The sequence below is a fragment of the Oncorhynchus clarkii genome, chromosome 25, assembly GCF_045791955.1.
Source record: "Oncorhynchus clarkii lewisi isolate Uvic-CL-2024 chromosome 25, UVic_Ocla_1.0, whole genome shotgun sequence".
Taxonomy (NCBI): Eukaryota; Metazoa; Chordata; class Actinopteri; order Salmoniformes; family Salmonidae; genus Oncorhynchus; species Oncorhynchus clarkii.
The window spans coordinates 11,266,443-11,410,621 of record NC_092171.1 but is presented as its reverse complement, the minus strand read 5'-3'; the positions used below and the strand labels follow the sequence as shown (position 1 = coordinate 11,410,621).

General features: G+C 48.1%; 1 protein-coding gene across 2 annotated transcripts; it reads left to right on the top strand.

The window, feature by feature from the left end:
• The first annotated feature begins 44,117 nt into the window (after window positions 1–44,117).
• LOC139383536 (protein GREB1-like) lies at window positions 44,118–143,406 on the top strand. Of its 2 annotated transcripts, none has more exons than XM_071128106.1 (33): window positions 44,118–44,314; window positions 66,338–66,498; window positions 66,609–66,710; window positions 66,826–67,002; window positions 68,076–68,258; window positions 68,955–69,071; window positions 70,413–70,559; window positions 71,584–71,706; window positions 71,911–72,033; window positions 72,376–72,561; window positions 72,882–73,259; window positions 73,637–73,765; window positions 75,809–76,003; window positions 76,414–76,611; window positions 77,160–77,340; window positions 77,452–77,641; window positions 77,750–77,886; window positions 78,030–78,384; window positions 81,236–81,351; window positions 81,431–81,639; window positions 81,828–82,230; window positions 132,671–132,830; window positions 132,975–133,077; window positions 133,424–133,579; window positions 133,915–134,051; window positions 134,211–134,372; window positions 134,818–135,022; window positions 135,302–135,464; window positions 135,655–135,891; window positions 136,304–136,439; window positions 136,825–137,025; window positions 137,109–137,247; window positions 141,018–143,406. In XM_071128106.1, the coding sequence occupies exons 1-33, from the start codon at window positions 44,253–44,255 to the stop codon at window positions 141,179–141,181; spliced, it is 5,835 nt and encodes a 1,944-aa protein (XP_070984207.1). In that variant the 5' UTR covers window positions 44,118–44,252; the 3' UTR covers window positions 141,182–143,406. The 2 variants fall into 2 exon arrangements, with proteins under 2 accessions (XP_070984207.1, XP_070984206.1); XM_071128105.1 differs by having other exon boundaries at window positions 44,145–44,314; window positions 66,606–66,710.
• The last annotated feature ends 773 nt before the right edge of the window (window positions 143,407–144,179 follow it).

Here is a 144,179-nt window from a genome sequence, read left to right as displayed (position 1 = left end):
CAGCTCTACTGTCTAACAGCTCTACTGTGCTCTACTGTCTTACAGCTCTAATGTCTTACAGCTCTACTGTGCTCTACTGTCTTACTGCTCTTCTGTCTTACAGCTCTACTGTCTTACAACCCTACTGTCTTACAGCTCTTCTGTGCTCTAATGTCTTACAGTTCTACTGTCTTATAGCTCTACTGTCTTACAGCTCCACTGTGCTCTACTGTCTTACTGCTCTACTGTATTACAGCTCGACTGTGTTACAGCTCTACTGTGCTCTAATGTCTTACAGCTCTACTGTTTTACAGCTCCACTGCGCTCTACTTTCTTACTGCTCTACTGTCTTACAAGCATACTGTCTTTCAGCTATTGTGTCTTACAGCTCTACTCTCTCATAGCTCTCCTGTCTTACAGCTCTACTGTCTTACAGCTCTACTGTCATCACTACTGTCTTACTGCTCTACTGTATTACTGCTGTTCTGTCTTACAGCTCTACTGTCTTACAGCTCTACTGTCTTCTGCTCTACTGTCTTCTGCTCTACTGTCTTCTGCTCTACTGTCTTCTGCTCTACTGTCTTACTGCTCTACTGTCTTACTGCTCTACTGTCTTAGAGTACTACTGTCTTACAGCCCTACTGTCTTACGGCTCTACTGTCTAACAGCTCTACTGTGTTCTACTGTCTTACAGCCCTACTGTCTTTTAGCCCTGCTGTCTTTCTGATCTACTGTCTTACAGCTCTACTGTTTTACAACTCTACTGTCTTGCTGCTCTACTGTTTTACATCTCTACTGTCTTATGGCTCTACTGTCTTACCGCTGTTCTGTGTTACAGCTCTAATGTCTTACACCTCTACTTTTTATCAGCTCTACTGACTTGCTGCTCTACTGTCTTACAGCCCTACTGTCTTACAGTTCAACTGTCTTACAGCCCTACTGTCTTACAGCTCTACTGTCTTACAGCGCTACTGTGCTCTATTGTCTTACTGCTCTTCTGTCTTACTGCTCTTCTGTCTTACAGCCCTACTGTCTTACTGCTCTACTGTCTTACAGCCCTACTGTCTTATAGCTCAACTGTCTTACAGCTCTACTGTCTTCTGCTGTTGTCTCTTTCAGCTCTAGTTTCTTACATCCCTACTGTCTTACTGCTCTACTGTCTTACTGCTCTACTGTCTCATAGCTTTACTGTCTTACAGCTCTACTGTCTTACAGCTATACTGTCTTACAGACCTATTGTCTTACAGCCCAACTGTCTTATAGCTCTACTGTTTTACAGCTCCACTGCGCTCTACTTTCTTACTGCTCTACTGTCTTACTGCTATACTGTCTTACAAGCATACTGTCTTTCAGCTCTTGTGTCTTACAGCTCTACTCTCTCATAGCTCTACTGTCTTACAGCTCTACTGTCTTACAACTCTACTGTTTGTTCTACTTAGCTCTACTGTCTTCTGCTCTACTGTCTTACTGCTCTACTGTCTTACTGCTCTACTGTCTTAGAGCACTACTGTCTTAGAGCACTACTGTCTTACAGCCCTACTGTCTTACGGCTCTACTGTCTTACAGCTCTACTGTCTTACAGCTCTACTGTGCTCTACTGTCTTTACATATCTGCTGTCATTCATCTGTACTGACTTACAGCTCTACTATCTTAAAGCTCTATTGTTTTACTGCTATACTGTCTGACAGCTCTACTGTCTTACAGCCCTGCTGTCTTACAGCTCTGCTGTCTTACAGCTGTACTGTCTAACAGCTCTACTGTGTTCTCCTGACTTACAGCTCTACTATCTTACAGCCCTACTGTCTTACAGCTTTATTGTCTTACAGCCCTACTGTCTTATAGCTTTACTGTCTTACAGCTCTAATGTCTTCTGCTCTACTGTCTTACTGCTCTACCGTCTTAGAGCACTACTGTCTTACAGCCCTTCTGTCTTACGGCTCTACTGTCTTACAGCTCTACTGTGTTCTACTGTCTTACAGCTCTATTGTCTTACAGACCTATTGTCTTACATCCCTACTGTCTTACAGCTCTACTGTATTATAGCTTTACTGTGCTCTACAGTCTTACAGCTCTACTGTTTTAGAGCCCGACTCTTTTACAGCTCTACTGTCTTACAGCTCTACTGTGCTCTACTGTCTAACAGCTCTACTGTCTTCCTGCTCTACTGTCTTATGGCCCTACTGTCTTACAGCCCTACTGTCTTACAGCTCTACTGTCTTACAGCTCTACTGTCTTACAGCCCTACTGTCTTACTGCTCTACTGTCTTACAGCCCTACTGTCTTACAGCTCTACTGTATTATAGCCCTACTGTCTTACTGCCCTACTGTCTTATAGCTCTACTGTCTTACACATCTACTGTCTTATAGCTCTACTGTCTTATAGCTCTACTCTCTTATAGCTCTACTGTCTTACAACCCTACTGTCTTACAGCCCTACTGTCTTACAACCCTACTGTCTTACTGCTCTGCTGTCTTATAGCTCTACTGTCTTACAGCTCTACTGTCTTACAGCTCTACTGTCTTACTGCTCTACTGTCTTACAGCTCTACTGTCTTACAACCCTACTGTCTTACAGCCCTACTGTCTTACAACCCTACTGTCTTACAGCTCTACTGTATTATAGCTCTACTGTCTTACTGCTCTACTATCTTATGGCCCTACTGTCTTATAGCTCTACTTTCTTACACCTCTACTGTCTTATAGCTCTACTGTCTTATAGCTCTACTCTCTTATAGCTCTACTGTCTTACAACCCTACTGTCTTACAACCCTACTGTCTTACTGCTCTACTGTCTTACAACCCTACTGTCTTACTACCGTACTCTCTTACTGCTCTTTTACAGTGGCAACCTTAAGGTCCAACTGGAGAATAAGAAAGGAGAGGTAGTGAACCAGGGACAACATATGTCTCTACAGTGTTGTTTAATCTCTCTTTTATTTTATCTTTCTTTCTTTCTTTCGATCTCCTTCCTCTCTCTCACTCTCTCTCTCTCTTCCTTCCTCCTCCCTCCCTCCCCCTCCCTCCAGCAGCTCTAGTGGTAGTGGAGGCCACCCCTCTGAAGGGCAGGTCAAAGTCGTAGTTAGTGTGGGAGTCTGGTGTCACAGTCTGGCGGTATACATTGTGGCAGATATGTGGAAAAGCCTGTGGGTCTGGCTGCAGAAAAAGGCAAAAATAGACAGAGATGTGAAGCCCTCTCTTCCTCCCTCTCTGCCTGCCTGACTGGGCTGTGCCAGTTCTTTCACATGTGCTCTGTTATTGTGTTCTGTTTGTTTTTGAAATGATTTCTGTGGAGAGGGTAAGAGAAAAGGGGGATGTCACCAAAAAACGAAAAAAAGAGGGGGAGAGAAACATTTGTACACACAGAACCAGGAGGAGGTGGGATTGAGTCCAATTTATGTCTGTTTTGTTTCGTGTAGAGACTGCAGTTGGCGTGGAAGTCAAAGCCGAGGGAAAAGAGTAGGCAGATTCACACCTGTCTCTGTTGTTACCCCAAACACAGACATCAGTCCACATTAATTATCCTTCATATCCATGGACACAATCACACATCCGGAGCAGTAACACCTTTTGAACTCTGTGAAACTATATTTAACGACCTGCTCTTGGCCAATCAGAAGCCACCTCACCTCTTTATCATCCCACACACGCACACATACACACAGGCACACACACGCAGGCACTCACATTCACATCAAACACCCCTTGCTCGATTTATAATAGTTTGGTGACCTGGTGACCCCGCTCAGGGAGGAACTAAGCGAGTTCAAATCGTGGCCTAATTACAGGGTGGTGTGGAGGGGAAGTGGAGCGCTGCGGACCAGGAAACATGCTACGCTACGCTGCTCCGCTTCTCACAGTGGCCTGTTTCAGAAATAACTCCCCCTGCTACTCAAACACACACACCTCACCAGGTCCCCTGCCTAACACACACACACACACACACGCACACACACACACATATACACCTCACCTGGCCAGGTCCCCTGCTCCCCTCAAATACACACACCTTGTCTGGTGAACCATCACTACAACCTGTACATTACAGACAACTCAGACCCAGACTGTGAAGAGTCACACACACAGGCACACACATATGCACACACACATGCTAACACACGCACTCCACACACGTGTACATTGTAATATTGTTATATTGAAGTATTGTATTGTAGATATATTGTGGTAGAGTAGTGTGTTATAATGTGTTGTATTGTAGATATATTGTGGTAGAGTAGTGTGTTATAATGTGTTGTATTGTAGATATATTGTGGTAGAGTAGTGTGTTATAATGTGTTGTATTGTAGATATGTTGTGGTATTGTGTTATAATGTGTTGTATTGTAGATAGTGTGTAGAGTATAATGTGTTGTATTGTAGATATGTTGTGGTAGAGTGTGTTATAATGTGTGTTATAATGTGTTGTATTGTAGATATGTTGTGTTGTATTGAGTAGTGTGTATTAATGTGTTTGTATTGTTGTGGTAGATATGTTTATAATGTGGTATTGTAGTATATTGTGGTAGAGTAGTGTGTTATAATGTGTTGTATTGTATATGTTGTGGTAGAGTAGTGTGTATTAATGTGTTTGTAGATGTTGTGGTAGTAGTGTGTAGATTGTAGATATGTTGTGGTAGAGTAGTGTGCAATAATGCAGTATATGTTGTGGTAGAGTAGTGTGTATTAATGTGTTGTATTGTATATATGTTGTGGTAGAGTAGTGTGTTATAATGTGTCAACAGTTTCAGACAGCCTCATGTCTTATGGAAAAATGAATTCTATAAATGTGGCATTCAGTAGGGTTATTATAGAGCTACTGTGTGTGTGTGTGTGTGTGTGTGTGTGTGTGTGTGTGTGTGCGTGTGTGCGTGTGTGCGTGTGTGTGTGTGCGTGTGTGCGTGTGCGTGCGTGTGTGCGCGTGTGTGTGGGCGCGTGTGTGCGCGTGTGTGTGTGTGTGTGTGCGTGTGTGTCTCAGTGTGTATATGTGTGTGTTGTATGTCATTTACTGAACACACAACTACTTTATATAGTCACACACAATACTACCATCCTTCCCTTTGAAAATCAAATGAAGGTTTTTGATTGGCCAATCCGAATCTGGGGGATCTGGACTTTTATTAGTTGCAGCAGAAATAAAAATGACATTATTCTATAAATAACATGTTTTAATCTCCAACTTGAAAAAGCTGTTGGCCCATTAAACCAGGGCAATTAAATGGTTCCAAACTCCCCCCTCATGCTATTAACTGCAATATCTAATTAAAACTCAAAAAGGGAGTCATCTTTGATTGATAGGATCTCTTTTCACTATTTTGCATTTTAATGTTCATTAATAAACTTTTATTGTTTTGTTAATTATAATACCCCCTTTAGATAATGACTGGCCGCAGTTTGGACTCAAAGCTACATGTGGAGACAGAGATGGAGAGACAGAAAGAAAGAAAGACAGAAAGAAAGAAAGAAAGAAAGAAAAGAAAGACAGAAAGAAAGACAGAAAGAAAGAAAGAAAGACAGAAAGAAAGAAAAAAGACAGAAAGAAAGAAATAAATAAAAAGAAAGACAGAAAGAAAGAAAAAAAGAGAGCGAGGGAGGATAGGAGATAGAGAAGCATGTTCCACTTTTCTTCCAGACAGCTTTTTTTCATACGTAAACAAACAAAGTGATATGGCTGTGTGTGTTTGTGCCTTGCTTTTAATGAATAGTTTCAGCTTTGCCTTTGAAACTCTGAGTGTGATTGAAATCTAGACTTTCTCTTATTCTAGTGTTTACTCCTCAAGAGGAGGCGAATGTGTTTGAGTGGCCTTGAAATGCACCAGCTCTTCAACATAAAGGAAACTGCGACAGCGGCTTAGCAGAACTCAACTTAGGTTCCCTGTCGCTAAAACAGTCGGGGCTCTGCCATATCATTTAGCAAAGTGCGTGTGTGCTTGTGTGTGTGTGTGTGTAGAAGGCCTCTGGTATCATTAGGCGGTAGTCAGTGATTATGGTTCTCAGGGCCCTGCTGTTTAAAGCATCTTAAATGAATATCACCCATAGATCTGCCATTGTACCCTGAGTAGTTCTCTCACTACTTCTGAAACGTAATTAGCAGAATGCAAATCATTTTGGGGGGTGATTTCCAGACACATCAATAATTGCACACAACAAAAATACATTTTGGAGTAGTGAGCCTGAATATGAAAAGTTGAAAACTTAAAAAAAAATCTCTCTCTCTCTCTCTGGTTACACACAAAGAAAATTAGACCCTGGTAAATTGCCAGATATTAATCATGGTTGGTAGCAGTTGTGCAGTTTGGGCACACAACACAATTCCACATGCCACAGGGGCAGCAGGTAACATAGTGGTTAGAGGCAGGTAGATTAGTGGTTAGAGGCAGGTAGCCTAGTGGTTAGAGGCAGGTAGACTAGTGGTTAGAGGCAGGTAGCCTAGTGGTTAGAGGCAGGTAGATTAGTGGTTAGAGGCAGGTAGCCTAGTGGTTAGAGGCAGGTAGCCTAGTGGTTAGAGGCAGGTAGCCTATTGGTTAGAGGCAGGTAGCCTAGTGGTTAGAGGCAGGTAGCCTAGTGGTTAGAGGCAGGTAGTCTAGTGGTTAGAGGCAGGTAGCCTAGTGGTTAGAGGAAGGTAGCCTAGTGGTTAGAGCGTTGGGCCAGTAACCAAAAATTGGTGGATCGAATCCCCGAGCTGACAAGGCTCCCTGTTAGTGAGCATTTGTCCTTTGCCAAGATAATCCATCCACCTGACAGGTGTGGCATATCAAGAAGCAGATTAAACATCATGATCATTACACAGGTGCACCTTGTCCTAGGGACAATAAATGGCTACTCTAAAATGTGCAGTTTTGTCACACAACACAATGCCACAGATGTCTCAAGTTTTGAGGGAGCGTGCAATTGGCATGCTGACAGCAGGAATGTCCACCAGAGCTGTTGCCAGAGAATTGAATGTTAATTTCTCTACCATAAACTGCCTCCAATGTCGTTTTTTTGAGAAGTTGGCAGTACATCCAACCCGGCCTCACAACCGCAGACCACATATATGACATTGTGTGGTTGAGCGGTTTGCTGATGTCAACGTTGTGAACAGAGTGTCCCGTGGTTGCGGTGGGGTTATGGTATGGGCATGCATAAGCTACAGTCATTGAAAACAATTGCATTTTGTCAATGGCAATTTGAATGCACAGAGATACCGTGACGGAATCCTGAGGTCGCCCATTGTTGTGCCATTCACCTCATGTTTCATCATGATAATGCACGGCCCCATGTCGCAAGGATATGTACACAATTCCTGAAAGCTGAAAATGTGCTTCCATGGCCTGCATACTCACCAGACATGCCAACCATTGAGCATGTTTGGGATGCTCTGGATCGACAGCACTCCTGCAGCCTGTCCTCTGTTCTCCTTCTCTCCTGCAACTCCTCTCTTAGTGTGGTCAGCTCTTTATAACTGCTCTGCCCATCTTTTTGGAGCTCTCTCACATCCTTTGTTAGATCAGCCAGCTCTCTCGAGTCGGCCTCCTTTGCTGAACCTCTTTCAGCTGTGTTGCAAGTTCCAGTTCCAATATCCAGTAACTTCGCACAGCCATTGAAGAGGAGTGGGACAACATTCCACAGGCCACAATCAACAGCCTGATCAACTTTATGCAAAGGAGATGTGTCGCGCTGCATGAGGAAAATGCTGGTTACACCAGATACTGACTGGTTTTCTGATCCACGCCCCTACTTTTTTAAAACGATATCTGTGACCTACAAATGCATATCTGTATTCCCAGTCATGTGAAAACCATAGATTAGGGCCTAAATAATTCATTTTAATTGATTTCCTTATATGAGCTGTTACTCAGTAAAATATTTTACATTTTAGCATGTTGCGTTCATATTTTTGTTCAGTATAGTTTTACATTTTCCTTCAATTCTATACATTTTGCATTGGAGCTGAGAGGAAGTTTAGCAGATTTTAAACTAATTTCCTGCAATTCCACACATTTTGACATGGCTAATGCTGTGTTCTTATGCTCAAACATGACAACAAAATCAGCGGGGGCCTGATTGTCTAGCTTTTATTTTGTGGATTGTACAGTTCTCAAAAATGATAGGCTATTACTAAAAATTATAGATAGGTCTAATATCTTTTCTACACACTTTCCATTTGGTTTCAGTCATTTTAAGTTTACATTGAAAGCGTTTTTCTATCCTGAAAATGTATTTCAAAAAACAAAATGCCATCACATGACCCACCTGGACCCCTGCTGCGAACCACAAGTGGGTCCTGACCCACAGTTTGGGAACCACTACAGTAGACTATGTTGCGTTGCTGCTCTCAGCATCTCGCCCTGCACTGTGTGTGTGTCTGTGTGTGTGTGTGTGTGTCTGTGTGTGTGTGTGTGTCTCCTGGCTGGTTGGGCCGGGCTGCGCTCGGCCAGGGACGCGCATGATCGATCGCGGCGGCTGGCTGATAGTCCTATTAGTCATTGACACACACACCTGACACCTGTCCCCAATGGGCACACCTGCCCCGCCCGGGTTGCAACTGTCGAGACCACCCCCAAACTATTCTGCACACCAGCAAATATAGGGAAAGTTAGCGAGAGAGGGAGCGAGATGGAAAGGGGTAGAGGTGGAAACTAATGGCCTAACTTATTTTTTGTAGGACATCCCCCTCTCTTATCTCTCTTTCTTTGTCTTACCCTCTCTTTCTTTATCTCTCTCTTTATCTCTCTCTCTCTCTCTCACTTATTCTATTTGGACGTTCGGGGGAAGAGAGGTTGTGTGTGTGTGGGGGGGGGGATACAGAAGGAGGGTAAGGATGGGGGTTAGACAAGAATGAAAAGGTTTCTGAGATAGCTAGATCACAGAAAAGAGGGCCGCGATTTTTTTTGCGTGTGTGCGTGCGTATTTCTGCTTCATATGGAGGAAACTCAAGTAAATGAGTCAGACAGTAAATGAGTCAGACAGAAAATGAAAACTGCTTACTTGACTTCAAACCCTCCTCACTCGGACATTAACATATGTCTCTCTCTCTTTCCCTCTCTCGCCATCCCTCTCTCTCCCCCTCTCACTCTCTCCCCCTCTCACTCTCTCCCCCTCTCTCTCTCTCTCTCTCTCTGTCTCTCCCTCTTTCTGACAGACCATTTGAAGTGTAGCTCCAAAAGCCTGGGCTTGTCTGCTCCGCTGCCACATACTACAATCCCTCTCTCACACCACTCTCTCCCGCTCCCCACTCCTCACTCCTCTCTCCCCTCTCCGGCATTAGCATGCTTGTTTTAATCTCCCTCCCAGGCTGTTTCCCCGCTCCCATTGTGGGAACGTCAAGCTTTCCCTTTTTTCTCTCTAAATGGAGAAGAGCAACGGCAATGTGTGTCTGTCACGAGCCTGTCCGGCCCGGTTTAGCCAGATGTAACGGCATTTTCCTGAATGAAATCCTCCTGGCTCCGACTACTGAGCTCCGGAATAATATCTGTCATTCCAGGGGAAAATGTATTCCAGCGTTATATCCCTATATTTCACGGCTGTCAACTGGAATGTACATTGTGATGACCTTAGGGACCAGGGGAAAGGCATTAATACACAGAGGATAAAATAAGGAAATGTAGTAATGTGAGATCTAGTAATGTGAGATTAATTTACTACCGGCGGCTAGACGAGGCTTGTCATCACTTAGCAGCTGGCTCAAAGACTCAAAGACTGAAAACACAAGTGACACACATAGGAAGTAAGTATCAAAATGACTGGTTCATAGGTACATATCTAAGCCTAGAGGCTAGGGAAGGAACAGTGCGGTTGGTTTCAAATCTGCTGTTTTCAATGTGGGTAATGAGGGAAGCTCTGTCTCCATAGCCTGTTTGCGAAACAGCTCAGTGTAAACACATGTTTGTGTCCTAGAGAGGAAGTGTGACTGGAGTTGTTTTGCAGCTTTGCGACCATACTCTTTCTCAGTTTACACACTGGTAGACAGATGTCTGTTGATTACCTCTCTCGAACCTAGCAATATTTGGGAGGAGAACAATTCAAATAGGAAATAACGTGACACAAATTGAAGTTTAGTGGCTAATCTTAATTAATGTGTAGAATACGGTGAGACAAACAGCCATATTTCACTTCGTCTTCATTAACCGAGCTATGAGGAGCTGGTTGGGTTTACTGTAATGACGTTAAATTGTGTGCGTGTGTGTGTGGCTGTGTATGCGGCATGTGTGTCTGTCTGTCTGTCTGTCTGTCTGTCTGTCTGTCTGTCTGTCTGTCTGTCTGTCTGTCTGTGTGTGTGTGTGTGTGTGTGTGTGTGTGTGTGTGTGTGAGCAATCACAAAAACAAACAGAATTTAAAAAACATGCTAACCCCTCCAAATGAATGATCACCTTGTTTTTCCACTTTCCTTTCTACACCCAAATGTGTATCAGGAAAGGAAATAGAAACAACCCATTGAAACAGCAGCACATCCACCTCCTCCTACAAGCCTTTCAGATGTCTTTTACCTGATGACAACCCAGGCCGCTATCAAACATCCATCAAGGCCCAAAGCACTTAAACAATTCACAAATGGTTGTGACCAGCCTGTTGGGACCTGGGCCTATCTGCAGCAGGCAGGCAGCGGTAATGGCTGATATTTAAAGAGAGGTGTGTGTGTGTGTTGCTGTTTGTGTGTGCGCGTGTATTTCTCTGTGTGTGTGTGTGTGTGTGTGTGTGTGTGTGTGTGTGTGTGTGTGTGTGTGTGTGTGTGTGTGTGTGTGTGTGTGTGTGTGTGTGTGTGTGTGTGTGTGTGTGTGTGTGTGTGTGTGTGTGCTGGTGTGTGTGTGTGTGTGTGTTGGTGTGTGTGTGTTGGTGTGTGTGTGTGTGTGTGTGTGCTGGTGTGTGTGTGTGTGTTTGTGTGCTGGTGTGTGTGTGTGTGTGTGTGTGTGTGTGTGTGTGTGTGTGTGTGTGTGTGTGTGTGTGTGTGTGTTGAGCAGCACCAGGCCTCCAGACAATAGGCTGAGTACAGGAGAGCACCTAAGGGACCGGAGCCATATGTTTAAGCTTTGTCTTGTCCTACAAAGTTAGTCTGCCCTTCACATGATTTGTCAAAGGGCTCCGTCAGTGACAAGCAGGAGAGGGGCCTGTGCTGGGGAGGTCCAGGTATCAAGAAAGGAAGGGAGGATGGAAGGAAAGGTGGGGGGGAAGGGGAAGAGAAGAACGTAGCTTCTGGCTTCTTTTTTCCCTCCCTCCCCTCTTCTCTCTCCTCATGGAGGGGCTCTGAACTGATTATGGCGTAATTATGGAGGTAAAGCCGGGAGATTATCCACCTGGCCGTGCATTGGAGTCGCTAGCCGAGTGGCTAGGCTAATAAGGCAGAGGAGTGTGTGGAGAGGGAGCGAGGGAGGGAGGGGTACAGCTCGCTCTAGCTCTCTCTCTGCGTATATGCAGGTCTGGGCCTCCATCTCACCTGATTACGTGTCTTTATTGGGATGTGTTAAAAGCATTAAGTGAAGGCAGGGCCGGTGATTCATCATGTTTAAGGGCTCCCAGAATTAAATCAGGGCCAGGCAAATAAGTGGTGCACGCTGCAAAATCATCTCCCTCTTTCCGCTTTTCTCTCTCTCTCTCTCTCTCTCTCTCTCTCTCTCTCTCTCTCTCTCTCTCTCTCTCTCTCTCTCTCTCTCTCTCTCTCTCTCTACTCTCTTTTTTCTCGTTCTCTTTGTCTCTCTTTATCTCTCTCTCTCTCTCTCTCTCCATCTCTCTCAGAGGTTACATGCATGCAAGATGAGGGCTTCTACTCCCCCTCTCTCCCCCTCTCCTTCTCTCCCTCTTGCCCCTCGTGGAGCCCTCTCCCCCCCCCCCTCTAAGTGGTATAATTGAGAATAATTGTGCAGATAGTAAACAGAATTGAGTGAAAGGACAGAGCGTAGGTACCTGGGAGAGGGAGTAAGTGAGAGTGGATTAGATTGGTAACAGTACTAAGTGAGGCAGAGCTAGGAGAGCTCCTTCTATAACTGATCTGATCTCATCTGATCCTCTGACTCATCTATTTATTGCTCCTTATAAAATGCAGTATACAACAAAGAACTGCTATTAAGACTCAGTGATCATGTAATCAGGGATAAGTAATGGAATGATGGTTAGACGGTAACATTGTCTCTTATGGTCTGCTCAGATCGGGGGTCTACAGCTTTCCCCTTTTTTAATACAGGAATGTTTTTCCATTTCAGTTTAGGATGCGTTAACAATGGTACACTATTGGAATCAATACGGAACTATTTATTGACAAAATTATTTTGACACAAAAATATTAAAATATATTAGATGAATGTATTGATGATGGATTAAAACATGAAATGAATCTATTTCATTTCCTAATAATTTAATTAGGTGGCATATATATATATTTTATGTATGCATAGAGTGGCTGTTGGCTGTTGGGCCAGCGTGTTGGGCCAGTAACCGTAAGGTCACTGGTGTGAATCCCCATGCTGACTAGGTGAAAAATCTGTCGATGTGCCCTTGAGCAAGGCCATTAACCCTAATTGCTGTATGTCGTTTGATGATAATAATTTGATAATACACATTTTCATATTGAAACTTTACAAACAAGAATGACTTATGGACATAATGAATTCTTGCTTTTAAAACTTATTTTTAAATGATACTCATGATTTTATCAAATACAAAGCTCATTTTGTTAGTATATTTCATTCCTGAATTTGCTTTGGTTTTTGTATGTCATTTGTGTCTTAAAGATGACTCTTGGAAGTCTAAAAATGATCCTAATGGCTACAAATAATTCAGAACGACCAATAAAGAGGCAGTAAATCAGAGAGGTTGTTCAGCATATATGGCTGTGAGTGGATGTATAATTAGCACACCATTCAGGGACTCTCCCGTCTCAAACTACTGTAGGACACACTCCAAATCAAAACCTGCTATTTTCCTCTTTTAATCACAAGTTCAATTCTATTATTCAGATTTATTTGGTTATGTGTTTGGTCTTATTGTAATAGTTGTATATGTTTTATATTGCCACTGGATGTGTGTGTGTGTGTGTGTGTGTGTGTGTGTGTGTGTGTGTGTGTGTGTGTGTGTGTTCGTTGTTAGGACACTTTTACAGTAAGCTTAATTTGCTAAGTATAAGCGCCCCATTACACAGCATAATGACACTTAAATCATCACTTGATGATTTCATTTTGAATTTAATGAATTATTAATTCACTGTTTATTCTCAAATATTTGTGCCTTTCACAACCAAATTGAAGACAAAAACAAGTATGCTTAATTATAACGCTATTGTATTGTATTTATTTTTTAAATTGTCGGTTAGAGTAACTGCTAATCTATTCTTCAAATTTTAGAGTGGGATTCTAAATCCCAACATTTGATCAGTAGTTGTTTACATTATTAAGCTGATATTGTCCATAGACATTGACACATTCACCATGAGCTTTGTGCTTTTTTCCAGTTTGTGCTTCAGTTCATCTAAACATGCAAAAACAGAAAGCCATCTATGTTTTCGCTATGCATGTTGATGTGTTTTTGGGAATTAATTGTAGATAGATAGCTTGAAGATAAATAGTGGGCCGTAGTTCTATCGGTTTCCATGAAACAATGCAGCTACTTAAAGTTTTATACAACAACAAAATAAATAATTTAAAAATAGAAAAAAATAAGGATTTAGCGCAGGTGCCTGTATAAATAGGATTAGTTTCAAGACGGGAGACATTTCTGCAAGGTGAACATTTGATTAAGTTGAAAGGAGCTTGAGAAGTGTAAAGAAATACTGTACAGTTTATACCTTCAAAAGTATGCCTTGGTCGGCACTGTTTCACATACTCACAAATACATGCAAACACACAGCCACACCAAGATCCAAAGAAGTACGTCTGCATTAACACACACACACACCCACTCTAACCCTCTCTCGCTAAGTGTCACCCCCAAACTACAGTCACAGTCTTCGACCGAGATCATTTATTTCTTTTTTTAAGACACTTTTACACTAAAGACGGAGATGATTATATGCGATATTTCTGCAGGTTTTGACTATATTCATAAGAACACATGTAACAACGGTCCCCAACGGACACGAAGCGTGTCTAACCTTCTTCCATGTCCTGTCTGAGTAATGTACAGTAGTGTATCTATTACATGGATTGTGTTAATGTTGACGTCTGGCCATATGCACGCACTGTGCTGATCTACGTATTGTTGCGCCGAAGGACTCCTCTTTCAAAGGCAAGGAAGGTGATGATCATTAGCCTCAATGACTTACTGTGCCAGAACTCATCTCCCTACAGAAAGAACACCTCTACATCCCTCTCTCTCGCCCTCCCCTCTCTCTCCCTTTCCCTCCCTCGTTCAGGGTGCTGGCTGAGCAGAGCCCGGTCCTTTCAGTTACTCAGGGTAAGCTATTAGGTCTCATTTCATGGTAAACATTGCCATCTGCTGGTCGGAGGAGAGGGACTAACACTATGTGAACGAGGGGATTGCCTGAAGGGTTTGTCTGGGGTCGTATTCACTAGGCACGGAGAGATAAGAAACGGGGAGATACTATTTGAATTTATCCGATAAGAAATGCCCATTTTCATTTTCCATTGCACAATGTTTATTTTTTTTAGATGTCTACGGTGCGACTTAATGAATATGACCCAAGTGTAGCCAACTCAGGTGTAGGTCCCGGAGCGCTGCAGTGTGTGCAGGTGTACGTCCACTTGTCCAAGCCTAGTACTATCACATTAAAGTTCTAACATTTAACTAAATCATGGTCTTAAATGTAGACCACGATTATTTGAATAAGGTGTGGTGGAGCTAGGTTGGAACAAAGGCAAGCACACAGTTTTGTAACAGTGAGAACAGAACCAGAGAGGTTAAAGAGGGTTTGTGCCAGGCAGGGAGAGGAGAAGGGGATGGGACATGGACTACATGGATCTCGCCAAGACAGAAGTAGACATATAGGTTGTGTGTGTGTGTGTGTGTGTGTGTGTGTGTGTGTGTGTGTGTGTGTGTGTGTGTGTGTGTGTGTGTGTGTGTGTGTGTGTGTGTGTGTGCGTGTGTAGGGCGGTGGGCTTGTATTATTATCCTCGTGGGTACCGGAAGACCCCACAAGAATAGTAAAACAAGGAAAAATCTCCCTCATGGGGACATTGCCCACATCCCCACGAGGACGAAGGCTATTTTAAGCTTAGGGGTTAGGTTTAGGGTTATGGTTACAAGTATACAAACATAACACAATATATTACATGGAGTACAGTAGGGAATATAATATTCAATGGTAATATATTGTAGGTGCCCACGAGGATAGAAAAACATATTGAGTGTGTGTGTGTGTCTGCTTGTGTGTGTGTGTGTGTGTGTGTGTGTGTGTGTGTGTGTGTGTGTGTGTGTGTGTGTGTGTGCGCACACATATGACTTTGCACTTCCAGTCTGTGTCTATTCCTGTGAATGCAGGCGTAAGCGTGTCCTCCATTTTGTGAGGGCCAACAATAGGCTGTTTGTTATATTTGCTGAGGTGATGAATGAGTTTGCCCGCTCCATTCTTCTCCCAGTGTGTGTGTGTGTGTGTGTGTGTGCCAGGCTGTGCTCTCACATTCTCAAAGTCATTGTTTCCCTGGAGAGGGGTGAGTGTGCTGGTCAGAGCTTTCTGCCACATTCACCTCCCTCACCCCCCCCTCCTCTCCTCTCCATCCCTCTCCTGGCCTGGACTAGGCTCCTCCGCACTGGACACACACATAATGCATATCCTCACTCACTTACCTCCACACCACAAACAACACAAAAATGTACAAATGTATATCACAACCATAAAATGCATTGATGATCATTTAGGCCAATGCACTGCCACTAAGAGTTTATTTAAATACTGTCAGGCATAATGTATTCCATTTTGAATTGTGAATGAAATAGTTATTTTTCCTTCATTTCTAAAAATGTTTTTATTTCATAAATTCACAACACAACAATGTAGTTGGAAAACGTTTTTGAAAATGATGATCCTACCTCTAGGTGAAAAACCTCTATGGTCTGGTTGTCTGTAGTCAGTTTCGGAATATGAATCTATTTTACCTCTGTGAGAGGAGTTCAGAGGACAAAGAGAGAGAGAGAGATGGAGAGAAAGAAAAAGAGAAGGAAGAGAGAGAGAGACAAGTGGCGGGCACACGAGGCAGTAGTCAACGGCGTGCTAGCAGCGCCTGCCCTCGGTTCGCCGCCACCCACGAGAATCGACCGCCACCCTCGCTGCACCGAGTGCCTCGCTCGACTCGCACCTTATTAAACATCCTCTGATAGGGTCACGCTCCCTCCCCCCCTACACCCCCCCTCTCCCCGCCCTAGAACAATTTCAATTTTAATAGCTTTTACTATGCATTTCAAGCTCAGGCAGAACCTCCCCATTGAAATAGAGACATCAAAAAAGGGGTCCTGAGCCGACAGACAGACAGACCGACCACAGACAGCCCGGAGCCGTGCGTAATTATCCCGGTGGACGGCGGGCCTGTAGCTGCCTCGCCCTCCTTCATTATCCAGCAGCACTGCACCAGCCCCGCCACCACGCCTGCTCATTTCATTCCCAGGATAAGCTGTGCTAGCTTGTCTATCTGGGTGTATTTCTGGGCTGGGGGGGGTGATAAAGCAGTAAAATGAAGGTGAGTGTGTTGGGAGCAACTGGCAACCCTCCAGTGGGGCAACTGGCCCCCCTGGCAGTCCAATGTAAGTCAATGGTACACTGTAAAGGGGTTACCGGGATTTTGACAGTAGCTAACAAGCAGCTCGTGGCAAGTAAAATGCTGTATTTCATATTACAGTACACCTACTGTAATATTAATAGGGTATCAAAGCAAGTACAGTGAAAAGACAATTTAATTCCTATGTGGTTATAGCGTAATCGGAATGAATAGATGAATGAATGAAATTCGTTGATAGGTGAGGTTTGTATTTCACAGTATTTTACTGTAATTACAAGGGATTAGTGCAAGCAGGTTGGCTGCTAGGCAAAGTGTTTACAAACATTACAGCATATTAATGAATATTTTGTGTTTTATATCACTTCTAGAGGCCTTAAAAAAATGCTTCTAAAAAGCCAGCGGCTACAGGACAGAAAGGATCAAAAGGACATGGCAAAATGCTCCACCATCGAAGCTTTAAGACTCGCTGCCCCTCAAATCTGTCCCCTATAAATGTTTAATGGATGGTTTACTGTCACCACATAGGAGTTCAATTGTTACAGCATTCTCACTCATGGGTGCAACAAATCTAGCCTCTGTCCCGCCCTGATCTGTTTCACCTGTCTTTGTGATAGTCTCCAGGTGTCGCCCATCTTCCCCATTATCCCCTGTGTGTTTACACCTGTGTTTTCTGTCTGTCTGTGCCAGTTCGTCTTGTTTGTTCAATCCAACCAGCGGTTTGTCTCAACTCCTGCTTTCCCCCAGTCTCTCTTTATGTTGCCCTCTTGGTTTTGACCCTTGCCTGTCCTGTCTCTGAGCCCGCCTGCCTGACCTGACCCTGAACCCGCCTGCCGCACCTTTCCCTCTCTTCTCTGGACTATTGACCCCTGCCTGCCTTGACCTGTCTATTTGCCTGCCCCTTTGGCATTATTAAACTATTGGTTATCCAACGTGGTCTGCATCTGGGTCTTACCTTCATATCTGATAGCCTCTTACAAGGCACGCCTTAAAAATAATTTCATGAGTCAGCGACAACAATATCATGCACCTAATAGAGCTCCAAAGACACGGTACAGTACTGTATTCTGTGGGGTGGAATTACAGTACCATTCGAAATACAGCAATTCTTTCCTCGCTCATAACATTTTTCCAGTTACCCCGGTACTTCAGTAAATGGCAAGAAAAGTGTAAACTGTAGCCACTTTACATCCCTTCATAGTTTGTTTGCCTAAGCATGACATTCATCCACACTTTGCTTTTTCATGTCAGCAATTGGACATTGTTCTTACAGGGGCTAGTTACCCCACATTACCCTATATATCACCTTCCTCCACTTTAATAAGGCTGAGCAGGGAGTGCCATGCTTCGCTGCTGCTACTGCCTCCCTCCATCGACTCCGACAAAAGAAGAAAAAAACACCCCGGGAGTTGCCGCTAGGGCGCAAGCACTACGGGGAAGTGACCGGAGAGGCGGAGTGAAGGTGAAAGCCAGGCGCTCTACCTGCGGGGCAACACAAGCTGTTTACTTTATGCATAAAAGAGGAGAGAAAGAAAGGGCAGAGGAAGGGAGGGGGAGTGGAGACAGAGGTGGCCTCGTGTCATCTGTCTGCACGGGGAGACGTTCCTGCCTGTCGGGCCCTCCTGCTCAAATGAGCTCTTAATCTGTACCGAAGCAAGCCATGAGCACTCTAACCGTAGTATGAGGCCTGCGGTAAAATAGAGATATCTTACTCAGGGGTTTCAAACCACAGAAGAGCGTTGAATGTTAAATATATTTAACTCAACAACCTAATTTCAATCAGAAAACAGAGAATGTATTCAACCCAGAAAGCCGCATAGAATATATAATCACCATGGCCTGAGTGGTATATGAAGTACACTGTTTCATTGCCTGCTACAGGGCTTTCTTTATCTGGGCCATAACAGGGCATACACACACAATAACATTGAAAAGGGACAATGGAAAAAGAAACCATAATCAACCTTGTTACAGTGGAAGTCAGACTGGTGAACTATGATAAACAGAAACAGAGTGAGAGTGAGAGTAATAGAGAGAGTGAGTGAGTGGGTGAGTGAGTGGGTGAGTGAGTGAGTGAGTGAGTGAGTGAGTGAGTGAGTGAGAGAGAGAGAGAATTTAGACTTTTTGACTTTCTCTAATGAAATGTTCTGATTTCATTAACCCCCCCAAACTTAAAACAGAAAAACTCATTATCTCCTGTACTGCAGTACTGCATACCATACTCATCTTGCCATCTTCACTACGATACAAAACAACACCCCACATCACAATAACCAAAAATCTCACCACTTCTACAACCCAACTTCCCCAGCTGTACAGACAGCCCCCCCCCCCCCCGACACACCATATCTCCTGAAACATCTCCACACTTTTTATAATTTTATAGAACTCAAATTCCACCCTAAGGAGCGCAGAGACCATCCCATGAAATAATAGTGAAGGATCTGTTATCCCCCCACCTTTGACCCAGTTCCTCCTTGTTAGCCAAATAGCCAACTTTGCCTGAGCAAACATAAAATTCAACAACACACATTTGGCATTCTCCTTATTTGAATACCTGTACCCCATTGTAAACATCCTGACAGTAAACTCCACCCCAACGTCTCACATAGACATTCCAACAGAGACATTAATGGCATTAAACTGGCACACACAGAAAACACATGATGCACAGTTTCACTCATAACACAGAAAGGACACCCCTGTCCGACTCCCGGTTCAACCCATGCCAACCAGCTGTTAGTGGCCAGGGCTCCATGTAGAACCCTCCGCTGGAGGTCCCCTGACCTCTTTGGTACTGGGAGTTTGTAGAGCCCCCTCCATCTAAAACCCACCATACTCTCCTCCCCACATACCCCTTGCCACTGATGTGCCTTCACTCCTGTTAGGCACCTAATGTTCCTCACCTTAATGCAGAGGTGAGGCTTTACCTCCCACCCCTTCAAACTCCCCCAAACTCAGAGTGTTAAAATCTAATAAGTCCCCCAGACCCCCTTGCCAGTCCCCAGTCTCTGCCATCACCTGCAGTGGCGGAAACATTGGTGGCCCCTCCCCCTTTGGCCGCTCAATACTCCCCCTTACAGTACCTCCTGGATCTCCTCCAGGAATCTATCCAGCAGCCTAAGAGACGTTATTCCTGTTTGTTGTGCCAGGACTTCCGGGGTTTTCTACCCCTCCTCCCCCAGCAGTCGCAGGTCACCCAGACTTAGTAAACCTGCTGCCATCAGTTGCCTCTGCAGGGTGGCCGGCTGAACCAATCTCAAAGGGATAGCTGGGTTGTGGAAGATAGGCTCCTCCCACTGCCTGTGGCAGCCCCTCCCAGTTCTTCCTGACCCACCTCTCCGAGGCCAGGTGCACCCCAAATCCCTCCATGCCCCACATAACAGAGCTTTGCTCTTGCCCCAGTTCATCTTAGCTGACAAAGCTCCTTTGTACACCTTCAGACTAGTCTCTACTGCCTGCATATCCTGCCCATCCCTGACCATCACAGAAACGTCATCTGCATACGCCGACACTGCTATGCCTGTCAACACACCATGTCTGTCCAGCACACTCCCTGCAGTCTCCTGTGTAGAACGCCCCAGAAAGACTCAATGGCTAGTGTATATAACTGCCCTGATAGAGGGCATCCTTGTCTACTACCCCCCTCCCACCTTGACCATACATGACGCCCCAGCATACAACATCTTCACACTGGTCAAAAACCTTTCCCCAAACCCAAACACAGACATCACATTAAACAGATACTCATGGCCCACTCTGTCAAAAGCATTCTCTTGATCTAGAGAGACCAGTCCAAAGTTCACTTTAGAACCTCATACAAGTCCAACATGTCCCTGATTAAGAACAAGTTGTCTGTGACATCTGGGACATCTGGGTTACGGCCTCTGCCAGTTCATGGAACAACAGTGGAGTGTCCATTTCATCCCTCTGTACCAGAGAGAGCTTAAGGAGTTCTGCAAACAAAACCTGAGGAAACATAGGATCATACAGTTCTACCCTATACAACTGAGTATAAAACTTTACAGTCTGCTCCCACATCTCCCCCACCACAGAGGTTACCCGCCCATCCGAAAGCCGTGGACAATGCATTCCCTATCACCGCTCTGTCTTTCCAAACCAAAGAAGAAGGAGCTGGGAGCATCCATCTCCTTGTGCATGGAGAACCTAGCTCTTACAAGTGCTCCCTTTGCTTTAACCTGGAAAAAACTGCCCAGGTCCCTACGTAATTCAGCTAAATTAGCCAGGAGGCCAGCATTGCCTTGCCCCACCATCTCTACATCCATCTCACTAATACTACGCTCGAGTTCCCCCAATACTCCCCTAGCCTCTGAGGATGAGAGAGCTGTATACTGTTGACAGAAAAGCCAAATTTTGACTTATCTTACATCGCACCATTGACTCAGAGACTCATACTCCTCTCTTCGCTGCCCCCACCTTTCCCAAAAAATCTGGAAAGCTGAGCAAAAAGTGGCATCTTGTAAGAGCTTTACATTACACTTCCAATAGGATGCCTGCCCAGGCTCTGGTCAAATAGACAGCCGAGCCATGGTTATGTGGTGCTCTGAAAAACCCACCAGGAGAATGGTCCCTGTGTTAAGCGCATACACATTTATAAATAGAAAATGTTGTTAATTTCTGTATTTACTACAAGCAGTCTAGCCCTACACACCTCCTTTGAGGAGCAAAAAGGACTGCCACCCCTGCACTAAAATGTGTCCCATGGCTCAGCACACTTGACCCTTTCCACCAGAGCCCCCAATCGACTTCATTCACCACATCACTATGCGTCTCCTGCAAAAACAACACCTGTATTTTATGTTTCGTTTTACATATTCACCCAACACACTCCTTTTTCCCACATCTCTGGTGCCATTTATATTAAGCAAGTCTACCTGAAGAGTCTCCATAAGAAGTGGGAGAAAAGCCAGCAAAGAAAGAGACCAATAGCAAAGCTCAAAAAGCCCCAGTGCCAGAATGAAACTATTCATCTAAACAGCGTCTGAAGGTAGACCTGAACGCACTGTTCTGACCTACTTCCTCAACCTAAACCATTTCCTGGGTGAGAGGACACCATGCCCCTCATTTATCATAGCGTGTTGTAACTTTCCCGGATCAAAAAAGAAAAGCTTCAAGATTGACTTTTTGCTCCTTAGTCTCATTCAGGAACCTTGACAGTTCCCTCACCATGTACTTTGACCCCTCTGCTTGACTGGCTGTTAGCTCTGGACCCATTGAAGAGGAGTCTGAAAAAAGGCCTCCTCATCATCCTCTTCCTCAGACTCACCTTCCTCCTCCTAGTCTCCATCTCCCATCCTGACCACCTGCCCCTCCTCTCCCCCCGAGCACCAGGCAAAGGTTCCTTGGTGCCTTTGACTACCCCAGCCTCTCCCCTCCCACCTCCTTTCTTCTCCCCCTTTTTCCTTCCTCATCGTCCTCCACCCCCCACTAGTCGCTTACACTTCCCCACTATACTCTCCTCATCCACTAGCATAACCTGACCAGTCCCAGCCTCATCTACACTACCATACATAACCTGACTAGGCCCAGCCTCATCTACACCACTATCCATAACCTGACTAGGCCCAGCCTCATCTACACCACTATCCATAGCATGACTAGACCCAACCTCAGCTACACCACCATCTGTAGCCTGACTAGACCCAGCCTCATCTACAACACTCTCCATAACCTGACTAGACCCAGCCTCATCTACAACACCCTCCATAACCTGACAAGGCCCAGCCTCATCTACACCACTATCCATAACCTGACTAGGCCCAGCCTCATCTACACCACTATCCATAACCTGACTAGGCCCAGCCTCATCTACACCATTATCCATAACCTGACTAGGCCCAGCCTCATCTACACCACTATCCATAGCATGACTAGACCCAGCCTCATCTACAACACCCTCCATAACCTGACGAGGCCCAGCCTCATCTACACCTCCATCTGTAGCCTGACTACCCCACCATATCTAGCCTGACTAGGCCCAGCCTCATCTATTCCACCATCCATGGCATGACTAGACCCAGCCTCTGCTGCCTGCGTCTCATTGCCCCCTGCACGTTGACCTCGATTTCCCCCACTGGCGCTTGTACCCTCACCTTGTCTACGGCCTTTATGTGGGCACACAAAGCTCTTATGTCCCAAATCCCACCCTCAAAGCACCGTAGACTATCTGTGCTGGGAAACCCTCCCCATGCCTCACTTTAAGCTGTTGCTCATTGTTATTCAGCGACATGAACACTTGCCTCCGAAACAAAACAACATGCTTAACGGCAACTGCCTGAAAACCTGCCAACAGTTCCCAAAACCCGAAGGCAAACGTAACAAACCGACTCAATTCTTTCCGGATTTGATCATCCGTAATAAACGGAGGCAAATTAGCGACAGCCACTCTAGTCGAAGGACTCGATCAGCCTACCCATCAAATTCACTCTTTTCATGAACACAACCACAGCTTTGTTCATTCTAGATGCAGAATGTATAAATTCAGCTCCTACCTGTTCGCTGATGGCGAGCAGAACCTCTTCCACCTTAATTCCATTCTCAGGAACACACCTGAATCCATGCCGTAACGACAGCATCTCCTCCGCGCTAGGCTGCGAGGCCATCACACACACCACACTTTCCAAACCCAAGGAAACTAAAACTCTGTCCTTTTCCTCCCTAACTTTGAAAAAAAACAGTGGGTACCGCTAAACTAACAGTGTGTTAATTAACTATGGTGGACATTGAAAATAAACAATTTAAGAAAACACCAAGAAGAAATTCAACTACCAAACACTCCCAGCATGCACTGCAAGAGAGAGAGAGAGAAAGAAAGAGAAAGAAAGAAACCATAATCAACCTTGTTACAATGGAAGTCAGGCTGGCAAACTATGGTAACCAGAGAGAGGGAGAGGGAGAGAGAGAGAGAGAGAGAGAGAGAGAGATTTAAGAGGCAGAGAGAGGCAGAGAGAGAGAGGCCGCCATAGGCAGACCTGGCTATGTGCCCACTGCCCACAAAATGGGGTGCAAACTGAGCTACGCTTCCTAACTTCATGCCAAATATATGACCACATTAGAGACACATATTTCCCACAGATCACACAGACAAACAAAGAATTAGAAAACAAATGAAACATTAATAAACTCCTAAATACCGCAGTGTGCAATCACAGCTGCAAGATTTGTAGCCCGTTGTCATGAGAAAAGGGAAACCAGAGGAGCACAAATAACATTGTAAATACAACCCATATTTATCTGTTTGCTTTTTTTGCCAATAATATAACCTTTGAAATGTCTATATTCGTATGTGAGTACAATGTTTACTGATTGTTTATTTCCCTTTTGTGTATTGTCTATTGTCTATTCTGTATTGTCTATTCTATTCTATGTGTTTCCCATGACCAATAAATAAAATGACCAATAAAGCCCTTTGAATTTAAATTAGAGAGAGAGAGAGAGAGAGAGAGGTGGAAACGAGAGGTCTGATATGAACCTAGTGAGCCAGTAGCCACGTATCAGCCATAATGTGACTTATTCACTATGACTACTCTGCTCACCACAAGGCTATATTAGCCCACTGAGCTAAAGCCTGACAGTTGCTCCAAAAGCCAACACAAGAATTGCATTTTTATTAATGAATGTTTTTTAGTCTTTGAGTTGTTAAACCAAAGTTACTCAACAAGCTAGCATCGTTCACTACACCACCTCTGTGTGCTGTAAAAGTTACCAGCCTTCGGTAAACAGAGGACAGTCCTGAGGGTTTCTTTGTACCTCTCTGTCCTCCTTCTCCCTCCTCTCCATCACAGTATTTCTCATTAAGGTCCAGCCAGACCACACACACAACCCACATACACCACACACATACTGTAGACACCGGCATGCAAGTAAGAAAGCATGCGCACACACGTCAGATAATTAAACCTATAGTTATAAACGACCAACCAGCCAAAAGCCATATTTCACACCTGGCCAGCTATTTATTTATCATTTTTCAATGTTACAATGTGTTTCTTATGCAAATGAAGCCCGGACTCTTTTCAATTAACTTTGAGGGGCCTTCCCTCAGACCGGAGAGGGAACTAGCTATTGGAAATAGAGTATTTTTGTTATTGGTCATAAATTATTTCTGTGCTTCAAAGGAGCTGTGGCTCGGCGGTAATGTATGGACAATTCTGGGCACTACAAGAGGGCCTCGGTGTATATCTGCCCTTAAGGACTTGACAATTATTTCACCAGAAATATGTCTCACTTTCTCTCACATAAACACACACACACACGTACACATACACACATGAATACACACACAGTCAAGGTTATTAGAGTAAACTAAAACTGAACCGAAAACGAGTCATTAAAAAAATATTTAGTAAACTGAAATCAAATAATTAACAAACCCGTTTGAAAAACTATACTAAAACTATTATCTTTGACTCCAAAACTAACTGGGCGGCAGGAAGCCTAACGCTGCGTTTCCCAAACTTAGTCCTCGGGACCCCAGAGGTGAACGTTTTGGTTTTGCACTAACACTACACAGATGATCAAAGCTTGATGATTAGTTGATTATTTGAATCAGCTGTGTAGTGTCTGGGCAAAAACCAAAACGTGCATTCCTTGCGATCCCAAGGGGAACTGCACCTGCTGAATTGCCTTTGTTTTTTTTGGCTTGCTTCTGGCGGACATGACAGAAGCCAAATGTGAGTTGGCTTGGGGGTGTGGTTTGATGTGAGTGTTTCTTGGGTGTATCCTTGCCACCACAAAGACACACCCATCTGTCAGAACCTTGCAACTGTTTCCCCCACTCAATCACAACAAACAAACCTCCTCCAGGTTGAGTTCAATAACTACAGGCAGATGTATGGTGAGATGCCGTAAGAAGCTTTGAATAGGTCAGTAGATATGAGAAGAATGCAATTGCGGAATTTATGTAAATATTCTAAACTAAGTGTTTTGATAACTTTCAAATGCAGTAACAGGTCAATGTAGAATAAACAACCCTTTACATAATACCATAGAAGCAGTGGTCTGCTAATATAACAATGTGCACCTTTCATCTTTCATTGTCATTCCCAGCTGATACAGATACTGTGCCTATCAGCATTTTGTCTGGTGTTAATGGGGCAACCATGGCAAACATGTCAGAATGGTCATAACTTCCCGTGTGGTGACCAGTATACAACAGGAGTTCCCTGATCCAGGTGCAGAATACACAGGGTTTCTCACTCCCCATATTGACTGATACCATTCACATTTTTTTATCAATCAGACATCAGTATCAAGCCCGTCTGTCAGTCTGGACTTCATCACATCATCTTGCAAGTCTCCATGTGCTGGTGCCATAAATGTTTCTGTGAACACATACACACAGTCACTGTTCTACCAACGGCAGATAGGATAGGTCATATCTGACACACAAACAGGTACAATGTTGAAGTTTGAACAGGTCAGATAAAACCGAGCCAATTACGGTCTTCCCATCCAATGACTGAGGCTGCCGTCTGGCAAAAGCACCTCCATGATCAGTAGTGGTAATGATTAGCCTGGTGGAACCAACCTGATCTCTGCATTCCCCTTTCTATTTCACTTCAGGTATCATAACATGCGAAGTGAAGTAGAAAATAAGCAACAAATAATGTCAGTTTGCATAAATTATGTTTCACAATTGGGTTTTCAAATGTATCAAAGTAATGAAGTGGGCTACCTTCTGTATTTGTACAAATGAGCCCGTGAAAGCTGTTTCCGCTGACAGGTGAAGGTTGCTGGCCAACATGTGGCCGACTGTTCCATTCACAGGAATGCTCACAGCGAGGGCATGTCTGCATGATGCTGATGAGGGCCCCCTTTCTGGTCTTCTCTAGGCTGCATGTTGGGCTGCAAACTGGACATCTCTCCAACAACTGCAGCAGGCAATATTATGAGGTGGTGTTGATTGGGAGGGCCTGTGACAGGGTTATATAATAGACAGCCAAGTGGTCAATTGTATTTTGTTCTCAAGAAAAGACAAAGCTTATTGCTAACACACTTCACAACCGAAATGACTCTACTAGTATCTGCTTGGCTGGGGAATTAGCCTAATAGTTTATCAAGCCTAATAGAAAACAACCCTTCATATTTCACGTGTGTTGTCGATGAAGCCGCCTGTGTGTTCCGTGCAGTAACTCGGGTCACTATCAGAGGCCTCAAGATGGCGTGTTCTTTTCATGGGAGTCAAGGGAGACTGGCAACAACGGAGGAGGTGTCACGTGGGTAGTTGTGTCGCATGTCACACTTTTATTCTGAAGTCTTGCCTGACAAGCTGTGAAAATAGCAAGTGAACAGTGAATACAATTATTTTTGGAGGTCGCTAAATCATTGCAATCACATTGCTGGGCAGGTTATTATACCCACCTTCGCTCCTTCTGGTAGGTTCCGGCATCCGATCATGACCAGAAGATCAGTCTGGCAACCAACTGTCATCATCCCTCAAGTTTAGCTTGAGAAATAACGTCATCTCGTTTGGATGCTAATTCTATACTTTACAGATGTAGACTCCAGATTGGATTAGATTCAGGCCGGTGACACCGTTACACTACGCAACCAACTGTGACATGTTTTGCTATGCTACTGGGTTTGTTTTATTTATTTCCCTAAGCAAGTCAGTCAAGAACAAATTCTTATTTACAATGACGGCCTACCTCGGCCAAATGGCGCTGGGCCAATTGTGCGCCGCCCTATGGGACTCCCAATCACGGCCGGTTGTGATACCGCCTGTAATCAAACCAGGGTCTGTAGTGGCACCTATAGCACTGAGATGCAGTGCCTTAGACCACTGCACCACTTGGGAGAACTTGTTGCTGCTAGTTAGTACAGTTTTAGTCAGACATGAGTTAGTTAGTACCACCATAGAAGCATCCCATATTTATTTGTTCCCTAGACATAGGTTACACCTCTGAGACTAATTTGACTGTTTTGTCTAAATTGCACTAACTTAGAGTGGCATGGAAATACGATGAAATGGCTAAAGTAGGCAAATAATTAGTAGGAAACAACTTTGCCATATTATGATGTTGTCAAATTTACTTTAGAGAGATGACAATGTTGTCATTACTGTTACTAGCTAAATGCATAAAAACAAAATAGCTAGCAATAATAATGTAAGCTAGCTAAAATACAGTGGTCCACTCAATCTTAGTTAGCTGGCTAGTTATACTACATCTAAAGTCAATCTGGTGACATCGCAATCATGTTATTATGTTTCCAAGCCAAATCTGAGTTGTATTGAGGTAGGTTAATGTTATTTAGCTAGTTAGGGTAGCTAGCTAGCTGGCTAACGTCAGCTATGCTAGAGATGATAGTCATAATGATTATCAAAATATACATAGCCAGATACATAACCAGCAGTCTATGTTCTAGCTACTCTAGCTATATTCACCACCACTGGGGACCAACGAACTCCAACGACCTCGTCCGCATGATAGGGCCCTTCGCCAGGGCATGCAAACCAGTTGGCAGTGCATCCTCCTGGAAACATGCATTGCATAGTAGAGATCTTCACGGGTCCAAAAATGTGGACCCCTTCACACCTTCACACCTGATAAATAATTGTTATAAATATAAGAGACCCGTTCCGAATGGACCCAAGGACAACTCGACCCATTCCGTATATACCTGGTCAGATCCAGACCCGATCCGTTCTGAGTGAGGGAAGCAGCAGAAAATGATTTTTTGAAGCTACTTCATAAACCGGAGCTGAGAAAGCGCTAGAGGAGGGATAGAGGTGCCACTCTAGCAGGCTGGGGAGGGGCCGAACTGTGTTCGAGTGACACAAGGAGCAGGGAGGGAGAGACGAGAGACAGTAACCAACCAAGCCGATTCACACTATAGTAGACTAATAGTTGCCATAGCTGGGTTATTTATCATCAAGTATGATTATGTAGAACCTGTCTTAAGTGCGTCAAACTGGGAGAAGCTTGTTAAGCTAGCTAACGTTTGCTAGCCAGGCTAACTGAAGCTGCAGTGCATGTGCTTTCTCATCCTACAGTTGCGAATAACAACAATTCCATTCAGAATGTTAATCTTCCATTGATTAGGTAATGCCTAACTTTTGCAGCACACAGAGCGAGGCTCTATGGCCGTAGCGTATTGCCGCTTGATGACTTACTGTATGACTGGTCAACAACAAGCTACACACGCCATGCTCCACTCTCATGAAAAGCAAGAGCAGCAGCATAAATTATAAACTCTCTCTCTCTCTCTCTCTCTACTGCAGCAGTCGCGTTCAGATCTGCTTTTGGGGGTTTTTCATGCTACTCAATCTGGTGGGTAAATCTGGTAGGTAAAAAATCGGCTAGGTAGCTAATTTGATTCTTCTTACATGTCCTACTGAGATGAAGAAACATTGATTGGTGTAAACATGGGCGAGAGAGTTTCCTTTCACCAAATGTTTGACATCAGTCTCAGCGCTACTCTTTTTAAATTCAAGTCATAAATTCAGTCAAGTCACCTTATGTATTACTGCCCCCCAGTTGCGAGAAGTGACATCCAAAAAACACACACTAAAACGATACAGCACAAAGGGACCCTAGCCTCCCAATACCCACGCTTTCTGTCCCTAACACTAAAACGATACAGCACAAAGGGACCCTAGCTTCCCACAACCCACGCTTTCTGTCCCTAACACTAAAACGATACAACACAAAGGGACCTTAACCTCCCACGACCCACGCTTTCTGTCCCTAACACTAAAACGATACAACACAAAGGGACCCTAGCCTCCCACGACCCACGCTTTCTGTCCCTAACACTAAAACGATACAACACAAAGGGACCCTAGCCTCCCACGACCCACGCTTTCTGTCCCTAACACTAAAACGATACAACACAAAGGGACCCTAGCCTCCCACGACCCACGCTTTCTGTCCCTAACACTAAAACGATACAACACAAAGGGACCCTAGCCTCCCACGACCCACGCTTTCTGTCCCTAACACTAAAACGAGATAATATAAAAATCTAATAGAAATATTTGTATACAACTTAAACTGAATAAAAGCTAGCAACTCTGGTGAAAAACTAACTGAAACTAAACTGAATTCCAAATAAAAATCAAAAAACGAATAAAAATGTAAAACTATAATAACCTTGACACACACACACACACACACACACCATGGAGCAAGAGGGACTAGAAACAGCACACACACACACACACACACACCCAGGCAGGTAGTTTAACGGTATATGAGCGGTATCCCTCTTTTATGGTGACAGACTGAGAGTGCCTCATTTTCCCATTAATTGACCCGTAGAGAGCTCCAGTGGAGCGGCCGCTGTAGTGCCGTGGTGAACAGCCCGTGTGTGTGTGTGTGTGTGTGTGCGCAGACTGTGTGAGAGCGAGCTAGTGTCTCTTTCTGCCCTAGTGTCCCGTCAGAAGTTTCGCACAGTGTGAGGCATGTGGGTGTGTGTGTGTGTTTGTGTGTGTGTGTGTTGTGTGTGTGTGTCGTCCGCCCCATGCATAAAGATATGTGCAGCTGTGCCCTCTCCCCACGCATAAAGAACGTCCATTAATTGAATCACCAAATTTTTTCGCCCCCCTCTCGGGGAGTGTGTGTGTGCATGTGTGCGTACGTGTGTGTGTGAGACAGAGTGAGAGGGGCAATGTGCCACTTCAGGTGTGGAGGATAATGGAGGATGACATTTCTGTCCCACAATGCCTTGAGGCAAAGACGGTGATCCATGGTTTTCTTTCTGAAGGTTAAACGTAGCTAACCTGCCTTTGGCATTTCATTAGCAACTTGTTAAATACTCTTTTGGTAATAAAATGATTAGATTTTTTTATTGCTCCTCAAATGAGGCTCTTTTTAAAGGGATTTAATGATGTTAGAGGGGATGAGTAGTTTGCAGAGCACATCTCCAGTTATGCCAGGCCAGGGCAGTGTGTAAAAGCCTAATGGTCATGATATGCTTTACAGCTTGCAAAACCGCTATCATTCTCATCCAAATGACTTTGACCATCATTATGTCTAAATTAGAAAAACATTTTCTTCTTGTGCACACGTTTGAAGGGACATGTGGTTCTGTCTATTTCGCACCCTGCCTATTTTATGTGACTTTAATGTTGGAGGTGTTGTACATTTAAGATGCATGGTACCATGGGACGTTGATAGCGTTGACACCCTAGTTGGAGCAAATGCTATTGCAATGCCAGTCAGTTTTTCACATTGTCCATAAATTGAAACTGCCTTTATTTTTCTATGGCGACATATTGACTCCTCCCTTTAAATCCCTTTTCCGTTGTAGCTCTATGGCATCTGGAGTAACAAAAGACAAAGTTAAGATTGAACAAAAGCAGCTGGATGCCTCCAAGGCAAGGTACACTAAACGTGGTGAGGGACGGTTCTGAGCAGAACACCAATAGGTCTTTCCAATGATAGTTCTGTATAGGGAAATGCTGTGTTGTCTTGTGTTGCCTAATGGTGTGTTGAGTTAAGTTGTCTTGTGTCGTGTTGTGCTGAGTTGTCTTGTGTTGTCTTTTGTTGAGTTGTCTTGAGCTGTGTTGAGGTGAGTTGTCTTGTGTTGTCTTCTGTTGAGTTGTCTTGAGCTGTGTTGAGGTGAGTTGTCTTGTGTTGTCTTCTGTTGTTGTCTTGCGTTGAGTTATCTTGCATTGTGTTGTTTTGTGCCGTCTTGTCTTGTGTTGAGTTAAGTTGTCTTGCGTTGTGTTGTGTTGTCTTGTGTTGAGTTAAGTTGTCTTGCGTTGTGTTGTGTTGTCTTGTGTTGAGTTAAGTTGTCTTGCATTGTGTTGTGTTGTCTTGTGTTGTCTTGCATTGAGCTGAATGGTCTTGGTGTGGCCATCTCCTTTGAGGGCTCCGAGTCCCGATGTCTGTGTCTCTCTTTCCCACTTTCTGACAGCTCTTATAAATGGCTTGATCATTCTCCCTCGGGCCGGGGGGAAATGGGTATAGCCCCGCCCGATCATCTCCCATCAGCTGCTAACTCCCCTCACCTATCTTGTCACCCCTCTCCCTCGCTCCCCTCTCCTCACCCCTGGTCCCCTCGCTCCGCTCTGCTGGACAAGCACCAACACCTGTTCCAGTCCAGCCAGCATCCCCTCCTCCTCTACACACCATAATTCACCAGTAGGATTACAGGTCTGCTGCCCGCCAGCCGCCACCACCACACACAGAGTGGCAGCACAGTACCAAGCCAAACACCTAATTTAAGGCTTGTCTGCTGGGAAAATTGTTCGCAGAGTTTCCTTTTGTGGTGTGTGTAGATGTGTGGTAAGTGTGTGTGAGAGAGAGAGAGAGAGAGAGAGAGAGAGAGAGAGAGAGAGAGAGAGAGAGATAGGGGAGTTGAAGTGAGCGCTGGCAAGAGGTGAAAGAGGTGTTATTTTAATTTACCTTCTGTGTTCGACACAGCGACGGTTAGCCGCACAAGGCGAGTCATCACTGAGAGGCAGATGAAGATGAATCCACTCGTTCCCGGTGTAGCGGGGGAAACTTCGCCATCAGCGCGTGACAACGCCAGAGTGCTCCAGTCACCGGCGGCTGTCTGTCGCGCCCGTGGGCACTTAGCGGGGGACCGCGCCCGTCAGGAAGACAGATTGCCTGGGAGAAGGGGGGACCAAGGAGAGAAAATGAGAAATGAACGTTTGCGCTTCGTGGCTGCCCCGCCGGGTGACAGCATGTGATGTGTGCGTGTCACTTTAATAATTCCATCATGTGGGAGATGAGAGGGAAATATATGGGGGAACAAAATGTTGGACTGAATAATGTCCCGTCCTAGCCATGTTCATATTTCTACTTATAGAATGATCATAGAGCCATCAAGGTTCCTTTCCCTGGCCACTTCACAGTGATGAGTGTACTTTAGCCTCCCTGCATAAGGACAATACGGCCCTATCAAGAGGCCTGGACATTCAAGATCTCTGGATTGTTATGGCACAGGTGGTAGTCCTATAGTGAATGTACCAATAGGCCTAACTGCAGGAATCCTGGTTCAAACCCCGCTCTGAATGTTCCCTCCCTATGCAGCTATTTTTTATCTTAATATCAATTGATTTCTGGGTAACAATGAAGTACCTTACTGTAATAGTTTTGAATTAAAATTGTTTAAAAAGAAAAAAGCTATTTCTCTGATGCAAGAATTTAGCTAGAACTGTCTGAATCAGGGTTTCCCAAACTCCACAGAGGCCCTTACGAGCTTATGGACTGGGTAATGGGTAGGTAGGTTGCTGGTTCAAATCTCAGAGTCAACTAGGTGACAAATCTGCCGTTGTGCCCTTGAGCAAGGCCCTTAACCCTAATTGTTCCTGTAATTCGCTCTGGATAAGAGTGTCTGCTAAATGGCCAAAATGTGATGAACGAGGTGGAAGTGGTGTAAAACTAAAGACGAGGGTGTTTATTTAAAGGAGATGAAATAAAGCTGGCAAAACTGTATACGGTGTATAAAATATGTCCAACAAAAATAACAGGAAGTTGACTGGACAGGTAACAAATTGGGGATAACAAAAATAACAGGATGTTGACTGGACAGGTAACATCAATTGGGGATAACTGGGAATAAATCAAATAATAGTAGAGCTCAAAATATCCAATCCTCAGTCATGCCTGTGACTGATAACATTCCAACCTTGCCCTGTCTCCTGTCTGGCCATAAGTAGTAGTAGTAGTAGTAGTACTAGTAGTAGTAGCTTGATCTGTGTAGGAAAGCTCCTTTTTTTCTATCCATCTCTATTGCTTGGATTTGTCACAGTTATGGAGCAAGAGAAAGACTCTGTCTGGCCATAGCAAGAGTGACAGAGGATGAATAGCTTTCCCTCGAGATACCATTACTAACCAATCAGAAATGGATGGTCATAAATAAAGGCCTGCAATATATAAAGGAACATATCAATACATTCCTAAATGCAATTATTAGTGTAGAACCCTGCATTAAGAAGCATTACAGTGGGGCAAAAAAGTATTTAGTCAGCCACCAATTGTGCAAGTTCTCCCACTTAAAAAGATGAGAGAGGCCTGTAATTTTCATCATAGGTACACTTCAACTATGACAGACAAAATTTGAAAAAAAATCCAAAAATCACATTGTAGGATTTTTAATGAATTTATTTGCAAATTATGGTGGAAAAAAAGTATTTGGTCAATAACAAAAGTTTATCTCAATACTTTGTTATATACCCTTTGTTGGCAATGACAGAGGTCAAACGTTTTCTGTAAGTCTTCACAAGGTTTTCACACACTGTTGCTGGTATTTTGGCCCATTCCTCCATGCAGATCTCCTCTAGAGCAGTGATGTTTTGGGGCTGTTGCTGGGCAACACAGACTTTCAACTCCCTCCAAAGATTTTCTATGGGGTTGAGATCTGGAGACTGGTAAGGCCACTCCAGGACTTTGAAAAGCCACTCCTTCGTTGCCTGGGCAGTGTGTTTGGGATCATTGTCATGCTGAAAGACCCAGCCACGTTTCATCTTCAATGCCCTTGCTGATGGAAGGAGGTTTTCACTCAAAATCTCACGATACATGGCCCCATTCATTCTTTCCTTTCAGTCGTCCTGGTCCCTTTGCAGAAAAACAGCCCCAAAGCATGATGTTTCCACCCCCATGCTTCACAGTAGGTATGGTGTTCTTTGGATGCAACTCAGCATTCTTTGTCCTCCAAACACAACGAGTTGAGTTTTTACCAAAAAGTTATATTTTGGTTTCATCTGACCATATGACATTCTCCCAATCTTCTTCTGAATCATCCAAATGCTCTCTAGCAAACTTCAGATGGGCCTGGACATGTACTGGCTTAAGCAGGGGGACACGTCTGGCACTGCAGGATTTGAGTCCCTGGCGGCGTAGTGTGTTACTGATGATAGGCTTTGTTACTTTGGTCCCAGCTCTCTGCAGGTCATTCACTAGGTCCCCCGTGTGGTTCTGGGATTTTTGCTCACCGTTCTTGTGATCATTTTGACCCCACGGGGTGAGACCTTGCGTGGAGCCCCAGATCGAGGGAGATTATCAGTGGTCTTGTATATCTTCCATTTCCTAATAATTGCTCCCACAGTTGATTTCTTCAAACCAAGCTGCTTACCTATTGCAGATTCAGTCTTCCCAGCCTGGTGCAGGTCTACAATTTTGTTTCTGGTGTCCTTTGACAGCTCTTTGGTCTTGGCCATAGTGGAGTTTGGAGTGTGACTGTTTGAGGTTGTGGACAGGTGTCTTTTATACTGATAACAAGTTCAAACAGGTGCTATTAATACAGGTAACAAGTGGAGGACAGAGGAGCCTCTTAAAGAAGAAGTTACAGGTCTGTGAGAGCCAGAAATCTTGCTTGTTTGTAGGTGACCAAATACTTATTTTCCACCATAATTTGCAAAAAATCCTACAATGTGATTTTCTGGATTTTTTTTCAAATTTTGTCTGTCATAGTTGAAGTGTACCTATGACGAAAATTACAGGCCTCTCTCATCTTTTTAAGTGGGAGAACTTGCACAATTGGTGGCTGACTAAATACTTTTTTGCCCCACTATATAAACTGGGTGGTTCTGTCACGCCCTGACCTTAGAGATCCTTTTTATGTCTCTATTTGGTTTGGTCAGGATGTGATTTGGGGTGGGTACTACGTCATTTCCGGTCACAACTTGCAGACTTGTTTTTGAGTTGCTGTGCGTTTTGTTGCCAACCTGTTTTGCTACCTGACAAATTTACGGTTTTAACTTTTTAATTACCGTTTATATTTTTGTTTTTTCCTCCTCAACTTTTTCACTCCGGACGCTTTATCTGGACACGATTTGTCAGGACCTCCAACAGCCGAAGCTAAGTAGTAACATTAACATGATGCCTTCTAATTGCAGTCGCTGTACTCGCCTTACGGCGAGGATAGCTGTGCTACAAGCCCAGCTTCAGACGCAATCGCTAGGCAAGGGTAATTTCAGTGTAGGAAAGGATGAAACAGCGTCTGTGCCACCAGTAAGTACAGATAGTAGTATAAATCCCCTGGCACAGTCCCCGCAGCCGGACAACTTTCTCATGGTTTCTGGAAGGAAATGCTGTAGGAATGCTCAACCGGTGTCGCTCATTCAGCCGACAGAAACTTTCAACCGGTTTTCCCCATTAAGCAGCGGGTCGGAGTCAGAGGCCGAGTCTTCTCTGGTCTCTACTCCTCCCGTTACGGGGTCTGAGACGCCGATGCTTCCCACCATTAGCTCTGACAAATTGAAAACTCTAGTCATTGGCGACTCCATTACCCGCAGTATTAGACTTAAAACGAATCATCCAGCGATCATACACTGTTTACCGGGGGGCAGGGCTACCGACGTTAAGGCTAATCTGAAGATGGTGCTGGCTAAAGCTAAAACTGGCGAGTGTAGAGAGTATAGAGATATTGTTATCCACGTCGGCACCAACGATGTTAGGATGAAACAGTCAGAGATCACCAAGCGCAACATAGCTTCTGCGTGTAAATCAGCTAGAAAGATGTGTCGGCATCGAGTAATTGTCTCTGGCCCCCTCCCAGTTAGGGGGAGTGATGAGCTCTACAGCAGAGTCTCACAACTCAATCGCTGGTTGAAAACTGTTTTCTGCCCCTCCCAAAAGATAGAATTTGTAGATAATTGGCCCTCTTTCTGGGACTCACCCACAAACAGGACCAAGCCTGACCTGCTGAGGAGTGACGGACTCCATCCTAGCTGGAGGGGTGCTCTCATTTTATCTAGCAACATAGACAGGGCTCTAACTCCTCTAGCTCCACAATGAAATAGGGTGCAGGCCAGGCAGCAGGCTGTTAGCCAGCCTGCCAGCATAGTGGAGTCTGCCACTAGCACAGTCAGTGTAGTCAGCTCAGCTATCACCATTGAGACCGTGTCTGTGCCTCGACCTAGGTTGGGCAAAACTAAACATGGCGGTGTTCGCCTTAGCAATCTCACTAGGATAAAGACCACCTCCATTCCTGTCATTATTGAAAGAGATCATGATACCTCACATCTCAAAATAGGGCTACTTAATGTTAGATCCCTTACTTCAAAGGCAATTATAGTCAATGAACTAATCACTGATCATAATCTTGATGTGATTGGCCTGACTGAAACATGGCTTAAGCCTGATGAATTTACTGTGTTAAATGAGGCCTCACCTCCTGGCTACACTAGTGACCATATCCCCCGTGCAAGGCGGAGGTGTTGCTAACATTTACGATAGCACATTTCAATTTACAAAAAGAAAAATGACGTTTTCGTCTTTTGAGCTTCTAGTCATGAAATCTATGCAGCCTACTCAATCACTTTTTAATGCTACTGTTTACAGGCCTCCTGGGCTATATACAGCGTTCCTCACTGAGTTCCTCACTGAATTCCTATCGGACCTTGTAGTCATAGCGGATAATATTCTAATCTTTGGTGACTTTAATATTCACATGGAAAAGTCCACAGACCCACTCCAAAAGGCTTTCGGAGCCATCATCGACTCAGTGGGTTTTGTCCAACATGTCTCTGGACCCACTCACTGTCACAGTCATACGCTGGACCTAGTTTTGTCCCATGGAATAAATGTTGTGGATCTTAATGTTTTTCCTCATAATCCTGGACTATCGGACCACCATTTTATTACGTTTGCAATTGCAACAAATAATCTGCTCAGACCCCAACCAAGGATCATCAAAAGTCGTGCTATAAATTCACAAACAACACAAAGATTCCTTGATGTCCTTACAGATTCCCTCTGTCTACCCAAGGACGCCAGAGGACAAAAATCAGTTAACCACCTAACTGAGGAACTCAATTTAACCTTGCGCAATACCCTAGATGCAGTTGCACCCCTAAAAACTAAAAACATTTCTCATAAGAAACTAGCTCCCTGGTACACAGAAAATACCCGAGCTCTGAAGCAAGCTTCCAGAAAATTGGAACGGAAATGGCGCCACACCAAACTGGAAGTCTTCCGACTAGCTTGGAAAGACAGTACTGTGCAGTACCGAAGAGCCCTTACTGCTGCTCGATCATCCTATTTTTCTAACTTAATTGAGGAAAATAAGAACAATCCGAAATTCCTTTTTGATACTGTCGCAAAGCTAACTAAAAAGCAGCATTCCCCAAGAGAGGATGACTTTCACTTTAGCAGTGATAAATTCATGAACTTCTTTGAGGAAAAGATTATGATTATTAGAAAGCACATTTCGGACTCCTCCTTAAATCTGCGTATTCCTTCAAAGTTTAGTTGTCCTGAGTCTGCACAACTCTGCCAGGACCTAGGATCAAGAGAGACGCTCAAGTGTTTTAGTACTATATCTCGACACAATGATGAAAATAATCATGGCCTCTAAACCTTCAAGCTGCATACTGGACCCCATTCCAACTAAACTACTGAAAGAGCTGCTTCCTGTGCTTGGCCCTCCTATATTGAACATAATAAACGGCTCTCTATCCACCGGATGTGTACCAAACTCACTAAAAGTGGCAGTAATAAAGCTTCTCTTGAAAAAGCCAAACCTTGACCCAGAAAATATAAAAAACTATCGGCCTATATCGAATCTTCCATTCCTCTCAAAAATTTTAGAAAAGGCTGTTGCGCAACAACTCACTGCCTTCCTGAAGACAAACAATGTATACGAAATGCTTCAGTCTGGTTTTAGACCCCATCATAGCACTGAGACGGCACTTGTGAAGGTGGTAAATGACATTTTAATGGCATCGGACCGAGGCTCTGCATCTGTCCTCGTGCTCCTAGACCTTAGTGCTGCTTTTGATACCATCGATCACCACATTCTTTTGGAGAGATTGGAAACCCAAATTGGTCTACACGGACAAGTTCTGGCCTGGTTTAGATCTTATCTGTCGGAAAGATATCAGTTTGTCTCTGTGAATGGTTTGTCCTCTGACAAATCAACTGTAAATTTCGGTGTTCTTCAAGGTTCCGTTTTAGGACCACTATTGTTTTCACTATATATTTTACCTCTTGGGGATGTTATTCGAAAACATAATGTTAACTTTCACTGCTATGCGGATGACACACAGCTGTACATTTCAATGAAACATGGTGAAGCCCCAAAATTGCCCTTGCTAGAAGAATGTGTTTCAGACATAAGGAAGTGGATGGCTGCAAACTTTCTACTTTTAAACTCGGACAAAACAGAGATGCTTGTTCTAGGTCCCAAGAAACAAAGAGATCTTCTGTTGAATCTGACAATTAATCTTAATGGTTGTACAGTCGTCTCAAATAAAACTGTGAAGGACCTCGGCGTTACTCTGGACCCTGATCTCTCTTTTGAAGAACATATCAAGACCATTTCAAGGACAGCTTTTTTCCATCTACGTAACATTGAAAAAATCAGAAACTTTCTGTCCAAAAATGATGCAGAAAAATTAATCCATGCTTTTGTCACTTCTAGGTTAGACTACTGCAATGCTCTACTTTCCGGCTACCCGGATAAAGCACTAAATAAACTTCAGTTAGTGCTAAATACGGCTGCTAGAATCCTGACTAGAACCAAAAAAATTTGATCATATTACTCCAGTGCTAGCCTCTCTACACTGGCTTCCTGTCAAAGCAAGGGCTGATTTCAAGGTTTTACTGCTAACCTACAAAGCATTACATGGGCTTGCTCCTACCTATCTCTCTGATTTGGTCCTGCCGTACATACCTACACGTACGCTACGGTCACAAGACGCAGGCCTCCTAATTGTCCCTAGAATTTCTAAGCAAACAGCTGGAGGCAGGGCTTTCTCCTATAGAGCTCCATTTTTATGGAACGGTCTGCCTGCCCATGTCAGAGACGCAAACTCGGTCTCAACCTTTAAGTCTCTACTGAAGACTCATCTCTTCAGTGGGTAATATGATTGAGTGTAGTCTGGCCCAGGAGTGGGAGGGTGAACGGGAAGGCTCTGGAGCAACGAACCGCCCTTGCTGTCTCTGCCTGGCCGGTTCCCCTCTTTCCACTGGGATTCTCTGCCTCTAACCCTATTACAGGGGCTGAGTCACTGGCTTACTGGGGCTCTCTCATGCCGTCCCTGGAGGGGGTGCGTCACCTGAGTGGGTTGATTCACTGATGTGGTCATCCTGTCTGGGTTGCCCCCCCCCCCCCCCCCCCCTCCCCTTGGGTTGTGCCGTGGCGGAGGTCTTTGTGGGCTATACTCAGCCTTGTCTCAGGATGGTAAGTTGGTGGTTGAAGATATCCCTCTAGTGGTGTGGGGGCTGTGCTTTGGCAAAGTGGGTGGGGTTATATCCTTCCTGTTTGGCCCTGTCCGGGGGTGTCCTCGGATGGGGCCACAGTGTCTCCTGACCCCTCCTGTCTCAGCCTCCAGTATTTATGCTGCAGTAGTTTATGTGTCGGGGGGCTAGGGTCAGTTTGTTATATCTGGAGTACTTCTCCTGTCCTATTCGGTGTCCTGTGTGAATCTAAGTGTGCGTTCTCTAATTCTCTCCTTCTCTCTTTCTCTCTCTCGGAGGACCTGAGCCCTAGGACCATGCCCCAGGACTACCTGACATGATGACTCCTTGCTGTCCCCAGTCCACCTGGCCGTGCTGCTGCTCCAGTTTCAACTGTTCTGCCTTATTATTATTCGACCATGCTGGTCATTTATGAACATTTGAACATCTTGGCCATGTTCTGTTATAATCTCCACCCGGCACAGCCAGAAGAGGACTGGCCATCCCACATATGCTCTCTCTAATTCTCTCTTTCTTTCTCTCTCTCGGAGGACCTGAGCCCTAGGACCATACCATCGTTATGTTTGGAGGAAAAAGGGGGAGGCTTGCAAGCTGAAAAACACCATCTCAACCTTGAACCACGGGGGTGGCAGCATCTTGTTGTGGGGGTGTTTTGCTGCAGGAGGGACTGGTGCACTTCACAAAATAGAAATTATGTGGATATATTGAAGCAACATCTCAAGACATCAGTCAGGAAGTTGAAGCTTGGTCGCAAATGGGTCTTCCAAATGGACAATGACCCCAAGCATACTTCCAAAGTTGTGGCAAAATGGCTTAAGGACAACAAAGTCAAGGTATTGGAGTGGCCATCACAAAGCCCTGACCTCAATCCTATAGAAAATTTGTGGACAGAACTGAAAAAGCGTGTGGGAGCAAGGAGGCCTACAAACCTGACTCAGTTACACAAGCTCTGTCAGGAGAAATGGGCCAACATTCTCCCAACTTATTGTGGGAAGCTTGTGGAAGGCTACCCAAAACATTTGACCCAAGTTAAACAATTTAAAGGCAATGCTACCAAATACTAATTGAGTGTATGTAAACTTCTGATCCGCTGGGAATGTGATGAAAGAAATAAAAGCTGAAATAAATAATTCTCTGCTATTATTCTGACATTTCGCATTCTTAAAATAAAGTGGTGATCCTAACTGACCTAAGACAGGGATTTTTTACTAGGATTAAATGACAGGTATTGTGAAAAACTGAGTTTAAATGTATTTGGCTAAGATGTATGTAAACTTCTGACTTCAACTGTATATGTACATATTCTTATTCATCTATTTACATTTGTGTGTATAAGGTAGTCGTTGTGTATTTGTTAGATTACTTGTTAGATATTACTGCACTGTCGGAACTAGAAGCACAAGCATTTCGTTACACTCTCATTAACATATGCTAACCATGTGTATGTGAGCAATACAATTTGATTCGATTTGGTATCGCTGTTATTTTACATTATTAATGGTGAATCATGGATCATTTGTCAACAGTTTCTGTAAATTATGTTTGGAAGCATTTCTATGTTAAAGATTAAAACATAATTTGGTGCATTTTCCCCCATATTCCTTCTAGTTCGCTTAACTTAAAAAAATATATTACACTTGATCTTTTTTGAATAAGTTCCTCCATTTCTTATTGTTTTTCCTCTTACTTATTCTGTGCCTCTATGTTACAATTTTTTTTATTGCTATCTATCTGTACCTGTCTAAGAACCAAACTATCCGCCTCCTGTTTCTGCCTCTGGGTCATATCCTAAGTCGTGATAGTACGAACTGGCCCTGACTGACCCAGCAGACTACGACCTTTTGATCATGCTGTGGAGATGTTTTTCAGCGGCAGGGACTGGGAGACTAGTCAGGATCGAGGGAAAGATTAACGGAGCAAAGTATGTATAGATCCTTGATGAAAACCTGCTCCAGAGCACTCAGGATCTCAAAATAAATGAATTCTCTAGCTTAAATTGACAGATTTTTATGGGGATTGTTGTATTGTGCTAATTAGAAATCGTTGGGGCGCAGACCTCGACTCTAGGGGTTAAGTGCCAAATAAAGTATCTGGGTTGATCGTAACAGTGTTGACGACTTGATCTTAAATCGGATTTAAATCCCCTCCTGACAGGGGGGAATGGATGCTTGTTTCGTGCAACAGGGAGTGGCAATTGAATGCAAGCATTAAGGGTGTCACACTGCTTTCTTAGCAAGTACCACTTCCTCCTGAATCGTCCCATACATGGCCCAAACTCAGGACCTCTGCATTACTAGCACGCGTGACCACCCTCCTGAAGTGTCTTACCAGTCAGTGCCACTTGAAAAGCTAGGTATCTGTTGGCACAAGTGGGGACACTTCAGGCTGAGGACAACATTTCACACATCCCCATGTGCTACATTCACTTCTCAAATTTACTCAACAGCGACCCCAGCATTGAGCTGAACGCAACTGTCGATCCGAGTCACCTGGCACCACTCTGAAGGACATCACGCTGCTTGCTTAGCGAGTATCACGTCCTCCAAATTTGACCCATACCCGGCGCAAACTCTGGACCTCTGCCTTGTTATCACATATGACTGCTCTCCTGAAGCATCTTAGCAGTCAGTGCCATGTGAAAAGCTAGCCATTTGCTGGCACAAATGGGGACACTTCAGGCTGAGGAGTAAGTTTCATACATCCCCATGTGTTACACAAGATTCAAAAAATGTTTATATAGTCTGCCTATCTATGGGTAAGAGGGTTGATGTGTTATGCTCGACCCACTCAGTTTTACACCACAAAACACCAGAAAATTGCCAAAAAGAGTAGAACCAGCTCACCTGCTTTTACACTTTTGATTTGGCTATTAGTTGGGGGGACAGGAGCAGTTTCACCGTATGAAAATGAGAGTTTAGTTCACGTAACAGTGTTGACCATAAAATGAGGGACAGGTTGTTGTTTTTCCTTCAAATTAATCCCTAATCACATGAAGTATATAATAATCTCCAAATATGACTTTGTCAAAGCAACAACATAACTATAGCTTCACAATGATGGTGGAAACATGGAGACATTGTGGGTTTAATTGTGTTAAAATCTTCAGAGAAGTCACAGAGGCTGCACAGAGGGGAATTTCAAAATGCAGATTTTTTTACACTTTAACAATTCTTTATTCACATAACAAATCGGATTCGTTAAAAAATATTGATGAAAGATGGTTAGGCTGTTGGAGAAGGTTTGAGTCCTAAGCAACCTGCAAACACATTGTTTGAAGTACAAAAGACCAACATAGCTACTCTAGTAGGTCAAAGCTGTGTGCTTAGAAAACCTTGGGTGGAGTAGGCATTGTGTTGCTCATGAATTTTCCAATGTCTAGTTCTCACTAAAAAAAAGTAGTTTTTTGTTTTTAATATGTTAATAGACCAATAACAAAGAGAGTTTGCCCTCCTCTCTGCCTATAACAGCTAGTTTTCAGTTTTCCCTCCCATTAGGCCCCTATTTCAGACCACTCCATGACAGTCCTAGCAAAATTCTTGCTTGAGAAATTGCATTTTGCCAAAAATTTTTGTTTATTTTTGACCCTTTTAATTCAAAACAATCCCAGTAAGGTACTTATTGTTACCCAGAAATGATTTGATATTGAGATAGAAATGCCTGCTTTGGACCATCAATTCTGTTTAAAATGAAAATGGTGGAAAAAAAACAACGCAAAAACGGTTTGATCGAGATTCGAAATATTTTATTTTGCTGTTTTATTTTATTGGCCTTTATTGAATAGAAATAGTTATATTCGATTGCAGAACGCACATGCCATGTGCTGTTAAAGCCTATGTGGGCCGACATGTATTAGTTGGTGCTGTAGTTCCGACTGACATCCAGCAGATGGAGGGAGCGCATCACATAGAGAAATTACCACCTACTACTTACAACAGGTGAGTGAGAGGTAAACGAAACATTATTATGGTACCCATATGGTTTGCATCTACCCCTTCGCCTCTGACTATGGCAGTAACATGGGCTAGGCTATTGCATAGGTTAGCCTACCTCATACTTTTCCAGAATGTAGCCCATAATTAGCTTCTTATTGAATATCTACAAAAATACGTTGGTCAACAAGCACACTTTAACATAACATATAACATAGGCGTAAATGTAGCCTATATATTGTAAATAAGTATATGGTGCATGCGTTGAGTTCGTTATAGACTATTTCCGTGAATCGTTCTGTGCATTTATTAGACTGAAATCTTGCCTTCAAAAAATCTTACTTGATTCAAAGTGGTTTAGTCCAGATTACGAATGGCTCCTGTCTTGGAAGATACCACTGTCCGAGTGAAAGGGGGATGGACATTTCATTCAGGGGATCAGGGGATGAGAAGCGTCACTCAGTTTCTCTCGGAGTTTATCTCGCTGACCAGATTTCTCTCGCCTGGTACTTGGTTTACTGACCAGACGACCGCCGTACTGACCAGGTGACCGCCGCGCGTACGGCTACTGGCGGAGATATGGACCTAATAATTTAATGCTATCGCAACAAGTCGCTATTGTAACATTTTTTGACCAGCCTATAAGTTTAATTCACAGGTAAGTTGACTTGATCTATTATTAGTGTTGATGTTGAACACGTCGATTCGCGTTACGAATGCGGGTGTTCTCTGACTCCCGTTTGTGGCTGCCAGTACACAAGGTCCTTGTTTATCTCCTAGACTGTTCTCATAGCCAGAGTCTTGTATCTCCATCATTGTTCTATGGACAGAGCTGTTGCTGCCAGTAATAGAATCAGTACAGTAACAGGGAGATTAGGTATGTTTTCATCATGCTAGGAAGGGAACCATCCAGTTACATGAGAATATTAGGTGCCAAAGAAAGTAGGACGCTTTGAATCCTCGAGAGATTTACCAAGTAAATGTTTCTGTGCTTAGATCAGTACATCATCGGTGTTTGTTCTAGTGTTTGTTGTTGGTGTTTTTCGGTCATTCCAAAATGGTCAGTCTGGAGTGGACACACTTTTCTGGTGGGTTACGGATACCCTCTCGGACCTCGGTAAAGACTGGGTTGTGTTTGATGGTTTTGTCTATTTGTTTGTTTTTTTAAACTCACTTTACTATGGGCTGTGTCGCAGACAGCCTACACTATTAGAAGGAAAGGTGTCTGGAATAACCTTTTGGGTCGCCACACCAGCGGAACCTTTCTAGTTCAAGAAGGTTCCTTGATTAACGCCTCTGAAAAGGGTCTTCGGGGACCCGTGTGTAAAGGTTAAAACCGGAACCTTTTTGTGATGGGAAGGGTTACATTTTGAACCTTTTTAATAACATATTGTAGAGCCTTTCAGATTGGACTCGTGGCTTATTGGAGGCATGGCTTTCAGATTGTCCTTTTTGGACACCGTTAGTGTAAATGTCATTACGGTTCGTATTAAGTTTGTACACAGCAAATAAAAAATGTCCTTGGAATATTGATGGCATTTTACATATTATTATTATTCCCCAACTTTTTATCTTGTCTCATCACTGAAACTCCTCAACAGGCTCGGGAGAAGCGAAGGTGGAGTCATGCATCCTCCGAAACATGACCAGCCTAACCTAACCGCGCTCCTTAAATAACACCCGTCAGCTTAACCCGGAACCACTGTTCAACTGGCGACCGGGGTCAGCACGCAGGCACTAGAGTGCGATGAGCCAAGTAAAGCCCCTCTGCAACCCGGACTACGCTGGGCCAATTGTGTGCCATCCTATGAGACTCCCGGCCACGGCCGGTTGTGACACAGCCAGGGAATTAACCCGGGTCTGTAGTAATGCCTCTAGCACTCCGATGCAGTGCCTTTAGACTGCTGCGCCACTCGGCAGGCCCTTCATTTTAGCCTCCGACACATAGTCTCCAACACTCTACTCAGCAAACTGGATGTAGTCTATCACAGTGCCATCCGTTTTGTCACCAAAGCCCCATCTACTACCCACCACTGTGACCTGTATGCTCTCGTTGGCTGGTCCTCTCTACATATTCGTCGCCAAACCCACTGGCTCCAGGTCATCTATAAGTCTTTACTAGGTAAAGCTCCGCCCTATCTCAGCTCACTGGTCACCATAGCAGCACCCACCCGTAGCACGTGCTCCAGCAGGTATATTTCACTGGTCATTCCCAAAGCCAACACTTCCTTTGGCCGCCTTTCCTTCCTGTTCTCTGCTGCCAATGACTGGAACGAATTGAAAAAAATCACTGAAGTCGGAGACTTATATCTCCCTCACTAACTTTAAGCGTCAGCTGTCAGAGCAGCTTACCGATCGCTGCAGCTGTACACAGCCCATCTGTAAATAGCCCATCCAATACCTCATCCCCATATTTGTTTTTGTATTGTATTATTGACTGTACGTTTGTTTTACTCCATGTGTAACTCTGTGTTGTTTGTGTCGCACTGCTTTGCTTTATCTTGGCCAGGTTGCAGTTGTAAATGAGAACTTGTTCTCAACTGGCCTACCTGGTTAAATAATGGTGAAATAAAAAAGAAGTCAAATACATTTTCACATATTCTAAGAAAATATTCATAATATTAACATGTCTGATGACATATAGTAAGTAATAAGGTGAGGTAACACCTTACGTGGATAGTCCAGATGCTCTACAGACTATCAGTAACAGTTCAACTATCTACTAACCCTAGCTCTAACCCTAAATTTAACCCTTACCCTAACCTATACCCTTATTCTAAACTTAACCCTAACCATAGCAAACAGTTGCTTATAAACAGATAGTTTGTTGATAGTATGACCATCGGCAGAGCATCTACAGATAGAAAGTCCAGACTATCCAAAAACAAAGTCCTAAAGTGGTAACTATTCCAACATTGGGATTTGAATGGGCTCCTGAGGTACTCATACACCTCTGTTAGCCTCACTGAAGCTACAAGACTGTCAGTGTTCAATCTTAACATGTGATAACAATACAACAGAACACATGAACGGGAATGACATTTACGCTCACTGGTGGTGAAAACAAAACCGATCTTAAAACTGCGCCCCTACAAAGCCACGCCTCCACTCCAGGGTTCCTCCAGGGTTCCTTGAGTCACCAGTCATTTTACGAGCGCAGGATGAGACAGAGCTTTTGTGAGATAGTGGTAGAATTGTAATAGTCTAGCAGTCATTATGTATTTCTCAGGCCCTTTGTATGAGTGTCACTGGGGCGCAACGAGTCCTATTTACACTAGAGATTACAAACCCTCATCGGGGGATGGGACGGAGAGAGAGAGAGTAGGAAAATGGAGGGAGGGGACAAGATGGTACGAAAGGGAAGAGAGAAGACGGGGAGAGAAGAGGCAGTGAAAAGAGAGCAAGAAGACAGTTGGAGAGAAAGAGAAAGGGGGAAGAAAGACCAGAGAAAGTTTGAGTCTGAGAGAGGGAGATAGCAAGGAAGCAATGTACCATTCTAGGACTAATGAGCTGTAGCAAAGATTCCGTGACCTGGTAATTACATAGTAAGTATCATTACGGTTTGATTTCTTTCAAGATACAAACAGGTAGCTCAGAGAGAGAGAGTTGCCTCAGAGCTTTTCCCGGGATTCCTTGTCTTATATTCTCTATTCCATATCCATACCCACCCCGGGCAGCTTGTGTCCCTGGATAGCCACATTGATCCATGTAGCTATTGAGGAGATGGTGAAAGACAGTGTTTATTTACAGTCATTGATCAGTAAAGTTGTAGCATCTGCTAAACTGGACTCCCATTCCCATCGCACTGAGGGGTTGGCTTCAGAGCATTCAGCTCCGTTTCAAAGAACTGCCTGCTGCCACATTCACCATTCACACTGCTGACACCTCTCTCGCTCAACAACAAAAAAAACACACACGCGCACGTGCACACACGTGCACACACAAAGAAACACACACACACACACACACACACACACACACACACACAAAAGAAACACACAGAGGGAGCAGCTCTGAATGCATCTGGCTGTGCCGGTAATGTGGTCCTGTAGTGAGAGGTTAGGACTTTGTGTGTGTGTCTGTGTGTGTGTGTGTGTGTGTGTGTGTGTGTGTGTGTGTGTGTGTGTGTGTGTGTCAGTGAGCGTGCAGGGGTTAGAGGTTAGAGGCCTGAGGAGAATGGGTTGGTGGTATGTGGGCCAGTCCTGAGAGAACAACCACTGGCTATCTTTCTAACCCTTGACCTTCTACCCATGACCCCTGGAAGAGGCCCTTTGTATCCACTGAGCCGACAGGACAGCAGAGCGTACGTGCACGTGCATGTGTGGTGTGTGCGTACGTGCATGCATACTCGTGTGTGTGTGTGTGTGTGTGTGTGTGTGTGTGTGTGTGAGGGGTTTTGGGGTCCCATCAAAGCCCTGCCCAAACATTGTTATCTGGACTCACCCTTTGACCTCTTGTCTTGAGATGAACCTTGTGGGAGGTCTTTGTGTGTGTGTGTATGTGTGTAATGTAGGCCCTGCTCTCCCCCTGTAGATGGATAATGTTTGTGTTTGCTCTTCTGAAATTCTCCCTCCCACACCACCAGTCAGATAGCGCTGGTTTACTGGGTGTCTAAATAAACACAAACACATGCACACACACACACACACACACACACACACACACACACACACACACACACACACACACACACACATGTTCTTCTATTCTTGTGGTGACCTAAAATGTATTTCCCTTAAAAATCCTAACCTCTATCCTTAAACCTAACCCTAAACCTAACTCCTAACCCTAAACCTAACCACTAACCCATCACCCTAACCCTAATTCTTACCCTAACCATAATTCTAACCCTAACCATAATTCTTACCCAACCATAATTCTTACCCGAACCATAATTCTTACCCTAACCCTAATTCTTACCCTAACCCCAATTCTTACCCTAACTCTAATTCTTACCCTAACCCTAATTCTTACCCTAACCCTAATTCGTACCCTAATCCTAATTCTTACCCTAATCCTAATTCTTACGCTAACCATAATTCTTACGCTAACCATAATTCTTACCCTAACCCTAATTCTTACCCTAACTATAATCCTTACCCTAACCATAATCCTTACCCTAACCATGAATCTTACCCTAACCATAATTCTAACTCCTAACCCTAATTCTTACCCTAACTATAATTCTAACCCTAAATCCTTACCCTAACCCTAATTCTTACCCCAATTTTGTCCCTTGTTTTACTATCCTTGGGGAGACTTTTGGGGATTTTAGGTCCCCACAAGGATAAAAGAACCCCCCCCCCCCCCACCACCACCACCCCCACACACACACACACACCTTAGGGCTAAAAGCCCCTAATGCTCTTTTCCTCCTCCCCTCTGCTCTTTAGAGGGTCAATGAAAGTGCCTGGTCTCTGTGGTTGTTATGTGAGAACACTCACAGGACAGAGATCCCACCCTGGCCCGGTCTACTCTCATCTATATGCTGCATTCTTAGCCTTTATTTAAACCAGGATGTCCCATTGAGGGCATTGGATAACTCTTTTCCAAGGGACACCTGGGTCCATATCCACTAAGCATCTTACAGTAGGAGGGCTGATCTAGGATCTGTCCATATAATCTTATTCAGTCATAGACTGTTCTCTCTGCTATCGCACGGCAAGCATACCGGAGCACCAGGTCTAGGTCCAAAAGGCTCCTTAACAGCTTCTACCCCGAAACTATAAGACTGCTGGACAATTAATCAAATGGCCATCGGATTGTTTACATTGACTCCCCCTCTTTTGTTTTTACACTGCTGCTACTCGCTGCTAATCAACTATTATCTTATTATCTGCATAGTCACTTTGCCCTTACCTACATGTACAAATGACCTCGACTAACCAGTACTCCCTGTATATAGCCTCGTTATAGTCATTTTATTGTGTTACTTTTCATTACAATTTTTATTGTAGTTTATTTAGTCCTTTTAAAAAAAAATAATATTGAACTGCATTGTTGGTTAAGGGCTTGTAAAGGAAGCATTTCACGTCAAAGTCTACACCTGTTGTATTTGGTGCATGTGACAAATAACAATTGATTTGATTCGATTCATAATGATCTAAAAAGGCTAAACTGATTCTAGATCAGCACTATTCTAAGACACTATCTGGATACGGGCCCTGACCAAGAAAGCAGCTCTAGTATAAAACAGAACCTGTCATAGCAAAGGCAGTACAGTATGAAGCTATGGAGTAACTGCTTCTCCAATAGAAATCCCCGATCACGCTTGTAGGCGATATCAGCTGGCAGAAACACTTCATCGGCTCTAACGGTCGTGTCGCGACGAGCATGTGCAGGCCGTCAAATGAAAGGCGCTCGCTCCTTTGATATAAAGTTGTTTTTGAGAAGAATGAAAACGTGTCAGTTTGTCACTTTTACGAAGTTGTAGTAATGACCACTTCAGCTACTTAACACATTGGCTTTGAATCTAGTTTTTTTTGCCTTTTAGAATTTGAGAAAATGAACAACACATTTTTCACTTCTCCCAATTGACTTGCCGAACCCCAAACCCCGGTCTGGTCTGTCGAGTCTGCTTCACGACGCCTTCCTGGAAGTATCGCGATGTTGCGCCTCGTTTTTTTTGGAAATCTCTGTGGGCACACTACTAGCCATCTAGCCAAAACACTGGGATCAGAGGCTGCGGTCAAGGAACAAGCATAAGCCACATAGTTTTCCTCTTCATGTCTCTTTTTCTATCAGCCTCTTAGTTGGCATTTTAGAATGCTCATGGGGGGATATTTAAATGGGTTTACCATAGTAATACTTTTCAATACTAATTCCTTACAGTTTATGTGGCACAGAGGACCAACAACAGAACATACATTTGACTTTCTTATGTAATGGTAGCGAACCATTAAGAGTGCGACCCATGTTTTAACTGACTATGATTTTCACATCTACCGTAGAGAGGGTTTTATGACGGTCCATCAGTATTCAAGTCGCTACTTCTGATTGGCTGCACTTCTACTCTGGGATGTGAGGTTGAGATCAGTGGAAAAGCATCTTTTTGAGCGCTGTTTGACGTGGGGCGGAGGGGGGGGGGTGTAGAGGCTCCTAAATACAAGACTGAAGTGTGTGTGACAGAGAGTGGGGGGTGGAGGGGGTCATAAACAGACACAATAGTGCTGCTGCTCTCCCCTGGGAAAAGAAAGAAGGGGAAGAGAGGGAGGCGATGGGGAGGAGGGGGGATGAAAGAAAGTGCCACCTCCGTGTCAGGGGGTGAGGGAAGGAGGAGTGTGGGGTTTCTTAAGACCCCAAAGTGCCATCAGTGCACCTCTACTTTTATCTCCCTCCCTCCCTCGCTCTCCTCTCTTCCTCTCCTTTTAAAACCCCTCCATTCTGTGATTTTAGAGGTGTGATGATGACTTGTGTTGCTCTGGTCATTACGCTGTTTTGTCTTCCGTCTCTTCCTTTCCTCATAAACTGCATCAGTGTATTAACTGGCCCAGAAACTAGCATGTGTGTGTGTGTGTCTGTGTGTGTGTGTGTGTCTGTGTCTGTGTCTGTCACTGTTTGTACATGCATGTGTGTTTGTGTTTGTGTGTGTATAATCCGGGGATCATCAACAAGTGGCGATGGCCTCCCAAGTGGTGCAGCGGTTTAAGACACTGCATCGCAGTGCTAGAGGCATCAGTACAGACCCGGGTTTGATCCCGGGTTGTATCACAACCGGCCATGATTGGGAGTCCCATAGGGCGGCGCACAATTGGCACAGCATCGTCCAGGTTAGGGGAGGGTTTGGCTAGGGTAGGACGTCATTGTAAATAAGAATTTGTTCTTAACTGACTTGCCTAGTTAAATACAAGGTTAAATATAAAATTAAAACAAACTGGATTCAGCCACGAGCCAATTTATTCAAAAAAATTATTTGTAGACTGCAAATTGACAGAAAGATGCCCAAACATGAAATCATGTGACTAAACTAAAGAAAAAGGAACTACACTATGAAACAAAGATAAAGTATATAAAGAATGATAGTAAAACGCTTTGGGGCACCTTAAATTAAATGTTAGGGAAAAAAGCCAACTCGGCTCCTTCATTCAATGACAACTCGGCTCCTTCATTCAATGACAAGCCACTGGGGTCTGACAATCTGGATGGAAAATTACTGAGGATAATAGCAGACGATATTGCCACATCTTCAATTTAAGCCTACTAGAGAGTGTGTGCCCTCAGGCCTGGAGGGAAGCTAAAGTCATTCCGCTAACCAAGAATAGTAAAGCCCCCTTTACTGTTCAAATAGCACACCGCTCAGCCTTTTAACAACCCTTAGTAAACTTCTGGAAAAAAATTGTGTTTGACCAGATACAATTCTATTTTACAGTAAACAAATGATCAACAGAATTTCAGCATGCTTATATGGAAGGACACTCAACAAACACAGCACTTACACAATTGACTAATCATTAGCTGAGAGAAATAGATGATACAATTATTGCGGGGGCTGTCTTGTTAGACTTCAGTACAGCTTTTGACATTATCGATCATAGTCTGCTGCTGGAAAAACGTATGTGTTATGGCTTTACACCCCCTGTTATAATGTGGATAAAGAGTTAGACAAGTAACAGAACACAGAGGGTGTTCTTTAATGGAATCCTCTCAAATATAATCCAGTTAGAATCAGGAATTCCTCAGGGTAGCTGTTTAGGCCCCTTGCTTCTTTCAATTTTTACTAACGACATGCCACTGACTTTGAGTAAAGCCAGAGTGTCTATGTATGCAGATGACTCACCACTATACACACCAGCTACTACAGTGACTGAAATGACTGCAACACTCAACAAAGAGCTTCGTTAGTTTCAGAGTAGGTGGCAAGGAATAAGTTGCCCTAAATATTTCTAAAACTAAAAGCATTGTATTTGGAACAAAACACTCACTAAACCCTTAACCTCAACTAAATATTGTAATAAATAATGTGGAAATTGAGCAAGTTGAGATGACTAAACTGCTTGGTGTAACCCTAGATTGTAAACTGTCATGGTCAAAACATATTGATGCAGTAGTAGCTAAGATGGGGAGAAGTCTGTCTATAATAAAGCGATGCTCTGCCTTCTTAACAGCACTTTCAACAAGGCAGGTCCTACAGGCCCTAGTTTTGTCGCACCTTGACTACTGTTAACCCCGGTGTCCTGGCTAAAATCGCAATCTGGTCCTCAAACCATCACGGTCACCTAATAATCCCCAGTTTACAATTGGCTCATTCATCCCCCTCCTTTCCCCTGTAACTATTCCCCAGGTCGTTGCTGTAAATGACAACGTGTTCTCAGTCAACTTACCTGGTAAAATACCGGATAATTAAAAAATAAAGTTCAGTCGTGTAGTCAGGTGCCACAAAAAAGGACTTAGGAAAATTGCAATTGGCTCAGAACAGGGCAGTACGGCTGGCCCTTGGATGTACATAGAGAGCTAATATTAATAATATGCATGTCAATCTCTCCTGGCTGAAAGTGGAGGAGAGATTGACTTCATCACTACTTTTATTTATGAGAGGTATTGATTGACATATTGACTAAACTACTGTCACACAGCTCAGACGCCCATGCATACCCCACAAGACATGCCACAAGAGGTCTCTTCACAGTCCCCAAGTCCAGAACAGACTATGGGAGGCACACAGTACTACATAGAACCATGACTACATGGAACTCTGTTCCACATCAAGTAACTGACGCAAGCAGTAAAATTAGATTTAAAAAACAGATCAAAAACACCTTATGGGACAGCGGGTACTGGGAAGCAACACAAACATTGGCACAGACACATGCATGCATACTAACACCTGTGAATGTATTCATAAAAATCAATAAATTCATAAAAAATCCTACAATGGGATTTTCAGATTTTTTTTCTCATTTTGTCTGTCATAGTTGAAGTGTACCTATGATGAAAATTACAGGCCTCTCTCATCTTTTTAAGTGGGAGAACGTGCACAATTGGTGGCTGACTAAATACTTTTTTTGCCCCACTGTATCTATATATTTAGAATTTTTGCTCAGAAAACATGGCCGCCAGTTGGGGGAACCCTGTTATAGTCTTTCATCTTGTGCTTTCCCCACACTATGCTCCATGACAAAACGAGGCAACAGTGTGCTTTAGGACCATGCGGACGCCTCCGATCGGTCTGGTAGGCTGTTTGTAGTGTTTATTCGACTGGATAAAAAAAAAAGAGGATAACAATATTGCCCCCCCCCCCCCCCCCCCCGCAATAATAATATTGCGCCCTTGCATGGAATATTCCATTGATATCAATACAAGTGGTCCTTGTATTGATATCATAGCTTGCAAGTCCCAGGCACAACAATAGTTGAGAAACACTGATTTAGGCAGCAGTCTTGAAGATGATCTGAAGTAAGGATTGGCCCCTGACTGTCGTTGCTGTAAGAGTGAAAGGTAGGCTAGCGTTAGCCTTAGCAGTAGTAGCATTACTAGTTAGCATTGGTGGCTAGGGTGGATTCCTCTAGCAGTTGGTGGTCTGACTCGCCTTTCAGATAAAGGGCTAAAGAACTGTGCTGAGATGATGAGTGTCTGTGTGTGTGTGTGTGTGTGTGTGTGTGTGTGTGTGTGTGTGTGTGTGTGTGTGTGTGTGTGTGTGTGTGTGTAGGCCACATATGGACTGATCAGGGGGTTTAGAGTAGTGGGATTAGGTGGGATTGACCTAGTGTTGTGATGTGTGTTTTTCCGTCAGACAGCCTGACTATTTAGAGAGCAGATTCACACTCAGTCACACTCACACGACTGTAATAGTGACTGACTGTGAGTGCTGGCCTTGCTGTGTTTACGCACGCTGCTGAGCTGAGCCACCTTTGTGTGTGTGTGGTGGGGGCGAGCTGAGCAGAGCAGGCTGTTTAGGTCAGGGCGACCTGACTCTGTGACTGTATAGCTGATTGTTTTATGGGGAGGGGAGATTGGACCGCCATCGCGCCGGAGTCTGCCGCCACTGCTGTATGTGAGTATGTATGTGTGTGTGAGTCAGTGTAAAGAACAGGCTAGTTAGCGAATGTCTGCTGTTCACAACAAGATGCACTACTTCATTTTCTCTTTCAGTATCGCACTATTTTTCTTGCTTTTTCCCCCCTATTTTCTCTCTCCCCACGGTTCTATCTTCCCTGCAACGTTCCCTGTCTGGAACTGCGAGGAGTAACAGCGTAACCTACATTGCTACCATGACAACAACCAAAGCCGGCGGGAGTACCGTTGAGAACAGTGGTGTCTCTCTATCACAGGTGAAGGATCTTTTTAAACAGACACAAAATTTGTTCTACAAGTAACAAGAAAATAGCTTCAAGTGTTGCCCAAATACTGGTGGAGTCAACTAATAAAACAATTGGATGACCTGACCAGAGAGGTCCAGGACCTGAAAAACAGTTCAAACAGGAGAATGGCAAGATGACTGTGATCTGTAAGTCATTGAGAGGACATCAATTCTGTATGTGAATCCATGATAACAATGACGGAGAAATCTGATTATCTTGAGGGACCATTAAGGTGGAACAACACTCCAGAATCTCCACCTGAGACCTAGACGGAGTCTGACGACAACGTGAGGGAAATTATCTTGGAGAAACTGAAGATGGTCCACAGGAAGATTCAATCTTCCTGTGGACCATCTTCAGTTTCTCCAAGATAATTTGGAGGTGTGACAGGCTCAGGCCGATAGTGGTCAAGTTCCTGAGGTTCAAGGACATGGTAGCTGTTCTGGAAAGAGTCAAGAACTTGAGAGGAAGTCACCTTCAATGAGGAATATCCTGATGCTGTGTGCCAGAGGAGGAAATAACTTATCCCAGCCATGAAAGCTGCCAGAGTGCGTTGAGACATTGCTTACATCCACTATGACAGGCTCATTGTCCACCCTCCCTCCCAAAAGTCTGGAAGGGATGAGAGAACCAAGCCTATGGGTTCATAGCTTCAACCCCGCAGCACACACACAAACACTTACGCACACCATCTGATTCAATGAACGATGGACTGCTGAAAGTATATTATGTTTCTTGCTTTGTTTGCTTTTTCCCTTTTATGGAAAGGGCTGAAAATAGCCCATATTAGCCCATATTAATATATGTAGCCTTAGCAAGTTACTGATTTCATGAGACTTTATTTCTAACATCAGATAACATTGACATATTAGCCATTTCTGAAACTCACTTAGAAAATCCATTTGATGATACAACAGTAGCAATACAAGTATATAACATCTATAGAAGGGATAGGAATGCTTACGGGGGAGGTGTTGCTGTATATATTCCGAGCCATATCCCTGTAATGTCAAGTGGTATTGAAGTGTTGTGCCAGGTGAACCTGCAACCACATCTAAAGCCTTTTCTTGTGGGGTGTTGCTATAGGCCACTAAGTGTGAACAGTCAGTATCTAAATAATATGTGTGAAATGCTTGATAGTGTATGTGATGTAAACAGAGAGGTTTACTTTCTTGGGGACCTGAATATTGACTGGTTTTCCGCTCAAGAGGAAGCTTCTCACTGTAACCAGTGCCTGTAATCTGGTTCAGGTTATGAATCAACCTACCCGGGTGGTTACAAACACTAAAGGAATAAGATCACTCACATGTATCGATCACATTTTTACTAATACTGTAGAACCTTGTTCTAAAGCTGTATCCGTACCCATTGGATGCAGTGATCTCAATATAGTGGCTATATCCAGGAAAGCCAAAGTTCCAAAATTCGGGCCTAAAATAGTGTCCAAGAGATCATAAATCAGATTTTGCTGTGACTTTTATGTGGATGATGTTAAAAATAGGTGTTGGTCTGATGTGATTAATGAGGTGCATCCAGACACTGCATTTGATGAATTTATGAAATTGCTTCTTCTAATTATTGATAAACATGTACCTGTTAACCGTTCTAACAGTCAGTTTCTTAAGGCTCCATGGATTGATAAAGAATAAAAAAATGTTATGGTTGAAAGAGATGGGGCAAAAAGAGTGGCTAATAAGTCTGGCTGTACATCTGAGTGGCTGACTTACTGAAAATTGAGAAATGATGTGACTAAACGCAATAAAAAAGACGAAGAAACTGTGTTATGAAACCAAGATCAACAATATAAAAAATGCTGAAAAAAACTTTGGAGTACTTTAAATGAATATGGGCAGAAAGACAAATTCAACTCCATCGTTCATTGAATGGCTTATTCATCACAAAAGCATTTAATGTTGCCAATTATGTGAATGATTACTTCATTGGCAAAGTGGGCAAACTTAAGCAGGAAATGCCAAAAAATGAACAGTCAGCATAGATTGGGCAAAAGAAAAGCATTGTGAGTTTGAATTTTGTAAAGTTAGTGTGGGAAAGGTGGAAAAATTGTTATTGATCAATAATGATTGTCACGGATTCCCTCAGTACTCATTCCGTGCACCAGTTACGGAGGTCTACATCACCGGCCTCTAGGCGTCACTGAGCTGTCTCATTACGCACACCTGTTTCCAATTCCCCTGATTAGTAATTGTATATATGCGCCCTCTGTTCACCATTGTCTTGTCGGTTATTGTTCCCATGTCCGTTGGTCTTGTGAGTACCTGTGCACTTGTTATTAAGGATCTCGCCCCGTGTATTGTTGTGCACTTGTTATTACGGGTCTCGCCCCGTGTATTGTTGTGCATTTGTTATTACGGGTCTCGCCCCGTGTATTGTTGTGCATTTGTTATTACGGGTCTCGCCCCGTGTATTGTTGTGCATTTGTTATTACGGGTCTCGCCCCGTGTATTGTTGTGCATTTGTTATTACGGGTCTCGCCCCGTGTATTGTTGTGCACTTGTTATTACGGGTCTCGACCCGTGTATTGTTGTGCATTTGTTATTACGGGTCTCTCCCCGTGTATTGTTGTGCATTTGTTATTACGGGTCTCGCCCCGTGTATTGTGCATTTGTTATTACGGGTCTTGTCCCGTGTATTGTTGTGCATTTGTTATTACGGGTCTCGCCCCATGTAGTGTATTGCGGGTCTCGTCCTGTGTATTTATTAGAAGTTTAACCTCACTCTTTTGTTTGGGTTACGTCTCTGTGTTTTTGGATACGTGTTTGTTTTGGGCTTCATTCCCGTGCCTTTTCATGGCAGGTTGTGTATTTTGGGTAGAGTATTAAACCTCCCTATTACAAATTCCTGCACCTGTCTCCAATTATTTATACAATGTGACAATGACAAACCTCCTGGCATTGATAACTTAGATGGAAAGCTACTGAGGAGTGGCTATAGAGTCAGCTACCATCCTATCTGTCATATCTTTAATCTGAGCCTAGAGGAAAGTCTTTGTCCTCAGGCCTGGAGGGAAGCCAAAGTCATTCTGCTACCCAAGAGTGGTAAAGTGGCCTTTACTGGTTCTAACAGCAGACCTATTAACTTGCTGCCAGCTCTTAGCAAACTGTTAGGAAAAATAGTGTTTGACCAAATACAATGCTATTTCTCTGTAAACAAATTAACAGATTTTCAGCATGCTTATAGAGAAGGGCACTCAACATGTACTGGACTGACACAGATGACTGATGATTGGTTGAAAGAAATTGATAATAAAAACATTGTGGGAGCTGTATTGTTATAATTCAGTGCAGCCCTTGATATTATTTAGCATAACCTGTTGATGAGAAAACGTATGTGTTATGTCTTATCAACCTCTGCCATATCGTGGATTCAGAGCTATCACTCTAATAGAACTCAGAGGGTTTTCTTTAATGGAAGCTTCTCTAATGTCAAATATGTAAAGTGTGGTGTACCGCAGGGCAGCTCTCTAGGCCCTCTACTCTTTTCTAGTTTTACCAATTATCTGCCACTAGCATTTAACAATGTGTGTGTCCATTCAACAATGTACTCATTAACAACCACATCTAATGAAGTCACTTAAACCCTTAACAAAGAGTTGCAGTCTGTTTTGGAATGGGTGGCCAGTAATAAACTGGTCCTGAACATCTCTAAAACAAAGAGCATGGTACAAATCATTCCCCCAGCTGACTCTGGTAATGAATGGTGTGGCTGTTGAACAAGTTGAGGAGACTAAATTACTTGATGTTACCTTAGATTGTAAACTCATTGTCAAAACATATAGATTCAACCGTTGTAAGGATTAGAGGTCGACCGATTACGATTTTTCAACGCCGATACCGATACCGATTATTGGAGGACCAAAAAAAGCCGATACCAATTAATCGGACGATTTAAAAATATCTATATATTTGTAATAATGACAATTACAACAATACTGAATGAACACTTATTTTAACTTAATATAATACATCAATAAAATCAATTTAGCCTCAAATAAATAATGAAACATGTTCAATTTGTTTTAAATAATGCAAAAACAAAGTGTTGGAGAAGGAAGTAAAAAGTGCAATATGTGCCATGTAAGAAAGCTAACGTTTAACTTCCTTGCTCAGAACATGAGAACATATGAAAGCTGGTTGTTCCTTTTAACACGAGTCTTCAATATTCCCAGGTAAGAAGTTTTAGATTGTAGTTGTTATAGGACTATTTCTCTCTATACGATTTGTATTTCATATACCTTTGACTATTGGATGTTCTTATAGGCACTTTAGTATTGCCAGTGTAACAGTATAGCTTCCGTCCCTCTCCTCGCCCATACCTGGGCTCGAACCAGGAACACATCGACAACAGCCACCATCGAAGCAGCGTTACCCATGCAGAGCAAGGGGAACAACCACTCCAAGTCTCAGAGCGAGTGACGTTTGAAATGCTATTAGCGCGCACCCCGCTAACTAGCTAGCCATTTCACATCGGTTACACCAGCCTAATCTCGGGAGTTGATAGGCTTGAAGTCATAAACAGCTCAATGCTTGAAGCATTGCAAAGAGCTGCTGGCAAAACGCACGAAAGTGCTGTTTGAATGAATGCTTACGAGCCTGCTGGTGCCTACCATAACTCAGTCAGACTGCTCTATCAAATCATAGGCTTAATTATAACATAATAACACACAGAAATACGAGCCTTAGGTCATTAATATGGTTGAATCCGGAAACTATCATCTTGAAAACAAAATGTTTATTATTTCAGTGAAATACGGAACCGTTCGGTATTTTATCTAATGGGTGGCATCCCCAAGTGTAAATATTCCTGTTACATTGCACAACCTTCAATGTTATGTCATAATTACGTAATTACGTCAAATTCTGGCAAATTTGTTCGCTAACGAGCCAGGCGGCCCAAACTGTTGCATATACCCTGACTCTGCGTGCATTGGACGCAAGAGAAGCGACACAATTTCACCTGGTTAATATTGCCTGCTAACCTGGATTTCTTTTAGCTAAATATGCAGGTTTAAAAATATATACTTCCGGGTATTGATTTTAAGAAAGGCATTGATGTTTATGGTTAGGTACGGTCGTGCAACAATTGTGCTTTTTTCGCAAATGCGCTTTTGTTAAATCTTCCCCCGTTTGGCGAAGTTGGCTGTCTTTGTTAGGAAGAAAGAGTCTTCACACAGTTCGCAACGAGCCAGGCGGAGAAGTGACACCATTTCCCTAGTTAAAAGGCAATATTAATTAAATATGCAGGTTTAAAAATATATGCTTGTGTATTGATTTTAAGAAAGGCATTGATGTTTATGGTTAGGTACACGTTGGAGCAACGACAGTCCTTTTTCGCGAATGCGGACCGCATCAATTATATGCAACGCAGGACACACTAGATAAACTAGTAATATCATTAACCTAGTGATTATGATTTATTGATTGATTGTTTTTTATAAGATAAGTTTAATGCTAGCTAGCAACTTACCTTGGCTTCTTACTGCGTTCGCGTAACGGGCTGGCTCCTCGTGGAGTGCAATGTAAAGCAGTTGGTTAGAGCGTTGGACTAGTTAAGGTTGCCCGATTGAATCCCCGAGCTGACAAGGTAAAAATCTGTCATTCTGCCCCTGAACAAGGCAGTTAACCCACCGTTCCTAGGCCGTCATTGAAAATAAGAATGTGTTCTTAACTGACTTGCCTTGTTAAATAAAGGTGTAAAAAACTTTTTTTTTAAATAAATTTAAAAATCGGCCAAATCGGTGTCCACAAATACTAATTTCCGATTGTTATGAAAACTTGAAATTGGCCCTAATTAATCGGCCATTCCGATTAATCGGTCGACTTCTAGTAAGGATGGGGAGAGGTCTGTCCGTAATAAAGAGATGCTCTGCTTTTTTGACACCACACTCCAGAAAGCAAGTCCTGCAGACTCTAGTTTGATCTTATCTTGATTATTGTCCAGTCATATGGTCAAGTGCTGCAAAGAAAGACCAAGTACATTTTGTATGTATTTTTATTTAACCTTTATTTAACTAGGCAAGTCAGTTAAGAACCAATTCTTATTTACAATGATGGCCTACCCCGGCCAAACCCTAACCCGGACGACCCTGAGCCAATTGTGCGCCGCCCTATGGGACTCCCAATCACGGCCGGTTGTGATACAGTCTGGAATCGAACCAGGGTCTGTAGTGACGCCTCTAGCACTGAGATGCAGTGCCTTAGACCGCTGCAGCTGAACAGCACGTCTTGCTCTTCATTGTAATCAGAGGGCTAATATGAATACTAAGCATGCCAGTCTCTCTTGGCTAAATTTCTATTTGTTTGCACTGTCAACTTACTGTACACACAGCACTGACACACACACTTACCTCACCAGACATGCCACCAGGGATCTTTTCACAGTCCCCAGGTCCAGAACAAATTCAAGAAAACATTCACTATTATACAGAGTATAGTATTTTACAGAGTATAGTATTTTACAGAGTATAGTATTATACAGATTATAGTATTTTACAGAGTATAGTATTTTACAGAGCCATGAGTGAACAGAAAACTTGGTTTCAAAAAACAAATAAAGCAACACGGCACAACGCCTCTCCCCCATGTGACCTATTTGTTGTGTTTATGTAATGACATGTATGTGGAACTGATAGATCACGCACACGCACACACACACACACACACACACACACTACCTGTTAATGTTTTTAAATGTATGTAAACTGTAAAGTATTTTGTCTGTAATGTCTTTTTCGTTATGTGTCGGACCCAAATAAAACTAGCTGTCGCTGCTGGCATTGGCTAATGGGGATCCTACTCAATCTAAAATTGAATAAAATCTCTCTCTTTCTCCCTCCTCCCCCTCTCTTGTTTGTGTTACCTAATGATATTCACTGATAGGGGAAGTGTGGAGGAATCTCAATACGTTTTGCTCCCTTCTGTCCTCGGTCTTCTCTTCGGTAATCAGGAAGCGGAGGTGAGAGGAAACTTGTATGAAATGAGACTCTCCTCCACTCGCGTCCTTCAAGTGTGAATCCCAAAATGAACGTGTAAAGTGATCAAAACAAATGTAGCTGGTTGTGCAATTCATTATTTTATAGCTAAATGGATAAGTAGTGTGTTGTTTTTAAATGTGTGCATGCTTTTCTCCTTTGAGAAAAGAACAGCTGATTCAAGGGGAGGGGGGGGGGGGGATTTGAAAACACTTCCGCGTGAGGTAATCGAGGAGGGGAGCAGACTCCTTCGTTTGACTAACGAATTGACACTCTCCTCGATCACTCTGACACTTATTGGTTTCCGGGTCACGGAGGAGTCGAGGAGAGGATAGACTTTTTCCCAATTGAGATTCTCCCGAACGGTCTTCCTGTGTTTTACTAAAGAAACCAATCAGCTGTCACTTTCTGAGGTCAACTGCCCCAGGCAGGGAGCCCTCCCACCCCTATGGGGGTCAGCTCCTGCTCAGCCCAGACAAAACCCTTCTCTATCCTGGCACCCCAATTGTGGAACAAGCTTCCCCATAACGTCAGGAAAGCAGAGCCCATCTTCCCAAAAACACCTGAAACCCTTTTCAGAGTAACTTCAATAAGACCTCATGAAATTTGTGGGGGAAAAAAATCTGCTTTTGTCTTTTCCTACTAGCGCTGACTTTTCTTATAACTTCTTTATTGAGGAAACTTGTACTTACTATGACTGTGATGTGTAGTTGTCCCACCTAGCTATCTTGAGATGGACGCACTAACTGTAAGTCGCTCTGGATAAGAGCGTCTGCTGAATGACTAAAACGTCAAAAGTATTGGCCTTCAGAGATAGTACCCTACGGCCTACGTTTTGTTTTGTGCCTTCATCTGGAGTATGTGACGTAGTGAAGGTTTGTGTGCTACTCTGTAATAATGAGCGTATACTGTATAGGCTTAGTGTGTATAGTCAATGTTATTGTGTGTATACAGTGCCTTCGGAAAATGCTGTTTTGTTACAGCCTTATTCTAAAATGGATTAAATAACATTTTTCCCACAGCTATCTGCACACAATACCCCATAATGACATCACAATACCCCATAATGACATCACAATACCCCAAAATGACATCACAATACCCCATAATGACAGTAAAAACAGGTTGTTAGAAATGATTACAAATAAAAAACAGAAATACCTTATTTACATAATTATTCAGACCCTTTGCTATGAGCCTCGAAGTTGAGCTCAGGTGCATCCTGTTTCCATTGATCATCCTTGAGATGTTTCTACAACTTGATTGGAGTCCAGCTGTGGTAAATTCAGTTGATTGGACATGATTTGGAAAGGCACACATCTGTCTATATAAGGTCCCACAGTTGACCGTGCATGTCAGAGCAAAAAGGTTGAAGGAATTGTCCATAGAGCTCCGAGACAGGATTGTGTCGAGTTACCTAAAGGACTCTCAGACCATGAGAAACAAGATTCTCTGGTCTGATGAAACCAAGATTGAACTATTTGGACTGAATGCCGTGTCATATCTGCAGGAAACCTGGCACCATTCCTATGGTGAAGCATGGCAGCATCATACTGTGGGGATATTTTTCAGCGGCAGGGATTGGGAGACTAGTCCGGATGAGGGAAAGATCAACGGAGCAAAGTACATGTCACGACTACTGCCGAAGTTTGTCCCTCTCCTTGTTCGGGCGGTGTTCGGCGGTCGACGTCACCAACCTTCTAGCCATCGCTGATCCATTTTTCATTTTCCGTTGGTTTTGTCTTGTCTTCCTTCCCACCTGGTTCCAATCCCATCAATTACATGTTGTGTATTTAACCCTCTGTTTCCCCTCATGTCCTTGTCGGTGATTGTTTGTTGTATGTTTGGGCAAGTTATGTTTTGGTGTGCGACGGGTGTTTCACCCTCTTATTTTATTTACCCAAGAAGACTCCAGGCTTTAGTTGCTGCCAGAGGTGCATCAACAAAGTACTGAGTAAAGGGTCTGAATACTTATGTATATGTGATATTTCAGTTTTTTTAATTTTCTACGTTTGCAAAAAATTCTAAAAGCAGTTTTTGCTTCGTCATTATGGGGTATTGTGTGTGAATCGATGAGGAATAAAAACATTTTAATCAATTTTAGAATATGGCTGTAACGTAACAAAATGTGAAAAAAGTGAAGGGGTCTGAATACTTTCTAAATGCACTGTAGTGTAGTATGTACTGCATTGTAGTAGTCTGTAATAATGACTGAGTGCTGGCCGTGCTGTGTGACTCGATCAGGAGTGCTTTGTTTACCCATGCTGCTGAGCTGAGCCACCAATGTGTGTGTGCGCGGTTGTGTGTGGTGGGGGCGAGCTGAGCCGAGCAGGCTGTATAGGTCAGGGCGACCTGACTCTGTGACTGCAGCTGATTGTTTTTATGCAGGTGGAGATTGGACCGCCTCTGCGCCAGTGTCTGCCATCGCTGCTGTATGTGTATGTTTGTGTGGGAGTGTGTATGTGAGTATGTATGTGTGTGTGAGTCAGTGTAAAGAACAGGCTAGTTAGCGAATGTCTGCTGTTCACAACAAGATGCACTACTTCATCTTCTCTTTCTGTATCGCGCTATTTTTCTTGATTTATTTTTACCCCCCTATTTTCTCTCTCTCTCTCTCTCTCTCTCTTGTTTGTGTTATGTAATCATATTCACTGATAGGGAAACTATGGGAAAATCTCAATAAGTTTTAACCTATAACCTCTCTTTGCCTCTTTTTGACAAAAAGTTCAAAGGTAATCAGGGAGCGATGCACTTGTATGAAATGAGACTCTCCTCCACTCGCGTCCATCAAGTGTGAATCCCAAAATGAACGTGTAAAGTGATCAAAACAAATGTAGCTGGTTGTGCAACTCATTATTTTATAGCTAAATGGATAAGTAGTGTGTTGTTTTTAAATGTGTGCATGAGGATACTCTAACAAAGTAGGTAATCGAGGAGGGGAGCAGATTCCTTCGTTCGACCTACTAACGAATTAACACTCCTCGATCACTCTGCCAATTGTCGGTTTGGAGGAGAGGAGATGAGGACGGAGGAATCGAAGAGAGGATGGACTTTTGTCCAATTTGAGATTCTCCCGACAAGTCTGAGTAGTTTGGTTGCCTCAGTGAAACACAGGAAGAGACAATCAGCTGTCGCTCTCTGAGGTCAACTTCCCCAGGCAGGGGACACAGCGCCGTCCTGAAGTTACCTTTCTTCTGACTTCGCCTCAATGAGGCCAAACAAACTGTGCCGCAAGTCCATTTTTAATCACAACATTGTCAACATGCCTAATGAAGAAAATCAAATGAAGGAAATTGCATTTATTTTCAAATCCAATCCTTTCTGGGTTCTGAGGGACATTTTGCCTGTTGCTCTGCTTTTTTGTGTGTTGTTCAACTTACTCTACTGACCTGAAAAAGGATGTTGACTGACATGGGTTTCAGTTACTGGTGTCACCTGTTCACCTAGCCCTTGACCATGGCTCTCAGTTCCAGGACATCACACACAAGAGTCATTGGACGAAGGGGTCTTCTGTACAGGGGGAGTTTTGTTAAGAGCCCCGACGCTCAATCTGCACATTCTCACGCGTTGTTTTGCAGTTCGCTTTTGGAAGCTTTCAGACCCTGTCTTTCATACCAGCGAGAAATAATACAAATGAAATGAAAGGTTCAATTGAGGCACACTTTTTTTATAGGGTTAATTAAGGGTAGCGTTCCCACACGGCCATATCTACGTGTCACAGCGCTTGTTTACGGAGAACCGACGGAAAGACCACACCACTTACTGTAGATCATTTTTTATTATTTCTCGTGGGTGAAAGATACGTTTTCGAAAGCCGTGCCGTTTCGAAACGTTTGAACAAAGGGTCGGGATTGTAGTTCACGTGAGCCAAGCTAATGTCTGAAAACAGGCGGGGGAGGGCAGACTGCCACCTAGAGTTTTTTGAGCGCTACTGTTCACCCTGTCTAAGGAATGATTTGGGGTAAGCATCAAGTCAAATCAAAAAAAAAATATTGGTCACTTGCCCATATTTTGCAGATGTTATTGCGGGTGTAAGCGAAATGCTTGTGTTCCTAGCTCCGACAGTGCCTGTAGTGCCACAAGGTTGGTCCAGGTTGTGTGACAGATGAAGTGACAACAGAGCCATATATATTATTGAGAGAAAGCGAGAGGGAGAGAAAGAGAGAGAGATATGACTGGATGGGTGCTCCTATGTTGTGTGTGTGTGTGTGTGTGTGTGTGTGTGTGTGTGTGTGTGTGTGTGTGAGCGTGTGTGTGTGAGCGTGTGTGTGTGAGCGTGTGTGTGTGAGCATGTGTGTGTGAGCATGTGTGTGTAGGCGGGTTATGGTAAACTGTGAGGTAATGCACACGATCTTGTTGAACTTGTGCGTGTGTGTTTGCATTCCTGTGTGTCTAGGTGTGCGATGGGGAACTCGTATGCCGGCCAGTTGAGGACCACGCGTTTTGAGGAGGTCCTTCATAACTCCATCGAGGCTTCTCTCCGTTCCAACACTGTGGTGCCACGGCCTGTCTTCTCACAGCTCTACCTGGAGGCAGAGCAGCTACCCCTGCACAGTGGTGTGTTTGTGCGTGTGTGTGCGTGTGCGTGTGTGTGTGTGTGTGTGTGTGTGTGTGTGGGCGTGCGTGTGTGTGTTGTGACACTCTGTAATGAGAATGTATGTCAGCAGGCCGGGTGGAGAATGAGGAGGAGGAAGATGGCTCGGAGTCCAACAGCCCCCTCATTCCATACCAGATGAAGCCCCCACCAGAAGGATGCTGCACCACGGACGGTATGAACACCCTCACTGTATACATTGTCTCCTGGCTTAGGCTTCTAAGCCTAATCTCTGTCTGTTTGGTTAGGGTAACTGTGTGTGTGTGTGTGTGTGTGTGTGTGTGTCTCAGGGTTCTGCCAGGCCGGTAGGGACTTGCGTCTGTCCTCCCTGGTGTCAGAGCCTCTAAACGTGGCCCCAAGTTTCCTGCTGGTAGGGGCCAAGTCCCCCAGTGCACCAGACACACTGCTGGTGTGTGCTGTCGACCGCAGGTTCCTGCCCGACGAACGAGGACGCAACGCACTGCTGGGTGAGATACAGACACACACAGACATGACAGAGAGAGAATGACAGAGAGAGAGAGAATGACTGAGCGAATGACCAAGAGAGAGTGACAGAGAGAGAGAATGACCGAGAGAGAATGACCGAGAGAGAGACTGACCGAGAGAGAGACTGACCGAGAGAGAGGGACTGACCGAGAGAGAGAGACTGACCGAGAGAGAGAGAATGACACAGAGAGAGAGAATGACCGAGAGAGAGTCTGACCGAGAGAGAGACTGACCGAGAGAGAGAGACTGACCGAGAGAGAGACTGACTGACCGAGAGAGAGACTGACTGACCGAGAGAGAGACTGACTGACCGAGAGAGAGACTGACTGACAGAGAGAGAGACTGACTGACAGAGAGAGAGACTGACTGACAGAGAGAGAGACTGACCGAGAGAGAGAGACTGACAGAGAGAGAGAGAGAGACTGACCAAGAGAGAGACTGACCGAGAGAGAGAGACTGACTGACCGAGAGAGAGACGGACTGACTGACCGAGAGACTGACTGACAGAGAGAGACTGACAGAGAGAGAGACTGACAGAGAGAGAGACTGACAGAGAGAGAGACTGACTGACTGACCGAGAGAGAGACTGACAGAGAGAGAGACTGACAGAGAGAGGCTATAGAGAACAGTCAGGGTATCCTGATTGCAGACACATACACACGTTATTAGTCCCTCAACCTGGGCTCTGCTAGACACAAACACACAAGCACAACACACACACCACCTCAGAACCCAGCTGACCTGTAACCATGGAAATGTCATCGCTCACACACTCTTTCTCTCACTATGGGAGAAAGGGCTTATTATTGTTTCACTGAGTCTCCCAACCACAAACACACACACACACACACACACACACACACACACACACACCATCTCAGAACCCAGCTGACCTGTAACCATGGAAACATCATTGCTCACACACTCTTTGTCTTACTATTGGAGAAAGGGCTTATTATTGTTTCACTGAGTCTCCCACACACACACACACACACACACACACACACACACACACACACACACACTGACCTAGTGTTTGTGTGGTCGTCCTCAGGGTTCTCTGGGAACTGTATAGGCTGTGGAGAGAAGGGCTTTCGCTACTTCACTGAGTTTTCCAACCACATCAACCTGAAGCTGAGCACCCAGCCCAAGAAACAGAAGCACTTAAAGTACCATCTGTACAGGAACAACCAGGGACAGCTGGTCAGAGGGGCTGCTATCTGCTGGAAGGGCCTCGGTAACACAAGCAGGGGGAGTAGAGGGGATTGGGGGATATTTTCATGTGTGATCTTTCCATGACAGTGTAAGTGTAAGTATATTGAATTGAGAAAGAGAGCGAGGTAGAGGGGGGAGAGAGGGCGTCAGGCCAGTGGGTCAGTCTCTCCTTCCTTCTGTGTATCTCTGCTGTCGTTCTGTGGACAGGGGGCTCGTCTGGGGTCAAAGTTGGAGTTTGTAAGAGAGGAGGGGTCTGTGACCCGACCTGTCTGTCCAGGTGTGGAGGACAGAGGCCTGGGGTGAGAGGTCAGAACTGGGGTCAAGGTGAAGAAGGGCCGAAGCCTGTGGCTAGACTGTTACTGTGTAACTGACAATACCCGTGGTATACAGTATATGAGGCAGAGGGACAGTAATTCAAGTCTAATCCACACAGTTAAGGAAGAAGGATGAGTTTCAGACCTACAGTAACTAGAGTAGAGTTTACATTCAAATGTAAATTGAGCTGACACTAACATAATCACTTGAGTGTGACTAATGCTTTTTCGGAAAATGTCCATCCGTTCTCTCAAGTTAGTACACACACACACACAGACGCTGTGTAAGTACAGGAGCATTGACTGTGTTTCGTTGGTTTTGACTGTGTGGGTTTCTGTTTGCCTGTCTGGCTGTGATTGTGTGTGAAGCCAAATGCTAATCTGACCGTGCGTTGTCTTTTCAGAGACTAGAGGGAGACAGACGGCGCCCAACGCCTCTGACGGTCATGTGATCTCAGACGAGCACCTCCTCAATCCAGCAGTCACCGCTCACCCTGGACACCCACCCGGAAGCTATACTGGTACAGCACGCTCACACCCAGTACACTCACACCCAGTACGCTCACACCCAGTACGCTCACACCCAGTACGCTCACACCCAGTACACTCACACCCAGTACGCTCACACCCAGTACGCTCACACCCAGTACGCTCACACCCAGTACACTCACACACAGTACACTCACACCCAGTACACTCACACCCAGTACGCTCACACCCAGTACGCTCACACCCAGTACGCTCACACCCAGTACGCTCACACCCAGTACGCTCACACCCAGTACGCTCACACCCAGTACACTCACACCCAGTACGCTCACAAGCAGTACGCTCACAAGCAGCACGCTCACACCCAGTACACTCACACCCAGTACGCTCACACCCAGAACACTCACACACAGTACACACACACCCAGTACACACACACCCAGTACACTCACAGACAGTACACTCACAGACAGTACACTCACAGACAGTACACTCACACCCAGTACACTCACACCCAGTACACTCACAGACAGTACACTCACAGACAGTACACTCACAGACAGTACACTCACACCCAGTACACTCACAGACAGTACACTCACAGACAGTACACTCACACCCAGTACACTCACAGACAGTACACTCACAGACAGTACACTCACAGACAGTACACTCACACACAGTACACTCACACACAGAACACCCACAGACAGTACACCCACAGACAGTACACTCACAGACAGTACACTCACAGACAGTATACTCACACACAGAACACTCACACACAGTACACTCACAGACAGTACACTCACACCCAGTACACTCACAGACAGTACACTCACAGACAGTACACTCACAGACAGTACACTCACACACAGTACACTCACACACAGAACACTCACACACAGTACACTCACAGACAGTACACTCACACCCAGTACACTCACAGACAGTACACTCACAGACAGTACACTCACACCCAGTACACTCACAGACAGTACACTCACAGACAGTACACTCACAGACAGTATACTCACAGACAGTATACTCACAGACAGTACACCCACAGACAGTACACACAGACAGTACACTCACAGACAGTACACTCACAGACAGTACACTCACAGACAGTACACTCACACACAGTACACTCACAGACAGTACTCACAGACAGTACACTCAGACAGTACACTCACACACAGTACACTCACACACAGAACACTCACACACAGTACACTCACAGACAGTACACCCACAGACAGTACACTCACAGACAGTATACTCACAGACAGTACATTCACAGACAGTATACTCACAGACATGACCCCACACTAGATGACCTTGGTTGCCGTTGTTGTTTTCCATCTCTCCAGCCGGCTCCCCTGTAGGTCCCGTCGGTCAGCCTCACCTGGCCGACCTTCGCCCTCCCCTGACCAATGGGAGCCACACACCCCTATCCCAGAATCCTTTGCCCCATACGGCCGTATTGTCCAATGGACCAGGGAGACCCACAGTTATAGGTAACTTGTGTGTGTGTGTGTGTGTGTGTGTGTGTGTGTTTGCATGTATTTCTATTCGTGTGTGTGCGCCTGTTTGTGTGTGTTTGTTTGTTTATTATAAAGGGGTATGACATAGAATGACATGCATTATAGCATCTCTATGGGGTAGGAGGCATGGCTTTAAATGTGAAGTCATTTAAGGCCATGCCTCCTAAATGTGATGTCATTGTAGCCCCCCCCCCCTCATCTTCACACCTCCCCCTGAAAGAGAGAGCTCCTGTGTTTTAACACTCTAAATGCCCAGTAGGCGCCGGCTGTATTGTGTGTGTGGGCCCCGATTTTTACGACCCCCTTTCATTCAGCAACACTCTCCCTCTCTCCTTTCTCTCCCTCTATCTCCCTCAGACTGTTATCTCAATAAAAGTAGCACAGTAAAAAGTCTCTCCCTTTCTCTTTCCCTCTCTCCCTCTCTTTCTGTCTGTCTCATTCCCAGTGGGTTTAGTTGTAAAGTGGAAGGCCTCCTTCCTGCCAGTCTGGGTTTTGATAGGGGCGTTTCAACACGTGGGGCCTTTGGTCTTTGTCTCTGTTGCTCCATAAGAAGAGAGCAGGCAGAGAGGAGAGGGAGGACAGCATGTGTAGAGGGGAAAGAGGAAGGAGCTGATTAATGTGACAAAGACTGTGCTATCTTTATCATCAATAGTGAGCTACGGTTATACTGCCTGCTGCTGGCTGGTTGGTTAACTGGCTGGCTGGTTAGTTAGCTGGCTGGTTGGTTAGCTGGCAGGCTGGTTGGGTAACTGGCTGGCTGGTTAGTTAGCTGGTTGACTGGCTGACTTGCTGGCTGGCTGGCTGGCATGAATCAATGAATTAATGAACAAGCAAGCAAATGAACTAGAATGCACTGTATTTAGGGTGCCTTATGAATGAATGTTGTCCCTCAAGAAGAAATGATTCTGTATATTCTGTATTTTTAAGTTGCCTGCACACCAGAAGCGTCCCCCCCTGAGACATACAATACATAACAGTGTGTTGCTTGTCCTGTCAGGAACACTCAATGCGGGACCACCTAAAAAGAGACACAAAGGCTGGTCTCCAGAGTCTTCTGCTGTGAAGACCCCCCCAGCTTCCTCTTCCTCTTCCTCATCGCTCACCAATGGTACCAAACCAGGTAGGAGCTCAGAGCGAGAGAGAGAGAGAGAGAGAGAACGAGAGAGAGAGAGAGAGAGAGAGAGAGAGAGAGAGCATGCATTTTCAGATGTCTGAAGCGAAATAACATGCAAGGCTGCTATTTTCTTTGTGGGTATAGTTAATTACTACTGTTTTATGTCTGCTACCTGCTGTGTGTGTGTGTGTTTTTTCTCTTTACCCACAGACCATGCCCCCCCAGAGAGTATGTCCCAGGTGTCCTCCAACCCCCACTCTCCCCCCGGGCCGTCGGTCACAGTGCCTGATCAACTGCTGCACACCTGCAGACTCCAGCCCGTCATCTTCAGAGGTCAGAAGTGTGTGTGTGTGTGTGTATTTGTGTGTGCCTCTGTGTGTGAGTGCGGTGATCCTATTCCTCAGTGGCATTAAATGCAAGAGCGCCACAAACCTCAGCAGACACTGAGGCCTGGAGTCTGAGCCCAGTGTCCATTGCTTAGCTGCGCTTCTTAGCTAAGCAATGGAAAGGTCATAATGTTCTCTGCTCTCTCTCACTTCTCCACCTCTCAACATGCCACCCCTCCCCCTCGTCCCTCCATCCCCTGGGAGTATCCATTAGCTCACTGTCCATTTTCCCACAACCTGATCCTGTGCAGTAGCATCTGGTGTGTGTGTGTATGTCTCTGGTCCCCAGGTCACGGCAGCCTACCCCAGCTGAGTGGTAAGGTGTGTGATGTGCAGGTCAGCTCCTTGCTCCAGAGCTGCTATCAGAACAGCCAGGCCCTGCCCAGGGTCTACCAACACTACGGACCCTCTCCCATACAGCCCCTGTCTGTAGAGATGCAGATACTACTCACTGTGTACTACCTGGTGCAACTAGGTGAGAGCGAGATGGTTGGTTTTTACATTTCAGTCATGCTCACAGTTACATTTGACATTGTAGTCGTTTAGCAGACGCTCTTATCGAGAGTGATTTACAGGAGCAATACGCATTGAGTGCCTTGCTCGAGGGCACATCGGCAGATATTTCCCTTGGCTCGGGGATTCGAACCAGCGACCTTTTGGTTACTGGCCCAAACCCCTCAACCACTACGTTACCTGCTGCCTCAGTTAAAAAGGATGAATTGTGCAGAATGTACACATTGAGGCAATCGTTAAAAACCTAGTTGGTAATAACTGGTTATTGACGTTTCCCTCCAGGCCCAGACCAGGTCCCACTGATCCAGGACCTGGAGCAGATCTTCATGCGCTCCTGGAGAGAGTCCCACCTCCGTGAGATTCGCCAGCACCAGCACCAGCAGCCCCAGCCTGGCCTCTCTCTCCCCCAGGCTCCCTCTACTCTGCCTGGGCTGCCACAGGCCCAGGTCCTCACCCCCTCCCAGCTGCCCTGGCTGGCCCAGCTGGCAGCCTCGTCATGTGGGGAGGGTGTGGTGGTGCAGGAGGAGAAGGTCTCGATGGCTCTGGGGCTGGCTGGCACCTTCACTAGGCTGATGGAGGGACGGCTGGCTCATACCAACTATGTGGTCATCATCTGTACAGCCAAGGGACAGGAGACTGAGTCCTGTGTGGTGGTGACAGGTGTGTGTGTGTGTGTGTGTGTGTGTGTGTGTGTGTGTGTGTGTGTGTGTGTGTGTGTGTAGAGGGGTGGGGAGGGGGGTGTAATCTTATTGTGTGTGTGTGTGTGTGTGTGTGTGTGTGTGTGTGTGTAGAGGGGTGGGGAGGGGGGGGTGTAATCTTATTGTGTGTGTGTGTGTGTGTGTGTGTGTGTGTGTGTGTGTGTGTGTGTGTAGAGGGGTGGGGAGGAGGGTGTAATGTTATTGTGTGTGGGTGCCTACCTGTCTCTTAAATTTGCTGTGTGTGTGTTTACACATCGACTTAAGTGGGGTTGCAGGCTTTTTGGTGCATGCATGCGTGCATGTAATAACTGGTGTATACTATGTGTGTGTGTGTTGTAGGTAAACACCAGTGTCGTATCCTGGTTGAGGGGATGTTCAGTCCCAGTGATAGTCTGAGAGAGATCAGTCAACAGCTGTCCTCTGGCATGACCCAGGAACTCACTGCCTTCTGCAACTCTCTGGGACCTGGTAAGACGACTGCAGATCTTCATTTGAGACAGTTTACTACAGCAGGGAAATAGCCCTGCAGCAACAGGACATTTGAATTATTATGTGGATTAGAATTAATGGATATTTTTTTGTAGGGGTTAATACATTTTCCATAAGGGAAGATCAAGGCTGAAATGTGCATTTCCTGCTTCTCATCAACAAAACTGTGATCAAATGACATCTGTGCACAACCCACCTGGATGTTGAGAGTGTGTGTGTGTGTGTGTGTGTGTGTGTGTGTGTGTGTGTGTGTGTGTGTGTGTGTGTGTGTGTGTGTGTGTGTGTGTGTGTGTGTGTGTGTGTGTGTGTGTGTGTGTGTGTGTGTGTGTGTGTGTGTGTGTGGGTTTACCCATATTAAATGTAATGTACACTGTTTACTGTATGTACAGTTGAAGTCGGAAGTTTACATACACTTAGGTTGGAGTCATTAAAACTTGTTTTTTACCACTCCACAAATTTCTTGTTAACAAACTATAGTTTTAGTCAGTTAGGACATCTACTTTGTGCATGACACAAGTCATTTTTTCCAACAATTGTTTACAGACAAATTATTCCAATTCCAGTGGGTCAGAAGTTTACATACACTAAGTCGACTGCCTTTAAACAGCTTGGAAAATTCCATACAATGATGTCATGGCTTTAGAAGCTTCTGATAGGCTTTTTTAAAGTCAATTGGAGGTGTACCTGTGGATGTATTTCAAGGCCTACCTTCATACTCAGTGCCTCTTTGCTTAACATCATGGGAAAATCAAAAGAAATCAGCCAAGACCTCAGAAAAGTAATTGTAGACCTCCACAAGTCTGGTTCATCCTTGGGAGCAATTTCCAAACGCCTGAAAGTTCATCTGTGCAAACAATAGTATGCAAGTATAAACACCATGGGACCACGCAGCCGTCATACCGCTCAGGAAGGAGACATGTTCTGTCTCCTAGAGATGAACGTACTTTGTTGTGAAAGGTGCAAATCAATCCCAGAACAACAGCAAAGGACCTTGTGAAGATGCTGGAGGAAACAGGTACAAAAGTATCTATATCCACAGTTAAACGAGTCCTATATTGACATAACCTGAAAGGCCGCTCAGCAAGGAAGAAGCCACTGCTCCAAAACCGCCATAAAAAAGCCAGACTACAGTTTGCAACTGCACATGGGGACAAAGATTGTACTTTTTGGAGAAATGTCCTCTGGTCTGATGAAACAAAAATAGAACTGTTTGGCCATAATGACCATCATTATGTTTGGAGGAAAAAGGGGAGGCTTGCAAGCCGAAGAACACCATCCCAACCGTGAAGCACGGGGGTGGCAGCATCATGTTTGGGGGTGCTTTGCTGCAGGAGGGACTGGTGCACTTCACAAAATAGATGGCATCATGAGGCAGGACAATTATGTGGATATATTGAAGCAACATCTCAAGACATCAGTTAAAGCTTGGTCACAAATTGGTCTTCCAAATGAACAATGACCCCAAGCATACTTCCAAAGTTGTGGCAAAATGGCTTAAGGACAACAAAGTCAAGGTATTGGAGTGGCCATCACAAAGCTCTGACCTCAATCCTATCAAAATTTGTGGGCAGAACTGAAAAAGTGTGTGCGAGCAAGGAGGCCTACAAACCTGAATCAGTTACACCAGCTCTGTCAGGAGGAATGGGCCAAAATTCACCCAACTTATTGTGGGAAGCTTGTGGAAGGCTACCCAAAATGTTTGACCCAAGTTAAACTATTTAAAGGCAATGCTACCAAATACTAATTGAGTGTATATAAACTTCTGACCCACTGGGAATGTGATAAACCCACTGACCCAATGGAATGAAAGAAAAACTGAAATAAATCATTCTCTCTACGATTATTCTGACATTTCATATTCTTAAAATAAAGTGGTGATCCTAACTGACCTAAGACAGTGACTTTTTGCTAGGATTAAATGTCAGGAATTGTGAAACTGAGTTTAAATGTATTTGGCTAAGGTTGTATGCAAACTTCCCACTTCAACTGTATTTATCTCACCATATTGTATGTGTGTGTCAGATGGGGATGTAGATGTGTTGCTGGGAGGTGCTGCTAGGGAGAGCAGGAGCCATCCCCCCCTGTCCAGCAGTCAGGAGTCCACAGGAGACAGCAGCCCTAGAGACAGACAGACGGACAGAGCTACATGCAGCCCCAAAGAGCCAGCCACAGACAGCCCCAAAGACAGAGATGAGAGCCACAAGGACTCCTGCTCAGGTGAGATATATGCAATCTGTGTGGAGAGAACATCATGAAATGTGTGTAGTTTGACAAGCTACATGCTGTAGAATTTCAGGTGAAGTGGCGAGATGTGTTTGTAATACGTGTTGTGCGTACGTGTGTTGAGTTAATGACTTTGTACATATGTGTAGTCTGTCCAAAATCTGTGTGTGTGTGTGTGTGTGCATTGTGTTTATACATTTGTGTGGTGTCTAAAATGTGTTTCCATGTGTGTGTATGTACATTTGCGTCTCACGTGTATGTGTTTCCGTGTGTGTGTGTAGAGTACCGCGTGGAGTGGCGGGAGGTGCGGCCCATCCAGTTGGGTGGTAGCCAGGAAGCTGCTGTCCCATGTGTGTGTATACATTGTGTCTAATAAGTGTGTTTCCGTGTGTGTGTGTGTGTAGAGTACCGCGTGGAGTGGCGGGAGGTGCGGCCCATCCAGTTGGCGGTAGCCAGGAAGCTGCTGTCCCATGTGTGCGCCATCGCCGACTCCAGCACTCAGAACCTGGACCTGGGCTCCTTCGACAGGGTCCACTTCCTCATCTGTGTCCCTCCATCTGAGGTCACCTTCCAACAGACCGTACTGCATCTCTGGAACTCGGGTAAGATCCCTCCTCTCTTCCTCTTATTCTTCCTTCTCTTTTCTTTCACTTCTGTTCCAGATATCAACACATTCCTCTTCTACCTCTCTTCCTCGTTCTCCTCCACTTTCATCTCACAGTTCAACAGACTCCTCGTTCTCCTCCACTTTCATCTCACAGTTCCACAGACTCTCCTCTTTCTCCTCCTCGTTCTCCTCCACTTTCATCTCACAGTTCAACAGACTCCTCTTTCTCCTCCACTTTCATCTCACAGTTCAACAGACTCTCGTCTTCCTCCTCTGCCCCTCCCCTTTCGCCTCCTTCGCCTCAATCCCTCTGAGGTGTCTTCCAGGAAGCTGTCTACAGGTTTCGTCCTCCTCCTAGCCAATGTCGGTGTTGTATAGAGCCCCTTGCTGGTGTATTGTAGAATCGTTGAGAAATGTGTTCACTCGCGTTACTCAAACCTTCAACTGGAACAAACTGGTGTCATGTGTGTGTATGTGCACGTGAGTATGTGCACGTGTGCGTCCGAGCTTTTGTGTGTGCTTAATCCCTGTCTGTGCGTGTAGGTGTTCTCCAGCAGCTGGGGTTGGAGCAGGAGTGTCTGTCTCAGAGAGAAGCTGAGCACTACGTGGTCAAGATGGACCAGGAGGCGAGGGCTCGCATTGATGACCTCATACAGGAAGCACACAGGAACTCTAACACACTCTACATCGTGGTCCACGACCACGCACACTGGGACATCAGCAGGTGTGTGTGCGCTTTGTGTGCTTTTTTTTTGCTTGTGTGTGTCTGCGTGAGTGTGTCTGCGTGTTTGTAACGTGACCATAACGTACAGTATAAATACTCCCTGTCTCCCAGTGGGCCGTATGGTGCCAGTGGTGGTGACTCCGGCGGTGGGTTGGTGGACAGCTTGCTCAACTCCCTTCAGATCAGAGATGCCACCAACATCCTGACTCTCCACGTCACCTCGTTCCCCTTTGCCCTGCAGACACAACACACACGTATCAGCCCTTACAACGAGATACACTGGCCCTCTGCTTTCAATAACGTAAGATATTCACACACACACACACACAGACCCACACTGACACAAACACACACATAGTCACAAACAGACACACACTGTTGTCTCAAGCTGTGTGTGTGTATGTGTCAGGACATGGATCTGTACCATGAGAAGACGCGATACTTTGGTGTGTCGGAGCTGCTGGACTCGACTCGTTCAGGCAGCGGTCTGCCTCTCCTCCGCTACGACAGCTCCTTCGAAAGCATGGCCTCTGTCCTGGAGGAGAGGTAACACACACACTCATCATGCATACTGTGCATACTGTGCATACTGTGCATACTGTACACACACACTCATCATGCATACTGTACACTTATCGAAATACACAAGAATGTAGCAAATAACAAAATGTATCAATCCCCTGTCCCAGGTTCCCCAAGCTACACAGTGCAGTGATCCGGACCCAGGTTCTGGTCCAGCACTACTGTGTGGCTCTGATGGCCGTGTCAGGTCGGCCTGGCTCAGGGGGGCGGAGCATACATAAACACACCTCCGTCGAGACGCTGGAGATAGTCCAGAGTCTGCTCAGCTCTGCCCAGCGATGCCCCACCCACCATGGTCACATGGTGCTGCTACGGATCCCCTCATTGGCTCTGGCAGGGTGGGCTCACCAGCGGCTGGCGTGGGTCAGACAGAGACTGGGGCTGGGGGAGCGCTTTGAGATCATCCTGGGAAACCCCAGCCAAGCCCTCAGCGTAGGACAGAGCTTCACTGAGCGCATCAAGGTAGGGGATAAACCACTGGACAACTGGATGAAGAGTTCTGATTTAAGATCAGTTTTGCCGTTGGCTTTTAGATCACAGTGAATAAGATTACATGGACAGGGACCTGATCCCTGATCAGGTTTCTAATCTGAGACACTTGATACATACAGATCCTGGTTAGCAACATGACAGATATCTACCCATATGACAGTTAGTTGACAGGATTGTAAAACAATCTCAATATGGGGAAGGTTACAAATATTATAACATTATTTGTAAAAACTGGTAGGATGAAAATGATGTTGGATTGCTGGTGTTGGTATGGGCTACCATGATGGTGTGCTGTTAAGAACACAGGGGGAGGAGTATAGATTAAAAGGGCTAACCCGGTCAAATGGTTAAGGGAATATACAGTACCAGTCCAAAGTTTGGACACACCTACTCATTCCAGGTTTTTAATTTATTTCTACTTGAGAGAATGCCAAGAGTGTGCAAAGCTGTCATCAAGGCAACGGGTGGCTACTTTGAAGAATCTCAAATACAAAATATTATTTAACACTTTTTTTTGGTTACTACATGATCCCACATGTGTTATTTCATAGTTTTGATATCTTCACTATTATTCTACAAAGTAGAAAAATGTAAAAAATAAAGAAAAACCCTTGAATGAACGTTTGACTGGTACTGTAGGTGGGATGGCAAGATGTTTTTTCTGTTCAATAAAACATCCAGGTAAACACACCAAGGTAGAAGAGCTATACATTACATATCAAACATTTAATACACATTTCCCTAGTCATTCTTCTGGTCCATTAGGTAGCCACTGATTGCCTTCAGGTGAGTCCGTTTTAAAGGGATCGTCACTAGGTACCACAGCCACAAAGTCATAATTATGTCTAAACCCCACCTATTTCTAATATTTGATCTTCTTGAAATCTGATTTGAACCCTAATCTTAAAGGGAAACATCACAATTGTTCAACTTCATATTCATCATCTCCAGCACCACCCCAACAGCAACATGGTGGTAAAAAAAATATAGGAAAATAAATGGAAAATAAGTGTTTCCAATGACATCATCGGTGTGCGTCGTGTGATTTCGACCAATTGTGAGTTGGCATTGCCTACTAATTGGTTGATGATGTCGTTGGAAACACTACACTGTCTTTTTTTCTACATAAGAGAAATGTGCCATTTTCGCATACAGTGCCTTCCAGGAAGTATTCAGACCACATGACTTTTTCCACATTTTGTTACGTTACAGCCTTATTCTAAATTGGATTAAATAGTTGTTTTTTTCCCCTCATCAATCTACACACAATACCCCAAAATGCCAAAGCAAAAACAGTTAAAAAAAAACAAATTGCAAATGTATACAAAATAAATACATTTAATATCACATTTACATAAATATTAAGACCCTTTACTAAGGACTTTGTTGAAGCACCTTTGGCACGATTACAGTATCGAGTCTTCTTGTGTATGACACTACAAGCTTGGCACACCTGTATTTGGGGAGTTTCTCCCATTCTTCTCTGCAGAACCTCTTAAGCTCTGTCAGGTTGAATAGGGAGCAATGCTGCACGGCTATGATGTTGGGTTGGTGCTTGAGATGATGAATATGAAGTTGAATTTTTTTTTTACATTTCCATTTGACCACACTGCTAACCATATGCCTAACCATAACCTGAAATTAAAACCAAAAATCAAACATTTGTTTTCATGGATCTTCACAGTATATAGCCAATTCTAACTTTGTGGCTGTGATAACTAGTGACAACCATTTAAAGGTTAAGTGGGTGTGGCGGAAGATCTGCCTCTGGAACAGGAAGTGGATGGGATTGGTTGGTGGGAAAGTAAGTCAATATGAGTGGGCAGAATTTTCTACTGCCACCTTAAATATGCTGCATATTTTAATTACAGGAACTGATGTCCATTAAGTGTGCTACTGTAAGTGGTTGGGGGGCTGGGCTGTAGGGGAAAGAAGATGGTCCCGAAGCCACCCATCAGCAGGTGGTGGAATAGCTTGGATAACTGGTCGCCCATGGAATACCACAGGAAGTTGCTCTGGTGGGGGGCGGAGCAGAACACTGATGCGGTTTAATGGAAACTGGAATGGCCTCGTGGGCACAATGAAAGCCAGGGTGTTCTTGGGGGCCAGGCTAGTCGCTTGGACTCGGACTGGTGCAGACCTGACAAAATGGGAATGACTTAGGATCTGGGATTGCAGAAGGTACAATACCGGATCCTGGGAATAAGTGAGGTAGAATTTGGGACGGGGAACTTTTTGATAAGGGACTTGGAGAGGGACTGACATAAGTGGGGACTGGGTAGATGCAGGTTATATGGTGTGGTGGTAGGCTAGAGATCTCTTGTTGTCCATACACTCGATTTTCCGCTTTATTGCCCTAATTTTCTCCCGGAAGGGGAACGCTCAGTCGGCTGGTGAGCTGTTCTCCATTTCCACCACGATAGCCTGATCGGGCTTGAAGGACCATGTAAAAACTGGTAGGCTGAAAAGACTATATTCGGGTGGATTGCTGGTGTTGGTATGGGCTACCGTGAATAATATAATATAATAAAGTGGGATGGTAACACCAAGGTTGAAGAGCTATACATTACATATCAAACATTCTAACACTACACATTTCCCTAGTCATGCTTCCAGTCCATTAGGTAGCCACTGATTGCCTTCAGGTGAGTCCATATAAAGAGTGAGTGGGTGTGACAGAAGTCCTGCCTCTGCAACAGGAAGCGGATGGGACTGGTTGGTGGGAATGTCAGTCAATGTGAATGGGCAGAATTTCCTATATTATTAGATCTGTATTGTTCTAGCACTTGGTTAAATTGTGTGTGTGTGTGTGTGTGTCCAGGCATGGCTGAAGATCCAGGAGACAGACTGGGTTCCCCGTACCTACCTGGAGCTAGAGGCCCTCCCCTGTATCCTCATCCTCTCTGGGGCAGACCCCCTGGGAGAATCACTACCCAGGTACACCCACATAGTACCTGTATATTTATCCTGATTGGTTGGTTGATTGGTTGATTGATTTTCTCTCTCCTCCAACCAGATCACTGAAGTACTGTGACCTGCGTGTGATAAGCTCCTCCTACCTGCAGCGCACGTCATTGGAGGAGGAGCTGGGATTGGCTGCCTACCTGATGAGGGTGGAGTCCCAGGGGTCACAGCCCCTCAGCCACGTCCCCGGTAGCGACCTATCAGAGAGCGACCGGGACAAACTCCGCAGTACCGACAACGAGGAGGAGGAGAGAGAGAACGGTGAGCGATGGAGCGCCATTCACTGGTCAAATTCAATGAAATACAACACAATTCTAGCTATTCAATAAGACACTATACTTTCAATATGGGTATTTGTAACCTTAAAAACACATTTGACGGTTTATAACAGTAAACTCATCTCTGCATACATCCCTTACTCTCTTCTTCCTCTCCTGTCTTCCCTCTAGCTCTGAAGTCGGAGCTCCCTGGTTTGGGTCATTTCCCTCCCCCCCACCCTCACTCAGCCCCCCAGCCCCTCCGACCCTTCTCCGACAGCAGTGCTGCGACCACTCTCCATCTCCACACCACCCCCCCTGACCCTCATCACTCCTCCACTTGTCCAAACCCGAACCCACCTAACCCCTCCGACACCCAGCGTTGGCCCTCCAAGTCAACCTCCTCTGACTCCTCCTCCACCCTTCCCCCCTCCCCCCTTCAGAGCTGCTCCTGGGCGCAGGGGGTGAGTCGCCCCCCCTCCGTGCTGCTGCCCCGGGCGCTCTATGACATCATCACGGCGTGCGACGAGGGTGGACTGCCTCGATGCACCTCCTTCCTGCCGCACCTGTCTGTAGACTGGGTCAGCTCCTTCAGGTAGGGACAAACATATACACACATCTCACCTGTCTGTAGACTGGGCAAGCTCCTTCAGGTAGGGACAAACACACACACATCTCACCTGTCTGTAGACTGGGCCAGCTCCTTCAGGTAGGGACAAACACACACACATCTCACCTGTCTGTAGACTGGGCCAGCTCCTTCAGGTAGGGACAAACACACACACATCTCACCTGTCTGTAGACTGGGCCAGCTCCTTCAGGTAGGGACAAACACACACACATCTCACCTGTCTGTAGACTGGGCCAGCTCCTTCAGGTAGGGACAAACACACACACATCTCACCTGTCTGTAGACTGGGCCAGCTCCTTCAGGTAGGGACAAACACACACACATCTCACCTGCCTGTAGACTGGGCCAGCTCCTTCAGGTAGGGACAAACACACACACATCTCACCTGTCTGTAGACTGGGCCAGCTCCTTCAGGTAGGGACAAACACACACACATCTCACCTGTCTGTAGACTGGGCCAGCTCCTTCAGGTAGGGACAAACACACACACATCTCACCTGTCTGTAGACTGGGCCAGCTCCTTCAGGTAGGGACAAACACACACACATCTCACCTGTCTGTAGACTGGGCCAGCTCCTTCAGGTAGGGACAAACACACACACATCTCACCTGCCTGTAGACTGGGCCAGCTCCTTCAGGTAGGGACAAACACACACACATCTCACCTGTCTGTAGACTGGGCCAGCTCCTTCAGGTAGGGACAAACACACACACATCTCACCTGTCTGTAGACTGGGCCAGCTCCTTCAGGTAGGGACAAACACACACACATCTCACCTGCCTGTAGACTGGGCCAGCTCCTTCAGGTAGGGACAAACACACACACATCTCACCTGTCTGTAGACTGGGCCAGCTCCTTCAGGTAGGGACAAACACACACACATCTCACCTGTCTGTAGACTGGGCCAGCTCCTTCAGGTAGGGACAAACACACACACATCTCACCTGTCTGTAGACTGGGCCAGCTCCTTCAGGTAGGGACAAACACACACACATCTCACCTGTCTGTAGACTGGGCCAGCTCCTTCAGGTAGGGACAAACACACACACACATCTCACCTGCCTGTAGACTGGGCCAGCTCCTTCAGGTAGGGACAAACACACACACATCTCACCTGCCTGTAGACTGGGCCAGCTCCTTCAGGTAGGGACACACACACACACATCTCACCTGTCTGTAGACTGGGCCAGCTCCTTCAGGTAGGGACAAACATACACACATCTCACCTGTCTGTAGACTGGGCCAGCTCCTTCAGGTAGGGACAAACATACACACATCTCACCTGTCTGTAGACTGGGCCAGCTCCTTCAGGTAGGGACAAACACACACACATCTCACTTGTCTGTAGACTGGGCCAGCTCCTTCAGGTAGGGACAAACACACACACATCTCACCTGCCTGTAGACTGGGCCAGCTCCTTCAGGTAGGGACAAACACACACACACATCTCACCTGTCTGTAGACTGGGCCAGCTCCTTCAGGTAGGGACAAACACACACACACACATCTCACCTGTCTGTAGACTGGGCCAGCTCCTTCAGGTAGGGACAAACATACACACATCTCACCTGTCTGTAGACTGGGCCAGCTCCTTCAGGTAGGGACAAACATACACACATCTCAACTGTCTGTAGTCTGGACCAGCTCCTTCAGGTAGGGACACACACACACACCTTACCTTTATGTAGTCTGGACCGGCTCCTTCAGGTAGGGACAAACACACACACACATCTCACCTGTCTGTAGACTGGGCCAGCTCCTTCAGGTAGGGACACACACATCTCACCTGTCTGTAGACTGGGCCAGCTCCTTCAGGTAGGGACAAATACACACATCTCACCTGTCTGTAGACTGGGCCAGCTCCTTCAGCTATGGACAAACACACACACATCTCACCTGTCTGTAGACTGGGCCAGCTCCTTCAGGTAGGGACAAACACACACACACACACACACACAAACATCTCACCTTTATGTAGTCTGGACCGGCTCCTTCAGGTAGGGACAAACACACACACACATCTCACCTGTCTGTAGACTCGGCCAGCTCCTTCAGGTAGGGACACACACATCTCACCTGTCTGTAGACTGGGCCAGCTCCTTCAGGTAGGGACAAACACACACACATCTCACCTGTCTGTAGACTGGGCCAGCTCCTTCAGGTAGGGACAAACACACACACATCTCACCTGTCTGTAGACTGGGCCAGCTCCTTCAGGTAGGGACAAACACACACACACACATCTCACCTGTCTGTAGACTGGGCCAGCTCCTTCAGGGAGGGACAAACACACACACATCTCACCTGCCTGTAGACTGGGCCAGCTCCTTCAGGTAGGGACAAACACACACACATCTCACCTGTCTGTTGTCTGGGCCAGCTCCTTCAGCTAGGGACAAACACACACACACACACAAACACACACACACACACACACACCTCACCTGTCTGTAGACTGGGCCAGCTCCTCCAGGCAGGGACAAACACACACACCTCACCTGTATGTAGTCTGGGCCGGCTCCTTCAGGTAGGGACAAAAACACACACCTCACCTGTCTGTAGACTGGGCCAGCTCCTTCAGGTAGGGACAAACACACACACACATCTCACCTGTCTGTAGACTGGGCCAGCTCCTTCAGGTAGGGACAAACACACACACACATCTCACCTGTCTGTAGACTGGGCCAGCTCCTTCAGGTATGGACAAACACACACACATCTCACCTGTCTGTTGTCTGAGCCAGCTCCTTCAGCTATGGACAAACACACACACATCTCACCTGTCTGTAGACTGGGCCAGCTCCTTCAGGTAGGGACAAACACACACACACACACACACACACACAAACATCTCACCTTTATGTAGTCTGGACCGGCTCCTTCAGGTAGGGACAAACACACACACACATCTCACCTGTCTGTAGACTGGGCCAGCTCCTTCAGGTAGGGACACACACATCTCACCTGTCTGTAGACTGGGCCAGCTCCTTCAGGTAGGGACAAACACACACACACATCTCACCTGTCTGTATACTGGGCCAGCTCCTTCAGGTAGGGACAAACACACACACATCTCACCTGTCTGTAGACTGGGCCAGCTCCTTCAGGTAGGGACAAACACACACACACATCTCACCTGTCTGTAGACTGGGCCAGCTCCTTCAGGTAGGGACAAACACACACACATCTCACCTGCCTGTAGACTGGGCCAGCTCCTTCAGGTAGGGACAAACACACACACATCTCACCTGTCTGTTGTCTGGGCCAGCTCCTTCAGCTAGGGACAAACACACACACACACACACACACACACACACACACACCTCACCTGTCTGTAGACTGGGCCAGCTCCTCCAGGTAGGGACAAACACACACACATCTCACCTGTCTGTAGTCTGGGCCAGCTTCTTCAGGTAGGGACGAACACACACACACATCTCACCTGTCTGTAGTCTGGGCCAGCTCCTTCAGGTAGGGACAAACACACACACATCTCACCTGTCTGTAGTCTAGGCCAGCTCCTTCAGGTAGGGACACACACATCTCACCTGTCTGTTGTCTGGGTCAGCTCCTTCAGGTAGGGACAAACACACACACACACACACATCTCACCTGTCTGTAGTCTGGGCCAGCTCCTTCAGGTAGGGACAAACACACACACATCTCACCTGTCTGTAGACTGGGCCAGCTCCTTCAGGTAGGGACAAACACACACACACACATCTCACCTGTCTGTAGACTGGGCCAGCTCCTTCAGGTAGGGACAAACACACACACATCTCACCTGCCTGTAGACTGGGCCAGCTCCTTCAGGTAGGGACAAACACACACACACATCTCACCTGTCTTTTGTCTGGGCCAGCTCCTTCAGCTAGGGACAAACACACACACACACACACACACACACACACACACACACACACACACACACACACACACACACTCACCTGTCTGTAGACTGGGCCAGCTCCTCCATTTGGGGACAAACACACACACACATCTCACCTGTCTGTAGTCTGGGCCAGCTTCTTCAGGTAGGGACAAACACACACACACATCTCACCTGTCTGTAGTCTGGGCCAGCTCCTTCAGGTAGGGACAAACACACACACATCTCACCTGTCTGTAGTCTGGGCCAGCTCCTTCAGGTAGGGACAAACACACACTCATCTCACCTTTCTGTTGTCTGGGTCAGCTCCTTCAGGTAGGGACAAACACACACACACACACACATCTCACCTGTCTGTAGTCTGGGCCAGCTCCTTCAGGTAGGGACAAACACACACACACATACACACACACACACACACACACACACACCTCACCTGTCTGTAGTCTGGGCCAGCTCCTTCAGGTAGGGACAAACACACAAACACACACACATCTCACCTGTCTGTAGTCTGGGCCAGCTCCTTCAGGTAGGGACAAACACACACACACACACACACACACACCTCACCTGTCTGTAGTCTGGGCCAGCTCCTTCAGGCAGGGACAAACACACACACCTCACCTGTATGTAGTCTGGGCCGGCTCCTTCAGGTAGGGACAAAAACACACACCTCACCTGTCTGGAGTCTGGGCCGGCTCCTTCAGGTAGGGACAAACACACACACACACACCTCACCTGTCTTTAGTCTGGGCCAGCTCCTTCAGGTAGGGACAAACACACACACACACACACACACACCTCACCTGTCTGTAGTCTGGGCCAGCTCCTTCAGGTAGGGACAAACACACACACACATCTCACCTGTCTGTAGACTGGGCCAGCTCCTTCAGGTAGGGACACACACATCTCACCTGTCTGTAGACTGGGCCAGCTCCTTCAGGTAGGGACAAACACACACACACATCTCACCTGTCTGTATACTGGGCCAGCTCCTTCAGGTAGGGACAAACACACACACATCTCACCTGTCTGTAGACTGGGCCAGCTCCTTCAGGTAGGGACAAACACACACACACAACTCACCTGTCTGTAGACTGGGCCAGCTCCTTCAGGTAGGGACAAACACACACACATCTCACCTGCCTGTAGACTGGGCCAGCTCCTTCAGGTAGGGACAAACACACACACATCTCACCTGTCTGTTGTCTGGGCCAGCTCCTTCAGCTAGGGACAAACACACACACACACACACACACACACACACACACACACACACCTCACCTGTCTGTAGACTGGGCCAGCTCCTCCAGGTAGGGACAAACACACACACATCTCACCTGTCTGTAGTCTGGGCCAGCTTCTTCAGGTAGGGACAAACACACACACACATCTCACCTGTCTGTAGTCTGGGCCAGCTCCTTCAGGTAGGGACAAACACACACACATCTCACCTGTCTGTAGTCTGGGCCAGCTCCTTCAGGTAGGGACAAACACACACTCATCTCACCTGTCTGTTGTCTGGGTCAGCTCCTTCAGGTAGGGACAAACACACACACACACACACATCTCACCTGTCTGTAGTCTGGGCCAGCTCCTTCAGGTAGGGACAAACACACACACATCTCACCTGTCTGTAGAGTGGGCCAGCTCCTTCAGGTAGGGACAAACATATACACACATCTCACCTGTCTGTAGACTGGGCAAGCTCCTTCAGGTAGGGACAAACACACACACATCTCACCTGTCTGTAGACTGGGCCAGCTCCTTCAGGTAGGGACAAACACACACACATCTCACCTGTCTGTAGACTGGGCCAGCTCCTTCAGGTAGGGACAAACACACACACATCTCACCTGTCTGTAGACTGGGCCAGCTCCTTCAGGTAGGGACAAACACACACACATCTCACCTGTCTGTAGACTGGGCCAGCTCCTTCAGGTAGGGACAAACACACACACATCTCACCTGTCTGTAGACTGGGCCAGCTCCTTCAGGTAGGGACAAACACACACACATCTCACCTGCCTGTAGACTGGGCCAGCTCCTTCAGGTAGGGACAAACAAACACATCTCACCTGTCTGTAGACTGGGCCAGCTCCTTCAGGTAGGGACAAACACACACACATCTCACCTGTCTGTAGACTGGGCCAGCTCCTTCAGGTAGGGACAAACACACACACATCTCACCTGTCTGTAGACTGGGCCAGCTCCTTCAGGTAGGGACAAACACACACACATCTCACCTGTCTGTAGACTGGGCCAGCTCCTTCAGGTAGGGACAAACACACACACATCTCACCTGCCTGTAGACTGGGCCAGCTCCTTCAGGTAGGGACAAACACACACACATCTCACCTGCCTGTAGACTGGGCCAGCTCCTTCAGGTAGGGACACACACACACACATCTCACCTGTCTGTAGACTGGGCCAGCTCCTTCAGGTAGGGACAAACATACACACATCTCACCTGTCTGTAGACTGGGCCAGCTCCTTCAGGTAGGGACAAACATACACACATCTCACCTGTCTGTAGACTGGGCCAGCTCCTTCAGGTAGGGACAAACACACACACATCTCACTTGTCTGTAGACTGGGCCAGCTCCTTCAGGTAGGGACAAACACACACACATCTCACCTGCCTGTAGACTGGGCCAGCTCCTTCAGGTAGGGACAAACACACACACACATCTCACCTGTCTGTAGACTGGGCCAGCTCCTTCAGGTAGGGACAAACACACACACACATCTCACCTGTCTGTAGACTGGGCCAGCTCCTTCAGGTAGGGACAAACATACACACATCTCACCTGTCTGTAGACTGGTCCAGCTCCTTCAGGTAGGGACAAACATACACACATCTCAACTGTCTGTAGTCTGGACCAGCTCCTTCAGGTAGGGACACACACACACACCTTACCTTTATGTAGTCTGGACCGGCTCCTTCAGGTAGGGACAAACACACACACACATCTCACCTGTCTGTAGACTGGGCCAGCTCCTTCAGGTAGGGACACACACATCTCACCTGTCTGTAGACTGGGCCAGCTCCTTCAGGTAGGGACAAACACACACACACACACACACACAAACATCTCACCTTTATGTAGTCTGGACCGGCTCCTTCAGGTAGGGACAAACACACACACACATCTCACCTGTCTGTAGACTGGGCCAGCTCCTTCAGGTAGGGACACACACATCTCACCTGTCTGTAGACTGGGCCAGCTCCTTCAGGTAGGGACAAACACACACACATCTCACCTGTCTGTAGACTGGTCCAGCTCCTTCAGGTAGGGACAAACACACACACATCTCACCTGTCTGTAGACTGGGCCAGCTCCTTCAGGTAGGGACAAACACACACACACACATCTCACCTGTCTGTAGACTGGGCCAGCTCCTTCAGGGAGGGACAAACACACACACATCTCACCTGCCTGTAGACTGGGCCAGCTCCTTCAGGTAGGGACAAACACACACACATCTCACCTGTCTGTTGTCTGGGCCAGCTCCTTCAGCTAGGGACAAACACACACACACACACAAACACACACACACACACACACACCTCACCTGTCTGTAGACTGGGCCAGCTCCTCCAGGTAGGGACAAACACACACACATCTCACCTGTCTGTAGTCTGGGCCAGCTTCTTCAGGTTGGGACAAACACACACACACATCTCACCTGTCTGTAGTCTGGGCCAGCTCCTTCAGGTAGGGACAAACACACACACATCTCACCTGTCTGTAGTCTGGGCCAGCTCCTTCAGGTAGGGACAAACACACACTCATCTCACCTGTCTGTTGTCTGGGTCAGCTCCTTCAGGTAGGGACAAACACACACACACATCTCACCTGTCTGTAGTCTGGGCCAGCTCCTTCAGGTAGGGACAAACACACACACACATACACACACACACACACACACACACACACACACACATACCTCACCTGTCTGTAGTCTGGGCCAGCTCCTTCAGGTAGGGACAAACACACAAACACACACACATCTCACCTGTCTGTAGTCTGGGCCAGCTCCTTCAGGTAGGGACAAAAACACACACACACACACACACACACACACACACACCTCACCTGTCTGTAGTCTGGGCCAGCTCCTTCAGGCAGGGACAAACACACACACCTCACCTGTATGTAGTCTGGGCCGGCTCCTTCAGGTAGGGACAAAAACACACACCTCACCTGTCTGTAGACTGGGCCAGCTCCTTCAGGTAGGGACAAACACACACACACACATCTCACCTGTCTGTAGACTGGGCCAGCTCCTTCAGGTAGGGACAAACACACACACACATCTCACCTGTCTGTAGACTGGGCCAGCTCCTTCAGGTATGGACAAACACACACACATCTCACCTGTCTGTTGTCTGAGCCAGCTCCTTCAGCTATGGACAAACACACACACATCTCACCTGTCTGTAGACTGGGCCAGCTCCTTCAGGTAGGGACAAACACACACACACACACACACACACACACACAAACATCTCACCTTTATGTAGTCTGGACCGGCTCCTTCAGGTAGGGACAAACACACACACACATCTCACCTGTCTGTAGACTGGGCCAGCTCCTTCAGGTAGGGACACACACATCTCACCTGTCTGTAGACTGGGCCAGCTCCTTCAGGTAGGGACAAACACACACACACATCTCACCTGTCTGTATACTGGGCCAGCTCCTTCAGGTAGGGACAAACACACACACATCTCACCTGTCTGTAGACTGGGCCAGCTCCTTCAGGTAGGGACAAACACACACACACATCTCACCTGTCTGTAGACTGGGCCAGCTCCTTCAGGTAGGGACAAACACACACACATCTCACCTGCCTGTAGACTGGGCCAGCTCCTTCAGGTAGGGACAAACACACATCTCACCTGTCTGTTGTCTGGGCCAGCTCCTTCAGCTAGGGACAAACACACACACACACACACACACACACACACACACACACCTCACCTGTCTGTAGACTGGGCCAGCTCCTCCAGGTAGGGACAAACACACACACATCTCACCTGTCTGTAGTCTGGGCCAGCTTCTTCAGGTAGGGACAAACACACACACACATCTCACCTGTCTGTAGTCTGGGCCAGCTCCTTCAGGTAGGGACAAACACACACACATCTCACCTGTCTGTAGTCTGGGCCAGCTCCTTCAGGTAGGGACAAACACACACTCATCTCACCTGTCTGTTGTCTGGGTCAGCTCCTTCAGGTAGGGACAAACACACACACACACACACATCTCACCTGTCTGTAGTCTGGGCCAGCTCCTTCAGGTAGGGACAAACACACACACATCTCACCTGTCTGTAGACTGGGCCAGCTCCTTCAGGTAGGGACAAACACACACACACACATCTCACCTGTCTGTAGACTGGGCCAGCTCCTTCAGGTAGGGACAAACACACACACATCTCACCTGCCTGTAGACTGGGCCAGCTCCTTCAGGTTGGGACAAACACACACACACATCTCACCTGTCTTTTGTCTGGGCCAGCTCCTTCAGCTAGGGACAAACACACACACACACACACACACACACACACACACACACACACACACACACACACACACACACACACACACACACACACACACTCACACACCTCACCTGTCTGTAGACTGGGCCAGCTCCTCCAGTTGGGGACAAACACACACACACATCTCACCTGTCTGTAGTCTGGGCCAGCTTCTTCAGGTAGGGACAAACACACACACACATCTCACCTGTCTGTAGTCTGGGCCAGCTCCTTCAGGTAGGGACAAACACACACACATCTCACCTGTCTGTAGTCTGGGCCAGCTCCTTCAGGTAGGGACAAACACACACTCATCTCACCTGTCTGTTGTCTGGGTCAGCTCCTTCAGGTAGGGACAAACACACACACACACACACATCTCACCTGTCTGTAGTCTGGGCCAGCTCCTTCAGGTAGGGACAAACACACACACACATACACACACACACACACACACACACACACACACACACACACTCACCTGTCTGTAGTCTGGGCCAGCTCCTTCAGGTAGGGACAAACACACAAACACACACACATCTCACCTGTCTGTAGTCTGGGCCAGCTCCTTCAGGTAGGGACAAACACACACACACACACACACACACACACCTCACCTGTCTGTAGTCTGGGCCAGCTCCTTCAGGCAGGGACAAACACACACACCTCACCTGTATGTAGTCTGGGCCGGCTCCTTCAGGTAGGGACAAAAACACACACCTCACCTGTCTGGAGTCTGGGCCGGCTCCTTCAGGTAGGGACAAACACACACACACACACACACACACCTCACCTGTCTGTAGTCTGGGCCAGCTCCTTCAGGTAGGGACAAACACACACACACATCTCACCTGTCTGTAGTCTGGGCCAGCTCCTTCAGGTAGGGACACACACATCTCACCTGTCTGTAGACTGGGCCAGCTCCTTCAGGTAGGGACAAACACACACACACATCTCACCTGTCTGTATACTGGGCCAGCTCCTTCAGGTAGGGACAAACACACACACATCTCACCTGTCTGTAGACTGGGCCAGCTCCTTCAGGTAGGGACAAACACACACACACAACTCACCTGTCTGTAGGCTGGGCCAGCTCCTTCAGGTAGGGACAAACACACACACATCTCACATGTCTGTTGTCTGGGCCAGCTCCTTCAGCTAGGGACAAACACACACACACACACACACACACACACACACACACACACACACACACACACACACACACACACACACACACACACACACACACACACACACCCTCACCTGTCTGTAGACTGGGCCAGCTCCTCCAGGTAGGGACAAACACACACACATCCCTCCTGTCTGTAGTCTGGGCCAGCTTCTTCAGGTAGGGACAAACACACACACACATCTCACCTGTCTGTAGTCTGGGCCAGCTCCTTCAGGTAGGGACAAACACACACACATCTCACCTGTCTGTAGTCTGGGCCAGCTCCTTCAGGTAGGGACAAACACACACTCATCTCACCTGTCTGTTGTCTGGGTCAGCTCCTTCAGGTAGGGACAAACACACACACACACACACATCTCACCTGTCTGTAGTCTGGGCCAGCTCCTTCAGGTAGGGACAAACACACACACATCTCACCTGTCTGTAGAGTGGGCCAGCTCCTTCAGGTAGGGACAAACACACACACACATCTCACCTGTCTGTAGACTGCGCCAGCTCCTTCAGGTAGGGACAAACACACACACATCTCACCTGCCTGTAGACTGGGCCAGCTCCTTCAGGTAGGGACAAACACACACACATCTCACCTGTCTGTAGTCTGGGCCAGCTCCTTCAGGTAGGGACAAACACACACACACACACACACACCTCACCTGTCTGTAGTCTGGGCCAGCTCCTTCAGGCAGGGACAAACACACACACCTCACCTGTATGTAGTCTGGGCCGGCTCCTTCAGGTAGGGACAAAAACACACACCTCACCTGTCTGGAGTCTGGGCCGGCTCCTTCAGGTAGGGACAAACACACACACACACACACACACACCTCACCTGTCTGTAGTCTGGGCCAGCTCCTTCAGGTAGGGACAAACACACACACACATCTCACCTGTCTGTAGTCTGGGCCAGCTCCTTCAGGTAGGGACACACACATCTCACCTGTCTGTAGACTGGGCCAGCTCCTTCAGGTAGGGACAAACACACACACACATCTCACCTGTCTGTATACTGGGCCAGCTCCTTCAGGTAGGGACAAACACACACACATCTCACCTGTCTGTAGACTGGGCCAGCTCCTTCAGGTAGGGACAAACACACACACACAACTCACCTGTCTGTAGGCTGGGCCAGCTCCTTCAGGTAGGGACAAACACACACACATCTCACATGTCTGTTGTCTGGGCCAGCTCCTTCAGCTAGGGACAAACACACACACACACACACACACACACACACACACACACACACACACACACACACACACACACACACACACACACACACACACACACACACACACACCTCACCTGTCTGTAGACTGGGCCAGCTCCTCCAGGTAGGGACAAACACACACACATCCCTCCTGTCTGTAGTCTGGGCCAGCTTCTTCAGGTAGGGACAAACACACACACACATCTCACCTGTCTGTAGTCTGGGCCAGCTCCTTCAGGTAGGGACAAACACACACACATCTCACCTGTCTGTAGTCTGGGCCAGCTCCTTCAGGTAGGGACAAACACACACTCATCTCACCTGTCTGTTGTCTGGGTCAGCTCCTTCAGGTAGGGACAAACACACACACACACACACATCTCACCTGTCTGTAGTCTGGGCCAGCTCCTTCAGGTAGGGACAAACACACACACATCTCACCTGTCTGTAGAGTGGGCCAGCTCCTTCAGGTAGGGACAAACACACACACACATCTCACCTGTCTGTAGACTGCGCCAGCTCCTTCAGGTAGGGACAAACACACACACATCTCACCTGCCTGTAGACTGGGCCAGCTCCTTCAGGTAGGGACAAACACACACACATCTCACCTGTCTGTTGTCTGGGCCAGCTCCTTCAGCTAGGGACAAACACACACACACACACACACACACACACACACCTCACCTGTCTGTAGACTGGGCCAGCTCCTCCAGTTAGGGACAAACACACACACATCTCACCTGTCTGTAGTCTGGGCCAGCTTCTTCAGGTAGGGACAAACACACACACACATCTCACCTGTCTGTAGTCTGGGCCAGCTCCTTCAGGTAGGGACAAACACACACACATCTCACCTGTCTGTAGTCTGGGCCAGCTCCTTCAGGTAGGGACAAACACACAAACACACACACATCTCACCTGTCTGTAGTCTGGGCCAGCTCCTTCAGGTAGGGACAAACACACACACACACACACACACACACACCTCACCTGTCTGTTGTCTGGGCCAGCTCCTTCAGGCAGGGACAAACACACACACCTCACCTGTCTGGAGTCAAGGCCGGCTCCTTCAGGTAGGGACAAACACACACACACACACCTCACCTGTCTGTAGTCTGGGCCAGCTCCTTCAGGTAGGGACAAACACACACACACACACACACACACCTCACCTGTCTGTAGTCTGGGCCAGCTCCTTCAGGTAGGGACAAACACACACACACATCTCACCTGTCTGTAGACTGGGCCAGCTCCTTCAGGTAGGGACACACACATCTCACCTGTCTGTAGACTGGGCCAGCTCCTTCAGGTAGGGACAAACACACACACACATCTCACCTGTCTGTATACTGGGCCAGCTCCTTCAGGTAGGGACAAACACACACACATCTCACCTGTCTGTAGACTGGGCCAGCTCCTTCAGGTAGGGACAAACACACACACATCTCACCTGCCTGTAGACTGGGCCAGCTCCTTCAGGTAGGGACAAACACACACACATCTCACCTGTCTGTTGTCTGGGCCAGCTCCTTCAGCTAGGGACAAACACACACACACACACACACACACACACACACACACACACACCTCACCTGTCTGTAGACTGGGCCAGCTCCTCCAGGTAGGGACAAACACACACACATCTCACCTGTCTGTAGTCTGGGCCAGCTTCTTCAGGTAGGGACAAACACACACACACATCTCACCTGTCTGTAGTCTGGGCCAGCTCCTTCAGGTAGGGACAAACACACACACATCTCACCTGTCTGTAGTCTGGGCCAGCTCCTTCAGGTAGGGACAAACACACACTCATCTCACCTGTCTGTTGTCTGGGTCAGCTCCTTCAGGTAGGGACAAACACACACACACATCTCACCTGTCTGTAGTCTGGGCCAGCTCCTTCAGGTAGGGACAAACACACACACACATACACACACACACACACACACACACATCTCACCTGTCTGTAGTCTGGGCCAGCTCCTTCAGATAGGGACAAACACACACACACACACACACCTCACCTGTCTGTAGTCTGGGCCAGCTCCTTCAGGCAGGGACAAACACACACACCTCACCTGTATGTAGTCTGGGCCGGCTCCTTCAGGTAGGGACAAAAACACACACCTCACCTGTCTGGAGTCTGGGCCGGCTCCTTCAGGTAGGGACAAACACACACACGCATACACCCCTCACCTGTCTGTAGTCTGGGCCAGCTCCTTCAGGTAGGGACACACACACACACACACACACACACACACATCTCACCTGTCTGTAGACTGGGCCAGCTCCTTCAGGTAGTGATAAACACACACACATCTCACCTGTCTGTAGACTGGGCCAGCTCCTTCAGGTAGGGACAAACACACACACATCTCACCTGTCTGTAGACTGGGCCAGCTCCTTCAGGTAGGGACAAACACACACACATCTCACCTGTCTGTAGACTGGGCCAGCTCCTTCAGGTAGGGACAAACACACACACACACATCTCACCTGTCTGTTGCCTGTGCCAGCTCCTTCAGTTAGGAACAGACACACACAGACACACCTCACCTGTCTGTAGACTGGGCCGGCTCCTTCAGTTAGGGACAGACACACACAGACACACCTCACCTGTCTGTAGTCTGGGCCGGCACCTTCAGGTAGGTACAAACACACACACATCTCACCTGTCTGTGGACTGGGCCAGCTCCTTCAGCTAGGGACAAACACACACACACACATCTCACCTGTCTGTAGTCTGGGCCAGCTCCTTCAGGTAGGGACAAACACACACACATCTCACCTGTCTGTAATCTGGGCCAGCTCCTTCAGGTAGGGACAAACACACACTCATCTCACCTGTCTGTTGTCTGGGTCAGCTCCTTCAGGTAGGGACAAACACACACACACACCTCACCTGTCTGTAGTCTGGGCCAGCTCCTTCAGGTAGGGACAAACACACACACACATACACACACACACACACATCTCACCTGTCTGTAGTCTGGGCCAGCTCCTTCAGGTAGGGACAAACACACACACACACACACACCTCACCTGTCTGTAGTCTGGGCCAGCTCATTCAGGCAGGGACAAACACACACACCTCACCTGTATGTAGTCTGGGCCGGCTCCTTCAGGTAGGGACAAAAACACACACCTCACCTGTCTGGAGTCTGGGCCGGCTCCTTCAGGTAGGGACAAACACACACACACATACACCCCTCACCTGTCTGTAGTCTGGGCCAGCTCCTTCAGGTAGGGACACACACACACACACACACACACACACATCTCACCTGTCTGTAGACTGGGCCAGCTCCTTCAGGTAGGGATAAACACACACACATCTCACCTGTCTGTTGTCTGGGTCAGCTCCTTCAGGTAGGGACAAACACACACACACACACACACACACACACACACACACATCTCACCTGTCTGTAGTCTGGGCCAGCTCCTTCAGGTAGGGAGAAACACACACACTCACACACACATCACCTGTCTGTAGTCTGGGCCATCTCCTTCAGGCAGGGACAAACACACACACCTCACCTGTATGTAGTCTGGGCCGGCTCCTTCAGGTAGGGACAAACACACACACACACACATCTCACCTGTCTGTAGACTGGGCCAGCTCCTTCAGGTAGGGATAAACACACACACATCTCACCTGTCTGTAGACTGGGCCAGCTCCTTCAGGTAGTGACAAACACACACACACATCTCACCTGTCTGTAGACTGGGCCAGCTCCTTCAGGTAGGGACACACACACACACACACACACACACATCTCACCTGTCTGTAGACTGGGCCAGCTCCTTCAGGTAGTGATAAACACACACACATCTCACCTGTCTGTAGACTGGGCCAGCTCCTTCAGGTAGGGACAAACACACACACATCTCACCTGTCTGTAGACTGGGCCAGCTCCTTCAGGTAGGGACAAACACACACACATCTCACCTGTCTGTAGACTGGGCCAGCTCCTTCAGGTAGGGACAAACACACACACACACATCTCACCTGTCTGTTGTCTGGGCCAGCTCCTTCAGTTAGGAACAGACACACACAGACACACCTCACCTGTCTGTAGACTGGGCCGGCTCCTTCAGTTAGGGACAGACACACACAGACACACCTCACCTGTCTGTAGTCTGGGCCGGCACCTTCAGGTAGGTACAAACACACACACATCTCACCTGTCTGTGGACTGGGCCAGCTCCTTCAGCTAGGGACAAACACACACACACACATCTCACCTGTCTGTAGTCTGGGCCAGCTCCTTCAGGTAGGGACAAACACACACACATCTCACCTGTCTGTAATCTGGGCCAGCTCCTTCAGGTAGGGACAAACACACACTCATCTCACCTGTCTGTTGTCTGGGTCAGCTCCTTCAGGTAGGGACAAACACACACACACATCTCACCTGTCTGTAGTCTGGGCCAGCTCCTTCAGGTAGGGACAAACACACACTCATCTCACCTGTCTGTTGTCTGGGTCAGCTCCTTCAGGTAGGGACAAACACACACACACATCTCACCTGTCTGTAGTCTGGGCCAGCTCCTTCAGGTAGGGACGAACACACACACACACACACACCTCACCTGTCTGTAGTCTGGGCCAGCTCCTTCAGGCAGGGACAAACACACACACCTCACCTGTATGTAGTCTGGGCCGGCTCCTTCAGGTAGGGACAAAAACACACACCTCACCTGTCTGGAGTCTGGGCCGGCTCCTTCAGGTAGGGACAAACACACACACGCATACACCCCTCACCTGTCTGTAGTCTGGGCCAGCTCCTTCAGGTAGGGACACACACACACACACACACACACACATCTCACCTGTCTGTAGACTGGGCCAGCTCCTTCAGGTAGTGATAAACACACACACATCTCACCTGTCTGTAGACTGGGCCAGCTCCTTCAGGTAGGGACAAACACACACACATCTCACCTGTCTGTAGACTGGGCCAGCTCCTTCAGGTAGGGACAAACACACACACATCTCACCTGTCTGTAGACTGGGCCAGCTCCTTCAGGTAGGGACAAACACACACACACACATCTCACCTGTCTGTTGTCTGGGCCAGCTCCTTCAGTTAGGAACAGACACACACAGACACACCTCACCTGTCTGTAGACTGGGCCGGCTCCTTCAGTTAGGGACAGACACACACAGACACACCTCACCTGTCTGTAGTCTGGGCCGGCACCTTCAGGTAGGTACAAACACACACACATCTCACCTGTCTGTGGACTGGGCCAGCTCCTTCAGCTAGGGACAAACACACACACACACACATCTCACCTGTCTGTAGTCTGGGCCAGCTCCTTCAGGTAGGGACAAACACACACACATCTCACCTGTCTGTAATCTGGGCCAGCTCCTTCAGGTAGGGACAAACACACACTCATCTCATCTGTCTGTTGTCTGGGTCAGCTCCTTCAGGTAGGGACAAACACACACACACACCTCACCTGTCTGTAGTCTGGGCCAGCTCCTTCAGGTAGGGACAAACACACACACACATACACACACACACACACACACACACATCTCACCTGTCTGTAGTCTGGGCCAGCTCCTTCAGGTAGGGACAAACACACACACACACACACACCTCACCTGTCTGTAGTCTGGGCCAGCTCATTCAGGCAGGGACAAACACACACACCTCACCTGTATGTAGTCTGGGCCGGCTCCTTCAGGTAGGGACAAAAACACACACCTCACCTGTCTGGAGTCTGGGCCGGCTCCTTCAGGTAGGGACAAACACACACACACATACACCCCTCACCTGTCTGTAGTCTGGGCCAGCTCCTTCAGGTAGGGGGACACACACACACACACACACACACATCTCACCTGTCTGTAGACTGGGCCAGCTCCTTCAGGTAGGGATAAACACACACACATCTCACCTGTCTGTTGTCTGGGTCAGCTCCTTCAGGTAGGGACAAACACACACACACACACACACACACACACACACACACACACACACACACACACACACACACACACATCTCACCTGTCTGTAGTCTGGGCCAGCTCCTTCAGGTAGGGAGAAACACACACACTCACACACACATCACCTGTCTGTAGTCTGGGCCAGCTCCTTCAGGCAGGGACAAACACACACACCTCACCTGTATGTAGTCTGGGCCAGCTCCTTCAGGTAGGGACAAACACACACACACACACACACACACCTCATCTGTCTGTAGTCTGGGCCGGCTCCTTCAGGTAGGGACAAACACACACACACACACATCTCACCTGTCTGTAGACTGGGCCAGCTCCTTCAGGTAGGGATAAACACACACACATCTCACCTGTCTGTAGACTGGGCCAGCTCCTTCAGGTAGTGACAAACACACACACACATCTCACCTGTCTGTAGACTGGGCCAGCTCCTTCAGGTAGGGACAAACACACACACACATCTCACCTGTCTGTAGACTGGGCCAGCTCCTTCAGGTAGGGACAAACACACACACACACATCTCACCTGTCTGTTGTCTGGGCCAGCTCCTTCAGTTAGGAACAGACACACACAGACACACCTCACCTGTCTGTAGACTGGGCCGGCTCCTTCAGTTAGGGACAGACACACACAGACACACCTCACCTGTCTGTAGTCTGGGCCGGCTCCTTCAGGTAGATACAAACACACACACACCTCACCTGTATGTAGACTGGGCCAGCTCCTTCAGGTAGGGACAAACACACACACATCTCACCTGTCTGTAGTCTGAGCCAGCTCCTTCAGGTAGGGACAAACACACACACACACACACACACACCTCCCCTGTCTGTAGTCTGGGCCGACTCCTTCCGGTAGGGACAAACACACACACACCTCACCTGTCTGTCGTCTGGGCCGGCTTCTTCAGGTAGGGACAAACACACACCTCACCTGTCTGTAGTCTGGGCCGGCTCCTTCTGGTAGGGACAAGCACACACACCTCACCTGTCTGTAGTCTGGGCCGACTCCTTCAGGAAGGGACAAACACACACACACACCTCACCTTTTTGTAGTCTGGGCCAGCTCCTTCAGGGTAGGGACAAACACACACACACACTCTCACCTGTCTGTAGTCTGGGCCAGCTCCTTCAGGTAGGGACAAACACACACACACACTCTCACCTGTCTGTAGTCTGGGCCGGCTCCTTTAGGTAGGGACAAACACACACACCTCACCTGTCTGTAGTCTGGGCCGGCTCCTTCAGGTAGGGACAAACACACACACTCTCACCTGTCTGTAGTTTGGGCCAGCTCCTTCAGGTAGGGACAAACACACACACACACTCTCACCTGTCTGTAGTCTGGGCCGACTCCTTCAGGTAGGGACAAACACACACACACACTCTCACCTGTCTGTAGCCTGGGCCAGCTCCTTCAGGTATAGACAAACACACACACACACTCTCACCTGTCTGTAGTCTGGGCCGGCTCCTTCAGGTAGGGACAAATACACACACCTCACCTGTTTGTAGTCTGGGTTAGCTCCTTCAGGTAGGGACAAACACACACACACACACACACACACACACACACACACACACACACACATCTCACCTGTCTGTAGTCTGGGCCAGCTCCTTCAGGTAGGGACAAATACACACACACATACACACACACACACACACACACACACATCTCACCTGTCTGTAGTCTGGGCCAGCTCCTTCAGGTAGGGACAAACACACACACACACACACCTCACCTGTCTGTAGTCTGGGCCAGCTCCTTCAGGTAGGGACACACACACACACACACACATCTCACCTGTCTGTAGACTGGGCCAGCTCCTTCAGGTAGGGATAAACACACACACACATCTCACCTGTCTGTTGTCTGGGTCAGCTCCTTCAGGTAGGGACAAACACACACACACACACACACACACACACATCTCACCTGTCTGTAGTCTGGGCCAGCTCCTTCAGGTAGGGACAAACACACACACACACATACACACACACACACACACACACACATCTCACCTGTCTGTAGTCTGGGCCAGCTCCTTCAGGTAGGGACAAACACACACACACATACACACACACACACACACACACACACACACATCTCACCTGTCTGTAGTCTGGGCCAGCTCCTTCGGGTAGGGAGAAACACACACACACACACACACACCTCACCTGTTTGTAGTCTGGGCCAGCTCCTTCAGGCAGGGACAAACACACACACCTCACCTGTATGTAGTCTGGGCCGGCTCCTTCAGGTAGGGACAAACACACACACACACACACCTCATCTGTCTGTAGTCTGGGCCGGCTCCTTCAGGTAGGGACAAACACACACACACACACATCTCACCTGTCTGTAGACTGGGCCAGCTCCTTCAGGTAGGGATAAACACACACACATCTCACCTGTCTGTAGACTGGGCCAGCTCCTTCAGGTAGGGACAAACACACACACACATCTCACCTGTCTGTAGACTGGGCCAGCTCCTTCAGGTAGGGACAAACACACACACACACACATCTCACCTGTCTGTTGTCTGGGCCAGCTCCTTCAGTTAGGAACAGACACACACAGACACACCTCACCTGTCTGTAGACTGGGCCGGCTCCTTCAGTTAGGGACAGACACACACAGACACACCTCACCTGTCTGTAGTCTGGGCCGGCTCCTTCTGGTAGGGACAAGCACACACACCTCACCTGTCTGTAGTCTGGGCCGACTCCTTCAGGAAGGGACAAACACACACACACACCTCACCTTTTTGTAGTCTGGGCCAGCTCCTTCAGGGTAGGGACAAACACACACACACACTCTCACCTGTCTGTAGTCTGGGCCAGCTCCTTCAGGTAGGGACAAACACACACACACACTCTCACCTGTCTGTAGTCTGGGCCGGCTCCTTTAGGTAGGGACAAACACACACACCTCACCTGTCTGTAGTCTGGGCCGGCTCCTTCAGGTAGGGACAAACACACACACTCTCACCTGTCTGTAGTTTGGGCCAGCTCCTTCAGGTAGGCCCAAACACACACACACACTCTCACCTGTCTGTAGTCTGGGCCGACTCCTTCAGGTAGGGACAAACACACACACACACTCTCACCTGTCTGTAGCCTGGGCCAGCTCCTTCAGGTATAGACAAACACACACACACACTCTCACCTGTCTGTAGTCTGGGCCGGCTCCTTCAGGTAGGGACAAATACACACACCTCACCTGTTTGTAGTCTGGGTTAGCTCCTTCAGGTAGGGACAAACACACACACACACACACACACACACACACACACACACACACATCTCACCTGTCTGTAGTCTGGGCCAGCTCCTTCAGATAGGGACAAATACACACACACATACACACACACACACACACACATCTCACCTGTCTGTAGTCTGGGCCAGCTCCTTCAGGTAGGGACAAACACACACACACACACACCTCACCTGTCTGTAGTCTGGGCCAGCTCCTTCAGGTAGGGACACACACACACACACACACATCTCACCTGTCTGTAGACTGGGCCAGCTCCTTCAGGTAGGGATAAACACACACACACATCTCACCTGTCTGTTGTCTGGGTCAGCTCCTTCAGGTAGGGACAAACACACACACACACACACACACACACACATCTCACCTGTCTGTAGTCTGGGCCAGCTCCTTCAGGTAGGGACAAACACACACACACACATACACACACACACACACACACACACATCTCACCTGTCTGTAGTCTGGGCCAGCTCCTTCAGGTAGGGACAAACACACACACACATACACACACACACACACACACACACACACACACACACACACACACATCTCACCTGTCTGTAGTCTGGGCCAGCTCCTTCAGGTAGGGAGAAACACACACACACACACACACACCTCACCTGTTTGTAGTCTGGGCCAGCTCCTTCAGGCAGGGACAAACACACACACATCTCACCTGTATGTAGTCTGGGCCGGCTCCTTCAGGTAGGGACAAACACACACACACACACACCTCATCTGTCTGTAGTCTGGGCCGGCTCCTTCAGGTAGGGACACACACACACACACACATATCTCACCTGTCTGTAGACTGGGCCAGCTCCTTCAGGTAGGGATAAACACACACACATCTCACCTGTCTGTAGACTGGGCCAGCTCCTTCAGGTAGGGACAAACACACACACACATCTCACCTGTCTGTAGACTGGGCCAGCTCCTTCAGGTAGGGACAAACACACACACACACACATCTCACCTGTCTGTTGTCTGGGCCAGCTCCTTCAGTTAGGAACAGACACACACAGACACACCTCACCTGTCTGTAGACTGGGCCGGCTCCTTCAGTTAGGGACAGACACACACAGACACACCTCACCTGTCTGTAGTCTGGGCCGGCTCCTTCAGGTAGGTACAAACACACACACACCTCACCTGTATGTAGACTGGGCCAGCTCCTTCAGGTAGTGACAAACACACACACATCTCACCTGTCTGTAGTCTGAGCCAGCTCCTTCAGGTAGGGACAAACACACACACACACACACCTCACCTGTCTGTAGTCTGGGCCAGTTCCTTCAGGTAGGGACAAACACACACACACACCTCCCCTGTCTGTAGTCTGGGCCGACTCCTTCCGGTAGGGACAAACACACACACACCTCACCTGTCTGTCGTCTGGGCCGGCTTCTTCAGGTAGGGACAAACACACACCTCACCTGTCTGTAGTCTGGGCCGGCTCCTTCAGGTAGGGACAAGCACACACACGTCACCTGTCTGTAGTCTGGGCCGACTCCTTCAGGTAGGGACAAACACACACACACACCTCACCTTTTTGTAGTCTGGGCCAGCTCCTTCAGGGTAGGTACAAACACACACACACACTCTCACCTGTCTGTAGTCTGGGCCAGCTCCTTCAGGTAGGGACAAACACACACACACACACACTCTCACCTGTCTGTAGTCTGGGCCGGCTCCTTTAGGTAGGGACAAACACACACACCTCACCTGTCTGTAGTCTGGGCCGGCTCCTTCAGGTAGGGACAAACACACACACTCTCACCTGTCTGCAGTCTGGGCCAGCTCCTTCAGGTAGGGACAAACACACACACACACTCTCACCTGTCTGTAGTCTGGGCCGACTCCTTCAGGTAGGGACAAACACACACACACCTCACCTGTCTGTAGTCTGGGCCGGCTCCTTCAGGTAGGGACAAACACACACACTCTCACCTGTCTGTAGTCTGGGCCAGCTCCTTCAGGTAGGGACAAACACACACACACACTCTCACCTGTCTGTAGTCTGGGCCGGCTCCTTCAGGTAGGGACAAATACACACACCTCACCTGTTTGTAGTCTGGGTTAGCTCCTTCAGGTAGGGACAAACACACACACACACACACACACACCTCATCTGTCTGTAGTCTGGGCCGGCTCCTTCAGGTAGGGACAAACACACACACACACACATCTCACCTGTCTGTAGACTGGGCCAGCTCCTTCAGGTAGGGATAAACACACACACATCTCACCTGTCTGTAGACTGGGCCAGCTCCTTCAGGTAGTGACAAACACACACACACATCTCACCTGTCTGTAGACTGGGCCAGCTCCTTCAAGTAGGGACAAACACACACACACATCTCACCTGTCTGTAGACTGGGCCAGCTCCTTCAGGTAGGGACAAACACACACACACACATCTCACCTGTCTGTTGTCTGGGCCAGCTCCTTCAGTTAGGAACAGACACACACAGACACACCTCACCTGTCTGTAGACTGGGCCGGCTCCTTCAGTTAGGGACAGACACACACAGACACACCTCACCTGTCTGTAGTCTGGGCCGGCTCCTTCAGGTAGATACAAACACACACACACCTCACCTGTATGTAGACTGGGCCAGCTCCTTCAGGTAGGGACAAACACACACACATCTCACCTGTCTGTAGTCTGAGCCAGCTCCTTCAGGTAGGGACAAACACACACACACACACACACCTCCCCTGTCTGTAGTCTGGGCCGACTCCTTCCGGTAGGGACAAACACACACACACCTCACCTGTCTATCGTCTGGGCCGGCTTCTTCAGGTAGGGACAAACACACACCTCACCTGTCTGTAGTCTGGGCCGGCTCCTTCAGGTAGGGACAAGCACACACACCTCACCTGTCTGTAGTCTGGGCCGACTCCTTCAGGAAGGGACAAACACACACACACACCTCACCTTTTTGTAGTCTGGGCCAGCTCCTTCAGGGTAGGGACAAACACACACACACACTCTCACCTGTCTGTAGTCTGGGCCAGCTCCTTCAGGTAGGGACAAACACACACACACACTCTCACCTGTCTGTAGTCTGGGCCGGCTCCTTTAGGTAGGGACAAACACACACACCTCACCTGTCTGTAGTCTGGGCCGGCTCCTTCAGGTAGGGACAAACACACACACTCTCACCTGTCTGTAGTTTGGGCCGGCTCCTTCAGGTAGGGACAAACACACACACTCTCACCTGTCTGTAGTTTGGGCCAGCTCCTTCAGGTAGGGACAAACACACACACACACTCTCACCTGTCTGTAGTCTGGGCCGACTCCTTCAGGTAGGGACAAACACACACACACACTCTCACCTGTCTGTAGTCTGGGCCAGCTCCTTCAGGTATAGACAAACACACACACACACTCTCACCTGTCTGTAGTCTGGGCCGGCTCCTTCAGGTAGGGACAAATACACACACCTCACCTGTTTGTAGTCTGGGTTAGCTCCTTCAGGTAGGGACAAACACACACACACACACACACACACACACATCTCACCTGTCTGTTGTCTGGGTCAGCTCCTTCAGGTAGGGACAAACACACACACACACACACACACACACACACACACACACACACACACACACACACACACACACACATCTCACCTGTCTGTAGTCTGGGCCAGCTCCTTCAGGTAGGGAGAAACACACACACTCACACACACATCACCTGTCTGTAGTCTGGGCCAGCTCCTTCAGGCAGGGACAAACACACACACCTCACCTGTATGTAGTCTGGGCCAGCTCCTTCAGGTAGGGACAAACACACACACACACACACACACACCTCATCTGTCTGTAGTCTGGGCCGGCTCCTTCAGGTAGGGACAAACACACACACACACACATCTCACCTGTCTGTAGACTGGGCCAGCTCCTTCAGGTAGGGATAAACACACACACATCTCACCTGTCTGTAGACTGGGCCAGCTCCTTCAGGTAGTGACAAACACACACACACATCTCACCTGTCTGTAGACTGGGCCAGCTCCTTCAGGTAGGGACAAACACACACACACATCTCACCTGTCTGTAGACTGGGCCAGCTCCTTCAGGTAGGGACAAACACACACACACACATCTCACCTGTCTGTTGTCTGGGCCAGCTCCTTCAGTTAGGAACAGACACACACAGACACACCTCACCTGTCTGTAGACTGGGCCGGCTCCTTCAGTTAGGGACAGACACACACAGACACACCTCACCTGTCTGTAGTCTGGGCCGGCTCCTTCAGGTAGATACAAACACACACACACCTCACCTGTATGTAGACTGGGCCAGCTCCTTCAGGTAGGGACAAACACACACACATCTCACCTGTCTGTAGTCTGAGCCAGCTCCTTCAGGTAGGGACAAACACACACACACACACACACACACCTCCCCTGTCTGTAGTCTGGGCCGACTCCTTCCGGTAGGGACAAACACACACACACCTCACCTGTCTGTCGTCTGGGCCGGCTTCTTCAGGTAGGGACAAACACACACCTCACCTGTCTGTAGTCTGGGCCGGCTCCTTCTGGTAGGGACAAGCACACACACCTCACCTGTCTGTAGTCTGGGCCGACTCCTTCAGGAAGGGACAAACACACACACACACCTCACCTTTTTGTAGTCTGGGCCAGCTCCTTCAGGGTAGGGACAAACACACACACACACTCTCACCTGTCTGTAGTCTGGGCCAGCTCCTTCAGGTAGGGACAAACACACACACACACTCTCACCTGTCTGTAGTCTGGGCCGGCTCCTTTAGGTAGGGACAAACACACACACCTCACCTGTCTGTAGTCTGGGCCGGCTCCTTCAGGTAGGGACAAACACACACACTCTCACCTGTCTGTAGTTTGGGCCAGCTCCTTCAGGTAGGGACAAACACACACACACACTCTCACCTGTCTGTAGTCTGGGCCGACTCCTTCAGGTAGGGACAAACACACACACACACTCTCACCTGTCTGTAGCCTGGGCCAGCTCCTTCAGGTATAGACAAACACACACACACACTCTCACCTGTCTGTAGTCTGGGCCGGCTCCTTCAGGTAGGGACAAATACACACACCTCACCTGTTTGTAGTCTGGGTTAGCTCCTTCAGGTAGGGACAAACACACACACACACACACACACACACACACACACACACACACACATCTCACCTGTCTGTAGTCTGGGCCAGCTCCTTCAGGTAGGGACAAATACACACACACATACACACACACACACACACACACACACATCTCACCTGTCTGTAGTCTGGGCCAGCTCCTTCAGGTAGGGACAAACACACACACACACACACCTCACCTGTCTGTAGTCTGGGCCAGCTCCTTCAGGTAGGGACACACACACACACACACACATCTCACCTGTCTGTAGACTGGGCCAGCTCCTTCAGGTAGGGATAAACACACACACACATCTCACCTGTCTGTTGTCTGGGTCAGCTCCTTCAGGTAGGGACAAACACACACACACACACACACACACACATCTCACCTGTCTGTAGTCTGGGCCAGCTCCTTCAGGTAGGGACAAACACACACACACACATACACACACACACACACACACACACATCTCACCTGTCTGTAGTCTGGGCCAGCTCCTTCAGGTAGGGACAAACACACACACACATACACACACACACACACACACACACACACACATCTCACCTGTCTGTAGTCTGGGCCAGCTCCTTCAGGCAGGGACAAACACACACACCTCACCTGTATGTAGTCTGGGCCGGCTCCTTCAGGTAGGGACAAACACACACACACACACACCTCATCTGTCTGTAGTCTGGGCCGGCTCCTTCAGGTAGGGACAAACACACACACCTCACCTGTATGTAGTCTGGGCCGGCTCCTTCAGGTAGGGACAAACACACACACACACACACCTCATCTGTCTGTAGTCTGGGCCGGCTCCTTCAGGTAGGGACAAACACACACACACACACATCTCACCTGTCTGTAGACTGGGCCAGCTCCTTCAGGTAGGGATAAACACACACACATCTCACCTGTCTGTAGACTGGGCCAGCTCCTTCAGGTAGGGACAAACACACACACACATCTCACCTGTCTGTAGACTGGGCCAGCTCCTTCAGGTAGGGACAAACACACACACACACACATCTCACCTGTCTGTTGTCTGGGCCAGCTCCTTCAGTTAGGAACAGACACACACAGACACACCTCACCTGTCTGTAGACTGGGCCGGCTCCTTCAGTTAGGGACAGACACACACAGACACACCTCACCTGTCTGTAGTCTGGGCCGGCTCCTTCTGGTAGGGACAAGCACACACACCTCACCTGTCTGTAGTCTGGGCCGACTCCTTCAGGAAGGGACAAACACACACACACACCTCACCTTTTTGTAGTCTGGGCCAGCTCCTTCAGGGTAGGGACAAACACACACACACACTCTCACCTGTCTGTAGTCTGGGCCAGCTCCTTCAGGTAGGGACAAACACACACACACACTCTCACCTGTCTGTAGTCTGGGCCGGCTCCTTTAGGTAGGGACAAACACACACACCTCACCTGTCTGTAGTCTGGGCCGGCTCCTTCAGGTAGGGACAAACACACACACTCTCACCTGTCTGTAGTTTGGGCCAGCTCCTTCAGGTAGGCCCAAACACACACACACACTCTCACCTGTCTGTAGTCTGGGCCGACTCCTTCAGGTAGGGACAAACACACACACACACTCTCACCTGTCTGTAGCCTGGGCCAGCTCCTTCAGGTATAGACAAACACACACACACACTCTCACCTGTCTGTAGTCTGGGCCGGCTCCTTCAGGTAGGGACAAATACACACACCTCACCTGTTTGTAGTCTGGGTTAGCTCCTTCAGGTAGGGACAAACACACACACACACACACACACACACACACACACACACACATCTCACCTGTCTGTAGTCTGGGCCAGCTCCTTCAGATAGGGACAAATACACACACACATACACACACACACACACACACATCTCACCTGTCTGTAGTCTGGGCCAGCTCCTTCAGGTAGGGACAAACACACACACACACACACCTCACCTGTCTGTAGTCTGGGCCAGCTCCTTCAGGTAGGGACACACACACACACACACACATCTCACCTGTCTGTAGACTGGGCCAGCTCCTTCAGGTAGGGATAAACACACACACACATCTCACCTGTCTGTTGTCTGGGTCAGCTCCTTCAGGTAGGGACAAACACACACACACACACACACACACACACACATCTCACCTGTCTGTAGTCTGGGCCAGCTCCTTCAGGTAGGGACAAACACACACACACACATACACACACACACACACACACACACATCTCACCTGTCTGTAGTCTGGGCCAGCTCCTTCAGGTAGGGACAAACACACACACACATACACACACACACACACACACACACACACACACACACACACACACATCTCACCTGTCTGTAGTCTGGGCCAGCTCCTTCAGGTAGGGAGAAACACACACACACACACACACACCTCACCTGTTTGTAGTCTGGGCCAGCTCCTTCAGGCAGGGACAAACACACACACCTCACCTGTATGTAGTCTGGGCCGGCTCCTTCAGGTAGGGACAAACACACACACACACACACCTCATCTGTCTGTAGTCTGGGCCGGCTCCTTCAGGTAGGGACAAACACACACACACACATATCTCACCTGTCTGTAGACTGGGCCAGCTCCTTCAGGTAGGGATAAACACACACACATCTCACCTGTCTGTAGACTGGGCCAGCTCCTTCAGGTAGGGACAAACACACACACACATCTCACCTGTCTGTAGACTGGGCCAGCTCCTTCAGGTAGGGACAAACACACACACACACACATCTCACCTGTCTGTTGTCTGGGCCAGCTCCTTCAGTTAGGAACAGACACACACAGACACACCTCACCTGTCTGTAGACTGGGCCGGCTCCTTCAGTTAGGGACAGACACACACAGACACACCTCACCTGTCTGTAGTCTGGGCCGGCTCCTTCAGGTAGGTACAAACACACACACACCTCACCTGTATGTAGACTGGGCCAGCTCCTTCAGGTAGTGACAAACACACACACATCTCACCTGTCTGTAGTCTGAGCCAGCTCCTTCAGGTAGGGACAAACACACACACACACACACCTCACCTGTCTGTAGTCTGGGCCAGTTCCTTCAGGTAGGGACAAACACACACACACACCTCCCCTGTCTGTAGTCTGGGCCGACTCCTTCCGGTAGGGACAAACACACACACACCTCACCTGTCTGTCGTCTGGGCCGGCTTCTTCAGGTAGGGACAAACACACACCTCACCTGTCTGTAGTCTGGGCCGGCTCCTTCAGGTAGGGACAAGCACACACACGTCACCTGTCTGTAGTCTGGGCCGACTCCTTCAGGTAGGGACAAACACACACACACACCTCACCTTTTTGTAGTCTGGGCCAGCTCCTTCAGGGTAGGTACAAACACACACACACACTCTCACCTGTCTGTAGTCTGGGCCAGCTCCTTCAGGTAGGGACAAACACACACACACACACACTCTCACCTGTCTGTAGTCTGGGCCGGCTCCTTTAGGTAGGGACAAACACACACACCTCACCTGTCTGTAGTCTGGGCCGGCTCCTTCAGGTAGGGACAAACACACACACTCTCACCTGTCTGCAGTCTGGGCCAGCTCCTTCAGGTAGGGACAAACACACACACACACTCTCACCTGTCTGTAGTCTGGGCCGACTCCTTCAGGTAGGGACAAACACACACACACCTCACCTGTCTGTAGTCTGGGCCGGCTCCTTCAGGTAGGGACAAACACACACACTCTCACCTGTCTGTAGTCTGGGCCAGCTCCTTCAGGTAGGGACAAACACACACACACACTCTCACCTGTCTGTAGTCTGGGCCGGCTCCTTCAGGTAGGGACAAATACACACACCTCACCTGTTTGTAGTCTGGGTTAGCTCCTTCAGGTAGGGACAAACACACACACACACACACACACACCTCATCTGTCTGTAGTCTGGGCCGGCTCCTTCAGGTAGGGACAAACACACACACACACACATCTCACCTGTCTGTAGACTGGGCCAGCTCCTTCAGGTAGGGATAAACACACACACATCTCACCTGTCTGTAGACTGGGCCAGCTCCTTCAGGTAGTGACAAACACACACACACATCTCACCTGTCTGTAGACTGGGCCAGCTCCTTCAAGTAGGGACAAACACACACACACATCTCACCTGTCTGTAGACTGGGCCAGCTCCTTCAGGTAGGGACAAACACACACACACACATCTCACCTGTCTGTTGTCTGGGCCAGCTCCTTCAGTTAGGAACAGACACACACAGACACACCTCACCTGTCTGTAGACTGGGCCGGCTCCTTCAGTTAGGGACAGACACACACAGACACACCTCACCTGTCTGTAGTCTGGGCCGGCTCCTTCAGGTAGATACAAACACACACACACCTCACCTGTATGTAGACTGGGCCAGCTCCTTCAGGTAGGGACAAACACACACACATCTCACCTGTCTGTAGTCTGAGCCAGCTCCTTCAGGTAGGGACAAACACACACACACACACACACCTCCCCTGTCTGTAGTCTGGGCCGACTCCTTCCGGTAGGGACAAACACACACACACCTCACCTGTCTATCGTCTGGGCCGGCTTCTTCAGGTAGGGACAAACACACACCTCACCTGTCTGTAGTCTGGGCCGGCTCCTTCAGGTAGGGACAAGCACACACACCTCACCTGTCTGTAGTCTGGGCCGACTCCTTCAGGAAGGGACAAACACACACACACACCTCACCTTTTTGTAGTCTGGGCCAGCTCCTTCAGGGTAGGGACAAACACACACACACACTCTCACCTGTCTGTAGTCTGGGCCAGCTCCTTCAGGTAGGGACAAACACACACACACACTCTCACCTGTCTGTAGTCTGGGCCGGCTCCTTTAGGTAGGGACAAACACACACACCTCACCTGTCTGTAGTCTGGGCCGGCTCCTTCAGGTAGGGACAAACACACACACTCTCACCTGTCTGTAGTTTGGGCCAGCTCCTTCAGGTAGGGACAAACACACACACACACTCTCACCTGTCTGTAGTCTGGGCCGACTCCTTCAGGTAGGGACAAACACACACACACACTCTCACCTGTCTGTAGTCTGGGCCAGCTCCTTCAGGTATAGACAAACACACACACACACTCTCACCTGTCTGTAGTCTGGGCCGGCTCCTTCAGGTAGGGACAAATACACACACCTCACCTGTTTGTAGTCTGGGTTAGCTCCTTCAGGTAGGGACAAACACACACACACACACACACACACACACATCTCACCTGTCTGTAGTCTGGGCCAGCTCCTTCAGGTAGGGACAAATACACACACACATACACACACACACACACATCTCACCTGTCTGTAGTCTGGGCCAGCTCCTTCAGGTAGGGACAAACACACACACACACACACCTCACCTGTCTGTAGTCTGGGCCAGCTCCTTCAGGTAGGGACACACACACACACACACACACACATCTCACCTGTCTGTAGACTGGGCCAGCTCCTTCAGGTAGGGATAAACACACACACACATCTCACCTGTCTGTTGTCTGGGTCAGCTCCTTCAGGTAGGGACAAACACACACACACACACACACACACACACATCTCACCTGTCTGTAGTCTGCGCCAGCTCCTTCAGGTAGGGACAAACACACACACACACATACACACACACACACACACACACATCTCACCTGTCTGTAGACTGGGCCAGCTCCTTCAGGTAGGGATAAACACACACACATCTCACCTGTCTGTTGTCTGGGTCAGCTCCTTCAGATAGGGACAAACACACACACACACACACACACACACACACATCTCACCTGTCTGTAGTCTGGGCCAGCTCCTTCAGGTAGGGACAAACACACACACACATACACACACACACACACACACACACACATCTCACCTGTCTGTAGTCTGGGCCAGCTCCTTCAGGTAGGGAGAAACACACACACACACACACACCTCACCTGTTTGTAGTCTCGGCCAGCTCCTTCAGGCAGGGACAAACACACACACCTCACCTGTATGTAGTCTGGGCCGTCTCCTTCAGGTAGGGACAAACACACACACACACACACACACCTCATCTGTCTGTAGTCTGGGCCGGCTTCTTCAGGTAGGGACAAACACACACACACACACATCTCACCTGTCTGTAGACTGGGCCAGCTCCTTCAGGTAGGGATAAACACACACACATCTCACCTGTCTGTAGACTGGGCCAGCTCCTTCAGGTAGGGACAAACACACACACACATCTCACCTGTCTGTAGACTGGGCCAGCTCCTTCAGGTAGGGACAAACACACACACACACACACATCTCACCTGTCTGTTGTCTGGGCCAGCTCCTTCAGTTAGGAACAGACACACACAGACACACCTCACCTGTCTGTAGACTGGGCCGGCTCCTTCAGTTAGGGACAGACACACACAGACACACCTCACCTGTCTGTAGTCTGGGCCGGCTCCTTCAGGTAGGTACAAACACACACACACCTCACCTCTATGTAGACTGGGCCAGCTCCTTCAGGTAGGGACAAACACACACACATCTCACCTGTCTGTAGTCTGAGCCAGCTCCTTCAGGTAGGGACAAGCACACACACCTCACCTGTCTGTAGTCTGGGCCGACTCCTTCAGGAAGGGACAAACACACACACACACCTCACCTTTTTGTAGTCTGGGCCAGCTCCTTCAGGGTAGGGACAAACACACACACACACTCTCACCTGTCTGTAGTCTGGGCCAGCTCCTTCAGGTAGGGACAAACACACACACACACTCTCACCTGTCTGTAGTCTGGGCCGGCTCCTTTAGGTAGGGACAAACACACACACCTCACCTGTCTGTAGTCTGGGCCGGCTCCTTCAGGTAGGGACAAACACACACACTCTCACCTGTCTGTAGTTTGGGCCAGCTCCTTCAGGTAGGGACAAACACACACACACACTCTCACCTGTCTGTAGTCTGGGCCGACTCCTTCAGGTAGGGACAAACACACACACACACTCTCACCTGTCTGTAGTCTGGGCCAGCTCCTTCAGGTATAGACAAACACACACACACACTCTCACCTGTCTGTAGTCTGGGCCGGCTCCTTCAGGTAGGGACAAATACACACACCTCACCTGTTTGTAGTCTGGGTTAGCTCCTTCAGGTAGGGACAAACACACACACACACACACACACACACACACACACACATCTCACCTGTCTGTAGTCTGGGCCAGCTCCTTCAGGTAGGGACAAATACACACACACATACACACACACACACACACACACACACATCTCACCTGTCTGTAGTCTGGGCCAGCTCCTTCAGGTAGGGACAAACACACACACACACACACCTCACCTGTCTGTAGTCTGGGCCAGCTCCTTCAGGTAGGGACAAACACACACACACACACATCTCACCTGTCTGTAGACTGGGCCAGCTCCTTCAGGTAGGGATAAACACACACACACATCTCACCTGTCTGTTGTCTGGGTCAGCTCCTTCAGGTAGGGACAAACACACACACACACACACACACACATCTCACCTGTCTGTAGTCTGCGCCAGCTCCTTCAGGTAGGGACAAACACACACACACACATACACACACACACACACACACATCTCACCTGTCTGTAGACTGGGCCAGCTCCTTCAGGTAGGGATAAACACACACACATCTCACCTGTCTGTTGTCTGGGTCAGCTCCTTCAGATAGGGACAAACACACACACACACGCACACACACACACACACACACACATCTCACCTGTCTGTAGTCTGGGCCAGCTCCTTCAGGTAGGGACAAACACACACACACATACACACACACACACACACACACACACATCTCACCTGTCTGTAGTCTGGGCCAGCTCCTTCAGGTAGGGACAAACACACACACACACACACACCTCACCTGTTTGTAGTCTCGGCCAGCTCCTTCAGGCAGGGACAAACACACACACCTCACCTGTATGTAGTCTGGGCCGTCTCCTTCAGGTAGGGACAAACACACACACACACACACACCTCATCTGTCTGTAGTCTGGGCCGGCTTCTTCAGGTAGGGACAAACACACACACACACACATCTCACCTGTCTGTAGACTGGGCCAGCTCCTTCAGGTAGGGATAAACACACACACATCTCACCTGTCTGTAGACTGGGCCAGCTCCTTCAGGTAGGGACAAACACACACACACATCTCACCTGTCTGTAGACTGGGCCAGCTCCTTCAGGTAGGGACAAACACACACACACATCTCACCTGTCTGTTGTCTGGGCCAGCTCCTTCAGTTAGGAACAGACACACACAGACACACCTCACCTGTCTGTAGACTGGGCCGGCTCCTTCAGTTAGGGACAGACACACACAGACACACCTCACCTGTCTGTAGTCTGGGCCGGCTCCTTCAGGTAGGTACAAACACACACACACACCTCACCTGTATGTAGACTGGGCCAGCTCCTTCAGGTAGGGACAAACACACACACATCTCACCTGTCTGTAGTCTGAGCCAGCTCCTTCAGGTAGGGACAAACACACACGCACACACACCTCACCTGTCTGTAGTCTGGGCCAGTTCCTTCAGGTAGGGACAAACACACACACACACCTCCCCTGTCTGTAGTCTGGGCCGACTCCTTCCGGTAGGGACAAACACACACACACCTCACCTGTCTGTCGTCTGGGCCGGCTTCTTCAGGTAGGGACAAACACACACCTCACCTGTCTGTAGTCTGGGCCGGCTCCTTCAGGTAGGGACAAGCACACACACGTCACCTGTCTGTAGTCTGGGCCGACTCCTTCAGGAAGGGACAAACACACACACACACCTCACCTTTTTGTAGTCTGGGCCAGCTCCTTCAGGGTAGGGACAAACACACACACACACTCTCACCTGTCTGTAGTCTGGGCCAGCTCCTTCAGGTAGGGACAAACACACACACACACACACACACTCTCACCTGTCTGTAGTCTGGGCCAGCTCCTTTAGGTAGGGACAAACACACACACCTCACCTGTCTGTAGTCTGGGCCGGCTCCTTCAGGTAGGGACAAACACACACACTCTCACCTGTCTGTAGTCTGGGCCAGCTCCTTCAGGTAGGGACAAACACACACACACACTCTCACCTGTCTGTAGTCTGGGCCGACTCCTTCAGGTAGGGACAAACACACACACCTCACCTGTCTGTAGTCTGGGCCGACTCCTTCAGGTAGGGACAAACACACACACACCTCACCTGTCTGTAGTCTGGGCCAGCTCCTTCAGGTAGGGACAAACACACACACACACACTCTCACCTGTCTGTAGTCTGGGCCAGCTCCTTCAGGTATAGACAAACACACACACACACTCTCACCTGTCTGTAGTCTGGGCCGGCTCCTTCAGGTAGGGACAAATACACACACCTCACCTGTTTGTAGTCTGGGTTAGCTCCTTCAGGTAGGGACAAACACACACACACACACACACACACACACACATCTCACCTGTCTGTAGTCTGGGCCAGCTCCTTCAGGTAGGGACAAATACACACACACATACACACACACACACACACACACACACATCTCACCTGTCTGTAGTCTGGGCCAGCTCCTTCAGGTAGGGACAAACACACACACACACACACACACACACACACACACACACACACACACACACACACCTCACCTGTCTGTAGTCTGGGCCAGCTCCTTAAGGTAGGGACAAACACACACACACCTCACCTGTCTGGAGTCTGGGCCGGCTCCTTCAGGTTGGGACAAACACACACACACACACACCTCATCTGTCTGTAGTCTGGGCCGGCTCCTTCAGGTAGGGACAAACACACACACACACACACCTCACCTGTCTGTAGTCTGGGCCAGCTCCTTCAGGTAGAGATAAACACACACACACATCTCACCTGTCTGTTGTCTGGGTCAGCTCCTTCAGGTAGGGACAAACACACACACACACACATCTCACCTGTCTGTAGACTGGGCCAGCTCCTTCAGGTAGAGATAAACACACACACACATCTCACCTGTCTGTTGTCTGGGTCAGCTCCTTCAGGTAGGGACAAACACACACACACACACACACATCTCACCTGTCTGTAGTCTGGGCCAGCTCCTTCAGGTAGGGACAAACACACACACACACACACACACACACACACACACACATCTCACCTGTCTGTAGTCTGGGCCATCTCCTTCAGGTAGGGACAAACACACACACACACACACACACCTCACCTGTCTGTAGTCTGGGCCAGCTCCTTCAGGCAGGGACAAACACACACACCTCACCTGTCTTGAGTCTGGGCCGGCTCCTTCAGGTAGGGACAAACACACACACACACACACCTCATCTGTCTGTCGTCTGGGCCAGCTCATTCAGGTATAGACAAACACACACACACACTCTCATCTGTCTGTAGTCTGGGCCAGCTCCTTCAGGTAGGGACAAACACACACTCATCTCACCTGTCTGTTGTCTGGGTCAGCTCCTTCAGGTAGGGACAAACACACACACACACACACATCTCACCTGTCTGTAGTCTGGGCCAGCTCCTTCAGGTAGGGACAAATACACACACCTCACCTGTTTGTAGTCTGGGTCAGCTCCTTCAGGTAGGGACAAACACACACACACACATACACATCTCACCTGTCTGTTGTCTGGGCCAGCTCCTTCAGTTAGGAACAGACACACACAGACACACCTCACCTGTCTGTAGTCTGGGCCGGCTCCTTCAGGTATGTACAAACACACACACACCTCACCTGTATGTAGACTGGGCAGCTCCTTCAGGTAGGGACAAACACACACACATCTCACCTGTCTGTAGTCTGGGCCAGTTCCTTCAGGTAGGGACAAACACACACACACACCTCCCCTGTCTGTAGTCTGGGCCGACTCCTTCCGGTAGGGACAAACACACACACACCTCACCTGTCTGTCGTCTGGGCCGGCTTCTTCAGGTAGGGACAAACACACACCTCACCTGTCTGTAGTCTGGGCCGGCTCCTTCAGGTAGGGACAAGCACACACACCTCACCTGTCTGTAGTCTGGGCCGACTCCTTCAGGTAGGGACAAACACACACACACCTCACCTTTTTGTAGTCTGGGCCAGCTCCTTCAGGGTAGGGACAAACACACACACACACTCTCACCTGTCTGTAGTCTGGGCCAGCTCCTTCAGGTAGGGACAAACACACACACACACTCTCACCTGTCTGGAGTCTGGGCCGGCTCCTTTAGGTAGGGACAAACACACACACCTCACCTGTCTGTAGTCTGGGCCGGCTCCTTCAGGTAGGGACAAACACACACACCTCACCTGTCTGTAGTCTGGGCCGACTCCTTCAGGTAGGGACAAACACACACACCTCACCTGTCTGTAGTCTGGGCCGACTCCTTCAGGTAGGGACAAACACACACACACCTCACCTGTCTGTAGTCTGGGCCAGCTCCTTCAGGTAGGGACAAACACACACACACACTCTCACCTGTCTGTAGTCTGGGCCAGCTCCTTCAGGTATAGACAAACACACACACACACTCTCACCTGTCTGTAGTCTGGGCCGGCTCCTTCAGGTAGGGACAAATACACACACCTCACCTGTTTGTATCCTGGGTTAGCTCCTTCAGGTAGGGACAAACACACACACACACATCTCACCTGTCTGCAGTCTGGGCCAGCTCCTTCAGGTAGGGACAAATACACACACACATAAACACACACACACATCTCACCTGTCTGTAGTCTGGGCCAGCTCCTTCAGGTAGGGACAAACACACACACACACACACACCTCACCTGTCTGTAGTCTGGGCCAGCTCCTTCAGGTAGGGACAAACACACACACACCTCACCTGTCTGGAGTCTGGGCCGGCTCCTTCAGGTAGGGACAAACACACACACACACACACACCTCATCTGTCTGTAGTCTGGGCCGGCTCCTTCAGGTAGTGACAAACACACACACACACCTCACCTGTCTGTAGTCTGGGCCAGCTCCTTCAGGTAGGGACACACACACACACACACACACACATCTCACCTGTCTGTAGACTGGGCCAGCTCCTTCAGGTAGGGATAAACACACACACATCTCACCTGTCTGTTGTCTGGGTCAGCTCCTTCAGGTAGGGACAAACACACACACACACACACACACATCTCACCTGTCTGTAGTCTGGGCCAGCTCCTTCAGGTAGGGACAAACACACACATACACACACGCACACACACACACATCTCACCTGTCTGTAGTCTGGGCCAGCTCCTTCAGGTAGGGACAAACACACACACACACACACACACCTCACCTGTCTGTAGTCTGGGCCAGCTCCTTCAGGCAGGGACAAACACACACACCTCTACTGTATGTAGTCTGGGCCGGCTCCTTCAGGTAGGGACAAACACACACACACACACACCTCATCTGTCTGTAGTCTGGGCCAGCTCATTCAGGTATAGACAAACACACACACACACACTCTCATCTGTCTGTAGTCTGGGCCAGCTCCTTCAGGTAGGGACAAACACACACTCATCTCACCTGTCTGTTGTCTGGGTCAGCTCCTTCAGGTAGGGACAAACACACACACACATCTCACCTGTCTGTAGTCTGGGCCAGCTCCTTCAGGTAGGGACAAATACACACACCTCACCTGTTTGTAGTCTGGGTCAGCTCCTTCAGGTAGGTACAAACACACACACACACACACACATCTCACCTGTCTGTAGTCTGGGCCAGCTCCTTCAGGCAGGGACAAACACACACACCTCACCTGTATGTAGTCTGGGCCGGCTCCTTCAGGTAGGGACAAAAACACACACCTCACCTGTCTGGAGTCTGGGCCGGCTCCTTCAGGTAGGGACAAACACACACGCACACACACACACCTCATCTGTCTGTAGTCTGGGCCAGCTCCCTCAGGTAGGGACACACACACACACATACACATCTCACCTGTCTGTAGACTGGGCCAGCTCCTTCAGGCAGGGACAAACACACACATCTCACCTGTCTGTTGTCTGGGTCAGCTCCTTCAGGTAGGGACAAACACACACACACACACATCTCACCTGTCTGTAGTCTGGGCCATCTCCTTCAGGTAGGGACAAACACACACACACACACACACACATCTCACCTGTCTGTAGTCTGGGCCAGCTCCTTCAGGTAGGGACAAACACACACACACACACACACACACACACACAAACACACACACACACACACACACATCTCACCTGTCTGTAGTCTGGGCCATCTCCTTCAGGTAGGGACAAACACACACACACACACACACACATCTCACCTGTCTGTTGTCTGGGCCAGCTCCTTCAGGCAGGGACAAACACACACACCTCACCTGTATGTATTCTGGGCCGGCTCCTTCAGGTAGGGACAAACACACACACACACACCCACACCTCACCTGTCTGTAGTCTGGGCCAGCTCCTTCAGGTAGGGACAAACACACACACACACACACCTCATCTGTCTGTAGTCTGGGCCGGCTCCTTCAGGTATAAACAAACACACACACACACTCTCACCTGTCTGTAGTCTGGGCCAGCTCCTTCAGGTAGGGACAAACACACACTAATCTAACCTGTCTGTTGTCTGGGTCAGCTCCTTCAGGTAGGGACAAACACACACACACACACATCTCACCTGTCTGTAGTCTGGGCCAGCTCCTTCAGGTAGGGACAAACACACATACACACACACACATCTCACCTGTCTGTAGTCTGGGCCAGCTCCTTCAGGTAGGGACAAACACACACACACATACACACACACACATCTCACCTGTTAGTAGTCTGGGCCAGCTCCTTCAGGTAGGGACAAACACACACACACACACACCTCACCTGTCTGTAGTCTGGGCCAGCTCCTTCAGATAGGGACAAACACACACACACACATACACACACACACACACATCTCACCTGTCTGTAGTCTGGGCCAGCTCCTTCAGGTAGGGACAAACACACACACACCCACACCTCACCTGTCTGTAGTCTGGGCCAGCTCCTTCAGGTAGGGACAAACACACACACACATGCACACACACATCTCACCTGTTAGTAGTCTGGGCCAGCTCCTTCAGGTAGGGACAAACACACACACACACACACACACCTCACCTTTCTGTAGTCTGTGCCAGCTCCTTCAGGTAGGGACACACACACACACATCTCACCTGTCTGTAGTCTGGGCCAGCTCCTTCAGGTAGGGACAAACACACACACATACACACACACACACACATCTCACCTGTCTGTAGTCTGGGCCAGCTCCTTCAGGTAGGGACAAACACACACACACACACACACCTCATCTGTCTGTAGTCTGGGCCAGCTCCTTCAGGCAGGGACAAACACACACACCTCACCTGTATGTAGTCTGGGCCGGCTCCTTCAGGTAGGGACAAACACACACACACACACACACACACCTCATCTGTCTGTAGTCTGGGCTGGCTCCTTCAGGTAGGGACAAACACACACACACATACACACACACACACATCTCACCTGTCTGTAGTCTGGGCCAGCTCCTTCAGGCAGGGACAAACACACACACCTCACCTGTCTTGAGTCTGGGCCGGCTCCTTCAGGTAGGGACAAACACACACACACACACCTCACCTGTCTGTAGTCTGGGCCAGCTCCTTCAGGCATGGACAAACACACACACCTCACCTGTCTTGAGTCTGGGCCGGCTCCTTCAGGTAGGGACAAACACACACACACACACACACATCTCACCTGTCTGTAGTCTGGGCCAGCTCCTTCAGGTAGGGACAAATACACACACCTCACCTGTTTGTAGTCTGGGTCAGCTCCTTCAGGTAGGGACAAACACACACACACACACACATCTCACCTGTCTGTAGTCTGGGCCAGCTCCTTCAGGTAGAGACAAACACACACACACACACACACACACACACACCTCACCTGTCTGTAGTCTGGGCCAGCTCCTTCAGGCAGGGACAAACACACACACCTCACCTGTATGTAGTCTGGGCCGGCTCCTTCAGGTAGGGACAAAAACACACACCTCACCTGTCTGGAGTCTGGGCCGGCTCCTTCAGGTAGCGACAAACACACACACACACACACACCTCATCTGTCTGTAGTCTGGGCCGGCTCCTTCAGGTAGGGACAAACACACACACACAAACCTCACCTGTCTGTAGTCTGGGCCAGCTCCTTCAGGTAGGGACACACACACACACACACACACACACATCTCACCTGTCTGTAGACTGGGCCAGCTCCTTCAGGTAGGGAGGGATAAACACACACACATCTCACCTGTCTGTTGTCTGGGTCAGCTCCTTCAGGTAGGGACAAACACACACACACACATCTCACCTGTCTGTAGTCTGGGCCAGCTCCTTCAGGTATGGACAAACACACACACACACACATCTCACCTGTCTGTAGTCTGGGCCAGCTCCTTCAGTTAGGGACAAACACACACACACACACACCTCACCTGTCTGTAGTCTTGGCCAGCTCCTTCAGGCAGGGACAAGCACACACACCTCACCTGTTAGTAGTCTGGGCCAGCTCCTTCAGGTAGGGACAAACACACACACACACACACACACCTCACCTTTCTGTAGTCTGTGCCAGCTCCTTCAGGTAGGGACACACACACACACATCTCACCTGTCTGTAGTCTGGGCCAGCTCCTTCAGGTAGGGACAAACACACACACATACACACACACACACACATCTCACCTGTCTGTAGTCTGGGCCAGCTCCTTCAGGTAGGGACAAACACACACACACACACACACCTCATCTGTCTGTAGTCTGGGCCAGCTCCTTCAGGCAGGGACAAACACACACACCTCACCTGTATGTAGTCTGGGCCGGCTCCTTCAGGTAGGGACAAACACACACACACACACACACACACCTCATCTGTCTGTAGTCTGGGCTGGCTCCTTCAGGTAGGGACAAACACACACACACATACACACACACACACATCTCACCTGTCTGTAGTCTGGGCCAGCTCCTTCAGGCAGGGACAAACACACACACCTCACCTGTCTTGAGTCTGGGCCGGCTCCTTCAGGTAGGGACAAACACACACACACACACCTCACCTGTCTGTAGTCTGGGCCAGCTCCTTCAGGCATGGACAAACACACACACCTCACCTGTCTTGAGTCTGGGCCGGCTCCTTCAGGTAGGGACAAACACACACACACACACACACATCTCACCTGTCTGTAGTCTGGGCCAGCTCCTTCAGGTAGGGACAAATACACACACCTCACCTGTTTGTAGTCTGGGTCAGCTCCTTCAGGTAGGGACAAACACACACACACACACACATCTCACCTGTCTGTAGTCTGGGCCAGCTCCTTCAGGTAGAGACAAACACACACACACACACACACACACACACACCTCACCTGTCTGTAGTCTGGGCCAGCTCCTTCAGGCAGGGACAAACACACACACCTCACCTGTATGTAGTCTGGGCCGGCTCCTTCAGGTAGGGACAAAAACACACACCTCACCTGTCTGGAGTCTGGGCCGGCTCCTTCAGGTAGCGACAAACACACACACACACACACCTCATCTGTCTGTAGTCTGGGCCGGCTCCTTCAGGTAGGGACAAACACACACACACAAACCTCACCTGTCTGTAGTCTGGGCCAGCTCCTTCAGGTAGGGACACACACACACACACACACACACACATCTCACCTGTCTGTAGACTGGGCCAGCTCCTTCAGGTAGGGAGGGATAAACACACACACATCTCACCTGTCTGTTGTCTGGGTCAGCTCCTTCAGGTAGGGACAAACACACACACACACATCTCACCTGTCTGTAGTCTGGGCCAGCTCCTTCAGGTATGGACAAACACACACACACACACATCTCACCTGTCTGTAGTCTGGGCCAGCTCCTTCAGTTAGGGACAAACACACACACACACACACCTCACCTGTCTGTAGTCTTGGCCAGCTCCTTCAGGCAGGGACAAGCACACACACCTCACCTGTATGTAGTCTGGGCCGGCTCCTTCAGGTAGGGACAAACACACACACACGCACACCTCATCTGTCTGTAGTCTGGGCCGGCTCCTTCAGGTAGGGACAAACACACACACACACACTCTCACCTGTCTGTAGTCTGGGCCAGCTCCTTCAGGTATAGACAAACACACACACACACTCTCACCTGTCTGTAGTCTGGGCCAGCTCCTTCAGGTAGGGACAAACACACACTCATCTCACCTGTCTGTTGTCTGGGTCAGCTCCTTCAGGTAGGGACAAACACACACACACATACACATCTCACCTGTCTGTAGTCTGAGCCAGCTCCTTCAGGTAGGGACAAACACACACACACACACCCACACCTCACCTGTCTGTAGTCTGGGCCAGCTCCTTCAGGTAGGGACAAACACACACACACATACACACACACACATCTCACCTGTTAGTAGTCTGGGCCAGCTCCTTCAGGTAGGAACAAACACACACACACACCTCACCTGTCTGTAGTCTGGGCCAGCTCCTTCAGGTAGGGACACACACACACACACACATCTCACCTGTCTGTAGTCTGGGCCAGCTCCTTCAGGTAGGGACAAACACACACACACATACACACACACACATCTCACCTGTCTTTAGTCTGGGCCAGCTCCTTCAGGTAGGGACAGACACACACACACACACACATCTCACCTGTCTGTAGTCTGGGCCAGCTCCTTCAGGTAGAGACAAACACACACACACACACACACACACACCTCACCTGTCTGTAGTCTGGGCCAGCTCCTTCAGGCAGGGACAAACACACACACCTCACCTGTATGTAGTCTGGGCCGGCTCCTTCTGGTAGGGACAAAAACACACACCTCACCTGTCTGGAGTCTGGGCCGGCTCCTTCAGGTAGCGACAAACACACACACACACACACCTCATCTGTCTGTAGTCTGGGCCGGCTCCTTCAGGTAGGGACAAACACACACACACACAAACCTCACCTGTCTGTAGTCTGGGCCAGCTCCTTCAGGTAGGGAGGGATAAACACACACACATCTCACCTGTCTGTTGTCTGGGTCAGCTCCTTCAGGTAGGGACAAACACACACACACACACATCTCACCTGTCTGTAGTCTGGGCCAGCTCCTTCAGGTATGGACAAACACACACACACACACACACACATCTCACCTGTCTGTAGTCTGGGCCAGCTCCTTCAGTTAGGGACAAACACACACACACACCTCACCTGTCTGTAGTCTGGGCCAGCTCCTTCAGGCAGGGACAAACACACACACCTCACCTGTATGTAGTCTGGGCCGGCTCCTTCAGGTAGGGACAAACACACACACCTCACCTGTCTTGAGTCTGGGCCGGCTCCTTCCGGTTAGGGACAAACACACACACACACACACCTCATCTGTCTGTAGTCTGGGCCGGCTCCTTCAGGTAGGGACAAACACACACACACACACTCTCACCTGTCTGTAGTCTGGGCCAGCTCCTTCAGGTATAGACAAACACACACACACACTCTCACCTGTCTGTAGTCTGGGCCAGCTCCTTCAGGTAGGGAAAAACACACACTCATCTCACCTGTCTGTTGTCTGGGTCAGCTCCTTCAGGTAGGGACAAACACACACACACATACACATCTCAACTGTCTGTAGTCTGGGCCAGCTCCTTCAGGTAGGGACAAACACACACACACACACCCACACCTCACCTGTCTGTAGTCTGGGCCAGCTCCTTCAGTTAGGGACAAACACACACACACACATACACACACACACACATCTCACCTGTTAGTAGTCTGGGCCAGCTCCTTCAGGTAGGAACAAACACACACACACATCTCACCTGTCTGTAGTCTGGGCCAGCTCCTTCAGGTAGGGACACACACACACACACACCTCATCTGTCTGTAGTCTGGGCCAGCTCCTTCAGGCAGGGACAAACACACACACCTCACCTGTATGTAGTCTGGGCCGGCTCCTTCAGGTAGGGACAAACACACACACACACCTCATCTGTCTGTAGTCTGGGCCGGCTCCTTCAGGTAGGGACAAACACACACACACACCTCACCTGTCTGTAGTCTGGGCCGGCTCCTTCAGGTAGGGACAAACACACACACACCTCATCTGTCTGTAGTCTGGGCCGGCTCCTTCAGGTAGGCACAAACACACACACACACTCTCACCTGTCTGTAGTCTGGGCCAGCTCCTTCAGGTAGGGATAAACACACACACACATCTCACCTGTCTGTAGACTGGGCCAGCTCCTTCAGGTAGGGATAAACACACACACATCTCACCTGTCTGTAGACTGGGCCAGCTCCTTCAGGTAGGGACAAACACACACACATCTCACCTGTCTGTAGACTGGGTCAGCTCCTTCAGGTAGGGACAAACACACACACATCTCACCTGTCTTTAGACTGGGCCAGCTCCTTCAGGTAGGGACAAACACACACACATCTCACCTGTCTGTAGTCTGGGCCAGCTCCTTCAGGTAGGGACACACACACACACACACACATCTCACCTGTCTGTAGACTGGGCCAGCTCCTTCAGGTAGGGAGGGATAAACACACACACATCTCACCTGTCTGTTGTCTGGGTCAGCTCCTTCAGGTAGGGACAAACACACACACACACATCTCACCTGTCTGTAGTCTGGGCCAGCTCCTTCAGTTAGGGACAAACACACACACACACACACACACACCTCACCTGTCTGTAGTCTTGGCCAGCTCCTTCAGGCAGGGACAAGCACACACACCTCACCTGTATGTAGTCTGGGCCGGCTCCTTCAGGTAGGGACAAACACACACACACACACACCTCATCTGTCTGTAGTCTGGGCCGGCTCCTTCAGGTAGGGACAAACACACACACACACACTCTCACCTGTCTGTAGTCTGGGCCAGCTCCTTCAGGTATAGACAAACACACACACACACTCTCACCTGTCTGTAGTCTGGGCCAGCTCCTTCAGGGAGGGACAAACACACACTCATCTCACCTGTCTGTTGTCTGGGTCAGCTCCTTCAGGTAGGGACAAACACACACACACATCTCACCTGTCTGTGGACTGGGCCAGCTCCTTCAGGTAGGGACAAACACACACACATCTCACCTGTCTGTGGACTGGGCCAGCTCCTTCAGGTAGGGACAAACACACACATACACACACACACACATCTCACCTGTCTGTGGACCGGGCCAGCTCCTTCAGGTAGGGACAAACACACACATACACACACACACACATCTCACATGTCTGTAGTCTGGGCCAGCTCCTTCAGGTAGGGACAAACACACACACATCTCACCTGTCTGTTGTCTGGGCCGACTCCTTCAGGTAGGGACAAACACACACACACATCTCACCTGTCTGTAGTCTGGGCCAGCTCCTTCAGGTAGGGACAAACACACACACACATCTCACCTGTCTGTAGTCTGGGCCAGCTCCTTCAGGTAGGGACAAACACACACATACACACACACACACATCTCACATGTCTGTAGTCTGGGCCAGCTCCTTCAGGTAGGGACTAACACACACACACACCTCACCTGCCTGAAGTCTGGGTCAGCTCCTTCAGGCAGGGACAAACACACACACCTCACCTGTCTGTAATCTGGGCCGACTCCTTCAGGTAGGGACAAACACACACACACCTCACCTTTTTGTAGTCTGGGCCAGCTCCTTCAGGGTAGGGACAAACACACACACACACACTCTCACCTGTCTGTAGTCTGGGCCAGCTCCTTCAGGTAGGGACAAACACACACTCTCACCTGTCTGTAGTCTGGGCCAGCTCCTTCAGGTAGGGACAAACACACACACACACTCTCACCTGTCTGTAGTCTGGGCCAGCTTCTTCAGGTAGGGACAAACACACACACACACTCTCTCTCACCTGTCTGTAGTCTGGGCCGGCTCCTTCAGGTAGGGACAAACACACACACACACTCTCTCTCACCTGTCTGTAGTCTGAGCCGGCTCCTTCAGGTAAGGACAAATACACACACCTCACCTGTCTGTAGTCTGAGCCGGCTCCTTCAGGTAGGGACAAATACACACACCTCACCTGTCTGTAGTCTGGGCCGGCTCCTTCAGGTAGGGACAAACACACACACCTCACCTGTCTGTAGTTTGGGCCGGCTCCTTCAGGTAGGGACAAACACACACACACCTCACCTGTCTGTTGTCTGGGCCAGCTCCTTCAGGTAGGGACAAACACACACACACCTCACCTGTCTGTAGACTGGGCCAGCTCCTTCAGGTAGGTACAAACACACACACATCTCACCTGTCTGTAGACTGGGCCAGCTCCTCCAGGTAGGGACAAACACACACGCACCTCACCTGTCTGTAGTCTGAGCCGGCTCCTTCAGGTAGGGACAAATACACACACCTCACCTGTCTGTAGTCTGGGCCGGCTCCTTCAGGTAGGGACAAACACACACACCTCACCTGTCTGTAGTTTGGGCCGGCTCCTTCAGGTAGGGACAAACACATACACACACCTCACCTGTCTGTTGTCTGGGCCAGCTCCTTCAGGTAGGGACGAACACACACACACCTCACCTGTCTGTAGACTGGGCCAGCTCCTTCAGGTAGGTACAAACACACACACATCTCACCTGTCTGTAGACTGGGCCAGCTCCTTCAGGTAGGGACAAACACACACACATCTCACCTGTCTGTAGACTGGGCCAGCTCCTTCAGGTAGGTACAAACACACACACATCTCACCTGTCTGTGGACTGGGCCAGCTCCTTCAGGTAGGGACAAACACACACACATCTCACCTGTCTGTGGACTGGGCCAGCTCCTTCAGGTAGGGACAAACACACACATACACACACACACACACATCTCACCTGTCTGTGGACTGGGCCAGCTCCTTCAGGTAGGGACAAACACACACATACACACACACACACATCTCACATGTCTGTAGTCTGGGCCAGCTCCTTCAGGTAGGGACAAACACACACACATCTCACCTGTCTGTTGTCTGGGCCGACTCCTTCAGGTAGGGACAAACACACACACACATCTCAACTGTCTGTAGTCTGGGCCAGCTCCTTCAGGTAGGGACAAACACACACACACATCTCACCTGTCTGTAGTCTGGGCCAGCTCCTTCAGGTAGGGACAAACACACACATACACACACACACACATCTCACATGTCTGTAGTCTGGGCCAGCTCCTTCAGGTAGGGACTAACACACACACACACCTCACCTGCCTGTAGTCTGGGTCAGCTCCTTCAGGCAGGGACAAACACACACACCTCACCTGTCTGTAATCTGGGCCGACTCCTTCAGGTAGGGACAAACACACACACACCTCACCTTTTTGTAGTCTGGGCCAGCTCCTTCAGGGTAGGGACAAACACACACACACACACTCTCACCTGTCTGTAGTCTGGGCCAGCTCCTTCAGGTAGGGACAAACACACACACACACTCTCACCTGTCTGTAGTCTGGGCCAGCTCCTTCAGGTAGGGACAAACACACACACACACTCTCACCTGTCTGTAGTCTGGGCCAGCTTCTTCAGGTAGGGACAAACACACACACACACTCTCTCTCACCTGTCTGTAGTCTGGGCCGGCTCCTTCAGGTAGGGACAAACACACACACCTCACCTGTCTGTAGTCTGAGCCGGCTCCTTCAGGTAGGGACAAATACACACACCTCACCTGTCTGTAGTCTGAGCCGGCTCCTTCAGGTAGGGACAAATACACACACCTCACCTGTCTGTAGTCTGGGCCGGCTCCTTCAGGTAGGGACAAACACACACACCTCACCTGTCTGTAGTTTGGGCCGGCTCCTTCAGGTAGGGACAAACACACACACACCTCACCTGTCTGTTGTCTGGGCCAGCTCCTTCAGGTAGGGACGAACACACACACACCTCACCTGTCTGTAGACTGGGCCAGCTCCTTCAGGTAGGTACAAACACACACACATCTCACCTGTCTGTAGACTGGGCCAGCTCCTTCAGGTAGGGACAAACACACACGCACCTCACCTGTCTGTAGTCTGAGCCGGCTCCTTCAGGTAGGGACAAATACACACACCTCACCTGTCTGTAGTCTGGGCCGGCTCCTTCAGGTAGGGACAAACACACACACCTCACCTGTCTGTAGTTTGGGCCGGCTCCTTCAGGTAGGGACAAACACACACACACCTCACCTGTCTGTTGTCTGGGCCAGCTCCTTCAGGTAGGGACGAACACACACACACCTCACCTGTCTGTAGACTGGGCCAGCTCCTTCAGGTAGGTACAAACACACACACATCTCACCTGTCTGTAGACTGGGCCAGCTCCTTCAGGTAGGGACAAACACACACACATCTCACCTGTCTGTAGACTGGGCCAGCTCCTTCAGGTAGGTACAAACACACACACATCTCACCTGTCTGTAGACTGGGCCAGCTCCTTCAGGTAGGGACAAACACACACACATCTCACCTGTCTGTAGACTGGGCCAGCTCCATCAGGTAGGGACAAACACACACACATCTCACCTGTCTGTAGACTGGGCCAGTTCCTTCAGGTAGGGACAAACACACACACATCTCACCTGTCTGTAGACTGGGCCAGCTCCTTCAGGTAGGGACAAACACACACACATCTCACCTGTCTGTAGACTGGGCCAGCTCCTTCAGGTAGGGACAAACACACACACATCTCACCTGTCTGTAGACTGGGCCAGCTCCTTCAGGTAGGGACAAACACACACACATCTCACCTGTCTGTAGACTGGGCCAGCTCCTTCAGGTAGGGACAAACACACACACATCTCACCTGTCTGTAGACTGGGCCAGCTCCTTCAGGTAGGGACAAACACACACACATCTCACCTGTCTGTAGACTGGGCCAGCTCCTTCAGGTAGGGACAAACACACACACATCTCACCTGTCTGTAGACTGGGCCGGCTCCACACACACTGGTGAGTAAGATGATGCTGTAAATGAATGTTTCCTTTGCGTTCCTCTGTGTCAGACCTCTGCTGAGTAAGATGATGCTGTATATGAATGTTTCCTTTGCGTTCCTCTGTGTCAGACCTCTGCTGAGTAAGATGATGACGTGTACAGAACAGTCTCTGTATTACCGCCAGTGGACCATCCCAAGGCCTTGCCACATGGACAGCAGCAACCGCCCCGCAGAGGGACGCACGGACAACTTCCATCCCCGCAGACTGCTGCTCAGCGGGCCCCCACAGGTACACACACACACACACATTCACACACACACTGGTGACAGACTCACAGACACACACACACACACACACACACACATTCACACACACACTAGTGACAGACTCACACACACACACACACTATTCTGACTACTGGAACCTGTTCAGGTGGGGAAGACAGGGGCGTACCTCCAGTTTCTGGGCATCCTGTCTCGTATGCTGATCAGACTGATGGAGGTGGACATCTATGACGAGGAAGAGATCAACACCAGTGAGTTACCATGACAACACTCCCTGGCCTCAGCTCCGTAACTACCACGGCCCTCCACTCTGCACCAGTCTTAATAATATGCATCACGTGTGTGTAGAACACTTTGAATGAATTACAGGACAGTACATAGCTTCCACCAAGAGGTTCTTTTAAGTAGATATTTGCTGGTATAGACGTCTGTGTGTTGTATACACAACATGTGTAATGCATTATGAATTAATCCTATAGGTTTCCGTGCATTTAGAGATGTTTATTAAGGACCCATGAGCTGTTGTGACTGTACTATGAATATAAACACGCGTGTGTGTGTGTGTGTGTGTGGTGTGTGTGTGTGTGTGTGGTATAGGTGACCAGCTGGAGGGTGTCCAGTACCACCCAGCCTGTGCTCCCTGGCCGATAATAGACACACTGAGGAGTATGCCCTTCGACTACACTGTCCACAACCCCAAATATGAAGACATCAGCACTGTCTATTGCCCTGACTACTACCCCAACACTGACGGTAGGATAGGGGAGTGGGGCATCTCTCTCGGTTACCATTATGATTGTGAGGTTTACTAGATGACGTCTTTGTCTTGGACCTCCCGATCTCTTTCTCCACTATTTCCAGCTTGGCTGAGCTCTGTACACTTTTAGGAAGAAAAAAAAGGCTTATTCTACTGTCCGCATAGGAGAACCCTTTTATGTTCTAGATAGATGTTCTAGAACCATTCTGGGTTCTAGATACGTGCATTTTATTCTAAGAGTGTAGCTGTTTGTACGTGACTGAGATGTTCCATGGTTCTAAACTGGTGTTTGCCAGGTTAACTAACCCCCAGCCCCTGCTCTGTCCCCCAGGAAACCCCAGACGTAAGGAGGACGTGTATCTGCGGAGGCGTACGGCCAGGATCAAACTATCCAAATACGCAGCCTACAACACCTACCACCACTGTGAGCAGTGCCACCAGTACACGGGCTTCAACCCCGGATACCAGGTGAGCTGAGAACACACACACACACACACACACACGCTATTTATTCTTAGCTGCTCAGTTGGTCTCATTCTCATTGCTCAGTTGGTCTACTCTATGTGTAATAATGTATTCTAGACCTGTAGCTAGATAATGTATTTGGCCATATACTTTACCTGGTAGATGTATGACTCGCTGCTGCATGGCTTCACCTTCTCCCACCTGCTGCTGGGGGAGGAGATCCAGCTCTACTTCATCATCCCCAAGTCTAAGCAACACCACTTCAGCTTCAGCCAACCAGGAGGCCAGCTGGAGAGCATGAGACTGCCCCTCACCTCCGATTGGGTAACCTAACTAAGGCCCTTTGCCCCTACTACTAACCATAGTACCCATTCTCTACCCTTCTTCCTCAAGGGCGCACTTGTTCACTCCCATTTATGGGTGTAAGAAATGTGGTACAAACGTCCTTACAGCAATCCGGTGCCTTTCGATCTGCTAGGGGGGGATGAGCAAGTGCACAAGTCAAGGAGAGTAGTGTCAGACCACAGCCATACTCTAACATTTACATGAACCCCTGCAGAATGCACTGGCTAATTCCACCGCCCAGGTTCTCGTGTGCCTCATCTGCCAACCGTTCTTTGTTTCTCTCTTTTCTATATGCCTTCACCATCTGAAACCTCCTCTATATACGGACCTACAAAGTGTAGAAGCCCTAAGATCATCCAATCTTTGCAGAACCCACTCAGACATTTATATACCGCTGCATGTTTCTCCCCCCCCCCCCCATCAGAACCCAGACTGCATCAAGAGCCCCATCTTCACCCCGACAACGGGTCGTCATGAGCACGGCCTGTTTAACCTGTACCACGCCATGGACGGGGCGGCCCACCTCCACATCCTGGTCGTCAAGGAGTACGAGATGGCTGTCTATAAGAAGTACTGGCCCAACCACATCATGCTGGTGCTGCCCACTGTCTTCAATGGAGCCGGCATCGGTACGCTAACTACCGCCAATCTCTTTCCCATTCACTCACTACCTCTCTCACTCTCTCTCTCTCTCTCTCTCCCTCTCACTTTGTCTATCTCTCACCCTCTCCCCCGTTGTGGAGTGAGTGAGTGAGTGAGTGAGTGAGTGAGTGAGTGAGTGAGTGAGTGAGAGGAGAGAATACACACAACAGACAAGACTATCTAACAACATGAGACGCACTAACACAGAATAATAACAGCAGTGTTTCCCGATGTCTCCCTCTCTGACCTCTGGCCCCTCCCCCAAGGTGCTGCCCACTTCCTGATCAAGGAGCTGTCCTATCACAACCTGGGGCTGGAGCGAAGGCACAGGCTGGAGGGAGGGGGGCCACCGGCCGACGTCTGGCCCTTCATCATAGTCTCTGATGACTCCTGCGTCATGTGGAACGCCGTGGACCTGGACTCACACAGGCATACACACACACACACACACACACACACACTCACACAAACACACACACACTCACACATACAAGGAACAAGTTTCAGCTACACACACACACATCAACACATTTTTTTTATATATATATTGATGTTTTGAAAGTATTGTCTTCGCGGAACTCTGTAATCATCTCTCTCCATTCTCTCTCCCCCCCCCCAGTGCCTCAGGGCCTGTAGAGAGGAACGTGTCTCTGAAGCAGGTGCTGCAGCACATGGAGGCGTGTCCCGACCTCACCCAGTACGGCCTCTGTGGGATCAGGAAGTGGGGCAGTCGCTCCCCGAGTCAGGGGAAGGGGGGAGGAGCTCGTCACGAGGAACCGTTCTCCAGAGGACACCTCCACGACTTCCTGCTTCTCAATGTGGACCTGACCCAGGACGTCCAATACAACGAGAACAGGCGAGACAGTAGAATAGAGTCAAATATTAGCACATTTTAGTAGACGCTCTTATCCAGATTAAGTGCCATGCTAAAGGGTACAACGGCAGATTTTTCACCTAGTCAGCTCAGGGATTCGAACCAGAAACCGTTTAGTTACTGGCCCAACACTCTTAAACGCTAGGCTACCTGCTGCCGAATATGAAAGAATGGAATACAACCAGAATGGATGAGAGAGGACAGCCACTTTACTTTACATAAGTCATTGTTATGGTAAGAGGCTGCTAGGTTTAAGTGGTTTCTATGTGAAACATCACATCTCTGGTGGAAAAAAACTTCACTGAGCCATCACTCTTCCCCTTTCTCACTCTTCTTTTTATCTTCCTTTTCTCACGCTCCACTCTCTTCCTCCTCTTCCTCTGCTCCACCTCAGGTTCATGTGTGATGATGTGGACTTCACCCTGCGAGCCCACAGTGCTGGTCTACTCATCTGTCGCTTCAACAACTTCAGTGTGTTGAAGAAACAGATCGCTATCGGAGGATACCGTACCTTCATCATCAAGACCAAGGTACAGGCTTACACACACTCACATACACAAAACCACACACACACACACATCACCACCTTCATCATCGTGTCACTCGACTTAAGATAAAATGTAGTGTTCCGATGAGATCGATTCATATCCGTCTCTAATATCTCAGTTCTGGGGCTCGATTCAATCCGTATTGCTGAAGTTCCGCGTTATAGTGGGATTGACATTTTTAGGTAATTTCTGATTGAGCCGGTGGCGTGTACCGCGAATCCAGTCTCCGCCAATTCGGGAACATTACCTTGAAATGTATATCGCGCAGTAAGGCGGAACTTCAGCAATATGTATTGAATCCAATCGCTAATTTTGTCTAATGTTCATGCGTTGACCATTGCAATGTTGATGTAATGTGTGGTTTTAGATAACCGACGTCCCCACCTCCATCCAGCCGTCACAGTATATCTGTGCCCCGGACAGCAAGCATCCATTCCTGGCCACGCCTGCACAGCTACTTCTAGAGAAATACCTGCAACACACCAGCCAACGCCTGTTCCCCCTCAGCGCACGCAACTACACACACCCCATTCTGTCTGTAGACTGCTACCTCAACCTGGGGCCTGAGGTACACACACACACACACAAATACATATGTGATTGTTTCGATGTCAGATCACTCAACGGTGCGTCTTTTCCCCCTCCCTCTAGGTGACGGTGTGTTTTGTGAGTTCCAGACCTCACTCCATCAACATCAGTACTGCAGAGCTGCTGTTCAGCGGCCTGCTGCTCTGCTTCTGTGATTCCTTCGTCACACCAGGCTTTCTTAAGAAGTTTCACTTCCTCAAAGGTACACGCACAAAGACCCGTGCAGGCACACACCACATGTTATCACGTTTCTGGAAAGACCCAGATGCAGACAGTGTCAAAGTAACACAAGTTTATTACTAGAACAGGGGGCAGGCAAAACGAGAGGTCAAGGGCAGGCAGAGGTCAGTAATCCAGATCAGAGTCCCCCCCCCCCCAAAAAAAAAAAAAAAATATATATATATATATATATATGAGGATACGGGGCAACAGAAGACGAACAGCAAAGGGGATAATGACCTTGGACATGGGGAAAGGGCCTATAAACCGGGGGGGGGAGATTGTGGGACTCTACCTTGAGGGGCAGATACCGGGTGGACAGCCATACCTTCTGTCCGAGACGATACTCGGAGGTGTAGCCACGGGGCTATAGCAGCGTGACAGCGCATCCGGCTTGATGTTCTTGGATCCTGGTCGGTAGGAGAGGGAGGAGTTGAACCGGGGGAAGAGCAAGGCCCACCTAGCTTGCCTGGAATTGAGACGCTTGGCGGTGTAGAGATATTCCAGGTTCTTGTGGTCGGTCCACACAATGAACGGATGTTCCGCGCCCTCCAGCCAGTGTCTCCACTCCTCCAACGCCATCTTCAACGCGAGAAGCTCACGATTTACCACATCGTAGTTCCTCTCCATGGCGTTGATGCGATGGGAGAAGAAGGAGCAGGGATGTAACTTGAGGTCCAGGGCAGAACGCTGGGACAGGACAGCTCCCACTCCGACATCCAAAGCATCAGCCTCCACCACAAACTGGTGGGACGGGTCAGGATGAACCAAGATGGAGGCTGTGGTGAAATGGTGTTTGAGATCCCGGAACGCCAGGTCAGCAGCTGGGGACCACGTGAAAGGAACCTTGGGAGAGGTGAGTGCAGACAGGGGGGAAGCCAGGGTGTTGTAACCCCGGATAAAGCGGCGATAAAAGTTGCAGAATCCCAGGAAACATTGTAGCTGCACCCTGGACGTAGGCTGGGGCCAATCCACCACCGCTCTCACCTTCCCGGGATCCATCTGTACACACCCTGCAGCGATGATGTGACCCAGGAAGGGGATGGTGGAGCGATGGAATTCGCACATCTCTGCTTTCACAAAAAGCTGGTACTCCAGGAGGTGTTGGAGAACCTGTCAGACGTGGAGCACGTATTCTTGGGCGGAGCGGGAGAAGATGAGGACGTCGTTGAGGTAGACGAAGACTAACCGGTTCAAATCAAATTTTTATTTGTCACATACACATGGTTAGCAGATGTTAATGCGAGTGTAGCGAAATGCTTGTGTGTAGCGATGATGTTGCGGAGAACATCATTAACCAGAGCCTGGAATACAGCTGGGGCGTTGGTAAGGCCAAATGGCATGGCCAGATACTTGTAGTGACCGCGTTGAAGGCGGTCTTTCACTTGTCCCCTTCCCGTATCCGTACCAGATTGTAGGCATTCCGTAGGTCCAGATTGGAGAACACGTTGGCCACCTGGAGCGGCTGGAAGGCCGAGGAGATGAGTGGTAGTGGGTAGCGGTTCTTCACCGTGATTCCGTTGAGGCCCCGGTAGTCAATGCACGGGCGCAGGGTTTTGCCCTTTTTCTCCACAAAGAAGAACCCTGCGCCGGCGGGGGAGGCAGAAGGATGGATGAACCCTGCCTTTAGGGAGTTATCAATGTAGGTCTCCATGGCCTTGGTCTCTGGACCCGACAAAGAGTACAGTTGTCCCTGGGGTGGAGTGGTGCCTGGAAGAAGGTCAATCCTGCAGTCATAGGGTCGTTGCGGCAGAAGGGAAGTGGCCCGGGTCTTACTGAACACTTCCCAGAGGTCCTGGTACTCCGTGGGAATGGCGGAGAGGTCCGGGGCAACTTCCGAGCCCCCAGGAAGACGTCCTGGGGCAGGCTGCGCTGACTTCAGACAATGGGTGTGGCAGAACTGGCTCCAGCCCATAGTGGCACCAGCAGTCAAGTCTATGATGGGATTGTGTCGCTGGAGCCAAGAGAATCCCAATACCACGGGAACCTGAGGAGACTTAATCAGCATAAATTGGATTGCCTCACTGTAGCCCCTCTCACAATATCATGGGAGTGGTATTGTGAGTGACCCGGCTTATAGAGCGCCCGTCCAGCGCTCTAACATCAATGGGAATGGAGAGGGGCTGAGTGGGGATGCCCAGCTCGGACACCAGGGTAGCATCCAAAAAAACTAATTGGCCCCAGAGTCGGAGTACCCAGAGAGATTTATACTTGTTACCCCACAGCAGGATGGCATGGAAAGGGGTGCGAGTAATGGGAGAGGAAAAGTTCTCAATAAGGCCCACCAGAGTACTCGCCCCTTGATGAGCCTGGTTTTTAAAGGGCAGGTAGCTACGAAATGTCCCGTAGTTCCACAATATAGACAGCTCTGGGTGTGGAGTCGGCGTAAGTGTTAATCTAGCCCTGCCCAGGTGCCTGGATTCCAAAGGAGGTGAGTCGGCAGCCCTCTGTGTTTCCCGAGAGAACTCGTGTGACGTCGGGTTCACTCGGACATGTAGACTTCGGGGATCTCCGGGGTTCTTTGGAGGCGAGGTGGGAATCAAAGGCGACAGGGCACAGATTTCCTCTCTCTCCTACATTCTCGAATCCGCCCATCGATCTGGATGGTCAAGGCTATGAGGGAATCAAGGTCCATGGGTAGCTCCCGGGCTGCAAGCTCATCTTTGACCACCTCCGATAGTCCGTAAACGAACATGTCGAACAATGCTTCCGGGTTCCAGGCACTCTCAGCCGCCAACATGCGAAAAGCCATCGCGTTGCTCCCACACCGCCATAGCCCAGGCGAGTGCCCTCCTTGTCATCAGCGTTATGATGTAGCCCTATCCTCGAGCGGTCCGAGGGGAACGAAGAAGGCTGCAGCTCGAAAATGAGAGAGCACTAGGGGAGAAAAGCCTGGCAGGTTCCAGAATCTCCAGCATAAGGCTCCAGAGGAGGTAAGCAGGTTTCTCAGGACACTGGGGTAGGCTGGGAGATTACGGGTGTGACCTGCTGTCCAGTGGGCAATCCGCGGAATTGCTCCAGCAAAGTCTCGAACGTCTGGTCGTTATGGTCCCTCCATAAGACATTACAGTAACTTCTTGTGTCGTCCAATGGTGGCTCCTTGCAGGGATACAGAATTGTGCAGCTGGTCTAAGTCTGCTGGATCGGTCAGGGCCAGTTCGTACTATCATATTTTAGGAAAGACCCAGATGCAGACAGTGTCGAAGTAACAAAAGTTTATTACTAGAACAGGGGGCAGACAAAACGACAGGTCAAGGGCAGGCAGAGGTCAGTAATCCAGATCAGAGTCCAAAAGGTACAGAACAGCAGGCAGTCTCAGGGTCAGGGCAGGCAGAGGTCAGTAATCCAGATCAGAGTCAAAAGGTACAGAACGGCAGGCAGTCTCAGGGTCAGAGCAGGCAGAGGTCAATAATCCAGTGTGGTGGGACAAGGTACAGGACGGCAGGCAGGCTCAGGGTCAGGGCAGGCAGAATGGTCAAAACCGGGAAGACTAGAAAACAGGAACTTTAGAAAAGACAGGAGCAAGGGGAAAAACGCTGGTAAACTTGATGAACAAAGCGAACTGTCAATAGACAAACAAAGAACACAGGTATAAATACACAGGGGATAATGAGGGGAGGTGGGAGACACCTGGTGGAGGGTGGAGACTAGCACAAAGACAGGTGAAACAGATCAGGGTGTGACACATATATATACACACACACACACAAAAGCCATCACATCCTCATAGGTATTTTCTCTTCCCTCGTCCAGGGGCGATTCTGTGTGTGATATGTGCTGACCGCAGCTCTCTGAGACAGACGGTGGTGAGGCTGGAGCTCGAGGACGAGTGGAGGTTCCGGCTGAGTGACGAGTTCCAGACAGCCAACGCTAAAGAGGATCGCCCCCTCTTCTTCCTCACAGGGAAACACATATGAACTGCCGTACCCCTCAGCGTGAGCCCTACAGTGGGGTCAAAATAGAAAGTCAAAATAGAAAGCCAAAAACTATCTGTATTCTTCTGGTGGATCAAGCCAATAACCCATAGACAGTAGTTGGTAGTGAATATAGCTACAGTTGAAGTCAGAAGTTTACATATACACTTAGGTTGGAGTCATTAAATCTCGTTTTTCAACCACTCCACAAATTTCTTGTTAACAAACTATAGTTTTGGTAAGTTGTTTAGGACACCTACTTTGTGCATGACGCAAGTAATTTTTCCAACAATTGTTTACAGACAGATTATTTCACTTATAATTCACTGTATCACAATTCCAATGGGTCAGAAGTTTACATACACTAGGTTGACTGTGCCTTTAAACAGCTTGGAAAGACACCAGAAAATGATGTCATGGCTTTAGAAGCTTCTGATAGGCTAATTGACATCATTTGAGGCAATTGGTGGTGTACCTGTGGATTTATTTCAAGGCCTACCTTCAAACTCAGCGCCTCTTTGCTTGACATCATGGGAAAATCAAAAAAATAATCAGCCAAGACCTCAGAAAAACAATTGTAGACCTCCACAAGTTTGGTTCATCCTTGGGAGGAATTTCCAAATGCCTGAAGGTACCACGTTCATTTGTACAAACAATAGTACGCAAGTATAAACACCATGGAACCACGCAGCCGTCATACCGCTCAGGAAGGAGGCGCGTTCTGTCTCCTAGAGATGTACATACTTTGGTTCAAAAAGTGCAAATCAATCAAAGGACAACAGCAAAGAACCTTGTGAAGATGCTGGAGGAAACAAAAGTATCTATATCCACAGTAAAACAAGTCCTATATCGACATAACCTGAAAGGCCGCTCAGCAAGGAAGAAGCCACTGCTCCAAAGCCACCATAAAAAAGCCAGCCTACGGTTTGCAACTGCACATGGGGACAAACATCATACTTTTTGGAGAAATGTCCTCTGGTCTGATGAAACAAAAATAGAACTGTTTGGCCATAATGACCATTGTTATGTTTGGAGGGAAAGGGGGAGGCTTGCAAGCCGAAGAACACCATCCCAACCGTGAAGCACGGAGGTGGCAGCATCATGTTGTGGGGGTGCTTTGCTGCAGGAGGGACTGGTGCACTTCACAGAATACATGGCATCATGAGGCAGGACAATTATGTGGATATATTGAAGCAACATCTCAAGACATCAGTCAGGAAGTTAAAGCTTAGTCACAAATTGGTCTTCCAAATGAACAATGACCCCAAGCATACTTCCAAAGTTGTGGCAAAATGGCTTAAGGACAACAAAGTCAAGGTATTGGAGTGGCCATCACAAAGCCCTGACCTCAATCCTGTAGACAATTTGTGGGCAGAGCTGAAAAAGCGTGTGGGAGCAAGGAGGCCTACAAACCTGACTCAGTTACAGCAGCTCTGTCAGGAGGAATGGGCCAAAATTCACCCAACTTATTGTGGGAAGCTTGTGGAAGACTACCCGAAAAGTTTGACTCAAGTTAATCAATTTAAAGGCAATGCTACCAAATACTATTTGGGTGCGTGTAAACTTCTGACCCACGGAATGTGATGAAAGAAATAAAAGCTGAAATAAATCATTCTCTCTACTATAATTCTGACATTTCACATTCTTAAAATAAAGTGGTGATCCTAACTGACCTGAGTCAGGGAATTTTTACTAGGATTAAATGTCAGGAATTGTGAAAAACTGAGTTGAAATGTATTTGGCTAAGGTGTATGTCAACTTCCGACTTCAACTGTATCAGTCTGGGGCTGGTATGGCTCTGTTCGCTGTAGTATTAATTTAGTATCAATGACAATTTACTACCATACTCCTATTAACCCTCCACCTCTCTGTTGTGATGTGTTAAAAAGTAATCATTCCGCAGTGTCTGCCGCCGTTCATATTGTAGTTTATGATATTTTTTGAGGAGTGTATTTTGTACAAATATTATTTTTGTAGACGTTTTGTTTTTTGCCTGGGCTTTTGTGACAAACTATTTTGCATATATGTAGACTGCTTTGTGTCATGTAAAAAGTAACCATGTCATGTTTCTTTGGTGTCTTCATAACAATGTTCGTTACAAAAGCGTTACGTGTATGTGGTTGTGTTTTCTGGGGCTCAGTGTTTGCAGCCTTCTGATGATCACTATGTTGAGAAACTTGAATCCATACTTTATGTACTGAATGTGTAAAAGTACGTATTTTGAAAACGATCTCCATCTCTGCTGCCTTCTATTGGTTACACACCAGTCCAGGTGTGTGTACAATCTGAATGATATATCTGTTTTACTATGATCTACTTCTTGTGGGGTAGTTACACAGTTGAACAGGGCTTTAAACAAGGCCTCTCCGCCTCATGCCTTGGGGAGCCAGCCCGGCACCAACACCCCTGTTTCTGATAATCAACTAATCGCAGGCTTCAGTCTGGACCTGGATTAGTTAGTGCGGATCTTCTCTTGACCTCACAGGTCGGGTCAACTCCCCCCGTGCGTTGGTATGAGCCTCTTTCTAGGTGAAGGGGGGCCTTCCTGTCCTCCTACCCTGAGCTGAGTTAGCAGTGGAGCCTTGAGTTTCACTTTATGCACACGGTCACCCCACTGGGTCTATCCCTGCAAGCCACGGAGGTTAGCTCACTCCTTCCTACTGATTACACTTCACGGGTACTTTGTGACTCGGTATACTACGCGTCAGCGGGGGCTATTTTTGTGTACAACACCAACGAGCGATTCAATGATTATTTATAGTCCACTCTGTACTACTTGGTTACGTGGTGCGGCTCTTACTGCGTGGATACATTCCGCCACGGGGTTAAACTATTATAAACTGCGGAATAATCTCAGACACCCCTGCTAGCGGCTGGTCCTCCCTATCTAATTGACTGGACAGCACCCACATGGGTGAGTCACACTAGCTAAGTCCCGGGTGTAGGGTTTCAGCTAAAACTAGCTGCACTTCGTCTGGGTAGAGGACAAACTATAGACACC

What these genes read in the sequence shown, in the direction of transcription:
- LOC139383536 (XM_071128105.1), top strand. Translation starts at nt 44,253, where the DNA reads ATGCTATCGCAACAAGTCGCTATTGTAACATTTTTTGACCAGCCTATA. An exon ending in GTACTACCTGGTGCAACTAG is followed by an intron (nt 72,562 to 72,881) that starts GTGAGAGCGAGA and finishes GTTTCCCTCCAG; the next exon opens with GCCCAGACCAGGTCCCACTG. An exon ending in GAAGTTTCACTTCCTCAAAG is followed by an intron (nt 137,248 to 141,017) that starts GTACACGCACAA and finishes TCCCTCGTCCAG; the next exon opens with GGGCGATTCTGTGTGTGATA.